The sequence below is a fragment of the Neoarius graeffei genome, chromosome 3 (genome assembly GCF_027579695.1).
Source record: "Neoarius graeffei isolate fNeoGra1 chromosome 3, fNeoGra1.pri, whole genome shotgun sequence".
In the NCBI taxonomy this organism is placed as follows: domain Eukaryota; kingdom Metazoa; phylum Chordata; class Actinopteri; order Siluriformes; family Ariidae; genus Neoarius; species Neoarius graeffei.
Window position 1 is genome coordinate 81,540,274 of NC_083571.1, and position 144,179 is coordinate 81,684,452.

General features: G+C 41.5%; 1 protein-coding gene across 2 annotated transcripts; it reads left to right on the plus strand.

The window, feature by feature from the left end:
• Positions 1-1,123: 1,123 nt before the first annotated feature.
• fam49a (family with sequence similarity 49 member A) lies at positions 1,124-94,004 on the plus strand. 2 transcript variants are annotated; one of them, XM_060917464.1, is made up of 12 exons: positions 1,124-1,242; positions 53,770-53,824; positions 74,654-74,733; positions 77,162-77,283; positions 77,375-77,480; positions 77,566-77,702; positions 77,835-77,912; positions 81,587-81,703; positions 81,939-82,018; positions 92,888-93,014; positions 93,106-93,176; positions 93,344-94,004. In XM_060917464.1, the coding sequence occupies exons 3-12, from the start codon at positions 74,664-74,666 to the stop codon at positions 93,405-93,407; spliced, it is 972 nt and encodes a 323-aa protein (XP_060773447.1). In that variant the 5' UTR covers positions 1,124-1,242; positions 53,770-53,824; positions 74,654-74,663; the 3' UTR covers positions 93,408-94,004. The 2 variants fall into 2 exon arrangements, with proteins under 2 accessions (XP_060773447.1, XP_060773448.1); XM_060917465.1 differs by lacking the exons at positions 1,124-1,242; positions 53,770-53,824; positions 74,654-74,733 and adding an exon at positions 74,761-75,142.
• The last annotated feature ends 50,175 nt before the right edge of the window (positions 94,005-144,179 follow it).

Consider the following 144,179-nt stretch of genomic DNA (forward strand, 5'->3'; position numbering starts at 1 on the left):
ACTACGTAGTTTCTGGGATATTTACATCTCAAATAATGTCAAATTTTTGAAACACCCTGGGGCGGCACGGTGGTGTAGTGGTTAGTGCTGTCGCCTCACAGCAAGAAGGTCCGGGTTCGAGCCCCGGGGCCGGCGAGGGCCTTTCTGTGCGGAGTTTGCATGTTCTCCCCGTGTCCGCGTGGGTTTCCTCCGGGTGCTCCGGTTTCCCCCACAATCCAAAGACATGCAGGTTAGGTTAACTGGTGACTCTAAATTGACCGTAGGTGTGAATGTGAGTGTGAATGGTTGTCTGCGTCTATGTGTCAGCCCTGTGATGACCTGGCGACTTGTCCAGGGTGTACCCCGCCTTTCACCCGTAGTCAGCTGGGATAGGCTCCAGCTTGCCTGCGACCCTGTAGAACAGAATAAAGCGGCTACAGATAATGAGATGAGATGAAACACCCTGTACTTTGTGCTTTTTAATGTGAATTTAAATTGACATTACCTTTAATGACCACTAGGTTTCACTACCTACCTTCCCATAACATCAAGCTGGATAAAATCAGACTGAATTGCAAATTTCGAGTTCAGGTGCGAACTAGTCAGGTCACAAGTAACACTGACAATTGTATTTCACACTTTTTTTTGTGGGTTTAAATAGTGCTACTAAATATAATAACTTTTTAAAATAAATAAATGAACATATTTTTCTTTATAAAAGCATAATTCCTTTAAAACAGAGTTTATGAGATTTAATGTTCTGGAATTTCGGCGGTTTCGTGCTTTACTTTTAAAAACAAACTCGAGTTTACTGCCTCCAATTTCAATGACACCTTATTGTGGCAGTGTTCACTATTCTGGCTCGATCCCAATTCAGAAAAAAACCCTGTCTTACGCTCCCTTGTGTCGACGTCACGTGGGAAATACCAAAATACAAAAGCGGGGAAACGTCTCTTTTATAAACGACCGTATTAAGATAGAGTAAAGAGTTATTTACTTACTGTGATTATTTAAATCCATTAATGATGTAGGGAAATATAAATTTAAATATCTTACACGAACAGACTGGATACCATTTCACGCAAACAAACAAACAAACCTGCACACCCCTTCATCATGGACTTTCCCAGCACTGAAGCGATAAGGGAAGGGTTCAGTTAAGAGTTAGAGAGATTTAGTCAGGGCCGGTGTCTGTTAAAATATAATTGAGAAGCGTGCTGTGGTGTCACTCAATCTGAGGCAACGTTTAAGGGGAAATTATTGGTAAGTTTGTTTTATTTTGGGGTTTCGTGTCGTTTCGGTTATTGTAGAACTGCCCGAGCTCACTCTGGGGCCTGTCCGTGTTTAAAGAGGCCGAGTTTGAGTCTCAGTGAGCAGGAGGATTTTCTCTCCAGGTTCAGTAATTTTCTCCAGTCGGAGTTTGTTGTGTCCGGAAGTTGCTCCTAAAGCCGCAGGAAGTCACGCTCAGAAAAGTAAATACTGATGAGATTGAGATTGTGTTGTAACTGGATGCTGTTTATCCTCTAATGTGTAGTTTAGTAAATAAAAACGTTAAATAAATCACAACCTTTTCACTTCAGCTGGGTCCACAGCGCGCCTCACTAATACACTGCTGTTGTTATGGAAGTTACATTTTCTGAGAAATCAGAGATTATTATTATTATTACAACCCCGATTCCAAAAAAGTTTGGACAAAGTACAAATTGTAAATAAAAACGGAATGCAATAATTTACAAATCTCAAAAACTGATATTGTATTCACAATGAACATAGACAACATATCAAATGTCGAAAGTGAGACATTTTGAAATTTCATGACTACAAAAAAGGAACAGCTGAAGGACCAAATTGCAACTCATTAGGTCAATTGCCAATAGGTCATTAACATGACTGGGTATAAAAAGAGCATCTTGGAGTGGCAGCGGCTCTCAGAAGTAAAGATGGGAAGAGGATCACCAATCCCCCTAATTCTGCGCCGACAAATAGTGGAGCAATATCAGAAAGGAGTTCGACAGTGTAAAATTGCAAAGAGTTTGAACATATCATCATCTACAGTGCATAATATCATCAAAAGATTCAGAGAATCTGGAAGAATCTCTGTGCGTAAGGGTCAAGGCCGGAAAACCATACCGGGTGCCCGTGATCTTCGGGCCCTTAGACGGCACTGCATCACATACAGGCATGCTTCTGTATTGGAAATCACAAAATGGGCTCAGGAATATTTCCAGAGAACATTATCTGTGAACACAATTCACCGTGCCATCCGCCGTTGCCAGCTAAAACTCTATAGTTCAAAGAAGAAGCCGTATCTAAACATGATCCAGAAGCGCAGACGTCTTCTCTGGGCCAAGGCTCATTTAAAATGGACTGTGGCAAAGTGGGAAACTGTTCTGTGGTCAGACGAATCAAAATTTGAAGTTCTTTATGGAAATCAGGGATGCCGTGTCATTCGGACTAAAGAGGAGAAGGACGACCCAAGTTGTTATCAGCGCTCAGTTCAGAAGCCTGCATCTCTGATGGTATGCTGTTGCATTAGTGCGTGTGGCATGGGCAGCTTACACATCTGGAAAGACACCATCAATGCTGAAAAGTATATCCAGGTTCTAGAGCAACATATGCTCCCATCCAGATGACGTCTCTTTCAGGGAAGACCTTGCATTTTCCAACATGACAATGCCAAACCACATACTGCATCAATTACAGCATCATGGCTGCGTAGAAGAAGGGTCCGGGTACTGAACTGGCCAGCCTGCAGTCCAGATCTTTCACCCATAGAAAACATTTGGCGCATCATAAAACGGAAGATACGACAAAAAAGACCTAAGACAGTTGAGCAGCTAGAATCCTACATTAGACAAGAATGGGTTAACATTCCTATCCCTAAACTTGAGCAACTTGTCTCCTCAGTCCCCAGATGTTTACAGACTGTTGTAAAGAGAAAAGGGGATGTCTCACAGTGGGAAACATGGCCTTGTCCCAACTTTTTTGAGATGTGGTGTTGTCATGAAATTTAAAATCACCTAATTTTTCTCTTTAAATTATACATTTTCTCAGTTTAAACATTTGATATGTCATCTATGTTCTATTCTGAATAAAATATGGAATTTTGAAACTTCCACATCATTGCATTCCGTTTTTATTTACAATTTGTACTTTGTCCCAACTTTTTTGGAATTGGGGTTGTATTATTAATGTTTCCTCCATTTAATAACTAATCACCAAGAACCTTTATTTCCTCAGCAGGATCTGAAGACTTGTAATACCCTGTAAACATTGTCCTGCTCTCAGACCCTGTCATTTCTCCTCTCAGGGTGATGTGATGAAAAGAAAGAAAGCAAGCACAACTTTATTCATCACACACTTGTGAAATTTCCTCTCTGCATTTAACCCATCTGAAGCAGTGAACACACACACACACACACACACACATACCCAGAGCAGTGGGCAGCCATGCTAACAGCGCCTGGGGAGCAGTTGGGAGTTCGGGGCCTCGCTCAAGGGCACCTCGGCCCAAGGCCGTCCCATATTAACCTAACCGCATGTCTTTGGACTGGGGGGGGGGAACCCACGCAGACACGGGGAGAACATGCAGACTCCACACAGAAAGGCCCTCGCTGGCTGCTGGGTTCGAACCATGATGAGTGAGAACATGAATATTCACTTTTTTTCTTCCACTGTTCTTTTAATATTCGTACCACCTGTAAGACAGCATTCACTGTTTTTACTTTTATTGAATTAGATAGAACTTTATTGATCCCTTTGGGAGAGTTCCTTCAGGGAAATTAAGAAGACACCTTTCACATGCACACTTCAAGCACAGTGAAATTCATCCTCTGCATTCAACCCATCTGAAGCAGTGAACACACGCACCCACACCCAGAGCAGTGGGCAGCCACACTACAGCGTCTGGGGAGCAGTCAGGGGTCAGGTAACTTGCTCAAGGGCACCTCAGCCCAAGGCCGCCCCACATTAACCTAACTGCATGTCTTTGGACTGTGGGGGAAACCGGAGCACCCAGAGGAAACCCACACAGAATATGGGGAGAACATGCAAACTCCGCACAGAAAGGCCCTCACCGGCCGCTGGGCTTGAACCCAGAACCTTCTTGCTGTGAGGCGACAGCGCTAACCACTACACCACCGTGGCACCATGCTTAATTTGTATATTTACATATACAAATTAAGATTCCAGCAGCATCATTATAGGATAAACAGAGAGTAGAAAACAAACTTCTAGATAAATTAAATTAAGTATTTACATGTAAAAAGAATAAGATATGGGGAAGGGGGGAAGAAAGAGAAGAAGAAAAACCCAAAAAACAAAGGGGGCCAGCAGGAGAGATATTGCACATTTATATTGCACGTTGTCCAGTATTGCTTATTGTCAGGCTAGGCTACTGCTCCTTCCCGTCCTCTGTCCTCCTGTTACAGTCTGATGGCGTGAGGGCCAAAGTAATGCATCAGCCAGCTCCTGGTCAACTTCAACAGCAGCCATCTATATTTCTCAAAGGAAATCACTTGCAGCTGTCTCCAGGTTCACTTATCTAGTAGGAAGTACACTCCCTAGTGATGCGGTTATCGATCAAGAAGTGAAGTGTCGTATTGCGAAAGCTAGCGCATGCTTTGGAAGGCTTCGTTCTAATGTTTGGGATCGTAGAGGTGTTACACTTTCACCTTAGTAGAAGATTTATCAGGCAGTAGTTTTAACCACTCTGCTGTATGGCTCGGAGTCATGGACGGCTCACGCCAGACATGCTCGACGGCTCAATCACTTTCATCTCAATTGCCTACGTAAGATCCTAAACATTAAATGGCAAGACAAGATCACGGACACAGAAGTCCTAGCTCGAGCAAATCAACCATCCGTTCATACTGTCATCCAGAAGAACCAAATTAGATGGGTGGGACATGTTACAAGAATGTCTGTCTGTCTGTCTGTCTGTCTGATGAACACATTCCTAAGCAACTAATGTATGGAGAACTCACCATTCAGAAATGTTTTCGCGGAGGACAGAGAAAGGGATGCAAAGACGCACTGAAACGCTCCCTTAAAGCTTTTAACATGAATCCAAGTTTATGGGAAGTAGCAGCCAGGCCATCATGGAAAGAAGCCATCCACGAAGGAGCACAAATTGCAGAGGCAAATCGCAAGCTACATGCAGTGGAAAGAAGGCGCCTCCGCAAGCAGAGAGCTGCGGAAAACCTAGCAGCTGATCCCTGCACTTGTAGTTTATGTGGCAGATCTTTTCGAGCAAAAATTGGGCCGATTAGCCACAAGGACACACACATAGGGAGTGTGGTCATTATCGACTGCGATGGACGAACAACATGCATCACTGCTCTGTATTCTGAGTACTGAAGGTTAGCGAAGCAGCCTTGGGCCCAAAGGGTCACCGGTTCGATTCCTGGGACCGGTGAGAGAAATGTGAGGGGAGTTGAGTGAATGAACAGCACTTTCCTTTCCCTTTGTATCATGGATGAAGTGTCCTTGAGCAAGACGCCTAACCCCCAACTGCTCCCTGGGTGCTGTCGCATAGCTGCCTACTGGTGTGTGTGTGTTTCTCTGCTCCAGATGGGTTAAATGCAGAGGAGGACTTTCACTATGCTTGCATCTACATGTGAGAAATAAAAGCTTTTTCTTCTTCTCTTACTTTTCTACATCAGGGGTGTGTGTTTGTCTTTTGTTCTGTTTATTTTTTTCCCCCCTTCGGTTTATTGTCCCACATCCGTTGTGATGTACAGCGACAGCTGCAGCGTTCAGCAGCACTGTGGTGCTTTCGAGCCTCTGGTCCTGTCAGAAAGCTGTGGATCTGATTACAGTGCTGATGGAGGGAGCGCTCTGTGTTCCTCATTATTGTAGGAAGTATTCTGGCTGTTCATGCACACGGTGTCTTCACTCTTGGGCCGTTTCAGTGCTCCTCAGATCAGTGACTTTTACCCCTTTTTCACCAAATCAGTTCCAGGGCTGGTTCGGAGCCGGTGCTGGTTCACAACTCGTTCAACTTGTGAGCCAGCTGAGAACCAGTTTGCTTTTCCATCGCTCACGGTGCCACATCATTACGTCGCTGTATACGTCAGTTACGTCGCTGTATACGTCAGTTACGTCGCTACGTTTGCTTAAACCTTGGCGCGAATATCGAAGCAAAAACAATACGGAAGAAGCAGCAGCAACAACAATAATAATAATAATAATGGATGATTTCACGTTTGTACAGCTGCTGCTTCTCGTCGCTTAAAAATGGCCATCTTTCACGGTCTTGTTATTGTTGTTGGTCTTAACAACTCCGTTGACGTAAGCGGTTCTTTCCTCTGGCCCAGCAGAGAGTTGGTGCTAGCCTGGAACCGGTTTTTCTGGCCCCAGAGCCAGTTCTTTGTCAGTGGAAACAGAAAATCCGGTTCCAAACTAAGCACTGGCCCCGAACCAGCCCTGGAACTGCTTTGGTGGAAAAGGGGCAAGTGTGTGTGTGTGTGTGTGTGTGTGTGAGAGAGAGAGAGAAAACACAGCAAATGATCTCAGACCCTATCAGCATTGAGGGTGTGAATGTTTATTTTATACTTTAGTAAATGAAAGTCATCTCAGTCTACTTTATGGATAAAGAACTTGCAGGTGGTTGTGTATATACACTAGATGGTCAAAAGTTTGTGGACACTTGATCGTCAGTCTTCGGAGCTTGTTGAACATCCCATTCTAGATTTATTCTCCTCTTTGCTGATAATCTCCACTCTTCTGCCAAATCTTTCTGCTAGATTTTGGAGCGTGGCTGTGGAGGTTTATGTTCATTCAGCCACAAGAGATGGTGCAGTGAGCGTTCCAGGTCAGATTTAACATGAGCTGTAGATGCTATGTGGCCACCTGACCATCACACTATGTGCTTGTTGAACATCCCATTCTAAAGTTAGTCCCCCCCCCCTTTTTTTTTTTCTGTTGTAATAACCTTCACTCCTCTGCCAAGTCTTTCCACTAGATTTTGCAGCGTGGCTGTGGGGATTTGTGTTCGTTTAGCTATAAGAGCATTAGTGAGATCGAATACTGATGTTAGTGAGGAGGTTTGGGGTGCAGTCGGTGTTCCTGTTCATCTCAAAGGTGTTCAATGGGGTTGAGGTCAGGGATCTGTGCAGGATGCTCGAGTTCTTCCACTCCATCCTTGGCAAACCATCTCTCCATGGAGTTCATTTTGTACACATCATGCTGGAACAGGTTTGGCCCTGCTTACACCTGGTGTTAACATCTGTCTCGAGATCCAATCACAAGGAGGCACCTGAAAGGCGTCGCCATTTGCATCATGAATACATCTTTAATGAGAACTTGTGATCGGATTTCGTACGTCATTTTTGCTGGAGGAAGGCTGTCTCACTTTTTTCCCTCCCACTGCATTTATTTTCAGACAGAAATATCCTGCAGATCATATCTTGTATACCTGTACAAGCTGTTTCAAAGCTTTTCATCACAAGGTCTGCGAACAAACCTTACAAATAAACGGGAGATGAAATGAGTAAAGAAGCTGCTACAAGCTGCTGTTTTTATAGCGTTAGCTTCGGAGGTCGGGAGAGCTCAACTGTCTCGTATTAAATAGGCATGTAACAATTCACCTGATTTCACCATATTGGGTCCACTATACTTTTGGAAAAATTTTATTACTGAAAAAAATGCAACAGTTTCCTATTCTTTATCAATTTAAATATTTTTTTTTTTGTTAAATTAAAAAAAAAACTTTTTCATTTTGTAATAACCAGTAATTTACCCACATTTGTAAAGGTTGGAGTAAAATATAATGGCCTGTTAACTAAAATATTACTCTTAAGATGAAGAAAAATTTAATAGCAAGTCTTTTAAACTTTTATGAACACTTGTACTGCCTCCATTTTTAGCTATTGCTCTGTCTGTAAATATTTTCGTTTCCATAGCATAACTCAAACTATTACGAACTCTTTTTTTCATGAAACCTCACAGTTAAGTGACTAGGAGTTGTCCCTTTTGACATTTTGGGATTTTTTTTTTTTTTCCTCTCTCTGTATTTCCATGGCAACCAATTCAACTTAGGAAAATTTGGAGTGGGGTTTCATGTGGGGGGCCAGGGGGATACGTCATCTCCTGATGACTCCTGTCGTCTTTTCTTTAGCTTTCAGCAGCCTGTAAAAAGAGAGCTGGGATTTCATGTTAAATCTGTTTGTATAATCAATGACACAACAGCTCTTTCCCATTTTAGAGCCGTTTTATTTTATTTTTTTTCACAACTTTAGAGCTGTTACACTTCCACCCAGGGTGAAGTCACGTTCATTCCTGCTGTTGTAGGTTATCGCAGGGCTCGAAATTCGCGGTGGTCTGGTCGCCCGAGGCGACTTAATTTGTCATTTGACGGGTAATTCCTGTCACTAGGCAGCCCGGCTGGCTAGTTGAAAATAAATATATATGAAGCGAAGATTCAGACTAGGGCTGTGCGTTATATCGAATATACTCGATATATCTCTGAAAATTCTGTGTGAAATACATAAAATTATTATATCGTAACTATCCAGTATTTTTATGGTCATCTGCCGACTTGCGTTTGTTTCGTGTTTGTTGCGTTTATTTAAAACCTTTTTCCAGTGGCTTTCTCCCTGTCCCTCAGGCAGTAACACGAGAGGCTGCCTAAGGGTTAAAAAAAAAAAAATAACGTCACACACTCGCCAACCAATCCCGGGCGGCATCTCGGTGCTGAAAGGAACTTGCGGGAAGATTTCCTCGTTCCGGTTTACAGCGCTGACTCAGTTCGTGCAATCGCTGGTGCTGCATAGGCTACCGTGTCAGCTCAGTCAATTTCAGCGACAAATTAAAAATGGAAGCGGATGAATTGGTTCCTAAAAGAACTAGTAAGTGGTCAGTCATCCGGCATTTTTTTGGATATCGTGAGGAGGACGTGGAACAGCAAATGCCAGTTTGTAAAGTGTGCAAAAAAACAGTATCAAAATACTCGGGTCTTGAAATAAATGCACATTAGTCATGAACAATGGTAACTGCTCTCTTCTCTCTTTTGTGTTAGTTTTGACAGAAGTAAAATTCATACATGAAGAACAAATTTTGGCGAGTTGATTTTCTGTTTGGCTAGTTACTTTGGAAGGTAACTAGTCCGGCTGGCTGGTGAAAAAAATATATGAATTTCGAGCCCTGTTATCATGCCCTCTACTGTCTAAATGACACAACTACAGCTAGGAAACACTAAAGGATTATGGAGCCTGATGGTAATCGCAATCTTTTGTATTTCATCGATTTGAATCGTCATAAACTTGTATTGCAATTGATCATCGTGTGATGTCGTTGCATGTCTAGTAGTAAATATATATTTTCTAGCTAGGGAAATGTTACTGTCTGGAGGCATTTTGATGCTTTTGCATTCACACTACAAACATGTCATATGGGACCCAGACCACCTTCAAACTTGTGTTTGAGTGATCAGATCACACCGGACACATTGGATCCTGTTCACAGCTGTACTTGGCACTGACCACTTTCCCAGGAAGGGGAACTGTAAAGCTGCAGCATACAAATAAATCCGAGAGCGTTAATGTGCTTTGTGACTTTGTAGCAACAGCTTGGGGAACATCACACATTTATGGGTGTGATTGGTTAAATGTCCATATACTTTCGGCTATATGGTGTGCGCTTTGTATTGGTGCATCAGCATAAAAAATTCCCCCCAGAATGAGTTTGAGATTTCACTTCTGCTCTGTCGGTTTCATCCCGACCAAATAACATTGTGTAAAGCCACCATTCTGAATGACGCCCTTCATAATTTCAGTGTTGCACCGTGGTAAAGGAGTTGTGGGCCGAGATCTAATAAATAAAGCAGTGAAGTCATTTGCAGCTGGTTTCCTTTCAGGTCCACTTTCACTGGACTGAGTGGTTCATTTAAAAACGGCTATAAAATGAGCCCCAAATTGGCCCGCTGTAAAATTTACACATCAGTTCCATTTGAATTATTTGACAAACTTTTTTTTTTTCTCTGCTTGTGAGAGTAGCTGTAAAAGGAGCCGATGGCGATACTGATGAAAGCGTGGAGGAGAAACAAGAGGTTGCAGAAAGTTAGCAGCATGTAAAATAATTTAACGCACTCCACTGTTCACTGCGGTGTATCTGTAACAATGAAAACAGGATGCTCTTGGTTAGTCTTATACGCACCTTTTTTTTTTTCTCCCACACACTCTTTCTCTCTCTCTCGCCGCCTCAGGCTGTAGGCTCTGAGGCTTTAATGATTTAATGAATAAACAGTTTGTTTAACATGATCAGATTTGTGGTTTTTAGACTGAAATATCTCAACACTTTGATGAATCAGATTTGAACCACATCAATATGGATGATTTGATTTCAAGGAACTTTTCAGATCCCTGAATAAATGCGGGTGATTGTTGGTGCTTATGAGCGAGTCAGATTGAAACTTCTCCTTTACTAAATCAAAAGCAGATGTGTGCTAGTTTGTTTACGCTTAAGTTTAAATTTTTTTATATTTGTAAATATAAAATGTAAATATAAACTAATTTTTGACAGTTTGAATCAATGAAATAAATGAATCGTAAGCACCAATATAAACTCATTTTAAAATGAGTTGATTTTTGCGCAATATTAAAAAAAAAATTTAATTAAATAATTTTATTGCCAAAAAAAGTGGGGTTTTCCCCCTGTTCTTTTTCAACTTGTATATTCCTTTTGTTTCACTTTCAAAATAACTAACAATTACTATTACCAGGTAATGGGTAAATAGCTTATCAACTAAAATATTCATTTTATTAAAAATGGAAAAAGGTTAAACTTTTTTTTTTTAATGAACATTTGCACTTTCTCCATTTGCTTCTCTTGATCTTTCAGCAGTCTGTAAAAAGAGAGCTTCGGTTTCTTGTTAAATCTATTTGTACAATCATGCAACAGCTCTTTCCCATTTCCGAGCCGTTTGTGTCTTGTGCCGTTAGAGCTGTGTTACTTCCACCTAGGATGAAGTCGTGTATTCCTGCTATTGTATGTTACGGCACCCTCTGCTGTCTAAACAGCACAACTACAGCTGGGAAGAACTAGATGACGCAGCCTGATAATCGTGATTTCATTTATTTCATCGATTTGAATTGTCAAATTTGTGTTGCGATGCATCATTGCATGCCTATTTACAAAGCAAATCACTTTTGCAAAGTACTTTAGTATTCAGGCAACATGAACGTTTCTGTGGGGTTTTATTTGTAGTGATGGACAACAATAAGTCATATCCACAACTTTCCTGAACTCTGACCTTTCCCATGATTCACTGCTGCATCATAGCCGAAGCTGGGATCTTTCCCCATCTTTCCGCTCCACTGTGCTGATGTTTGTAGATGACACTAACTGCTAGTTAGGTAGGATCAGAGATGGCTAAAAGATGGTTACACGGGTCCAATTTTCTGACATGCTCTGGGGATAATATGATCAAAGTGCCCCATCCGTCTACCCTCTCGGAATGGATGGACGATATGAAGTTGCGGCCTGACGTCAGCTACGTTTAACATTGCCAGTTATTTTATTCTTAGTGAGAGCGTTGATGGCAAGGAGCTTATGTCCGCTTATTGTTAGTCGCTTTGAATGTCTGTGAAGGTTCTCAGTCATCCAGGTCATAGTAAACCGTAGGTGTTAATGAAGGCAACTGGATTTCCTTGAAGATGTTTCACCTCTCATCCGAAAGGCTCCTTCAGTTCTGTCTGACTAGTGAGGAGTTCCAGGTATTTATTCTCTAGTGGACCAAAAGCAACCCGAAGGAGAATTGTTGAGGTCACATGGGTTGTTGAGTCATTCTCTAGGTGTTGGGGTCACTGGGGGCCGGGTGTGAACGGCGTTGGCAGCCTAGATGGTCGTTAGGGTGATCTGTGGGTTGTTGGCTCTCTCTGCCATCATGCGAGTCATTGGAGTCAGCAGAGTCTTGGTGTGGATGTGTATTCAGCTTTCTGGGAAGTGTGCCAAGGACTGCATTGTATGTGGCTGATAAGTGGTGTCTCAGACCACCTTCTCTGTTCAGCGATGGTCGTTCCAGGTTGACGAAGATGGCTTCGTGACCCACAGATCACCCTAACGTCTCTCTAGGCTGCTAACACCATTCATACCCGGCCTCCAGTGACCCTAAGACCTACAGGATGACTCAACAGCTCTCCTTAGGGTTGCTTTTGGTCCACTAGAGGCTAAATACCTGGTACTTCCTACTAGTCAGACGGAACTGAAGAAGCCTTTCGGATGAGAGGTGAAACGTCTTCAAGAATTTCAAGCAAGTCCAGTTGCCGCCTTTAGCACCAACAGTCGCCTTGAATAAAACCATCAGCTAAGTGACTGTTTGAATAATGTAAAATATCTAAACAATTACATAGGATTAATGTTGTTGATTCAGGTCCAAAATGCAGTGGTTAGTGGAAAGACAGGAATCGCATGTACAGATGAGCAGTGTATGGTGCTGGATAACATGTCTTGCGAGTCTGTTTGTGCTCCAAGCAGATTCCTTTCATAAAGTCTTTAAGCTTTCACAACTTGTTTGTGCACCTGACAATGGCACACGTTGATACAGAAAAAGACATAATGAAGAAAATGATGACTCGAAAGACTTTTTTTTTTTTTTTTCCTGTATCAAAAACCATGCAAATCAATGTGTATTTTTCTCTGTATGAGACTAAATAAATAAATACATTGCTACTAATGGAGGTTTAATATTGTAAACAAAATGTACTACAGGTTCATCATATCTTAAAGAAATAAGTGTATAAATTGATTGCATAAAGAGTGTCTGACCTGGGGAAAGATTGTTTGAAACCTAATGAGCTCTGTAGCAGGGTCTGAGGCACCATTTGAACTGGAATAGAGCTCCAAAGTTGGCTAAAGTGCCCATCTTCTGCAACCTCTTTCTCAGATACTGCAGATCCCAGCGGTTGTCATTTGAATGTTACTTGAAAAGCTCTTTTATAACATGCTCGTTTGCCAAACATAATAAAATTCCTACGAAGCGAATCAGACATGCCTGTGATGGTCAAATATTCGCACTGCAACACATCATGTGACGACTGTTACACCCTTAATAAAGTGGTGTCCCTTTTAATTAAAACAAATGTAATTGTTGGTAAATTACTGTGCTGGAGGACTGCTGAAAATGGTGTTGCATCACAGTACGTTGCCGCTTATTTTCCCATGCTTTGTGTTTTTGTTCCTTTATTTATTTATATATAGTGTGTGTGTGTGTATATAATATAAATAAAATAAATGAAGGCTGAAATCACACAAACCAAGTTCTAATGAAGGAAAACTACAACCTGCATTGAAAACACAACCTCCTTTCGCGGCCTAGCCACAAGTCGTAAAGCGCTGACACAGATGCACTGTGAACACAGCAGTGAGTCTTTTGTGTGACTTTAAAAAGTGCATAGGAAGGGTTTGAGGGTGTGATGACGATGTATGACCTGTCGTTATAACTTCAAAGTTTTTTCAGAGTAGAGGAAAATTTGATCTAGGGGTAAAAAAATATTTTCTTCCTCCTTTCAAATTTCTCAAGATTATGTTCAAGACCAAAATAAATTCTGTTGCTTTTGGAAATTTTCGCAACATTTCCTTTCGAGAATTTTTTTTTTTTTTGAATAAAGATTCGCAGAGAAGCGCACACTGAGCAGTGTGAATTGTGCACATTTTGGTGCAGTACAGAATGGGGGGGGGGGGGGGGGAGTCTGATTTGTTTTCTCTCATTCTCAACACTTCCTGTTCACATTTCACTTTTCAGATCCACATCCTGTGTATCAGAGAGAGAGGGTTACATGTTTTGTTTGAAAGTACGTTATGAGAAGTACCTCGGTGATACTCGAGCACAGGTTCACATGTTAGGTGTGTGTGTGTGTGTGAAAGAGAGAGAGATCTGCTGTGAGCGAGGTGAAGTTACTGTATTTTCAGATGCCCCTTTTCCACCAAAGCAGTTCCAGGGCTGGTTCGGGGCCAGTGCTTAGTTTGGAACCAGGTTTTCTGTTTCCACTGACAAAGAACTGGCTCTAGGGCCAGAAAAACCGGTTCCAGGCTAGCACCAACTCTCTGCTGGGCCAGAGGAAAGAACCGCTTATCTCAATGGGGCGGAGTTGTTAAGACCAACAACAATAACAAGACCGTGAAAGATCGCCATTTTTAAGCAACAAGAAGCAGCAGCTGTACAAACGTGAAGTCATTTATTATTGTTGTTGCTGCTGCTGTTTCTTCCGTGTTTTTGCTTCGATATTCGTGCCAAGGTTTATGCAAACTTAGTGACATAACTGACGTATACAGCGACGTAATGATGTGTCTTCCCTTAGCACCGCGAGCTATGGAAAAGCAAACTGGTTCTCAGCTGGCTCGCAAGTTGAACGAGTTGTGAACCAGCACCAGCACTGGCCCCGAACCAGCCCTGGAACTGATTTGGTGGAAAAGGGGTAAGAGCTGACTCGTGATTTGAAACTGCAGCCGTGACCTGTTTCTTTCAGCAGCTGCTGGAACGCTGAAATTTCTCATGTTTTTATATCCATGGTAACAGTTGGTGATGCCAGGAATTATGTTCCTGCTGCACGCACGGACACTGTGTTAAAGTCGAGTTTAATAAGAGGCTAAGCATGGAACTAAATATAATCTTAATGTTGGTGTTAGTGACTCTTTGATGAATCGGGCAGGTTAAACTAAATATTCAGAGAGCTTCAACTATTTTAAAGGTGCAGTTGTGGACTTATTTATTTTCTTGTACTGAAGTGTCCTTGTTAACACTATCCCTCACTGACCTTGTCAAGAGAGATCTTTATATTTTTATCCCCCGCTGCCCGAAAGGCCCGAGGTGGGGATTATGTCGTGGCGACATCCATCTGTCCCAGGAAGGGTACTCGCCTTCTGAAATCAACTCCTCTCACAATTTGTGGAGGAATTTCACGAAACTTGACAGGATTCTTTGCTATATGAGTGATTCTACGCTTATGGGTACTGAAATGGGGACATGAACTTTATTTTTAAAAATTCACCTAAAACCATTTCTTTTTTTACCATCAGGTCACAAAACATGTAATCTTTAATGAATGATATGTTAAAAGATAACTTTAATTTTCTGAGATGTAATAAAAACATATTTTTATGTCAAAGTCAAGCCTATGAGTTCCAAAATGATGTCTGTTACATTACTTCTGTTACGATTGTCCATCTCGCGTCTATTACAAATTAATTACAATCTAGCTATATACCATGTTAATCTTATTGAAAGAATGTGCATGTTTATTCTACTACACATGTTTATTAATTATATTTGCTAAAACATCACCTTCCTATGTTTCAAAAAGTAATTCTACATTGTTAAAATTGAGAATATATGTGTCCACAGCGCTTCTGTTACGCTCTGACTTTGGCATATAAATATGTTTTTATTACATCTCAGAAAATTAAAGTTATCTTTTAACATATCATTCATTAAAGATTACATGTTTTGTGACCTGATGGTAAAAAAAAGAAATGGTTTTAGGTGAATTTTTAAAAATAAGTTCATGTCCCCATTTCAGTACCCATAAGCGTGGAATCACTCATATGTCAGTAATACACACGCACTGCGATTTCGTTCAGTTCAGTCGCATTTCACCAGAGTCGTGGCCCTTGATTACCAAACTTGTACTTTGACAATTTCATGAGGGTGTATTAAGCACTTATAGCATAGATATATAGTTGTCAGCGGGGGATATTGTGCTCTCCGAGCACTCTTATTAAATGTCTCGTTAAATCGTCACCTTGAGTTAAGTGTGCGACATCCTGAGGTAGATTAACGGTTAAAATTCTGTATTAGTGGCTATGAAGGAAAAAAGTCCTACAGCTGCTGGGAAGCCCACCGCCATGTTCTTGAACTAAGGCCCTAATCCCCCCCCCCCTTTTTTTCATAAATATAAATGTAGTCTCTCCATGTACATTAAAACTACTGTAAGTCCGACCAAAGAAGCGTAACTGAAGATGTGAGGCCACTGATCTCCCGAAGAGATTTTCTTGATTTATTTAATGGAGAGGAACAGAAGCAGCAGTCAGTTAGAGGCTGATATTGTGGCAGGCCTAACAGTGATGTCTCAGATGGGGCTTGCTGATCAGTGAAGACCCTCTGTCTTCTCCTCGACCCTGAGACACGGCGCTTTTTGTGTGGCGCTGCTTTTGAGATGCGTCGACTTCACAATACAGAAGTGGCATTCAGAGCAGCGGCGATTCATAGGAGGAATTGTGTTCTCCCGACTCCTACACGTTTTTACAACTAGCCATGGAGACCCCTTCTGAATACCAACCCACCACCAGCAGCAGCACCCGGTCCCACCCCGAAGCCTTGTTGATGTCCGACTCCTTTAATTCCACGCCTTATTAAAGAAAACAGTACTTCTAATTAAACTAAAGGCGGAAGTTGTGGATTTTAATGAACTCCACCATTTGGTTTTGTTTAGCGCTTGCTGATTTTGCGTGTCAATGTGTCGGTCTGCCTTTGTGGCCCTGCTGTTCAGTATGTGCGAGTCTGATCCACTTCAGTGCTGTTTCAAGGACTCTGATATGGCACAAGAGGCAAGGCAGCCTTTGTGGTTTTGGACTTGTTGCCCCTTGTTTGCCCCCACCTTCAGTGGCCTTATAAGGGCAAAACTGAGCCAGCTGCTCTCAACTCGGTCCTGTTCCTTTTCTTTTAAGAGTTTTGCCCCCCACACCTCATCCAATGTTGTCTTTTTTTTTTTTTTTTTTTTCCTGACGTTTTCTAAATGTTAAGCCTTATCTACTGATTTTTCTTATTTCAGAAATGAATATATAAACTAGAGCTGGCACGATACCAAACCTTTCAGTGTCCAATGATACTGATACCATTTGATATTTTCTTTGAAAACTACTAAGCTTTAAAATGTACTTCACATTTTAAACTTTTTTTTTTAAAACATATAAATGGGTTATAATCAAGTATCTTTAAATCAGAATCAGAAGCACTTTATTGCCAGGTATGTTACACACACGAGGAATTTGACTCCGGTTCGACTTAGCTTTCATAGTACAGAAGTACGAGAGAGCGAAGTCCCGTGGCAGCCGTCTGCGGCGCCATCTTGGATCTAAATGGAAACATTTCCACTTCCAAATGGGGCTGGGTGATGTGGCTGAAAATATCACAATACGTTTCATATTAGTCAATATGGATGATTATTTTATCCACATTCACTGGAGATGAGCAGTCGTGCACTCTGGCTACCCTGTTACTAGGCTATCCGCTCATCCCGTGAGTAGAGAAAAACAATGGTGGAGCATTTTGCTGAACGTTTTGAGGACGAAATGAAAACTCGACTCAAAAACAAAATCCCCAAAAATAAAAAAAAAAGCAACAAAATATGGAATAAAGGTCTTTTATAATAGTAATAATTCAATTTATATAGCGCCTTTCACAAACCCAAGGATGCTTTACACAGGAGTTACACGCACAAAAAAAGAAAAAGCCACACTAGGAAGATGGAAAGATAATATATTTTTTGTGTGTATTATTATTATTATTTATTTTTTAAAGAATTGCACAAATTGCTACTGTCATCTCGCCGGTTTGTTTATATTCTAAGCGGAAATGATTTTGCTGAAGGTTTTGTGTAAAGATTTTATCTATTGGATCTGCTAAAAATTGAGTAAAAATGCTCCCTTTCTCAAAATCCAGTGAATGTAGATAGAATAGCAGTTATTCTACTCGATCTTGTCATACGTGGCTTATAGCCAGCTCAGCACTACGCGCCTCGTCAGCTATCAGCTCATGTACGACTCAGTTTTGTGGAATAACTGTTAAATATAAGGATGTCAATAAATAGACAAAATCCACTGACGTACCCGGACATTTTAAGAAAGTGCATACACTTTGCTCGAGTTTAAAAATTACAAATCCCTAGAAGCTCATGAACAGTTTTACAGTGGCTGGGTACAAGATCGGCAAATTCATAAACTGTATTGTGCCTTCATCAGGACCCCATCACTGAAACACGCATTAAATTCTTTAAATTTAAAGAACCATAAAGCAATCACCAAACATGCACGTTAAAGCAGCAGCCGAAGCGGCATCTAGTGGGCCGCGAACCCCCCCAAGTTAAAGCAAAATTTTACTCTTAGTAGGGTACAATTGCTGGGTTGCATCCGACGTGTCCGCCGCCTCATTAAACTATGGTCACACTACAGCTCGCGATGCTTTGCGATGGGTTATCGATGGAAAAAAATGAGGCATTTTGGTGGTGATATACACGTGAGCTAAAAGTTGTGGTCGCACAGTAGGTGAACACTTGACTGTCGCACCTTTTGTGCGCTTGAGTCTGACGCCGCTCGAGCGGCCGTGCACGCGCTTGGGTCCCCAGTCGTTATGGGAAACACCTGACGCTGATATGAGCGCAATCAGCACACACAGATATGGAAGCTGTTTTCACAGAGGCTTTGCGAAGTATTTCTCGTTCTCACGGTCACATTTGTGTCTAGCCATGTTTATAATGCGGTTTTAAATACTGTGTTTTTGCTTTTGTAAAAAATCACTTGGAAGATGCTCTGGACACTTACAGTAACGCATTTATGGCTGAGAACTACAGTCAACTTGCTAACTTTAGGATTGCAGTTGTCATGAACAGTTTTGCACTCAAGTTTCCATCAATGAACAGTTTATAACATCAACAAAATGGACTTTGTGTTAACTATAATGAATTTCCTGGTTAGTTTTATACTTTGACTGTGTAGGACACAGTTATAGACGCGAGTTATTTATCATCACGCTATCTGTTATCACCCAAATGAGGATGGGTTCCCTTTTGAGTCCGGTTCCTCTCGAAGTTTCTTCATGTTGTCTGAGGGAGTTTTTTCCTTGCCACCGTCGCCTCAGGCTTTTTCAACAGGGATAAACTTAAGGATAAAATTAGATCATGTTTAAAGTCTTTAATTCTCTGTAAAGCTGCGGTGCGACAATGTCTATTGTTAAAAGCGCTACAAAAATAAATTTAAATATCACGCCTGTTAATAAACACTCTTCCTGCACTTGGATCCATCTACCGCCGTCTATCTTGTAGTGTCCTGATCCCCAGATCTTTAACCCAGTCACATATAAAAAGTTGTAGGCCTCCATGCTCTTCCAGGTTTTCGTCCGTGTAGAATGTTTGCAGCACCAGGTAGTTTGAGATGTCGGGGGAAACTCAACGGATGGATAATTTTCCAACTCGTAGGAAAAATCCTTCTTTGTTAGCGTGTAAGGATCTAATCCCATTGAGTGGTTTCTGTATTCACTTCTTTTGAGTGTACTTCTTGGTTTTAAGAACTTGCTTGTTTGCTGTACACAAACATGGCAATAAGTTCTTGTGTTAACTGACCAGACTCCACTTTTGGATCATTAATCCCTTTTGACTGAGAATGCCCTGCATGCATGGCTTTTATATTGGCTTCTGGTACATCCATACAGTTTTAAACACAATACCTACAATTAAAAACAGTGTTATATTTATTTAATTACTGGGCTCCCATCTGTAACAGGGAGTGATGTTGCATCCCATTAATACACTTTACAATTGATTATTAGATTCTAATAGAATAGATGAGCCAAAATAATTGGGATTTTTTTTTTTTTTTTTTAAACCCTTTGGGATCGAGAGCTTCGCCGGTGAAGCTCGGCAGGTTTAGAATGAGTAGGTCATGTATTGAGAGAAACATCTTCGAGTTTATCATACCGTACAAGCATGATAAACATATTGACAGACTTTACATTTTCCTATGTGCCCACTGCCAAATATTATAGTTTTTAAATTGCCTAAATTAGATGAAACATAACTTGTCACCTTATTCAGTCACACCTGAGTTGGAGCGCTGAGCGTGCAATTACGCATTCATAAAAGACTGTTCACATGGTAACAGCATGATGATCACGATCACTCTTTCGGTTTCGATTGATTTCTCTCAGGGTCGCCCACTATAAACAGGATAAAACCTGTCAGACATAGTTCAGGCTATTTGGAGGTAAAACTTGTTGCGAGATGGCACACGGATTTTATGCGCTTTGGATGATTCAAAACAGTGAATCAATTCATGATTCAGTTCTTGATTTCAGGACAGCGATTCGGCTCAATCTTGAGAACTGACACACTGATGACAAACGGTGCCTCCCCTTTTTTTTTTTTTAAACTTTGACTAGATCCAGCCAAAGATCAACTTGAGCAAGTGTAAATATTTATTCTGTTTACTATGAGCAAATCGGTTGATATGCATGCACTGTAGTGCATACACAGGGAAAATGACTGAGGCCCCCCCCCCCCCCCCCCGAGTTAAAAGTATTTTCTGCAAAAATAGATAATTTTGCTCTATTTTGAGTTTAGAGAGTAAAATTGAGTTGGAGCAAAATTAGAGTGATTGTGTAACAGAGATGGTTGTGGCTCTGAACTGAGTAAAATAGTACAAGAGTTAATTTCAAGACGCACTGAAGTCAAATACCAAAATAGTCAAATACCAGATAAATGAAGGTGTTGTAAAAAGCAATTTTAGAACTGTTGGAATGTGAGCAAAACATGACCTTACTCATTGGGACTTGACCTGATGGGATTAAGAGATGGCAGTGGGAGGGGTTTTCACTCTTCTCATTGAAATGAATGGAAATTTTTACCTTTCTCATTGAATACCCCTCCCACTGCCAACCCTTTATCCCAAAACAATAGGACACACAATTTTTAAAAAAAAATTTTTATGGCCAGTTAATTGGCCAAATCAGTGGCGCAGTTGTAAGTTTTTGTGCTTGATACATTCCTAAGATTGAACAGAATCATCTCAAGTGATCAAAACGCTTCAACACGATGGATAAGGTCATGTTTATTTTCACACATTCCAACACCGTTCTAAAACTGCTTTTTACAACATTTTTTTTTAAAAAAGTAGTCATGAAGTACGTACTACATGGATATCATTATAGCTGAACTTGTGCTGAATACAAAAAAGTAATTGGCGTTAAAGCAGCTTGTGGTTATTGATTTTAAAAATTGAGTAAACATCAGAAGGGATTAAATGACTCCATGTTTTTCTGAGACCTTTAAAATAAGCTACACAAATCAAGAGCGTTCTCATTCCACATCACATTCTGTTCAAAATGAAGTCCAGATATTATTAGAAAGTGTGTTGAACCTCTTCCATATAATTTGTTGTTACCTTTCTTGTCAATTTTTGCGGCTTTGAAGGAGAAGGCAAGTTCAATTTCATGCCCACTTAATTTTCCTTGTTTCCAGAGCTTTCTTCCCTGCTGGGAGCTCAGTGCTTTGTCGTAAATGGGCATGTAGTTTGACGTGCAAGCCAAAAACTTCAGACTGATTGGCTGCTGCTGTTAGATCTATCCATATCGGGTCAAAAACGTCAAGAGCTTTTCATCGTTATCAATGTAAATTTTATTACGATGCCATTTAGAGATCATTTTGTCACCCAGCTATTTATTTATTGAGGTAGGTAGGTATTGTCCCTGATACCAAAACTAAGGTATCCTCTTTAATATAAACGTAAACTACAGGTCACAGTTTGACAGTTTATAAGTGACTTGTGGTGGGATTGAATTTATTCATATGCATTACTGAAGGATTTCACTCACACCATGCATAAGAGACTCGCTCTCTTTCACCAGCACCCTTGAGTCATCATTTAGCTATTTTTAACTTCATTATTTATGGAGTTTTGTGGGTGTGGCAAAATCTATGTGCCATAAATATGTTTGGTAATTTAAGTGATTGCAATTCATCAGTGTACACATCAGTTGGAAATCGGTATTATTGGAACATTTTTATAAAACTCATGGTTCAGTTTAGCCCCCAAAAAAGCGCAACTTTTATTAACCAATGGATAAATTGGACCCATTACAATCGTCTCTACAGGCCCTTACGCTGCTCCGATGTTCAGCAGCAATGAGCCCTGATACACTTGCTGAAGAAAATCCACTCATTTTATAGAAAACCCAACAAAAGGAAGTCTCTAGCAAAATGTTGTACGGTGTGTATGTGTGTGGGGGGGTAGATTACTTAAATTCTTCACTGTGCTCGAGGACATTCCCAGAAGTGTTGTTGGGTCTCCTGCTGTGAGAAGTCACTGTAAATGACTTTTGCATTTATTTATTTAAATGCAGTGTTGAAAGCAGAAGTCTGAGATTTTGGTGCCCGATATAAGAGTGGTTTGTTTGTTTCTTATTGTGTAATCCATCTTTAGTTGGATATGACTTCTGAAATGGGTGTTTCCATCTATATCCATCCGTCATGTTTATTTGGGTGGGAATCACTGTGAACGTGGCAATATTTCAGTGTGACTCGTCAGATGTAGGTCTGAGAACTTTTGTGGTACGGTGTAACTAGTAGGTAACTGTCGCGGGATGATGTTGTAACTGGTAGGTAGCTGTTGTGGGATGATGTGGTAACTAATGGGGAACTATCGCAGGATGGCGTGGTCACTAGTAGGTAACTGTTGTGGGATGACGTGGTAACTGGTAGGTAGCTGTTGTGGGATGACGTGATAACTAATGGGGAACTATCGCAGGATGGCGTGGTCACTGGTAGGTAACTGTTGCGCGATGATGGGGTAACTGTTTAAAGCCACGGGGGCCACTGTGATTGGCGTAAGCTGTCGTGGTTTTCCAGCCATAATCTATCTACTTGTATATCTCGCTATGGCAAAGCTAAATAAATAATTTTAAAAAAATGTAACTGTTGTGGGATGTGCTAACTACTAGGTAACTGTTTAAAGGCATGCAGGTTAGGTACAATGGGGGGCCACTGTAATTGGCGTTATAGCTGGGAAACCACTACAGCTAACATATGTACATACAGTAGCTATGAATGTCTTCACTCGTAAAACACGAGCAAGAGATTAAATTAAGGAAATTGTGTATCAGAACATTTTGTAACACAAGAAGTGAATATCTTCACTGCTGTTCACTACAGAGCACATGCATGTGTAGTTTTATTTAGGTTATGTTACCGGCAGTTGGAGGTAATCAACTTCTTGAATATTTTTTTCGACTGTAATGATGTAACGTACATGTCGTGCTGACTGTTTACTCAGAGCCACAGGTGATGCGCTAATCACTCGGCAATGGTTAGGGAACGTGATCTCCCAAGCCAATCACCTTCTCTTTTATTCTACTCATGTTCTTAATATACAGCAGCTTGTTACATTACTGAGAAACTGCAAAACACTTCCTGAAGATTAGAGCAGGGATGAGAATTTTCCGCCGATCGGCGGATTTCCGACTTTTTCAGACCAAAATGATCGTTTTTGAGCATGCACGCGCAACATTAAGGTCTGCATCACGCATCTTAGAATGTGCGCGCGCGAGGGAGACTGTGTGCAGTGTTGCCAGATACTGCTAACGTTTTCCATCCCAAAATATGTTCCAAACCCGCCAAAATGCACTTAAAACCGCCCAATGTGGCAACACTGCCTGTGTGCTTGTTCATGTAGCGCATGCTAGACAAAGAGCATCCTGATTGGCTTATTTTGCTGAGTAACCCAATCAGCTTTCAGTGTGGGCGGGCTTTTATTTCTTTTCTCGAGGACCGGAGTTTTCAGCTGAGTCAGTGCAGCCTACAGGATCGGCATGGCAGAGAGAGTGCGCGTGCGCCCCAAAAAACCAAAGTACAAAACCCACTTCAACTCAGATTACACAAAAGAATCTCCCGATCTAATAATAATAATCTCCCTGTCTAATAATAATATCCCTGTCTAATAATAATAATAATAATAATAATAATAATTCCCTGTCATAATAATAATAATAATAATCTCCCTGTCTAATAATAATCTCCCTGTCTAATAATAAAGTAAATAAATAAATAGCCACAAATCATTAGCCCCTGGAACCCCTGGGCCCTGCCGCCATGGGCCCCGCCCTGGTTTTTTCAGACTTTTTAAATATTTTCATTCTCATCCCTGTTAGAGACTGAATCCAATTCAAAAGCTGTCTAAAGGGGTGTTCACACGGCAACTTTTACTCCGGTGTAGCACCGGGGCTGCCCCGGTAGAGCGTTCACACGGTACAAAGTTATACCGGTGTAGCCCCTGAAAGCTGCTTAAACCGGTGCAAATCTAACCCTGCTCAGGAGGTGGTTTAAGAAATTTACTCCGGAGTAAATGCTAGTTTGCGGGGCAGCACCGATATAAAATGGGACGTCTGAACGCTACAGGGGTAGACTCGCTACGCGTGAGGAGAGTTGATTACATACGGGCATTGCATAACTTGCATCCTGGTATTTTGCGCTTCCAAAATGGCGAATATCAACAACAACAGAACTGCGTGTCTTCCAGTGTTGCCAGATTGGGCAGTTTTAAGTGCATTTTGACGGATTTGAACATATTTTGGGATGAAAAACGTCAGCAATATCTGGCAACACTGGTGTCTTCATCCACGTTGTTTTCCCAGCGCTTGGTGATGCCATGACAACCGGGAAAAAGAAGTACAGTTTCACGCATGCGCATATTTCATTTCCGCATTATTACTATCGGAAATGATAGTAATAATGATAGGAAATGATAGTAATAAAAGGAAATATCAAAACTTTATTACTATCAAAGGAAATGATAGTAATAGTTTTTGCTACTATAACACGGTCGCAGAAACTGCCGTGTGACCGCAAGTGGGGCTGCACCGGTGCTAACACGCTTCTCTCTAGTAAGCAGGGTTGTGACGTGTGAACGCTGCGCAAAATTTACACCGGTGTAAGATATATCGCAACAAAATACATCGGTGCAGCATCGATGCAAATATGTGCCGTGTGAACACCCTAAAAGTGCATATCCTGGACCAAATTCGTGGGTTTTTTTTGTTTTGTTAAATATGAAAGAATGTCCCTTTACACACTCATCCAGAAGGGAAATTTTGTACAAGGTCATCTGTCTACAGCAGAAAAAAATAAAATAACAAAATGCGTCTGGAAAAATCCCAAGGGAGTCTGGAGCCAGATTCATGACGTCACCTGCGGAAGCGCCAGCAGGCTGCGAGAGCTTGCACGGTTTCAGTGCACAGCCTGTGTAGACCAGGTTTAGCAGCTAGCGATTTTGCATTGAAATATGGAATTGTCACTTGAGCGCAATGTTACTTCACCTTTGGATGAAGGATGTAATGTTACTACACCCTCCTACGATACATCTGTTAACCATTTTAATAATTACGTGATAACCTTGAAGAAATTAGCAGAAAACCACCAGGTCGTTTTCTCATAAACAAACCAACGCTGGCGTAGGATTCAGAAGGAGGCGTCCCGCACGCGACATCACGAAAATCAATGTTTGCCGGGAAATCCAAATGGCAAGTTTTTTTTTTTTTTTTTTTTTAGAGGCGGACCAATTTGCCTCAAATGGCTTGATTTTTTCAATTGAATTTTTCTGGTATTGTGCAAGGTAAAAAAAAATTGCGCGAAATATGACAGATATTTGACCAAAGTTTAATATGAAATGGGAGAATTTACATTGATCTTGCTCCTGAATTTACCTGTGATATGCACTTTAAAGTAGCTGAGACCAGAGAGATGTATTAAGATGGTGTGAGTGAGGTAAAGTTGAAAATAGATGATGGCTAAGCATCTAAAGATCGTTGATTTATTTCAGAGAAATCGCCATTAAGAAATCGCTCAGTATTTAGTTGTGTATATTTTTTTCTCTTCAGAAAGACAGGTTGTAATCTGTACATTTTAGTTAATCGAGTAAGCACTCGGTTACTGCGGACTGTGGTTAAGACTGCATTTCTGATACAGCATGACTGACCACCAAGCACACAATACCCACAAACCAGCTAATGTGGCTTCGTCAGACTGTGTGTGTAATATATATTTATGTAGAGTTGGACAAACACAGCTTGCAGGTTGTTTGACTTGCTTGTCATATGAGCGAGGACGGACTCCGAGACAGGTCTACTCAGACTCTTATCAGCTTGATCATAACTCTTTAAAGTGTTCGACTAGAGTGGTTTCACACTTCCCAAAGTAAACATGCAAAATAGGATGAAAGATCGCTGTTTTTTTAAATTTGACATCATGCTCCCATGTCTGTGAAGATGCCCAGTCATCCAGGTACAAAGTAATCTGTGGTTGGTAGAAGAGAGCAACTGGACTTGCTTGAAAAGTCTTGAAGACGTTTCGCCTCTCGTCCGAAAGGCATCCTCAGTTCTGTCTGTCTAATAGGGAGTATCAAGTATTTATCCTCTCATGGATCATCATAGAATCCGAATCAGAATGCTGATGGCTGCATTGTAGGTGGCTGATAGATGTCATAGACACCCACCTCTGTTCAGTGATGGTCGTTCCAGGTTGACAAAAATGAACGATCCTCTCTGGCTAAGATGTCTGCCAGTTTTCTGGAAGTCCTCTCATACTACCGCACCAGTCGAAGGGAACTCATCCCAAAGTGCGTAGAAACATATCTGTGAAGATACTCAGTCATGCTCCCATGAGAAACATTTTTGTAGAATAATTCATGGATGTTGGGATAGTTTATACGCTTTTAACATGTCTCAGTCCCAGAAGTTTGTAGTCCAAGACCACAATTTTTTGTCTGGGGTTAAGTGGTTACTTTCTGGCATTAGGCAGCACACGTGTGGTGTTCACATTCAGATCAGCGAAATGCTTTAAACTTTGCTATTTGCGAAATACCACGATGGGGGCTGCGAAAGTGAGGAGAAAGAGAGTGCAGGCAGGGTGGAGCAGTTGGAGAAGGATTTCGGGAGTCATTTGCGATCGGAAAGTCCCAGTAAAAGTGAAAGGTAAGATGTATAAGACAGTAGTGAGGCCAGCTGTGATGTATGGATTGGAGACCGTACCCTTAACGAAGAGACAGGAGGCAAAGTTGGTGGTGGCGTAGTTGAGGATGTTAAGGTTTGCGATGGGAGGTTGGACAGGATAAGGAACGAGCACATCAGAGGGACAGCACATGTGGAGAGCTTGGGAATTAAGCTAAGAGAGATGAGACTGAGATGGTATGGGCACATCCTGAGAAGAGATGCAGAGCATGTTGGAAGGAGAATGTTGAGGATGGAGCTGCCAGGCACACGAAAACGAGGAAGGCCAAAGAGGAGATGCATGGATGTGGTGAGAGAGGACATGAAAGTGGCAGGTGTGGTAGAGAAGGATGCGGAAGACAGGGAGCAATGGAGACGAAAGATCCGCTGTGGCGATCCCTAATCGGGAGCAGCCAGAAGAAGTGGTAGTAGTTGATTTGAGAAATACCACAGGCTTCTACCTGAGTGATATTTGGTTTATTGCCTGGTGTTGTGTGTGTGTGTGTGTGTGTGAGATTTTATTTATTTATTTATTTATTTATTTTAAATAAAAAAAAAAAAAGTATAAACCCAATTAAATGTTGCTCCAGTACTTTAAAAATTGGGAGCTTCCCATGTTCTGTTGCACAGGAGTACTCTACTCACCACTCTGAGCATTTCCCAAGCTGTGTGTGTTTTTGTTTTGTTTTTTTAAATTTCAATCATCGTTTACGTTTGGGATTTTACATTTTGTTGCACATTATTTCTTACCTTTTAATGTGTTGTGGTGTGTGTGTGTGTGTGTGTGTGTGTGTGTGTGTGTGTATACAACCCTGTTTCCAAAAAAGTTGGAACACTAAAAAATAAATGAACAGAATGTGGTGATTTTTGCAAATCATGGAAACTCCTGTATATTTCATTGAAAGTGGTACAAACACATCAAATGTTGAAACTGAGAAATTGTATTGGAACAGGGGCATGTTTAACGCGGTGTTGCATCGCCTCTACTTTTAACAACACACTATAAATATTTGGGAACTGGGGAGACCAGCTGCTGGAGTTTTGAAAGAGAAATGTTTCCCCATTCTTGCCTGATTATACAGTTTCAGTTGCTCAACAGTTTGGGGTTTCCCTTGTCATATTATATGCTTCATAAAGCACCAAATGTTTTAAATGGGAGACAGGTCTGGACTGCAGGCAGGCCAGTTTAGCACCCGGACTCTTACTATGGAGCCATGCAGTTGTAACATGTCCAGAATTCAGTTTGGTCATTGTCTTGCTGAAATAAACAAGGCCTTTCCTGGAAAATATGGCTTCTGGATGGCAGCATATTGTTCTGAAATGTGTATATATCATTCAGCATTAATGATGCCTTCCCAGATGTACAAGCTCCCCGTGTCATGTGCACTAATGCACATTCATACCATCACACTTGCTGGCTTTTGAACTGTGCACTAGGGGTGGGTATTGCCAAGGACCTCACGATACGATACGCATCACGATACTTGAGTCACGATACGATACTGCGATATATTGCGATATTCTACATAGTTCACTGAAAAATGTAAACGCATTATGCATCTTAAAATCCGAGTTGTATGTACATCAGATGATTAGTGATAATTCATGGGACAAACTGAGTCAAAACAATGTAATTCTAATTATCCATGCCATTTTATTGTAACTATACAAGCGCAAGTTACAACATATTTGCAGGAACAACACACTGTCTGGAACACATTGAAAAGTGCAGTGTGCATCTTAGTCTCCCTGAGCACAATTATGAAACAAAGTGCAGTGTGGGTCAGTGTCCACACACTGAAACTGAATTGAAACCTCAGTGAATCACGTTTCTTCTGAACTTTGAGTAAATACTCAATAAAATGCAGTGTCTCACACACACTAAAATTGAAAATGCAAAATAAAGTGCAGCTTCTTGCCTTTGGTCTTAAATGACAAAATTAAGTTCAGTTACAGTAAGTCACACATCACTGAAGTAGATGGGAGGACTTTGGCGCTGTCCAGTGTAGTTTGCTTCGGGTCGGGTTTCGGTGGCTCCGGCTGAGCTAATATGTCGGGGTGGTGTCGTGCTAAGTAAGTTCGCAAGTTTGTTGTGTTACCTGAATATCTAATTGGAGCGAAACAGGTTTTGCAAAGTGCATACTCTTTGTCCAGCTCACTGTTATTGTGTTTTTGTTTTTGTTTTTTTTTCTCCTTTCCTTTGGAATCCAAAGTGCCTCCAAACATCTGCCTTAAAGTTCGGCGGCATCTCTAGGTTTACGTTAACGGCCATGTTTGCTTGTTTTTTTTTTTTTTCCTCACTGCAACCACCGGGGGAAAAAAAGAGAAGACGAAGAGTGCCTTGCAGTGAGGTAGCGGCACAGCGACACCTTGCGGAGCGGAGGTGCGGAAGTCGTACTGGATTTACAACCCGTCTGAAACATGATTTATTATTTGAAAAAATATCGATATTCAAATTTTGAGTATTGATATTGAATCGGAAGACAAAGTATCGCGATATATCGCCGTATCGATATTTTTGCCCACCCCTACTGTGCACTGATAACAAGCCGGATGGTCCCTCTCCTCTTTCGCCTGGAGGACGTGGTATCCATGATTTCGAAAAATAATTTCTACTTTTGATTCGTCAGACCTCAGGGCAATTTTCCACTTCGCCTCAGTCCATCGTAAAAGAGCTCGGGCGCAGAGAAGGTGGCAGTGTTTCTGGATATTGTTTATATCTGGTTTTAACTTGCATTTGTGGATGGAGTAATGAACTGTTTTCACAGACGATGGTTTTCTGAAGTGTTCCTGAGCCCATACAGTGATTTCCACTACAGACACGTGTTGCTTGAGGGCCTGAAGATCGCAGGCATCCAATGTTTGGTTTTTGGCCTTGTCCCCTGTGTACAGAGATTTCTCCAGATTCTCTGAATCTTTTTTTAATGTGTTGTATATGATGTGATCCTCAGTGTGTTTAAAAAAAAAAATTGGGGAACGTTATTCTTAAGTTGTTGCACTGTTTGCCCGTGCAGTCTTTCACAGAGTGGTGAACCCCTCCCCATCTTTTTACTTTTGAGAGACTCCGCTTCTCTGGGATGCTTTTTTTTATTATTATTATTATTATTATTATTATTTTTTAATAAACACAGTCATGTTACTGACCTGTTGCCAATTAACCAAATTAGTTTTTTTGTTTTAATTTTTTTAGCATTACACACATTTTCCAGTCTTATGTTGCTCCTGTCCCAACTTTTTTGAAATGTGTTGCTGGTATTGAATTCGAAATGAACTTGTATATTTTTCAAACAACCATAAAATTTCTCAGTTTCAACATTTGATATGTTGTCTTTTCAATGAAATATCGTCCTTCCATGATTTGGAAATCATTGTTTGTTTGTTTTTATTTACATTTTACACAGCATCCCAACTTTTTGGGAAACAGGATTGGATAAGTGTTTACTCTTAGATAAATCAACATGGAGATGTATTCCCTTGTTAAATCTACTAATAGTTATTGCCCGTAAACTTGATTTCCTTGGAGTGGCCCAGTGGAGAGTTGAGTGGACACGTGATATGTTTTCACTGTGTTCTGTCGAAATGACGTAAATCGCTCCCCGCGTCGCCTCGGTGACATAGACTCGGCCCTAGCGGAAGCTTCCGGCGAAAGCATCTAGGGTGTCTCAAATTCATGTGCAAAGTATGGAGTATGTACGTCCAGCCATGTCGATTTGCATAGGTGAACAGACAGACAGATAGCCTTTCTTTTAATAGTGTGTGTATATACGTATATAGAGAACAGTGACTATACGTCTCACTGTTTTGAGAAGATAATGAGTCACTGATCAGTTAGCTGGCTATATAGCAAAAGATGAACATGTTGCTCAAATGCACCGAGGTTTAAAAAAAAAAGACACCATTCCAAGCTCTGAACTCCCACTTCTAAGGTAAGTCTGATGCAGAATGTTATCAGCTGTGCAGTTGAGAGTCTATGCCAGCAGCCATGATCATAAAGCTCAGTTGGTTGGTGGCTTTTAGGTGATCCTGTCTGCAGTAATGAGAGGAGAAACAATAAAAACATGCACTGCTTGATTATGGTGTGCATTCACCATGGCATTGTTTCAACAGCTTTATGGGATGTCACGTTTATTTCTATCCAGAGTTGCAGTCATTTTACGCCAAGATCTTTTGTTGACGGGAGAGTCGAATTGCTCAAGTCTTCTCCAGCACATCCCAAAGATTTTCAATGGGGTTAAGGTCGGGACTCTGTGGTGGTTAATTCATGTGTGAAAATGATTCCTCATGCTTCCTGAAGCGCGCGCGCTCCATCTGAGCCCTGATTTTTTTGCCCGTTCTATCAGGGAAGAAGAGAATCCACTGATGTGATAAACCTGGTCATTCAGTACATTTCATGCCGTCAACTGACTTCATTTTATTGCCTCGTAATGTTTCTGAGCCTCGACCTGACCAACTGAAGCAACCCCGGATCACAACACTGCCTCCAGAGGCTTGTACAGTGGCCACAATGCATGATGATGCATCGTTTCATGAGCTTCCCTTCTTACCCTGACACACCCATCACTCAGGAACAGGTTCAATCTGGACTCTTCAGACCACATGACCTTTTCCATTGCTTCAGAGACCAATCTTTATGCTCCCTAGCAAACTGAAGCCTTTTCTCCTGATTAGTCTCAATAACAAGTGGTTTTCTTTTGGAGACGTGGTTGGTTAAACTCACAGGATCGGGACTATCACACTGAGTGTGGAAATGATCTTAATTTTACTATTAAACATAGCTATGAGTTCTACTGGTGGCTGGCTTTTAAATAACCATTTAACTTCAAGCATTGATGTATTTTAAAATTTTTTTTTTTTTTTTTTAATGATTCGTCTTTAAGCGCTGTCACCTCACAGCAAGAAGGTCCGGGTTCGAGCCCCGTGGCCGGCGAGGGCCTTTCTGTGCGGAGTTTGCATGTTCTCACCGTGTCCGTGTGGGTTTCCTCCGGGTGCTCCGGTTTCCCCCACAGTCCAAAGACATGCAGGTTAGGTTAACTGGTGACTCTAAATTGACCGTAGGTGTGAATGTGAGTATGAATGGTTGTCTGTGTCTGTGTCAGCCCTGTGATGACCTGGCGACTTGTTCAGGGTGTACTCCGCCTTTCGCCTGTAGTCAGCTGGGATAGGTTTCCAGCTTGCCTGCGACCCTGTAGAAGGATAAAGCAGCTAGAGATAATGAGATGAGATGAGATTCGTCTTTACCAAGTATTTAAAGGAATAGAATATGTAAAGTAAATACATGCATGGGTTGGTAGCTTGTAATATTGAGAGCCCGTAAGAAAAGTTTCAGGCATGTTTGACCATTTATAAGAAAGTTGTGAGTGGTTTTGTATCGCTGCTCTAATGCCACCAGGAGGCTGCCATGTTGCCTGTTGGAAGGGCGATGCGTCATGTCATTTGGGTGCAAGGTTGTGTCGCTCTTCAGTACTTAAGGGGCAAAGTGAAAGGTCTAGTAAGGTGACACTGTCAGGGTTCTCCCCGTTCTCTCTCACTATACATCTGAAATGGTGTATTAATGAGCTGCAGCCCTGACTTATGGACAAACCTGAACTCTTTACCTGTAAAACGAGGCTGAAACTATGCGTTATACATTTTCAAGATGGCGCTTCCCAGAGGGCGACGTTGCGGAGCTCTCGGAGTCCAGTTACTTTTTTGTCCCTCTTGTGCCAAGTTAAGACACACTCTGCTAACGTTTTCTATGATCGGGCAACCTTATTACAGCTGAGAGTGTGGAATCATTTCGGACTTTTCGACCAGAGCGCACTGGAATCCTACCCTGAGCTAACATGCTATGCTGACTCGACGCTAGGCCAGCCCCCAACAGGGAGCTCTCCTGAGAACAACAGGCCGAAGCAGAGGTGCGGCAGATGGGGAGGAGCTGACCAAAGGCTCCGGCGCTTGGTTAGCAATGGAAGGCAAACTCTCCCAGTCATATTGTTTGCAAACGTTCAGTCTCCTGGAAAATAAAATGGACGAACTCCATGCTTGGATTTCCAGGCAGAAGGACATTTAGGATTGCTCTATATTGTGTTTCTGTGAAACCTGGCTGGGGGAGAGGACACCCGACGAGGCAATAACACCAAATGGCTATACGGTCTTCAGAGAGGACTGATGTGCTGCGGAAAGCGGCAAGACACGCAGGGGAGGAACAGCCATCCTCGTCAAACAATCCTGGTGTACTGACTAAGATCATTATCTCAAAATCTTGTTCTGAAAATGTGGAATATCTGACTTTGAAGCTAAGACCATTTTATCTGCCCAGAGAACTGCAATACATGACACTCACAATAATGCATACCCCCCCCCCCCCCCCCCCCCACCAAGGAGGAGGCTGCACTGAAGGAGCTACATGACCTGATCAATGAGCATGAAAAACACACATCCTGACACTGCCATCATTATTCTGGGAGATTTTAACCACTGCAATCTCCAGAAAAACATGCCTAAACTGCATCAGTTTGTGACTTTCCCCACCAGGGGAAATAAAACACTGGATCACTGTTACAGCAACATCAGAAACACCTTCTCAGCTGAACCAAAACCCCATTTTGGAAAGTCTGACCACCTGGCAATCCAGCTCAAACCAGTTTTATAACAAAAGGCTCAAGACAAAACCAGTCACAGTCAGAACCATTAACACCTGGACTGAAGGTGCACAGGCTAGCCTGCAGAGCTGCTTAGAGGCCACAGACTGGAGCACTTTTAAAGAGGCCACTAATGACATCCACAGAGACTGTGAGCAACGACATCAGCTGGTGCATGTCCATATGTGCACCTCCCAGGACTGTGCATATGTTCCCCAACCAAAAACCCTGGTTTAATGGGGACATAACAGAAAATCAGGAAGTGGTGGGAGGCCTTCAAGTCAGGAGATCAAGTGGAGTATGAGAGCCTGGTACGAGCTGCAGAAGTCCATCAGAGGAGCAAAAAGGGCTCACTCCCAAAAACTTGAAAGCTACTACCTCAACCACAACACGTGCAGTATGTGGCAGGGAATCCAGTCTGTCACAAACTATAGGAGAACCACAGAGCCCCGAGATGCCACCCTGCTAGACAGCCTTAACACCTATGCCAGGTTTGACAGGCTGAATATGGACACCCTCAAAAGCCCCCTGTGACCCCACGGACACTGCCTTTCAGGTGATGCACATACAAGTCCTGAAGGCTTTGAAGAAGGTGAACCCCCACAAGGCTGTGGGACCTGATGGAGTCCCTCCCAAAGTTCTGAAGGCCTGTGCGGAACAACTAGCTGGTGTGTATGCTGACCTCTTCAACTTGTCATTATCCCAGGCTGTAGTCCCCCATATTTTCAAATCTTCCACCATCATACCAGTCCCCAAAAGACTAGATACATCCACCCTAAATGACTTCAGGCCAGTGGCACTCACACCAGTTGCCATGAAGTGCCTAGAAAAACTAGTCCTCACACACATCAACCACACGGTCCCAGACACTGTCAACCCCCTCCAGTTTGCCTGCTGCCCTAATCGATCAGTGGATGACTCGGTAGTAATAGCCCTACGCCACACTCTGCAACACCTGGAAAGCAGCAGAATGTATGCCAGGATGCTCTTCCTGGACTACAGTTCTGCCTTCAACACCATCCGCCTGGGCAAGCTGATCGAGAAGCTGACAGACCTTGGTGTCCCAACTGAATTCTGGACTACTTTTTACTTTTGTGGAGCGCTCCAGAGTCATCTCTGTTGCTGTTGTCCTTGAACGACCTCTCCATCGCGACCTCACACCAGGCTCGTCCACTGCTGTCTGTCCAAGGCAAGTACTTCCACCGCCACCATCCACCGCTCGCTGTGCCAGGTTGTATAATCATGCTGCCATACACGTCCCTCCTCTTCTTGAATATTGAACCTCTGTCTTGAAGGTCGTTTCTAACGATATCTATCCAACGAATTCTGGCTCTTCCCCGACCCTGCTTCCAGCCAGGTTCAGCCTCCACGAACCACACCATTTTCGAGAGCCGACTCTCTTTTTGTCGCAGCAAGTGTCCGAGCAGCTTGAGCCTCTCTGTTTTGACTCTCGGACAGTTTCCGAAGCCCGCCGATCGCAGTCATGTTTCGATCGACTTCTAGGTATAGCTGCTCGTTCGTTTTGTGGTCCTGCCACTGATATCCCAGTATCCACCTCAGAAACTTTCGCTCAGCTGCATCGAGTCTTTCCATGTCAACGGCAGTCGTACTCCAGCTTGACGAAGCATACATGAGGACTGGAGCGATCGCGGTTTGGTAGACTCTCAGCTTGACGCTTGTTCTTATTTTGCTAGCCCTAAGACATCGCTGCAGCATATTGAATGCGCTCGTTGCCTTCTCTATTCTGTAGCTGATGTCCTCTGTGCAACTTGATGATGTAATCAGCGATCCGAGATAGCAGAACTGGTGGTCGTACTCCAGTGCTTCACCAGATATCGATATCGGCAGATTCGACCTTCTTGAGCGTTGCAAGATCAACACTTTTTTTTTTTTTTTTTTTTTGCTTTTGGAAGCCTTCAGAACGAGACCGTAGGACGCACCGTACCACGTCACTGCATCGACTCCTTTCTGGAGCTCACTGATGGACGAAGCCCCCAACACCACATCATCTGCACAGTCAAGGTCATTTGCCGCATTGTTGTTTGGATGAAAGCTTACCCCAGAATCAAAGTCTTCGGCTGCTCTTCTTATGACATCGATGAGTGAGTAAATTGAAAAGGTAAGGCCCCAGGACAGAACCTTGGCGAACACCCGTACCGACCTCAAACCTCTCGGATGTTCCGGAGCGCGTGCGTACTGCTGCCGTGGTCGACGAATTCATGTTCCTTTATGAGCCTGATATATTTCTGAGGCGCGCCGTCTGCTTCGAGGAGTTCATATATGCACTCACGACATGGCGACTCAAACGCACAGGCAAAATCGAGGAACGCCATATACGTAGGTTGTCGGTATCGATTACGAAGCTCTATAATGCGCCGTATGGAATGGATATGATCGATTGTGGATCGACCTGGACAAAAGCCACACTATTCCTCCCTTGCCGTTTCTTCCCTGTGGTCTCTGAGACGATTACCGATAATCCTTTCAAGTAACTTGTAACCAACAGGCAAGAGAGAGATTCCACGGTAATTAGATGGTTCACTCATGGAACCCTTCTTGTGAAGCAGGATCAGAATAGCATTCTTCATGCTCTTCGGCACCTCGTCCGTCTCCCAGATGTGAACAATTTCGTTGTGCAGTTTCCGCATCAGTTCTGGAGGTAGCGCTTTCAGGTACTCAGCCAAGATTGCGTCATCACCAGCTGCCTTGACGTTTTTCATGCTCTTGTGGGCCTGGATTCTGGATTTCCTGACAGAAAGACCACAGGAGGTGAGAATGGGAGGACAGGTGTCTGCTGAGCTCACAGTCAGCACAGGATCCCCACAGGGCTGCTGCCTTAGCCCCAAACTCTTCACCTTGTACACCCATGACCTGTGTCTCCACCCAGGACACCACCATCAAATATGCTGATGACACCACTATCCTGGGGCTCATCAAGGGGAGAGACAAGTCAGGATATAGGACCCTGGTAAACAACATTTTTGTCTACGGAGAGGAGAACAACCTCATCTTCAACACGGACAAGACCAAAGAAATAATACTGGACTTCAGGAATAATCCTCCCCCTCTACAGCCTCTCATCATCAAAGGGATGATGAGGTGGAGAGGGCCGACAGCTACAGATTCCTGGGACTGCAGGTTACATCTGAGCTGGACTCTTAACACCACAGCCATAGTGAAAAAAGTCCAGCAAAGGCTTTTATTTCATCAGGCTGCTCAGGAAAGCTGTTCTGAACCATCGTCCTCTCACCCTGGCCCACAGAGGACTGATAGAGAGCATCCTCACCGCAGGCATCACTGTCTGTCTGGTATGGTAACACCACACAGGCAGAGAGGAAGGCTCTGCAAAGAGTCATAAAGTCTGCGGAGAGGATCACAGGGACACCTTCCTTCCATGGACTCTATGTATGTGCAGCGTTGTCGGAAAAGAGCAGTGGGAATCATTAGAGACTCACTCCACCCAGCTCACTCTGCTCAGACGCAAACACTGCATGTACAACCTGAGACACAGCAGAGCGGATAGCATCACTCATAGAACACGGTTCTTCAACAGCTTCTTCCCTGCCACAGTCAGACTGATGGCAAAACAAAACTATTGAATAAGTGTAACAATAACCCATTATTACCTCGCTTCACTTGTCATATGCAATATGTGATATCTGTGAAATAGGATTGTTATATACCTTCTGATAAATGTGCAATATTCTAACTGTGCAATATCCCCACATAACTCTCATCCCCCTCCCAAAATGTGCAATATTTCCCTATAACTTCCCCCTCTTTTCATAATCCAGGAACAACACTCAGGACTAGCCTTTTATTTTATTACTGTTATTTAACATTTGCCCTCCCCTTTTGTTTAATACTTGTATTTTTTTTTTAATTTTGTATATATTACCACCTTTTTGTATAGTGCTTTATATTTAATATTTATTGTAGTGTTCTATTTACTAACGTTGTATTGTATATATTATTATTATTATTATTATTATTATTATTATTGTTAGTGTTTTATTTCCTAAACTGTTGACTCAGAGCCTTGCACAAAAATTCCAATGTGTCTGAACTGTTGGTTTATGCACAAATGGCAAATAAAAAAACCTTGACCTACTACTCATTAGCATGCTCTTGACCTCATTCATTAAAAACCTCAAGACGTCCCCAGGCTAGCCTACCATAATTACCGTGGTAGACAGTCCAACCCCTGCAGCAACGCAGAAAAAGGGTGAACAAACACTGCTTTACTATAGATAGTTTTCACTGACGTCACGGCATTCCGGGGAACGCCCTCCAGCCGCCATATTGTGGGGCAAACAAAGGACCGTTACCGGCTGTTATCTCGAACGAATTTATAAAGTTATATAGTCAGTTTTCTAAAATAAAGATCAATGTCAGCAAAATCAAGCAAACGGAAGTATATGGATACATTGGACGACATCTCACGACAACAGTATGCAGCCAAACTGGCCTTGATTGGGGGAATTGACCCCTATGAAGTGGACAAAGATGCATTTTCAAGTGACTGTGCAGGGCTGCCATCCATATTGTACCCTGATATTGTGAACTATTTTGTGAATAGTAAAAGTGCCTACGCACTTGACGACCTCAAAGCATACAAGTCGCTGGAGTCATACAATTATTTTGTCTGTGGCTGGGTCCGTGAAGTCCACCATATAAAAACAAGTGACAGTCGTGTCCTAATTACAGCCAAGGTATGTAAACATTGGAATTTTAGAGCTCTCAACACTGCATATAAATGTGTGTATAATATCGAGTTGATTTAAGACTATTATGAATACTGTGCAATATTACTTTGCATCGGAAAGCTGCGCACATTTGCGCGAAGCTGCGCAAATGTGCGCAGCTTTTCCGATTCACTTTTTTTTTTCTCATCCTTATACTTCCTATGTTTCATGGACTGTAATGGATTTGCTTATTTAGTAATTTTAATACAGAATTTACTTTGAAATTATAATCACACTCCAACGCCCCCCCCCCAAAAAAAAAATCGGATCTGCGCGATTCAGCTGTGAAAAAGGCGGCATCCGCCAAAAGGCGCGCTGTTTGCATCCCTGCATACAGAATAGACCTAAAATGTTTTTCAGAAATGACCCTTGCGTGAGTGAAGTGACAAGTGTCAAATAGAAACGTGACAAATGAGCGATATTAAGTGTACATTACAATGTTAACGTACACTCAGCGGTTCCAGTTAGGCATTCTCCAGAGATTGTTTACACGATGTTTTGGTTTCCAAAAACAAACTTAAACACGATTGTTTATTTAAACAACTTACCACTTAAAATGATCGGAGCAGACTTTGCTGTGTTTGGAAGGCTGATAATCCTTGCGGTTGATTCTTGCAAGCCATAGATTCCTCCTTTTGTATGCGGAGTTTCTTTGTTTGCTCGCCTTCGTGCTCCCGTACAGTGGGAATTCCATAAAAGCTCCTCTTGACTTCATCATCTGACCTATTACGACAGCCGTGAATACAACAGGTGTGCACCATTGCTAGCTTTAAATAGCCTTCTTGGGTTCTTTTGAAGACTTTGTACTCGCGCGTTACAATGTGTGCTCAGTGACCCGTACGGTAAGCTTGACCCGCAAGATGGCTGCCACTAGGGAATCCCTGACTCTGTGACGTCATGTGAAAACTATCTATACAGGATTCATGTGAACATTACAGGAAGATGCACTTGTATGAAAAAAGGCAGAAATATTGCCAGAAACACCCGAGCTGCTGGTATGGTATGGATTTATTTGGTAAAATTCATACATGTACAGTATAAATAGCACTGAGGATAACGCACAGTATAAAATACACTTATTTCCAATGTGGTCCTCTTGATGACAGCAGGAAACAATAAAATAAATACATTGACAATTGTATAAACAATGATGAAAGTCATAAGCAAAAAAAATGCTAACTGTAATCATCACGGAGTACAAGTAGATTACAGAAATGGCAACAAAATGATTAAAAATTATAGACACATCATAAAACTGGGTTTGGAATTTACTCCATAAAAACTGTTTCACCTTTTTTTTTTTTTTTTTTTTTTTAATTATCACGTTTGATTTGGATTGCACTGATCGAGGTCGGCTATTCCACAGATTCCTGTAGACCTAAAAGAACTCTGAATGGTTTCCGTAAAGTATGATGTCACTTACAATACGCTGCCATATTCGACAAAATGGACCAAAGCGCCAGCGACATTTCTTCACTGATTTCATCAAGTATTTTGGACAATGACACGAATAGTGATGATGGTCATGATAAACAAGCATTGCCATATCAATTAGTTACACACAAGTGAACAATATTTATAGAGTTGTTTTAGTTAGTCATTACCGAGGCTTTTTTGACGACACTAAATCAAAGCAAGACCCCCAACAAACATCAAGCAGCTTGGCTGCATCAGCAGTTATTGCATTTATGCCCAAAGGAACTCAAAATAACACACATGCTTAAGTTAGGGAAGCCATAAAAAGTGTCTTCTTACCCTTTGAACTTCTCTTTTGCGGACTACTGACAGTGTTGTCTCATTTGTCTTGTCCGCTTTTTGGACGAAGATTGTGGGAACCGGATCTGGATTCCGCGCTGGCTAGTACGGTATTCCTAATGCCGGTGCATCAGAGTTGTTTGAGTGAAACAATTTTCTTCAAAATGTTCTGAGCACACGAGCTGCGTAAAGCAGTGTTTGTTTACCCTCTTTCTGCGCTGCTGCAGGGGTTGGACTGTCTACTACGGTAATTACGGTAGGCTAGCCTGGTGACGTCTTGAAGTTTTTCATGAATGAGTTAAGCGCATGCTAACGAGTACTTATGCTGCCAGGAACATGTAAAAACTCGCGCCCTTGCCTCTTGGACAGATTTGGGTAAGTCAGATTGTATGCAGATCTGTTTGTAGGTTGTCTAGCAAGGTTACAGTCCGCAGAATGAGGCTGTCACGGCAGCACTACTTGTACCAGGGATATAAATAGGGCTGGGCGATTTTACGATTACGATGTTATTCACGATATAAAATCTCTACGATTAGAAATTAGACATGTACGATATGCCTACGATAAGCCTACGCCTTCAATAAAATTACTTCATCCGAAGTTTTGACAGACACGCGAATAGCCAATCAGTTGGAAGAGAGCCACGTCAAGTTAGGTTGCGTGCACACACAAACACACACGTGTAGCAGCAACGCACAGCATGGCTGTGGTGAAGTTTGCAGGAGCGCGGCATTTCTCCAACAAAGCGTGAAACAAAGCGATTATAAAAATGAGCGAGAAGCCGACTGACCGGAGTTCTGAACAGGAAAGTCAGAGCACTGCCCTGGAGGACATCGTTGAAAAGAAGGGCCAGAGATCTTCGGTTGTGTGGAGGTATTTTGGATATTTAAAATCGGACATACAACAAAGTGTTACACAAAACCTTAAACACACTGACGTACAGGATTGCACTTTTTTTTTCTCCTTGCAGCATAAGGTTTACACGTCAATATGTCTTTGTTTATTTGAAAGCTGCTAGAATTTGCACAAATGATTAACAATGGTATATAGTTTTTATTTTTCAGTTTATTCATTTGAATAAAAAGAACAAAAGAATGTGCATCCAGTTTGTTTTGGTTCTGTGAAACTTGAAGGCTTGTTAAGCTATTTTTGTTAATTAGGAAGGAACTACTAATTTGTAATGTTCATATTTTGAGCAGAAAATTAAAGAAAATACAAAAATGGTGATTTGATTTATATCGTGATATATATCGTTATCGAAAATTTTGAAAAAATATATCGTGATATAATTTCTCATATCGCCCAGCCCTAGATATAAATATGAAAAGTTACCTCCCTCCATTCAGTCACATAGGAGTAGATCAGCTGTTCACTATTCCCTCGCTGTTTATCAGCAACATCAGTATCTTCCCCCTCCACTTTTTTGTTAGAGAAACAGAATTTCAACTTTTTTTTTTTCAATATAAACTTTTAATGACTTAAGCTCCAGCCAGGGGCAGCTTCAAGTCTTACTCGCTATGCGGGGCTTCTGTGTCTTGAGCTCAAATGACGTCAGAGCACTGCCGGAAACGGAACGATCGCGGGGATTTTTCTGAATGGTTAAAATATTTTCAATGGGGGCTTCCATGAAATTGTCCATTCTGCATAGAAAGTGATTTTTGGAGATGGTTATCTTGGTTGTATGAGCTCCTTATTTTCAATTATAAACTAACAATTCATGTGACTATCCTCTCTCTTCATAATTGTATTTTAAAAATGGGTTTTCTTTTCTTTTAAATGATTACCAACTTTTTTCCAGCCACATTTTCTTCCATGAAGTTGGCAGTTCACTACTATCCTTCCAGGTTTTAATAATGCATTGGACCGTTCTTAACCTTAGTGTTTTTTTTTTTTTTGCTTGCTTGCTTGCTTGATGTAGGCCAATAATTTGACCCTTCTGAAACAGTAACATCTTTTCCATGAGCACAGGATACGTCTTCCAACATGTTTAAGAAATGAGAAGCTACTCACTGCGAGTTTGCATGTTCTCCCCGTGTCCGTGTGGGTTTCCTCCGGGTGCTCCGGTTTCCCCCACAGTCCAAAGACATGCAGGTTAGGTTAACTGGTGACTGTGAAATGTGAGTGTGAATGGTTGCCTGTGTCTATGTGTCGGCCCTGTGATGACCTGGCGACTTGTCCAGGGTGTACCCCGCCTTTCACCCGTAGTCAGCTGGGATAGGCTCCAGCTTGCCTGCGACCCTGTAGAACAGGATAAAGCAGCTACAGATAATGAGATGAAATGAGAAGCTACTCACTGCATCAGGGGTTAAAAGAATTGTTGCCAGCTGAAACCCATTAAGCACTGCAGTAACTATCCAATCAAAGGCTCTTAAGTGTTTGCTTACTTAAAACCAAATGGCAATGATTTTTTTTTTTTTTTTGGGTGAAGCGGTACATTTTCAGTCGGATCCTTTTACAGGTTGGTTGTTTAACATGGCAAATATTTTCCTTGTTGATCTGCTGTTCAGACTGTCCTGAACTTGAGAGACCTGACTGGTGCACGTAGGAGTGTCTTTAATTACTTTTTTTTTTATAATTTGCGTTACCATTTAATATTAGATTTGATGCTTTTGTTGTCAGAGAATTTTCTGCCTCCTTCTCTTTTGGCCAAGTAGTAGCATCTGCTAAATGCAGCTAACTGATGTTTTAATATAAACCTGTCTAATGTTGGCCAAGAACTTGCACTGCTAGATTTAATTTCACATTAGTGAACTCAAAACATTCTCCATTTAACTTGCTAGAAAGCGAAAACACCACACCAGGACAAACAGGACTTGGAAAAAATGGCTTAGACACCAATCTTAGGCATTTGGCAATTTGTATTTGTTATGCATTATGTAACTGTAATTCTGTTTCTATTGCCCCTTTTCCACCAAAGCAGTTCCAGGGCTGGTTCGGGGCCAGTGCTTAGTTTGGAACCGGGTTTTCTGTTTCCACTGACAAAGAACTGGCTCTGGGGCCAGAAAAACCGGTTCCAGGCTAGCACCAACTCTCTGCTGGGCCAGAGGAAAGAACCGCTTACGTCAGTGGGGGGGGGCGGAGTTGTTAAGACCAACAGCAATAGCAAGACCGTGAAAGATCGCCATTTTTAAGCGGCGAGAAGCAGCAGCTGTACAAATGCGAAGTCATTTATTATTATTATTATTGTTGTTGCTGCTGCTACTGCTTTTTCCGTGTTTTTGCTTCGATATTTGCGCCAAGGTTTATGCAAACGTAGCGACGTAACTGACGTATACAGCGACGTAATGACGTGGCTTCCCTTAGCACCGCGAGCTATGGAAAAGCAAACTGGTTCTCAGCTGGCTCGCAAGTTGTGAACCAGCACCAGCACTGGCCCCGAACCAGCCCTGGAACTGATTTGGTGGAAAAGGGGGTATATGTGACATGTGGTCTGCTGCTACTTGCCCTTGTCTCCTGCTCTATAGGGACCACAATGGAAATAAGCCTGTGGGCTTTGTGTTATCCCTGACTATTTATTTATGTATAATTTATGATGCAGTTTGCTGTTTCATATTTTTTATATTACGAATGGTCAATAAAATCAACCAACCAGTGCAGTCAAGAACGTGTGTGAAATGGAGGGCGTGGGGCAGGGCTTCCTGTGGTGGGACAAAAGACCTGCATAAAAAAAGGTATTGCAGAGTAAGGTGTTTGATTTTTGATTTTCATCTTGATTCACAAAAAGCTTGCTCTTTTGAGTGATAACCCATACTAGTGTACGCCGATGTTAAATTGCAGAGCTCCTTTGCAAAATGCTTAAAGGTTAGCAGGTGTGTTTGAAAGAATATAATCGGGGTAAACGTCACTGAACCGTGATGCAGTGAAAAATGATGGCCAGCCTATCTTTTTAGGAACAGATCCCAGTGTTCCTGTCCATCTGCAGCGCTGAGCATGATGAAGCAGAGTCCTGCGTTTGCTGCTCACTCACGCTAGATCATCAGTACGTGCAGTTCTCTTCTCGTCTCAGCAGTTCTCGTCTCTATAACGAGACCTGACAGAGGTTTGAGATGAACATGGATGCGTTTTGGAAATGCATCTGCCTGAGATTTGCAAATGCTTCCTGGTTAAAGAAGGTTGGAGCTTAACCCTTTCTGCGTCAGCTATTTAGAAGAATATCCACATTCTTTGTTTTTATTGCTTAAAATTGCATGTAATTTTTTTTTTTCCTGAATTGTCCTGTATTATATTTTAAAGTTAATGAATTATCCATGTAGGAATGCCATGGGCAAAAAAAAGGTGAACACTATTCCTGTAATTAAAAAAAAAAATCCGTTGTATGTACAAAATTAAATTTTGGATAACATTGTCCTTGACGTTGACGCAGTTTAGCAGTGTTGTGTGATTTCAGCTGGTTTCAGAAGTCTGTCTTCAGTTAAAAATTTTAATAAGCTGTTCACTGGAGGCTGGAACAATTTGGGATTATGTATGTAGAAAGTTTTTGTTAAAGCGTGTCTCCCTCCCGTTGAAACTTTGTGTTGAAAAAGACTCGTATATTGACGCCATTAAACGAATAAATACCTTCAAATGGTGTGTATATATATATTCCAAAATAAAGAAAATGAAATAGTTTTTGGACCCCCCCAAAAAGGCGCAGTGATAGGCCTACGAACGATCGCGAAAAAATGAGGTCACAACCCGAGGTCACGTGATCGAATATTCCATTGATATAAAAGACTTACCATTGCTCTTCGTTTGTTTGTTGTTGTTGTTGTTGTTTTGTCTTCTATATATCTTTGGGTCTTCTGCTTGTCGCTATCGATGTTGAAAACAATATGGCTACATGCACATGTGTTTGTTTATCGGCAGATAGTGACCTGGATCTTTACTAGCTCGGAAAGGAGTGATTCGGCGCTATAGTACTACGCGGGCAAAAAGTAATCCCTTTATTCGAAAATTATTTTTTATTTCTAGTCGTTTATTTACGCTCACATTTATGATAATTTTCATACAAAAGAAAATACACGAAGTTTCAACGGGCGGGAGACTCGCTTTAAGATATAACTGACATGACGGAATGTGTGTCAACAGCAAGAGAAATTTGAGAAGGTGATTTGGAGCCAAATTATCTTTTTTTTTAATTAATAAACTATACTGTTCATAAGTGCATACTGCACATAAGGTTTGAGGTCGTTGAACTTGAGCTGATCCGAGGGGGAAGTGAGCACATCGGCATCCCAGGCTACATTGCAACCATAACGCTGGACCTGACCACATAAATCCTTTTCTGAAGAAGTGGGGAATACTGCTGAAGAATTAGTAGGCTGGTTTTTCTTTCTCTTTCTTTGTGGCAAGGCATTTGGAAAAGCCCTTTGGAGAGAACTGTGTACATGCAGCTATTATATCCTTATTCTAGTTTATTCTTTATATGTAATGACATGGTTTCCATGGTAACTGTTGACTGTCTTTGGTGTGGATGCGCACATCATGCAGAGGCATTTAGGAAAGAAAGACTTGCAGTGAAGCTATAAGCATGGCCCAGCTCTGTTGGACCTCAGCTATTATGTTGAGTGGTGGCTCCATCATGAGCGAGAACATTTTCTCGTAGAACAATCACACGTTTTTGTTTACCCGTCTGCCATTTCCTTCTTGACGATGGTAGTCTCGTATTACAGCACATGTCTCAGCGTTCCACTTGTCAGAAATGATCTAGGTTCAGAGCAGCGAGTTTGACATGTACAAGCTCTGGCAGCTGCACAGGCTAAGGGTCATTGCTTCACAAATCTCACAGATCCAAAGCCGACAGTTTCAGTTTTGAGCAGCTTGGCTTGCTGAGATGAATGGAAAATTCCATTTGCAAGCTGTGAATTTTTTTTTTTTTTCTTCTCTTCCCTGGGAAATTTGACAACCACAAAAAAAAAAAGTCACCAGTTGCTTAACCCTGTGTCAATCTCAGGTTTCACTAAACTAAACTGCCAAAAGACCCTGTGCAATTCGATCACCAATTATCTGCCTGTAGAATTGTGTATGATGGGAGACCATTCTTAACCCTTCTGTATTTGTTGGGGGATGCCAGTTCTACACTTAATGCTGTGTTCACACTTGTACCGGTACGAAAGTGGTATAACTGTATCGATACAAAGTATACCGGTACAGTTTAGTGCATCTGTCCACACTAGCGAGAAATGTTTGCGGTTTTCATTTACGGTAGTTGAAATGCACGTGCGCGAAATGTTTCCGTGGTTACCGAGTAACTTCCTTCCGAGAATATATGGCATCCGTTATTTCGAGATCTCGAGAAAACAAAATTATTTCACGATCTCAGCTGGATCACTGTATCTCCGTCGGTAGAGACGAAGCCGGGCCAGTCTTCTGCGGAGGTGCCGCGGACTAATTTTGAAATTATCCCTTATTAAAAGACTTAATGCAATCTCTCCCTGTGTCAACCCCTGATCAAAATATTGCCTTATTAGGTGATCGATTATTCCAGACATTCTAATGACCAAAGTTGCGTCTATACAGAATGAGAAATAGCCCCAAAGTCAGCATATCACAAGTCTCTTGGCACACCTGAATGAACCATTTCTCAGCTGTTTTCTCGAGATCATGGAATAACGGTTTTGTTTTCTCGAGATCTCGAATTAGTTGTGGTGTTTTCTCGAGATCCTGAATTAATTATGTCGTTATCTTGGGATAACAAGGTGAATAAAAAAAAAAAAAAGGATTATATGAAGGGCCTCTCTCGGCTTCCATACGGATGAAACAACGTGTGTGTGCTTTTTGTTGTCAATGTACAGTCTATATTTCTGGTGGTCATTTATTCAGTCGTGAGGCAGTTGAGAAAGAAACAAATGAATCTCCGTTCTTCACTATTTTATTCAGCGAAGATATTGAGGTGTGTGACTTTGCGCATGCGCATTATTTGTATCGATACAGAGCCGCTTCATCTGTCCACACTACAGCGAAGCGCTACAGTACCGGTACGAAACCCATACATTTGTGGGTTTCGTACCGATACAGTTATACTGCTACAGTGCCGGTATAGTTGCTAGTGTGGACAGGTGTTGCAGTACGAAAGTAGTATCATATCGGTACAAAATCCCTAGTGTGGACAGGGTACAAGTTTGGTTCCACCACCAAAATGCAGCTACGGTGAAACCATAGGGATTGGGGGTCACACCAAGCTACACGAGTTAATAAAAGTCAAATAAGACATTTTTGAGGTTTTTATCCCCCGCTGGCTGAAAGGCCTGAAGGGGAATTATGTTATGGTGATGTCCGTCCTGGGAAGGGTGCTCACCTTCTGAAATCAACTCCCCTCTCAATTTTTGGACTAATTTCACGAAACTTGGCAGGATTCTTTGTTGGTAGTACGCAAATTGTAATTTCATTAAATTCGGTCACATTTTACCAGAGTTACAGCCCTTGATTAAGAAAATTGTACTTCGACAATTTCATGAGTGTTTTCTCCTTCTGAAATCAATTCCACTCTCAATTTTTAGAGGAATTTCACCAAACTTGGCAAAAGGCATTATTGTATGTCTGTAGTACGCATATTGCGATTCTGTTCAATTCAGTCACATTTTACCAGAGTTGTTGCCCTTGATTTAACAACCTTGTACTTTCATATTTTCATGAAGGTGTGCTCGCCTTCTGACATCAACTCCTCTCACAATTTTTGGATGAATTTCTCAAAGCTTGTCAAAAGGCCTTGCTATATGACAGTAATACGTATATTACGATTTAATTTCGTTTGTGAAAATTTTACCAGCGTTTTGACCCTTGATTTAAATAACTTGTACTTTTGACAATTTCATGAGGGCATATGTTCTTCTGAAATCAACTCCCCTCACAATTTGTGGAGGAATTTCACCAAACTTGGCAAAAGGCTTTGTTATATGACAGTTATACGCATATTGAAATTTCGTTTAATTTGGGCAAATATTATGAGAGTTATGCCCTTGATTAGTAACAGAGTTGTACTTTGGTAATTTTATCAAGCTGTGCTTGCTTTCTGAAATCATCTTCCCTCACAATTTTTGTCTCCTGCTGGCCAAAAGGTCCAAAGGGGGATTATGTTGTGGTGATTTCAGTCCGTCCGTCCCGGGAAGGGTACTCGCCTTCTGAAATCAAATCAAGTTTATTTGTATAGCGCTTTTAACAATAAACATTGTCGCAAAGCAGCTTTACAGAATTTGAACGACTTAAAACATGAGCTAATTTTATCCCTAATCTATCCCCAATGAGCAAGCCTGTGGCGACGGTGGCAAGGAAAAACTCCCTCAGACGACATGAGGAAGAAACCTCGAGAGGAACCAGACTCAAAAGGGAACCCATCCTCATTTGGGCAACAACAGACAGCCTGACTATAATATTAACAGTTTTAACAGGTATAACCCTCAACTGTCCTCATGGGGCCGTCCTTCACAGGAGCGGTGTGATAAAACTCCGACCAGACACAGGGCACCAGGATGGATCAAGCAGGTCCGAGGGGCAGAAGAGGCCAGTATCTCAATCCCAGGATCAACATGTAACTCAGAGGGACAGTTTGGGGGGGGGAGAGAAAGAAAACACAGGTTGTTAGGTATGCCCTAAAAATGACAAGTATTAAATCTGTGTGGTAGACTCGCAGAGACGAGAGTCTTTACATCAGGCATAACACACAACAATGGCATGTTAATATGGTAAAAAATATCATGACCTGCTCTGGCTGGATGCTTGATTGGGTGATGGGAGCACACTCCTCAGCAATGATGAGATGCAGATGGGACCCTTAGGGCTGGCCAAGACAATTCAGTTACATTTCACCGGGTCTGGGACATGCGACAGAATGTCTGACGGCCGATTCCCTGCAGGCTACAATAGCCAGTCGAAGGTCTCCACCAAAAGATTTCCTGTTGACTCCATGTAACTCAGAGGGACAGATTTGGGGTGGGGGGGAGGGAAAAAAAAACACAGGTTGTTAGGTATGCCCAATGTCACCTGAATAAGTAGGAGCAGTATACATATCAACTCTTCTCACAATTTTTGGAGGAATTTCACGAAGCTTGGCAGGATTCTTTGTTGTATGTCGGTATGCGTATTGCAATTTCGTTCAGTTCGGTCGCATTTTACCAGTTATGGCCTAGTAGCCAGTGGGGGATATCGTGCTCTCAGAGCACTCTTGTTATTACAGATTTGTTGGGAAAAAAAATTGTCAAGCAGGTGGTTTCAGGCTAATTGTAGTTTTCACATGTCTAAGAGGTAATGAAAGGATATTTGGTAATGAATGTACAGCATCTGAAACTGGTTAAACTTCTACACTGTAATAGTGAAAATTTCTCTGTGGCAAGCCATGTTTCTAATAATCTGTTGTTCAGGACAGATGCACAATCAAGCTTATTTCTAAATCAGTCAGTGAAATGTAAAATGTCCTGTCCACGCCCAGTATGAACATTCATCATGACAGATCTGATTACAAGTGGACAGCTGAAACGCATCACCGTTTACACCTCCTGGCATTTTGAAAGCGTCTCCAGTGAGCACTTGTGATCGGGTTTTGTGCATCACTGCCGCATATTTATTCACACGTCAGTCTCACGTTGCGTTTGTTTTCAGGTCAAATCCTATCTTGTGTACAGGTGGTTTCAAGTTTCATTTGCACGGTCTGCTTGCAAAAGTTTGTTATAAATGAAGGAGGGATGGGATGAGACGACTGGGCTGGCTGTAGAGAGCTCTTCTGTTTAGTATGATTTCTAAACAGCCTTGTAGTAATTCTACATGATTTCTGATGAGAACAATGACCCGGTCAGCCAGTTAGTACTTTTATTGCTGTCTGGGACAGAATCGAGACACTTTCACGGTCTTTGTATCCCAGACCACCTTCGAATGTGCCGAGTGATTGGACGACATTGGAACACGTTGGGCCCCTCTTAGGACTGTCCGCTGACTATGAGATCACTCAGGATGCATGTTGACGTCAGGTGATTATGGGTCCTACATGTAAAGAAACCTCTCCTGAGACGTTTTTAATCCTGCATGACCCTGCTGCTCTTGGTCACAATGTTGCTTCTTTTTCATGGTTTCAGAGTGACTGTGTGTGGGCGTACGGCATAATGAATAGTGATTAACCCATCCACACCCCTAATTATACCTCCACCTCTAGGTGGTACGGGCATTCTGGCATGTGGGTTTTTTTGTTTTGTTTTTGTATTCTTTCCAGGTTGTTTTTCACGATAGTCAATCTCAAGAATGAGTGAGTGTTCATAGCATTGATATAGAATTATCTTTATAACCAGCTGATGAGCTCATTTGATTTTGGGATTGATCCATACAGAGTCAAGGTCACAGCAAAATTAAATAGTTTTTCTTCGACAGCTTCCTCCTGGTTTGAAATACATTTTAAGTTTTTTTTTTTTTTTTTTTTTTAATCCTTAAAGGAGATACGCAGAGCCTTTTTTATTTTTAAATACATTTCTCTCCATCCTTGACTCTTGTATGCTGCATAAATGGGAATAAAATTTTTATATTTTTGAGAGTTAAAATCAACCACAAAGTTGGCATTCGAGCTGCCCCGCTGAGCCAGCCAGCCCTGAGTGCGTGACGTCACAGCAGGAACCGGTTTTAAAGGAACAGTCCACCGTACTTCCATAATGAAATATGCTCTTATCTGAATTGAGACGAGCTGCTCCGTACCTCTCAGAGCTTTGCGCGACCTCCCAGTCAGTCAGACGCAGTCAGACGCGCTGTCACTCCTGTTAGCAATGTAGCTAGGCTCAGTATGGCCAATGGTATTTTTTGGGGCTGTAGTTAGATGCGACCAAACTCTTCCGCGTTTTTCCTGTTTACATAGGTTTATATGACCAGTGATATGAAACAAGTTCAGTTACACAAATTGAAACGTGGTGATTTTCTATGCTATGGAAAGTCCGCACTATAATGACAGGCGTACTAACACCTTCTGCGCGCTTCGACAGCGCATTGATATCTGAGCTCCGTATCAATGCGCTACCGAAGCGCGCAGAAGGTGTTAGTACGCCTGTCATTATAGTGCGGACTTTCCATAGCATAGAAAATCGCTACGTTTCAATTTGTGTAACTGAACTTGTTTCATATCACTGGTCATATAAACCTATGTAAACAGGAAAAACGTGGAAGAGTTTGGTCGCATCTAACTACAGCCCCAAAAAATACCATTGGCCATACTGAGCCTAGCTACATTGCTAACAGGAGTGACAGCGCGTCTGACTGCGTCTGACTGACTGGGAGGTCGCGCAAAGCTCGGAGAGGTACGGAGCAGCTCGTCTCAATTCAGATAAGAGCATATTTCATTATGGAAGTACGGTGGACTGTTCCTTTAAGGCCGAGGCCTTTGACAGCTATAGACCAAAGTCATATAAATAAAAATTTATGGTGAAAGTAAGAAATACAGTTACCGACTCGCTCAACTAAGACTGATTTGACTTCGTTGATTGCGGGTTGACTCTCATTAAAACAGGATAGGTGTTAGAACTTATGCAACATGCATGTACATGCATGCATTTTCACTGATAAAATGTAAAAGGCTAATTAAATAATCAGATGAACTGAGACAATCTTATACCGGTAACTTAAATATGCAATACAAGTTACGTGTATTAATCTAAATGCAGGTAAACAACGCTTTATTATTATTATTATTATTATTATTTATTTATTTTATTTTATTTTTTTAAAAGTCATCCAAATGAGTCGGAGCTTACCCATCTGTGTTCTCACTTCTTGATGGCTGATTGTTTTTGAATCAATCTGACTTTCAGTTGTTCGTTCAGTTCTCCATTCATTCACTTCTTCCACGGAAGGGTGAGATGGCAGCGATATCCGGTTTAGAAATAAGACAGCTCCTCCACTCATTCACTTTTCTTCCTGCTGAGTATTCTGCCATTACCGCTCGGCTCAGGCAGTTACTAAAACCCGGGACGGAACGGGATGTCACCTATTTTAGCAACAACTGCAGGGAGGTCGCTGCCTGAGCGATATGTCCAGTTCCGTCCCGGGTTTTAGCCATAACCCTCGGCTCACTCCAGGAGGACTGGTGCAACTAAACTCCCTTTCCTTTTAAAAATAAATACTTGTAGTATTCTTTTTCTTTAATTGTTGGTACTGCACCCTCTTTCAGTACAGGCTTGTAGCCAACGCTCCTCAACAGATCAGAGGTCTCGTACGAGTCTTCAGTAAAATGAGCAGAGGAGAAGAGAGACCACTTCATAGCCGCCCAGTGTACCTGTGAACTTCTCACAAAATGCGTCCAAATCTTTGCAGTTTGAACATTCTTGGGCCATGAGTGCAATGTAAATCCACCTTCTGTCGTGTTGCTGCACCCGCCAGCAACACATCTACGTGGCATGGCGATAAATTAGCTCAAAATGGAGGATCGGAGTTGCAGTCAGCTCTGTTTTTTTAGTATAGCGGAAGTGGCGATGAGACCGATAGACTTCCTGCTGTGATGTTACGGACGTCAAGGTCATTCACTCAGACCGCTACCTATATAAATCACTTTAATCGTAAAAATGACAGATTTATTGTTAACGCTTAAAACTATTCCTGTGGCATTCTTGAGGTCTTAAGGCATTTATAAACGAAAGTGAGGCCATGGCTCTGCATATATGCTTTAAAGCAAAACTGCACCCTTACCAAATGGTTATCCTAACAGTATATTTCTGTGTAATGGTCATTTGGTAATACGTTTGTGCTGTGCATAAATGCTGGAAGATTTAACACGAGCTGTAGCTGCAATATGGCCAAAAGTATGTGGACACCTGACCATCACACTGTGCTTGTTGAGCATCCCATTCCAAAGTTAGTCTCCCCTTTTTTGCTGTTGTAACCTTCACTTCTCTTCTGCAAAGTCTTTCCACTAGATTTTGGAGCGTGGCTGTGGATATTTGTTCATTGTGGTCTTGTATGGATGTTGGTGAGGAGGTCTGGGGTGCAGTCAGTGTTGCAGTTCATCTTAAAGGTGTGCAGTGGGGTTGAGGTCAGGGTTCTGTGCAGGACATTTAGAGTTCTTCCACTTAAAACTTGGCAAACCACGTCTTCATGGAGCTTGCTTTGTGCACAGGGGCGTTGTCATGCTGGAACAGGTTTGAGCCTCTTGGTTCAAGTGACCTGGAAATACCAACTTTGCAGCATCCAAACAAGGAAATGTGCACGTACGAGTTTGCGGAGGAATCGCAGATGGGTGTGATTGTCAGGTGTCTATAAACATTTGGTTATATAGTGCATGTTCTTGTGCAATACAGTAGGAGCTCCGTTTACATAACTGTTTGCCTCTTGAAGTGGTGGCCAGTTTTTAAAAATGTCATCAGTGGAAAAGGGTATCTCTGGAATGGAAGGTACAGAGGTGTAGTCGAGGTGTCATGCCATCCAGCACCAGCTCTTGTTCATATCCATGTGGGTCAGACCCAACGTTATCCCAGTTGTCCTTCTCTCAACATTACAAGCTTTCTCTTAGAGAGCTTCAAAAACTGATGGATGGAAAATGAGCTTGAGGGAGGGAACAGTCTTTTATCCTCCATTCTCGTATTTCAAATCCACCTTTGTTGGGTGCTGTATCAAGGCAAGAAGCGGATTGATTGATTAATTAGGGGCAGCCATTAACCTAAAGGGTGAGTGCTGTGTGGGAACTGCATGCTAATCAATAAGAAACTGAACCAGGCATGTTCTAATGTGCTATTACTCAAGGGGCTCCAATTTTCTCTTTCTTTGCCAGATTATTATTTATCCATGTTTTTGTTTCCTTCCTAGAAATGGGTTTGGGTTGTTGTCAAGTCATTTGAAACAAACTGTAGGAGCTTGATATTCATTAACGGCTATTTAAGGAATTCTTAACATCATGACTACGATTGTGACTTGCATATAAAGCCGTCTGAAAGCTTTTGATATGCTGCACAGATCTGCCTAATCGCATATTTTCCCCACCGTACTTGTGTTTCAGAAATCAAGAGCAAGCGGATGATCTAAAAGGAACCACAGATTTTCCTCCAGATAAGGTAAGCTGATGATGCGAATGTAAATGATCATGTAACAATGCCAGTCATAGAGTATTCTGATGTTCCTAATTTGGTTTGCATTTGGTAAGAAAATTTCAGCGATGTTTGTTTGTTTCTTACTTTTAAAAGATGTCTGCCTAAATATTTATTGCTGGAAGAACCATTTATAAAGTGCATATAGTTTATTCATTAGAGGACTTGAGGGCGGGCTAATCGGAACACATCTAACCCGATAGAAAATGCTATCTAGACAGTTTGGCACAGAACGCTCATCTAAACCATTTGCCTCAGGACAGACTGAAATGGACAGGGACAGAGGGAGAGAGAGACAGATGGATTGACAGGGAGAGACTGACAGGGACAGACGGAGGGAGAGAGGGACAGGGAGACACGGACAGGGAGGGATGGACAGGGATGGACGGACGGACAGAGATAACCAACCTTGGTGTGGTGAAACCATTCAGGTACACTGGCTTAATCACTGACCCATATCAAGATTTAGCTGCATGAAAGATGGAGGGAACCCTGTAACCACTCAAACGACACTGCACTGTCTACTGATTTGGCAATTTTTTTTTCTTGCTTTTTTTTTTTGTCATTACATAAACCTGAGTAGATATTTGGCTGAAATGATCTTGTGTATAGATCACGACTTTGACTCCTCCTGTGGTATCAATGATGCATGTGTTTACCTGTGATAAGTCTGTTTTTATACCTGCTGTACAGTACTGTGCAAAAGTCTCAGGCACATGTAAATAAATGTTGTAGACCAAAAGTGGCTTAAAAAATAATGAAATGAAATGTCTCAACATTTAAAAAAAAAAAAAATACTATAAACAGCAGTAAGCCATAATAAATGGAACGAAGTCAATATTTGGTGTGAGACGACCCTTTGCTTAAAAAAAAAAAAAAGTCGTCTCCGGTACAGTGAGTGCATTTTTTTTTTTTTTTTTTTTTAAGGAAATGAGCTGTAGGTTTTACTGAGGATCTTACAGACGCAGCCCCAGTTCTTCTGGACACTTATGCCGCTTTTCCACTACCAACGCGGCTGAGTTGGGCTGAGCCGTGCCGTGCTGAGTCGAGCTGAGCGGGGCTGTTGGAGTTGCATTTTGACTACAACCGCGCTGAACCGTGCCGGCTGGAAGTGGGTGGACACATTGGGTGGAGTTAGCGAAAGTGGGTGGACGTCACGTGATGTCGTTAGTCGGCGCAAACGGTGACATCAGTGACCTTTTAAGCGGTAGTCTCACGACCCAGATAGTAAACAATAAACATGGAGGACATGGAGTCGTTAGTGTTGCTGGTCTTGGTGCTGTGGCTTGTTGTCACCGACAACGCCAGTAGATACTGGCAAGAGCGTATAGATGAGGCGAGGCGCATAAGGCTTCAGAAATTCTCGTAATTCTTCTTCTTCCGGGTTTACGGTGTTTACAGATCCCAGCGTGCTCGTGGGGCGTGTGTGGGCATGTGAGGACACTCCTCCTCACCAATCAGTGCACAGGGGAGTGTCTCCTCACGCCCCTAGCCCCACTCGGCTCGGTTTGGCTCGCTTCAGCCCCACTCCAAAACCGTGCGAGTTTTGGGTGCTGAGTAGGGCTGAAGCGAGCTGAGTCGTGCTGCTCTGAGGTAGTCGAAACGCGAGCCGTGTCGGGCTGAAGTGAGCTGAAAAAGGGTAGTGGAAAAGGGCCATTTGACTGTCACACTCGCTTCTTCATTTTGCACCAAAACCCAGCAGCCTCCATTATGCTTTCTTTTTTAATCTGAAACGTGCTCTCTTATGTAATACGCTGCTCAGATGATACAAACTTTTTTTTTTCTGTAACATTTAATTTTGTGCTGAAAAACGAACATTTGGACTCTAAAATGTTTTTGTATTGACTCAATAATGTAGAAGTCATAAAATGGAAATCTATAACAAGGTTTATATGAAGAAAAGAAAAAAAAGTTGCCTAAGACTTTTGCACAGAACTGTATATTAGCAACTCATAAACTACTATGGTTCAAATTCACTTATAGGTTAGCATTTTGATGTTGGGCTTTTCTTCCTTCTCTAAAGCTAATTTTTGCAATCCAAATCAAGCTTTTTGTGACGCCTTAATCATGTCAGTTTAATAAGGAAATGAGCTGTGGGTTTTACTGAGCGTCTTGCAGAAGCAGCCCCAGTTCTTCTGGACACTTTAACTGTCACACTCGCTTCTTCATTTTGCACCAAAACCCAGCAGCCTTCATTATTGTTTTCTTTTTTAATCTGAAACGTGCTCCCTTATGTAATATGTTGCTTATGTAAGATGCAAACTTTTTTTTTTTCTTCCCCCCTCCTCCCCTGTAACATTTAATTTTGTGCTGGAAAATGAATGTCTGAAACTAAAATGTTGTTGTACTGACTCGATAATGTAGAAGTCATAAAATAGAAATCTATAACACAGTTTGTATGAAAGAAAAAATAGGGTGCCTCGGACTTTTACACAGTCGTGTATAGCCCGTATGCAGTCTTGGTTATAAGATTCTATTAAAGTAGATTACTCCACACACAGTGCAGCATGTTCTTCCAAATAAAAGCAGACTTCGCATAAGGTTTAAATTGAATGAACAACATTTTAATGAGCTTCAATACAAAAAAAAAGTCTATAATAAATGTAACCAGGGTGTTATTACTCAACTCGGAGGCATTTAGGAGGACTTGTAATTGAATTAAAATAAAGTTTAAAGAAATGTTAAACGCTTTGCAATATAAAACTGTAGTCTTGGTTTTAAACTCTCAGAAATGCTGTTTCGCTCACAATACACAGCTTTTGTTACTTGTGATCAGTTGTTTTTTGGACACAAGTGATGGCAGTGAAGCTCACCCACATGATCCAGGAGAAGTGCTTTGGAACCCCAGACCATGCTTTCTAAGCCCATGTTTACATTAGACCGTATCAGCGGATCATCAGATTAACGTTTTTAAAACGATTAGTGTGCACACAGCAACACCAATACACGATTTGCGTGCACACAGCAACACCAATACACGGATACGCTCGGCTCCGCAGGCATCCTGTGCTCCAAATCACTCCGCCCTGAACAGCAAGTGCCCTCTGGAGGGTGCGCACTCCGGCCCTGCGCAGCTCACGGAGCACGCGAGTGAAGTGCACAAGCTGTGATTCGGGACTGAGCCGCTGTGTGTGTGATCCCAGCGCATATCACTTACCACTTGCAAGTGGAAGGATGGCAAGCCTAAAGACAATCATAACTACACAATGGGCAGTATTTGCATCAGTATTTTCATACTTTTATACTCTTTAATGAAAGGTGATACAAGGCGGAAGTCCGCGCCGTTTTTCAGCAGTCGCGTCACATGACCAACGCCAGCGAATCAGGAAGGTGGATGTCACAGTGACGTTGTCCAATGACGACGCCAGCTAGAGCTCAGCACAGCGTATCCGCGTATCTCAATGTTTACACAGCACCGGAGCTGACGCGATCTGGATTGAATACGTGGACCCTGGCGGATTCCCGTTTCCAGGCGGTTTAATGTAAACGGACAGTGCATCCGCGAAGAAAACGAGACAGATACGGTCTAATGTAAACTTGGCCTAAATAAACAAATCCAAGTCCCATCAGCCCTATTTCTGTTGAAGCAAGAAAAAGGTAGTAAGAAGGGGGGGGAGGGATAAGAACAAATAAAATGGATGAGATGTCGGTTGTGGAGATGCAGGTGGGGGGCATGCCTGTTCTGCAAAGAGAACTGGAGGTATATTGATGTCTGTACAGTCAAAAGTTTGGAAACGCCCTCTAATTCAGTGGTTTTTCATTATTTTAAAATTTTCTGAACTGTAGATTAATACTAAAGTCATCGACATTATGAAGAAATATATATGGAATTATTTGGTAAACAAAAAAAAGTGTTAATCAAACCAGAATATGTTTCATATTTTAGATTCTTCAAAGTAGGCACCTTTTTGCTTAGATGACAGCTTTGCACATCTTGGCATTTTCTCAGTCAGCTTTACGAGGTAGTCACCTGGAATGGCTTTCAGTTTACAGCTGTGCCTTGCCAAGAGTTAATTTCTTGAATTTCTTGACCTCTTAATGTGTTTGAGACCATCAGTTGTGTTGTGAAGAGGTAGAGTTGGTATACAGTGAATGGCCCTATTTGAGTACTGTTCTAATCCATATTATGCCAAGAACCACTCAGCTAAGTAAAGAAAAACGACAGTCCATCATTACTTTAAGAAATGAAGGTCAGTCAGTCCAAAAAATTTCAAGAACTTTGAAAGCATCCCCAGGTGCAGTCACAAAGACCATCAAACGTTATGATGAAACTGGCTCTCATCAGGACCGCCCCTGGAAAGGAAGACCTAGGGTTACCTCTGTTGCACAGGATAAGTTCATCAGAGTTACCAGCCTCAGAAACCGCAAGTTAATAGCACCCCAGATAAGAGCCCACCTACTGTAAATGCTTCAGAGTTCAAGTAGCACACACATCTCAACATCAACTGTTCAGGGAAGACTGCATGAATCTGGACTTTATGGTTGAATTGCTGCAAAGAAGCCACTTCTAAGGAAGAACAACAAGAGGAAGAGAATAGCTTGGGCCAAGGAACACAAGGAACGAACATTAGACCAGTGGAAATCTGTCCTTTGGTCTGATGAGTCCAAATTTGAGATTTTTGGTTCCAATCGCCATGTCTTTGTAAGACGCGGAAAAAGTGAGCGGATGGTTCCTACATGTGTGGTTCCCACAGTGAAGTATGGAGGAGGAAGTGTGATGGTATGTTTTTGTTTTGTTTTTTTTGCTGGTGACCCTGTTGGCGATTTATTCAAAATCGAAGGCACACTTAACCAGCATGGCTACCACAGCATTCTGCAGCGACATGCCATCCCATGTGGTTTGCACTTAGTGGGCCCATTATTTGTCTTTCAACAGGACAATGACCCAAAACACAGCTCTAGGCTATGTAAGGGCTATTTGACCAAGAAAGAGGGTGATGGAGTGCTTCGTTCGTCAGATGACGTGGCCTCCACAATCAATCACCTGATCTAAACCCAATTGAGATGGTTTGGGATGAGTTGGACCGCAGAGTGAAGGCAAAGCAGCCAACGAGTGCTCAGCACCTCTGGGAACTCCTTCAAGACTGTTGGAAAACCATTTCGAGTGATTTACCTCATGAAGCTGATTTGAGAGGATGTCAAGAGTGTGCAAAGCTGTAATCAAAGCAAAAGGTGCCTACTTTGAAGAATCTAAAACATATTTCGGTTTGATTAACATTTTAAAGTTTAATAAATGATTCCTTACGTGTTGCTGCATAGTCTGGATGACTTCAGTATTAATTTACAATGTAGGAAAAAAATAAAATAAATAAAAACATCGAATTCGAAGGAGTTTCCAAACTTCTGACTGGTACTGTATGTGTCGGACATGCTCAGTCGTTTCTTTAAGAAGCATTATTGTTGTGCTTACATTTTGCCCTCTCCTTTCGACACGTCCTTTGATGAACTGGATTCAGGGATCTGCTGCACATGAGAGGAGAGCAATGTGACATCCTTTCAGATTCTCACCGACTGGTTCTCATAGCACTTGTTCAGGTTATCACTATGTGGGTCGTCGCCAAGAATATCAAGCGTGCTTGAGCGTATCGGAGCACAAGTCATTGTTCTGTACATGGACTGCTCTCCTCTTTGCCGGTTATGTTTTAAGAACCAAAGCTTACTGTTAAAGGAGAACTGAAGTCATTTTTAAACTTGCTTTATTTCTTAACGTGTTATTCAATTACATTTTCAGTTTTAGTCACCTTATATCGTGACTCATATTGGCAACTAACTGCAATTAAGTATTAGTTATCGGCCTATTCGGCTTTTAGCCGTGTTGAATGTAGTTCATTTGGTCCACGGCAGGCGTCATTTATCCGCGCGATCTTCAAGAATTGTGCAAGATTTTAAAAATGGTTTTCCAAACATTTTTTTTTCTCTTTTAAACTTTAAGTACAATTAAACAGCGTGAAATCAAGAGCAAAATACAGATATGAACAAGACATTCCAAGAACAGACTTAAAAAAACAGAATAGGCAAGAGAGTAATTGTGTGAGAGCATATTTCATGTAAGCAAATTTAACGATTTGCAAATGTTGATGGTCTTTAAAGCCTTTGTGTTTTTCGATGAAGAGATTGTCCTCATATATTGTTCAAGTTCTTTAAGTACAAAGAGTTCAGGCTTTCTGTTGATGAATTTGCACTTGTGTATGTGAAACTTTGCTAAAAATAAAAACCCGTTTATAAAAAAAGAATGCAACTTTGATTAAAATTATGAAATCCAAAAATAACATTCTTATAGTAAAGGTGAAAATCAGAAAAGACAGAATCAGCAACATAGCTGTGGAAGTCCATCCAGAATTTATAAGTGAATTCACATGACCAAAATAAGTGAGTAGATGTTTCAGGATGCTTTTGGCAGAAAGAAGAGTTATCAATATCATTCTTAAATCTTGCTAAATCTTGTTTTGCAGGGTAGAATTTGTGCATCAATTTACATGAGATCTCTTTTTGACTTTGTTTGATAGAAAAAAATCTTTGTGGTAACGTCCAAACTTTTTTCCATTCAATATCAGACACAAAATTGGCCCAATAAAATGATGCTGGAGGGACAGAGACTAAAGACCAAATACTTTTTGATCCAATTTATTTTGAAGGTATTATTAAGTGCACCAAAATCAATACAATTCAAGCCACCTTTGTCATAGAAGTTTAAAGTGACCGATTTCCTTTAGTGGGTTTTGTTTTTCCATAAATTATGTAACATTTTATCAGTTGATTTACACGTTGTGTTATCAACATGTAACGACTGAGCAGCATAGGTTAGACGTGAGATTCCCTCTGCATTCGAGAGCAGAACTCTTCCCTTCAGAGACCAGTCTCTCTGCAGCCAGTGGTTAAGGATTTTTTGGGGGGTTTTCAATAATAGGAGTGAAGTTTACAGAACATCTGGATTGCCCATTTTTAGTGACTTGAATACCAAGGTATGTTAGAGTTTCTCACAGGAATTCCATGAATTAAGGGTACCAGCCAGTCTTTAACAGGCAAAAGTTCGCATTTATTAAGATTAAGGGAAAGTCCGAAGGCTTTCGAAAAGGACTGGATACTGTTGATTGCCACTGATACTTGCGAAGCATCCCTGAGAAGGAGAGCAGTGTCATCCGCTAGCTGACTTGTGCATATTTCTCTGTTAGCGACAACCATACCCTTTAATGGACTGAGTTTGACATGTAAACTGAGTTGCACAGAAAGAAGAAATGGGCACACTGATAGGGGGCACCCCTGCCTCACTCCACGTTTCAGAGAAAATCTTGGAGAAGTACTATTAGCAAGTTTTACAGAACTATTACTATTAGAATATAACGTGTGAACTGCATTGCAAAAAGATTGACCAAAGCCAAATTTATTTAAAGCAGTAATAATAGTCATGTTCCAAGGAGTCAAAAGCCTTATAGAAATCCAAAAAAAGAATAAAACTGTCATCCTGCACTAATTCTGGGTAGTCTATTATATCTAAAATTAGTCTTATATTATTTGGAATATGACAGATTCTGCATAAATCCAGACCGACTCCTCAATAACGGCATCTAAAACAGGCTTTACTCTATTTGCAAGAATCAGTGAGTATCTTATCATTGTTCAATAAGGAAATTGGTCACCAATTATCTAAGAGTAAAGGGTCCTTTCTTGGTTTGGGAATCAGGGTGATTAAGCCCTGACATAGACTACGTTCAGACTGCACCCTGAAACGACCCATATCCGATTTTTTTTTTTTTTTTGCCCATATGCGACCTGTATCCGATTTGTTATTGACAATCTGAACGACACAGATCCGATTTTTTTCACATGCGACCCAGGCCGCTTGGATATGTGGTCCTAATTCCGATGCATATCCGTTATTTTCACATGCGACTGCAGTCTGACCGGACAGGTCGCATTCATGCGACCTACACGTCATCAACGAGACAAACGTCACTATTCTGCATTAGCTAATCCCGCCTCTTTGGTGGAAAACAACAACAATGGCGGACAATACCTCCACAATACCAGGTTATTGTGTGAGTTCCGCCGCCGCCACAAAAACCACATCGCCAGGTCTCGCCTCATCTCCATGCTTTACTTGCAAACTTGAAGAGTGCGCTTTTTTTTTTTTTTTTGTTTACGTATTACGTAGATGTGCTTATTACGTGTCAATTTGCGCATGCGGGACACTTTTGGGTCGTTTTCCGTTCATATTGGAGATCGCATACAAGTCTTATATAATTGGTAATGTGAACGGCCTAACAAAAAAATCGGATTTCACAACAAGTCGGATATGGGTCGTTTCAGATTGCAGTCTGAACGTAGTGATAGAGTAGGAGGAAGTGCACCCCTGTCAATGCTTTCCTTAAAACCTTTTAAAAGAAACGGTGCTAAGCTGTCAGAGAATTGTTTATAAAGCTCGGCAGTAAGGCCGTCTGTCCCAGGAGACTTACCGTATTAACTCTTAGATACTTTATAGCATCTGCGACTTCATTCAGAGAAATTGTCCTGTCACAAAATTCACTATCAGCTTCACTCAGCTGAGTAATATTATCTGTGGAATTAAAAAACTCGGAGGCAGCTTGAGGGCAATATTTGGAAGAATAGAGTTTACTATAAAAAATCTGCACAATATTTTGCAATTGTATTCTTATAGTTAGAAATTGACCCATTAATATTTAGTTGTAGAATAGAGTTGGTGTTGGATTGGTGTTTCTCAAGTCTGAAAAAATATGCAGAGTTCTGTTCTCCTTCTTCAAGACGCTTTTTATGAGACCGAACAAGTGCTCCTTCAGCTTTGCGCTTGTAAATCTCATCCAACCTATGCTGCAAGTCAATCAGTTCTGTCTTATCAGATTCATTGAGAGCATCTATTGGTTTGGAAGTAAGAAATGCAATCTTATGTAGGCTATTACTACTTTCTCATCAGCCCTTCTTCTCTTTGCCAAGTCAATGCTGTATTTTCGAAAAAAATTTACCAAGTTCATATTTCAAAAGCTCCCAGTTGTTACCGAACCTATTTTCAGCTAGAGCTTTGTTCCAATGAAGGTTTTCCAAACGAAATGTTGTACAAAAACGAGTTTAAATGATTACTGCCTACTTTTTTCAAACTTTCCTGATTGCTGTCAAAACAAACACAACTTCCGGCTTGATTACGTCATCATTCGAAAGAGGGCGTGCGCGTCTTTTGACAACGTTGGCAGATGTCGGTCACTTTGATTTCCGCTGTACGTTTTACTTCCGTCCTACGAGGTCTCGCACAGGTCTCAACGCATCTCGTTTACGGCCATTGCTTTGATATGTGGACTGATGTATTACAGAGCGTATTTCAAACACTCAACTTGCTAAAGCAGTGACAAAATAGCTGTCAGAAATGCATTCCTATATTTAATAAAATGAGAAATAGAATTTTGATGATAAATTTGCCTTCAGTTCTCCTTTAAACAAACCACGTTGTGTGGTGGAAGACCTGCTTATTGCAAATATTATTCATAAGTTATTTATTGAACACTAGATTTGATAATGCAGTTTATCACTGTTTGATGAATGCAATAAGCCATTCGAGGATGTGCGTTACGGTGATTGATTTATGGGGGGTTTTGCTCCACTTTGCATCGTGCCTGACGACGCCCTTAAGGGATGTGTAAGGAATGTCACATGACTTGTACAGGAAATAATTAACAACGGGGTGGTGTGATTACGGAGATTTGACACGTCACACGTTTTAAAGGTTTATAGTTGAGGCTTGATGTTGCCGAATGTCCGAGAGACACGTTAGTTCCTGCTTTCGCTTGTTACAGCTGTTGTATTCCTTCACCAACCCCTCTCTCTGTGTGTGCACGCGTAAAAAAAAAAAAAAAAACAACCCTCATTTTCATTTCAGTGAGAAAACGGAAAGCGTAAACTCCCTGTCCTGAAGTCGTTCCCGTGTGGGGAAACTTTACAAAGCTCTGACACCTTGAGACTCCTTCCATAAATATGAAAAAGCCTCTCCTAACAAAAATGCCACCACACCAACCATTATCTGGTTTTTGTTTTTTAACAAAACCCTTTTTTAAAAAAATCTGTGTATTATTAGCCTTTGTATGTTCCATGTCTGCTGTACAATTCCCTGTGTAGGAGCTGTTACTATAGAAACAGTTGTTTGTTTCTCAGTCATGTCTCGGCATAGATTTCTAAAGGGGAAACAAATTTTAAATGACCAAACCTCACTGACGTTCTCTGTTCGCAAAACTTGACACAGCACTTTTCAAACGAAACCCGACTTGCACGTTTGTGGCCTTCGGGTTCCTGGTACATTAAGTGCGTATTGTAAGTTTTGTGTCCGACTCAAACGTTGAAGGTTGTTCGCTTTTCTATCAACAGCCTGTCAAGGTCCCGCAGTTATTTTTAGTCTACAATAAGTATTTAAAGGATTTTGGAAATTCCCCCCAAGTGGATGTTTTGTATGGTTAACCTTCATCGGGGGGGGGAAGAGCAAGAAACCTCAAGCTTTAACAAGGTACAGAACGAGACAGCAGCACTGGCCTTAGTAACTGTAACACACTTGTATACGATACATCATGTCGAAGCGCGTACTGGGTGTTGCACTAGTTCGAGTGCATCATGCACAGCTGCATTGCAGGGAGCTTTAAACACCGTATGTTCTTACTCCACACACCTACTTTGTTGGTGTACAGTTAGACTGCAGCTCATCTTTTTTTCAATCAATTATTTGTGAAAATAATTTGTGGCATTTGACTGATTATTTTTGGCGGCACTGGTTAGCGATGCAGTGTTCCCACCTCATAGCCCCATCGTTCTTAGTTCAATCCTGAGCTCAGGTTACTATCTGCGTGGAGTTTCTTGTGTTGTCTCCATATCCTTTAGGTTCTCTGGTTTCCTCCCGCTGTCCAAAAACTTCCACTAGATGGGCTGGATATGATAAATGTTCCCAAGCTGTGAATAAGTGCATGAATTTGTACCCTGCGATGGACTGGACTGGCGTAGCATTTCTCGTTATACAACCCCGATTCCAAAAAAGTTGGGACAAACTACAAATTGTAAATAAAAACGGAATGCAATAATTTACAAATCTCAAAAACTGATCTTGTATTCATAGTAGAACATAGACAACATGTCAAAAGTGAGACATTTTGAAATTTCATGCCAAATATTGTCTCATTTGAAATTTCATGACAGCAACACATCTCAAAGTTGGGACAGGGGCAATAAGAGGCTGGAAAAGTTAAAGGTACAAAAAAGGAACAGCTGAAGGACCAAATTGCAACTCAGTAGGTCAATTGGCAATAGGTCATTAACATGACTGGGTATAAAAAGAGCATCTTGGAGTGGCAGCGGCTCTCAGAAGTAAAGATGGGAAGAGGATCACCAATCCCCCTAATTCTGCGCCGACAAATAGTGGAGCAATATCAGAAAGGAGTTCGACAGTGTAAAATTGCAAAGAGTTTGAACATATCATCATCTACAGTGCATAATATCATCAAAAGATTCAGAGAATCTGGAAGAATCTCTGTGCGTAAGGGTCAAGGCCGGAAAACCATACTGGGTGCCCGTGATCTTCGGGCCCTTAGACGGCACTGCATCACATACAGGCATGCTTCTGTATTGGAAATCACAAAATGGGCTCAGGAATATTTCCAGAGAACATTATCTGTGAACACAATTCACCGTGCCATCCGCCGTTGCCAGCTAAAACTCTATAGTTCAAAGAAGAAGCCGTATCTAAACATGATCCAGAAGCGCAGACGTCTTCTCTGGGCCAAGGCTCATTTAAAATGGACTGTGGCAAAGTGGAAAACTGTTCTGTGGTCAGACGAATCAAAATTTGAAGTTCTTTATGGAAATCAGGGACGCCGTGTCATTCGGACTAAAAAGGAGACGGACGACCCAAGTTGTCATCAGCGCTCAGTTCAGAAGCCTGCATCTCTGATGGTATATGGTTGCATTAGTGCATGTGGCATGGGCAGCTTACACATCTGGAAAGACACCATCAATGCTGAAAGGTATATCCAGGTTCTAGAGCAACATATGCTCCCATCCAGACGACGTCTCTTTCAGGGAAGACCTTGCATTTTCCAACATGACAATGCCAAACCACATACTGCATCAATTACAGCCTCACGGCTGCGTAGAAGAAGGGTCCGGGTACTGAACTGGCCAGCCTGCAGTCCAGATCTTTCACCCATAGAAAACATTTGGCGCATCATAAAACGGAAGATACGACAAAAAAGACCTAAGACAGTTGAGCAACTAGAATCCTACATTAGACAAGAATGGGTTAACATTCCTATCCCTAAACTTGAGCAACTTGTCTCCTCAGTCCCCAGACGTTTACAGACTGTTGTAAAGAGAAAAGGGGATGTCTCACAGTGGTAAACATGGCCTTGTCCCAACTTTGAGATGTGGTGTTGTCATGAAATTTAAAATCACCTAATTTTTCCTCTTTAAATGATCCATTTTCTCAGTTTAAACATTTGATATGTCATCTATGTTCTATTCTGAATAAAATATGGAATTTTGAAACTTCCACATCATTGCATTCCATTTTTATTTACAATTTGTACTTTGTCCCAACTTTTTTGGAATCGGGGTTGTATTCCCACCTCATGCTCAGCTCCAGATCCATCGCAACCTGGATAAAGAGCCTACTGTAGATGAATGAAACAACTCAGCAATAATAATGAGGATCGCTGCTGTCCCCGTTACGGTGAAACCTGGATTTATGCTTTTGGCTGAAAGGTCCAAAGGGGGATTACATTGTGGCGATGTCCATCCATCCGTCCTGGGAAGGGTGTACTCCTTCTGAAATGAACTCACAATTTATGGAGGAATTTCACAAAACTTGACAGGATTCTTTGTAAAATGTCGGTAATACACATTGCAATTTCATTCAATTCAGTCGCATTTTACCAGAGTTATGGCCTAGTTGCAGCAAGGGATATTGTGCTCTCAGGGCACTCGTTAGATATTTTTGTTGTCATGACTTTCTGCATTTCTGACTAGTTCTGTGTGAATACGTGGATGTGTTGGAGAACGCGTGTAGTACAGTGCACGTTTCAGATCGCCAAAACGCATTAGCCGATCAGATGTCTTGTTTCATCGTGTTAACATACAGTTTGGTTTGCGGTTTCTGAATTAACAGTTTGAGGAGAGTTGTTCAGGCAGCTGCAGTTAAAAAAAAAAAAGTGACAGGAAGTGGGTTTGTGGGGTGGGCATTTTTCTGTTTTTGTTTTTGTTTTTTAACTATGCAGTGCCCTTTGTAATCTGGCTAACCACATACAACGGTGTTGCTGTTATCTTTACGTCCTCTTGTACAAAACTGTCTTGAATCTCAAATTGATACTTTTTCCCCATAATGCCCATCCTGTTTTGAGCACACAGACTGTGCTGAAAAAGAAAGGCTGTTAAGCTTTTAAGTTCTCAATCCATCTAATGTCTGCATTTGTAAACCATGGCCTAATGGTTAGAGAAACAGCTTTGGGACCAAAAGGTCGCCGGTTTGATTCCCTGGACCAGCAGAAATGGCTGAAGTGCCCTTGAACAAGGCCCCTAACCCCCAACTGTTCCTCAGGCTGCTCTGGGTATGTTGTACGTCACTCTGCATAAAAGCATCTGCTAAATGCCTGTAATGTAATCAGATTGTATAGGTACACTATATGACCAAAGGTTAGCTTGGGCTCGAACAACATAGGGGTGTGTGGTGGTGGGTGTCTACATAGTTTTGGTCATCTACTACTACTACTACTACTAAATATTTTTCCTGTTTCTCAAGATGAAATGGATGATCCATTTATTTGTGTGTGTTGCTGTTGTCCATGCGTGTAAAATTTTTTTTATTTTATCCAAAAAATATTTTAGGTAATTCCATACAAATGTCCATCTTACCGCAGAGCAACAAAGCTGCGAGCACAGGGAACGAATCTAGTTTTTAATGTTTGCTCATGTCTTTCACTTGTATTTATCTTCTCTGTTCAAATTATAGAGCAAAATTTCATCCTTTATACATCAAATATACACCGATCAGCCAAAACATTAAAGCCACTGAAGTGAATAAGTTATTCCACAAAATAGAGTTGTACATGAGCTGATAGCCGATGAGGCGCATAGCACCGAGTTAACCATAAGCCATGTGCGACGAGATTGAATGGAATAACTTGTATTCACCTTCAGTGGATTTTGAGAAACAGCGTTTTTAGTTTTTGCAAATTCGATAAATAAAAACTTGTCCAACAGAATCCTTTCCACTTAGAATGTAAACAAACCGGCAAAATTACAGTAGTAATTTGTGAAAAATGCTGTAGTTATTATTACTGAAAAATAAAAAGATATGCTCTTACCATCAAATACTTTTTTTTTTTGGGAGGGGGGGGGGAGCTTGAATCCTAGTAGAGTTTTTATTTCGTCCTCGGTTGGTTCAGCAACGCGCTCCGTCGTTTTGTTTTTCTCTACTCCCAGTATGTGAGCTGATAGCCTAGTCGTAGCGCAGCCAATCAGAGCGTGCGATTGCTCATATCCAGTGAATGTGGCTAGAATGACATCTGGTTAGGCTGGTGTTGTACTTTCCACATCTGAGTATGTGAGGGTCTGCTGCACGAGGCTCTGTGTGGACGTCAAAGTAGTTTTTTTTTGGTTTGTTTGGGTTTTTTTTTTTTTTGGTGACAAGTCCGTGCAGGCACTATGCTACAAGGGCACCAGTGCGCATGAGCTGGAGGTCTGTCACTACTCGCATCTGTACAATTCATTTTTAAAATAATGCTGTCATCACTTCCAGGCTTGAGGCAGAATGCAAAAATAATATTGTGGGTAGGGGTGGGTATTGGCAAAGAAGTCACGATTCACATGCTACGATGCAATACTATCACGATGCATCACGATTCTTGAATTATTGCGATGCATTGCGATATATATTCAACATACTTCAGTGAAAAAAAATGTTAAAAAAAAGAGCATAATTACCAGTGGCTGTGTACGATCTGGATAGTGTCTCCAATTGATGCATAACTCAGAGCAACTCGGTTCATAACTGAATTTATTGAAACGACTTTGGAGGTAGTTGCCATTAAAACAAATATTACTGTTTCCATACTTAACAAGTGGACACACTAATGACAAAAAGTGCATAGGATTTATAAAACTAAAAATAATAAAAGAAAACTAATAGCAGCAGTTTTCAATTTCTTTGCAGCACCTGCAGTATGGGAGGACAAGGCAATAATAAATATCAAAATGTATATACTATATTACTCAGTACATTAAATTATCATTATTATATTTAAATGCCTTATGCATTTATAGTTTGTGGAGCATCCTCAAATTAGGAAACAATACACTCACTTAGCATATTTCTTTTAGCATGTTGTAGTACCGCAGCAGTTATGTCAGACTCGGTGAGTGTGCAGATGTCCTTCTCAGATTTACGTATTTCTGCAGACAGGAGTGCAGCGTGGATGGCAGGCTGTTGCTCTAAAAAGCGCTCAAGCATGTCGTGCGCGCTGTTCCAGCGAGATTTGTAAACAGAGTCGCAGTCGCATATGATGTCTATGCAGAATGTCTAGGTCGCAGTAGCCCACCGCCGGAAATGCCACTGGCATGAAGGCAGCGGGCGTCAAAAACTCCACGGCGACATCTACAGGACTGGAAGTTGTATTCTACTTGTTTTTGGCTGATGTTCACCAACCATTCATACAATTTTATTTATTCATTTTTTAAAATCAATAATCGATATTTGGCGTCAAGAATCGATGCAGTATATCGTGAAAGTTAGTATCGCGATACATTGTCATGACGATTATTTTGCACACCCCTAATTGTGGGGGAGTCCCCCCTCCCTTTTCTTAAGTGTATTCCCAAAACAAGAAATATATTCAAATCTATACTTTGTGTTGCTTTTCATGGTGTACACATGTTTTCTACACCATTTAGTCTCTCTCAAACATCCATAACACTGAGAAACAGCTGTCTATTTGAAACATGTAAAGAATGAGTTTTTAAGCTTTCCTCTGCATTGTATTCAAGAGGTGAAATGACAGCTTATACAAATCGACTCATTGGTCCTAAGCTTGTTTCTGCCGTGAGATGTTTTGTTAATCAAAGTGAGTGCCAATGTCACCATCTATAATGCTGTAAAGGGTAAAAAAAAAAAACACCGTGTACAGTTGTGGATTCAGGTTTGTTTGACTGAAGATGAACACAGCTGAATCTGAAACGCACTATGGCCAAAAATATGTGGACACCTGACCATCAAATGCCTCGGTCACAACCGGCCGTACGTGCTCCTACGGCCGGTCTACGTGCAAAAAACGCAAACGCATGGAGGGTGCGCGTGTGACGTGCTGATTTTCGAGCCGTAGACTGGCCACAGACCGGCTGCAGAGGTTCTTTGTCATGTCAAGCAAACTCTACGGGCGCTTACATTTTTTTCAGGTTGCAAGACAAACTTGCAGCCAATGTGCGTCTTTCTCCACGAACAAAAAAAAAAGCAGCGATTTGGGAAACGCCAAAAAATCGTACGTCCGGTTGTGACCTAGGTTAAAGGCAGGTGTGCCACCCTGATGATGCCCCTATGCACCAAGTGAGCTCCATGAAGACCTGGTTTATTAAGGTTGGAAGTGGAGTGGAGGAACTTGAAGGCCCTGTACAGAGCCCTGACCTCAACCCTACTGAACACCTTTGGGATGAACTGGAACACCGACTGCACCCCAGCCCTCCTCATCAGCACCTGATCTCACGAATGCGCTTGTTGATGAATGATGAGATCCCTACAGCCACACTGCAAAATTTCTAAAAGAAAGCTTTCCAAGAAGAGCAGCTGTAATTACAGTAAAGAGGAGAATAAATCTGGAATGGGATGTTAAATAAGGACACATGGGTGTGATGTTCAGATGTCCACAGTGTAATTTGAACCATTTTGTGCCCCCTGCTGGTCGCTCAGGGTTTTATACACTGAAATTTTATATTTCGTTACTGCTATTTGTTCCACTCAGTCATGTGAACTTGCAGATGCCTTTAACATGTAACTCTGACTGCAGCTGTTTCAAGTCAAAACTGGTTCTACATCTCAACACCTCTTACTGTTAATGAGGTGCTTTAAATCACAGGAAGCTTTTCTTTGGAACTGAAGACGCCTTTATTTTGGAGATATAAACATGCAATATATACTGTTTTAAAGCCACTGAACAGAAGATTTTATTCGATCCATGAACTTAAGTAAATTTATACATGTTTAAAATCTGCATGCTGAGTTTAGAATTTCAACGCGTGCGCGCGCAAACAAGACTTCTGCACTTTTTATGATGTGTACTTTTTCTTAATTTCTATTCTTAATTTAGTTATTGCCAACTCTCCAGAACCGGCCTCAAGAGATTGAGGGCTGACGCCACTACTTTTTTATTTTATTTTTTGCACCATTGCATGCACAGTGAACCTTTAAGCATGTACGTATATGTGAGCTCTGAGAATGCCTGTGATGGGCAAGGGAGAAATGAATGCCCTCACTACCACATTATCCTTTCTAGGTTTCCTGCCATGGACAGATGTGGCATTGTGGGGATTCAGACATGTGATGGCTTTACTATTGAGGAATTTGGGAACCCCCGATTTATTAAAAAAATAAATAAAATAAAAAAAAGTCTTAAAACCACTGCTATAGGTTATATCTGTCTGTCTGTCTTTAGAAAGTTAAGGGCCTTGCTCAAGGTTCCAGCTGTTGTAGCTTGGTTACCTTCCGGTGGGTGAGCCACTGCCACCACTGCACGATAAATACCCGTTATGGAAGCGTGTCAACTTGTTTTCTTTTGTTTTTACTGTGAGAACATTTAGAAAGTGAAAACAGGTCAAACAGCACATCATTCCATAGGCTTTAAATTAAATGGGCTGCATTAGAGTGATAGTCACATTAAGCTTTGTAATATTTTATAAAGGTCATTCCATGCCACCACACCCAGAATTCAGAACTCTTCCCAGTTCATGCCATGGATTTTCTTGAGGGAAATCATCTAAAAGCTTCTATTATATTCATGGGCCCCTAAATTCTACAGCTCCTTTTTGAATTTTGGCCCTTGGAGATGAATTTCATCATTTTTGCGATTCTTTGTGTATTTTAAGCCTCACCAGTTGCTTATTTTTCATTGGATTGGGTCAAATTTTGTACTGAACATCCAAGAAATGTATTTATGGAAGTTGTTGCTGAATGTTTTACAGTAATAAAATGACAAGGGTTTTGTTTGTTTTAAACCCAAACAAAAGATTTCATTTCAAAAATTAATATCTCCACCAGTTTTTATTCCCTGCTGGCCAAAAGGCCCAAAGGGGGATTATGTCATGGCGATGTCCATCCATCTGTCCCGGGAAGGGTGCTCACCTTCTGAAATCAACTCCTCTCTCTCAGTTTTTGGAGGAATGTCACGAAACTTGACAAGAGACATTGTTTTATATGTTGGCACTAATGCATATTATGATTTCATTAAATTCGGTCGCATTTTACTAGAGTTGTGGCCCTTGATTAACAACCTTGTACTTTCACATTTTCATGAAGGTGTGCTCGCCTTCTGACATCAACTCCTCTCACAATTTTAGGACGAATTTCTCAAAGCTTGGCCAAAGGCCAACAATAACAATATGACGGTAATACGCATATTGCGATTTAATTTCGTTTGTGAAAATTTTACCAGAGTTTTGACCCTTGATTAAATAACTTTGACAATCTCATGAGGGCGTACGTTCTTCTGAAATCAACTCCTCTCAGTTTGTGGAGGAATTTCACCAAACTTGGCAAAAGGCTTTGTTATATGACAGTTATACGCATATTGAAATTTTGTTTAATTTGGGCAAATTTTACCAGAGTTATGCCCTTGATTAGTAACAAACTTGTACTTTGGCAATTTCATCAAGGTGTGCTTGCTTTCTGAAATCAACTTCCCTCACAATTTTTATCCCCCGCTGGCTGAAAGGCCCAAAGGGGGATTATGTGGTACTCGCCTTCTGAAATCAACTCACAATTTTTAGAGGAATTTCACGAAACTTGACAGGATTCTTTGTTATATGTCGGTAATGCACATATTGTAATTTTGTTCAATTCAGTCACATTTTACCAGAGTTATGGCCTAGTTGCCAGCAGGGGATATCGTGTTCAGAGCACTCGTTACTTTACTGCAACCACATTTTAATGAGTTACACTACATGGCCAGTTATATTTGTATTTAATTAGGAGTTATTTGGTCCTGCATTTAAAAAAAAAAAAAAAAAGCTGCCATAGATCTTGAATATAGCTTTGGAGCTGAACCCCCCCCCCCCCCCCCCCCCCCCCCCCCCCCCTTATATTTATTTATTTATTTTAAAAATATTCTGACTGCACAAGTTCCTCCAAAATGATTTTTATTTCATTGAAACACTTTTGGGGAAATGTTCGTATTCATTGTAGATATAACATCTCATGTATGTTACTCCATTTAATAATTTTGAAAACTCCTTTGTCTTACTTTTCACTGGCTGTATTGTTCCAGTTGGTGGTTTTATTTCACAAGTATTTGTACTGCATTGACTTGAAGCTTTTCTATCTGTGTGGTAACTCTCAGGAGTAGAAATAAGTCAGTTTTTGTCGCTGGCTAGAAGGGATAGTTGAGTTGGAAATCTACCGGCCCTTCCCAGTTCCAGGTGGCCCTTCAATCTGTCTAGCATGAGATCAGGGACAGACTGAAGAGGGGTCAGAGTGAGGACTTTCAGTTGAGAAATATTCGTGACCACCTTATGAGGTGTGTGGTTTTTTTTGTTTGTTTGTTTTTTTTTAAATTAAATAAAGAAAACCCAAAGTTAAGTGATCATTTGTTAGATTATTTTTTGGGGCTTTTTCCACCTTTATTAGATAGGACAGTGTAGAGACAGGAAATGAGCGGGAGAGAGATCGGGAAATGACCTCGGGTCGGAATCGAACCCGGGTCCCCGGATTTATGGTATGGCGCCTTATCCACCTGAGCCGCAACACCCCCAGGTGATCATTTGTTAACATGAAGTTGTGTGCATAATTTTGAATGAAATAGTAAAAGGAGAATTTCACAATTCGCCATCATTCTATGGTTCTATTTTTAGGCAAATTTAACAATTTTTCCAAAAGTGCTCAATACCAGTTGGCATTTCATCCACAATGTATTACATATTATTGATGTGCTGCATTCTATGTTCCTTGGAAGTGAGAAATGAGGGCTTGGAGTCGTGTCCTTTTCATTCTGTGCTTTCAAGCTACAAAGTGGAAGCCTCCATGTTTTTGTTAGCGACAAGCTAGCCAGCTAACTGTGCTGAGTGATGTACGTTATCCTCCTCGAAACAGTGATCTGTAGATTTAACTCTAAGGCACTCTGTCAGTTGATCTAAACTAAATGTTTGTATATACAGTTTAACTTATTTAAAGGCAAGAAGTGTTGCTTTTACTGGTGATGCCGTGAGCAGCCATGTTGTTTTGATGTCACTCGCTGAACTTGGGGTTGAGGAGACCGTCCCGAGTTCCCACATAGGAATTCTGACTCGGGGTGTTTTTCTTTGGGCTTTTTTCCTAGTTGTAGTTCAGGAATTCCAAGTTGCAAGATGTAGTATGATTTTTTTTTTTTCCTCCAATGTTGTGTGCTACAGTTGTGTCTGAGAGTAAAGTTAATATTTTGATGCAGCATTAGTGTTACAGCAAGTTATTAATGTATGACTTCCACTGAACAAGATCAGCAACAGTATTGCATGTGTTATAAATATCTAATGCGCTTTTACGCCTTTTTTTCACCCAGTTCTTTATCATTTTTATATCTCAATTAGGTTTGCTGGAATGGGTAATCTTCTAAAAGTCCTTACAAGAGAAATAGAGAACTATCCACATTTTTTCCTGGACTTTGAAAGTAAGTTTACGAGGCCTTGCAGCTTCAGAGGGCGAACTGTGTAACGATTGATCTTTCCTCCGCAGGAGAAATTGAGCCGCCGTGTCTGAACACACTCCTAGACCACAGTGATGTCTCTGCATTAATTTAAGAAAAGCAGAGAGGTCAGAGTTCGTGAAAATAACTATTTGCTCTTAATGCTGTTTGTCACCTCAATGTGACTGAGCTTCATTTTGAAGAGGAGAAAGAGTGTTTTCAGACCTGTGGCAGCAAGAGTGAACCATTCCTGTCTGTTACATGCAACACCTCTCTTTTTTTTTTTTTTTCTTTCTTCTGTTTTCTTCTTCCAGAATCCAAATGGGGAATCTTTTAAAAGTGCTCACTTGCACAGAGCTTGATCAGGGGCCAAACTTTTTCCTTGACTTTGAAAGTGAGCAGAGCTTTTGCCTGGCCCAGTCTGTCCTTCCTGCTGTCTACTAAACGTCTGCATGTCTCGTTGTTTGTATATCTGATCAATCCAGCCAGACATTCACCAGTGCACCTTTCATAATTGTAGAGCATGATGATTTGCGTAAATCCTACTGCATGCCACATTATTCTTGGACAGAACGTTTGCACGTGCAAATCAGATGGTTTCATAGTGGGTGTGTGGTGTTTTGCACATGTAAATGTCCTTAGTCCATTACCCAAGACAAGGCCTTGCACCTTTTTTCGTTCAGCACATCTTCTCTTGTTGACAGATGAACGTGTGTGTGTGTGTGTGTGTTCATACACATTATAGACCCTTTTCACTCACGTGACCTTCGTAAACGCGACCGCCATTTTGGACATGAAGAAATAAGTTTATGGCACAGACCCTTTCGGTTCTCGCTCATCTAGCTGCTACAATGACTGCTTAGACTGCAACAATAATACCTAACACACATTTAAGTATCCGTCGTAAAGACGTGAAACTCGTCGAGTGACGAGCGTGTTCATTGATAAGCTAACACAATCTAAAAGTAGACATACCATCACACTGCCCTGGCGCTGTGTACAGTTTACCTTCTATGGTTTGTGCACTCACTATTTGCCATTACTTTCTCCAACCCAGTGTTCGAACTATGCCGATATTTTCGGGGGGTCCCTTTTTTTTTTCCCTTGGGGGGGTGCTTGTGCTTGTCTCGGAACGGGGATCTCCAAACATATGAGAAGCCTATCTTGCGTACATATCACGCGGACTCCACACCTCCACACACGCATCGCGTCTGAAGTCATAACTCATCAGGGGAAATCGTGTCCGCATTGGCATGTTCAAAAAACAACCTCGCGTCAACAATGATACCACACGCAAGGAAAAAAAACAGTCAGGCTACTCAACACATCTGATCCACAGCAGCGCCAAAGCATCACTGGAAATCATGTCAACAACCAAGCTTCCATTTCAACACGCATCAACAAACAAATGGCACCATAAACATGAACGAATCGGTCAGGCTACCGATTCCAAACCCACAGCAGACGAATAATTAAATGCATCTTACCTTAAAGCAGAATCGACCACAAAGGAAGTGTGTTGGCACTGTTGGCACACTTCCTTTCTACTAGTTTGTGTCCCCAACCTGGCAACAGCAATCGTTGTCATATCGGTTTATTTTATCTTTGATGTAAACACAACACTTCGGATATGCAAATGCTTCCTGTTACACACGATTGCTATGTCAATAAACATCATTTTGCCAATATTTTAGAGACCATCCATCTTCTCCGTCGGTCAGCATCTGTCGGGATCCGATAAAATGATAAATCTTGCCTTGTGTGTTGATGGTTACTCCATCCGGGTGCACAACAATATAATGGCATGATGGAAGTCTTGCTGAAAGTAAAAACTTTCTTTGATGGCTATATTCCTTTCGATGTTTCGCCGTCGTTCCTCATTGTTGGCTGTGGTAGACTACTGGTAGTTCATGTCCAAAATGGCGGCCGCGTTTGTCGTGACGTCACGTGGGAAGGGTCTATAGCCACTTATCGTCACACTGCCAGTAAGTGTTGATTTGTAATGCAAATTTTGTGATGCATGGCAACCTTGATCACTCCTACAGTATCGTTTAGATGCTGCTTCATCTTTTTCGCCTTCATTTGCATGCTATTACATCTTTTCTGAAAATAATCTAACTTTTTGTCTGTACTAACACTAACCCATGTCCTGCACACACATGGTAGATATGTTCCTGTTTTCACAGTGTTCTTTAAATGTCCCCACATGTCAATGGAGATTGTGTTTAACCACAGAGAGTTTCCAAAGTTACGGGGTTTTGAATATGTCCTACTTTAGTTGTATTTGCTCAGCATTGTGTGCATAGCGTATAGGAAGAGCATTACCTTCACTATGGAGGCTATAGAAAATCGTATTTGTTAAGTGCTGCTAGTTTTTGTTCTGTATGTGAGTAAGGATTTGTTTGTGTATCAGATGCACAGCCCACAGAGTGCGAGCGTGACGTGTGGAACCAGGTGAATGCTGTACTCCAGGAATCCGAGAGCATCCTGTCAGGCCTGCAGGCTTACAAAGGAGCAGGACAGGAGATACGAGACGTAGGTCGCACACGTGCACTCGTAACAAACAGCAACATTCTGAAAGTTAACCCTTGGGTGTGTTGTTTTTTTCTCTCTTCCCCCCCCCCAGGCTATACAGAATCCCAATGATTTTTTGCTTCAAGAAAAGGCGTGGAACTCCGTGTGTCCACTCGTCATCCGACTCAAGAAGTTTTACGGCTTCTCGCTGAAGCTGGGTAACGCACTCCCCTATTCATCCCACATCCTTTTGAGTTTTAAAATGAAGCACGTTTCATGGATTTTCTCCTTCCTGTGGTGCAGAGAAAGCCCTGCAGAGCCTGTTGGAGTCTCTGACCTGCCCACCTTACACTCCAACTCAGCATCTGGAGAAGGAGCAGGCCCTCGCCAAGCAGTTCGCCGAGATCCTGCATTTCACACTCCGCTTCGATGAGCTGAAGGTTCCATTGTTTCTTCCTAAAACTCCAGTGAACCTGCTGGTATTTAAAATCTAGCAGGAAGGTTTGCATCTGTGTTTGGGTGTGGTGGTGTTGTTGTTGTTTTTTTTCTAATCAAGTATTTTGTTTCTTCAGATGCGAATTCCTGCCATCCAGAATGACTTCAGCTACTACAGACGAACGATCAGTCGAAACAGAATAAATAACATGAACGTAAGAAGATGGTTAAACTCACTACTCCTTCTAAAATGGTTACAAGTACAGAAGTTGAAAAAAGGCCGCATGTTAATATTTTTCTGTACCGTTACTTTGATCTTTTTCTTGTGATTTTAATAGTTGTTTTCCCGATCACAATGTATTTTCCTCAAGATGTACGTCATGACTGAGCACATCCTTTTTTGCTTTAAAGTTAAGGCCAATTTATGCTGACAACGCAGTCCTCGCAGATGGTGTCGCAGATGGCGTCTGCGTAGCCCCCCCAACCTTCGCAGACGCTCTGCGCGCACCTCCCAATAATTGTGACCACCGCAGAAGCCTCGCAGACAAGAGGGCTCTGATTGGTCCACTCTACATCCGCTGTACACGCACTTCCGCTTCCCTACTTTCCCGGTTTGTTTTGTTTTCACGACCGCCATTTTTTAAAAACACGAGTGAAGATGGAGCAGCACGAAGAGCGGTTGATTGAGGAAGTACGTACATCTATACGACTCCAGTTCTAGTCATTATAAGTAACCAGAGGATAAACACTCCACTAACCACACCCACCAACTACTCCTAGCGATTTCACGACTTCGCGCCCCCTTGCGTTGTAGCGATGAATAATATCGCGCACGCCTATTACTCCCCGCTCAACGATAAATTACAACTGTCTGCGAAAAGCTATCTGCGAAAGCCTTGTCGCAAGAGCATGCAGAGGCCTTTAGACAGCCTTTCGATTTTGTAAAATCTGTGAAATTTAGTTCCACAGTGAAATTTGGTCATTGTGGTATATGTTTTTCTGTAATATCTCAAAAAAAAGAAACCAAACCCCAGGCCATTCTGTGACTGGGAAGTTATTTAATTTGAAGGGATTCCCGAGCAAGTCGCTTGCTTCATGCAGTCAAGCAGACAGAGGAAGTCTGGTGTGCGCACGTGCAGGTTTTTCTTCTTCTTTTGGGTTTTACGGCACCTGGCATCCAGTGTTCCATTACTGTTTACCTTGACCGTGCACTGACAGTTCCATCATTCTGTTGCTAAACGAACAGCTGATCACACAGAGGTGCTCGCTGACCGCCGATATTTAGTTTGGTCCTGCATTTCCTTTCCTTCATCATGACGTCGTCTTCTCGCTTTCTGTTACTGTAGTTGGTTTTTCACGTTTCGTTCGCATACTCGCGTCCTCCGTTTTTCTCTCCTGTTTCAGATTTGTATCCCACAATGCCTTGAGTGAACAGGAAAAGCCCACCACATGATGCATGACGTAGTATCTTGAATTGGCTCATGGTGAAGCAAGAGAAAATAGTGGAGAATTTAGGGCCACGTGGTCCTAAATTAATTAATTGTTCTATTAAAAAAATAAACTAATAAAAGTGGAAGTCTGTGATTCGAATTCGGTAGCTTTCGGTCCACTAAACAAAAATAATTGGGTGTCAGGGAAAATTATTTTTATAGAATGCCTTTATTGTCACTATACACATGTACAATAAGGGTGTTTTCACACCTGGTCCCCTTTAAAGGAACCAGACTCAGTCCTCTTTAAGTGGACCAAAAAGTGGACCAACAGAAAAAGAACTCAGTTCTTTTTGTGTTCACACTGTGAATTTATTACAAAGAGGACTGGGTTCTCTTTCTGGTCCAGTTAAGCTTTGATGGGGCCTCAGTCCTCTTTCTGTTCACACCAGGTCCTCTAGAGCCCTCAGACCCCCAGTGCACGGAATTCTGGGTAATTTTCTCTTGAATCAAAATGTCTGCTGCCATGCTTGCCCTGCTGTATTCTTTGATCAAAATAGTGCGGATTAAAGGGGAACAGAGGGCAATATATAGAGTAAATATAACAATAAAACACACATTAAGGAACCTTATTCAAGACTTACAAAAGTTTTTTTTCTAAGGTTGGAAAGTTATAGTGTTTTGAAAGTAGCTCGAGCAAACTATTTCCGCAGGTTGAACAGCCCGCCATGATATTAATTTTATCCAATCAGAATGCACGTTCATTTTCTCTGCGTAACACTCATGACGTATGTATGTGCCCAGTTGTGTTGGCTCATTGAGGTTGGGAATAGCACGTGTGAATCGGAAAGTAGGATGAATTGTAAGTGATCGGCTACACAAACTGGTTCAAACTGGTACCCTTCTAAGCCATAGCCTGCTTGCAGTGTGTCTTGCGGGATCTCTTCGTATGATTCGACAGAGCTGTCGCTTTCACTTGATGCGCCCGACGCCATGATTACACGCTTCTCTCCTAGTGCAGTGGGTAGCGCTGACGTCACGGTCTTTTAAAAATGGCGACTCTTGTGCCGTTTAGCGTACCGACTATTATATTTACAATTACCAAGATATTTCGTTGTTTTCTAGTATATAAATTTGATAGAATACTTAAGAATACGTTACTTTGTCACATCAGCAACTGTATATATTATATTTGGTACCCCTTTAAGGAAAATAAATGTATTCCAGCGGCTGTGGTAAGTTCCAAAAGGAAGTTGAGTTTCCCTGCTACAGTCACGTGACCAACTACGGCAAACGAAGAAGGTTAAACTACAGTGAAAAAGGCGAAGTGAACCCGGTGCGCTTTTTGTTCACAATGCGCAGATTAGGCGAACTGTACCGTTGATTTTTAGCGAACCGTACTGAGACCACCTCCTGAGGTGGTCTCAGTTCGGTTTGCTTTAAAGGGGTCTGGGTACGGTTGGAGTGTTCACATATGCGCAAAAAATGCTGAGTCATCGATCTGAGTTCAGTTAGATGGCTGAAAGGGACCAAGTGTGAAAACACCCTGAGATTTAAAGCATCTCCAATAGCAGTGCAAACAGCGTATAGAGTGGGGGGGGGGGGGGAAAGAGAGAAGAAAAAAAAGGGGAGGTAAGGTGCACAGTCTGAGGTGTACGTGTTACACATTATGGAGTGAGGTATTGCACATATAAAGTATTGCACAGTGACAGTCACATTGTAAATTATTGCACGAGAGATTCACATTATAAGATAAAATATTACACATTATGAATTATTGCAAGGTAAGGTGCACAGGCTTGAGGTGCATGTGCTGTGTGTAAGGTGCACAGTCCTGAGGTGTATGTGTTGCGTTTCACATTTTGGAGTGTGGTATTGCACATTTTAAAGGTATTGCATAGAGAGTCACCTTATAAAGTACTGCACATTTTATAAATTAGTAAAATAGTAAAATAAAATGGACTATAAAGTCAGAGCATATCCGAGTTCAGGGCGGTTATGGCGGTTATGACCTACACTTGAAAAATCTGAAAGGCAGTACAGCTTTAATCATTTAATCAGGGACTGATACAAGAAGAAATAGCTGTATGTCTGTCAGTGATGGACAATTTCCATATTGGTGATGGAGAGATTTGAAATTATACCATCATGAACACTAAAGTGATCCGTTTCATTGCCAGCCAGCTTTAGGGACCGGGGTGTCTCCATAGTTACCGCATGATGTTTGAGAGATGCTGCTGTCTAAATGGTTTGCTGCTCAGAAAACATTTTTGACCTTAAAAAAAAAAAAATTGAAAAAGGATGCAGTTCCCGCTGAAGTGTACTACTGGTCACAAGGAAAATTCGTGGGGAAAAAAGTTATGATCCTGAGGGAAGAATACAGAAAATGAGCAAGCACCGTATAGCCTTTCTGGACTTCTGTGTATATGAGAGCTGTGCTTTGTTCCTTTTGTCCATAGCTGGACATTGAAAATGAAGTCAACAATGAAATGGCGAACAGAATGTCACTCTTTTATGCTGAGGCCACTCCGATGCTGAAAACCCTCAGTACAGCAACTACAAACTTCGTGACCGAGGTAACACGCTCCTTTCTGCTGCCATTCTAAATATTTCTAGATGTTTTGGTCTATAAGTAAGTGTGATCATGTAATGGTAAAAGGATTCCGGTTCTGAAGGGCCACCACGCTATAGATTTGTTTGTTTTTCTCCAAAATTCACACCCAAATTCATCCAATGAAGGCTTTGCTAATTAGTTGGTGTGATGAGTTGAATCGGGTGTGTTCCAAAGCTGCATTTCATCTCTCCTTGTAGAATAAGACGCTGCCCCTGGAGAACACCACAGACTGCCTGAGCACCATGGCCAGTGTGTGCAAGGTCATGCTGGAGACTCCGTAAGTAATTTGGCCAGCATGTGTAAAACCTCTAATTGTGTGTGTAGAAAGCAGTGTGCACTTGACCTTTGGGCATTTATTACATACAGAGAGACACACATCTGTACAGGTGTATTTTAAAGTGCTGATGACACGTTTTTGACATCTTTGGCGATGTTTTATAACATAAAAAGTAATTCCCGATGATCCATATATTAATTCACAAAGGCGCCTATTTTACAAGTTATGATAAACGCGGCTATTTGGGCAAATTTGACGGGGCTGCAGCACCCAGGAGACGAAAGAGGAGGAGGAGCTATATGACGTCAGTGAAAGAACCTTCCTCCTAACTTACCAGTTTATTGTTGATGCGACAGGTGTTCAGTTTATCATTGTTAGTATTTTTATTAGACATTATTATTTTATTTATATATATATATATATATATATATATATATATATATATATATATATATATATAAATAAAAGTTATTATGCCTTCGCGTTGTGTTGCCGGCTTTTGCTCCAAAACCCACAAGGATGGGGTAAGTTTATTCAAGTTTCCCAGAGATCCCAAGCTGCATGCAAAGTGGGTGAAGCAAGTCAGGCGCACTCGTGACAAGTGGGAGCCCTCACCAACATCCGTCCTGTGCTCTGAACACTTCGATTTGGATTGTTTTGACACCCTTCCCAGCTTAAAAGAATCTCTTGGGTGTGCAGTTCAGCACAAACGTGTGTTACTACCATCAGCAGTGCCTACACAGTGTTGCCAGATTGGGAGGTTTCCCGCCCAGTTGAGCGGTTTCAAGTGTATTTTGGTGGGTTTTGAACATATTTTGGGCTGGAAAATGTCAGCAGTATCTGTTGCCAGATACTGCTGAAGTTTTCCAGCCCAAAATATGTTCAAAACCCACCAAAATACACTTGAAACTGCCCAACTGGGCGGGATTCCTCCCAATCTGGCAACACTGCCAGTATTCCGGAGGGGGTCTACTAGTAGCTATGCCGGATCCAAAGACAGTCCTCCTGTCAGAACATGTGTTGTGAAACGACATAAGATAAAGGTACGTAGAGCTATAGATTCTACATGATAATCATAAATGTAATCATAAAGTCGGCGTGATATCAGTCGTGTATTTGCTTGTGAAAGCTTGCAGCTTTCATGTAACTGCCGCCTAGCAACGAGAGGCAAAGGGTAAAGAGGGTAGGCTATCATAGATTCTATTCGGAAGAGGTCAATACAATTCTAGACTCCCAGAAGAGGAAGAGCTAGCACTAGAGAGTTCACCGGCGTTTTCATGCGCCATTTCCATTGAGTAGAACCAGAGTAGAACAGCCAGTGAACCGCAGCGTGTTCTTCCGCTGACGTCACAACATGGCCGCAAGCCACGGACCCAGTTTTCTTGCGCTGTGCAATTAAAAGTTGGATATTCGCGTAACAGCTTCTTTTCACGTAATTATAACAGAAATCTAACATGTTGTATAGTTTATTTAAGAAATTGCATAGAGTCATGTTCGTGTCATCAGCCCTTTAAATAAATCTGTACTTTTTTAAAATGTATAAATCTTGCATCCTAAGTTGCTCTGCTTATAGCCATTCATATTTACATAAATGTCCCCAAATTGCCATACAGTGGTATGCAAAAGTTCGGGCACCCCTGGTCAAAATTGCTGTTACTGTGAACAGTTAAGCAAGCTGAAGATGAAATGATCTCCAAAAGGCATAAAGTTAAAGATGGCTCATTCCTTTTATATTTTAAGCAAAAATTTTTTATTTTCATCTTTTACATTTTCATAATGACAAAAAAAGGAAAAGGGCCAGAAGCAAAAGTTTGGGCACCCTGCATAGTTAGTACCTAGTAACACCCCCTTTGGCAAGTATCACAGCTTGTAAACACTTTTTGTAGCCAGCTAATAATCTTTCAGTTCTTACCTGGGGGATTTTCACACATTCATCCTTGCAAAAGGCTTCCAGTTCTACAAGTTTCTTGGGCTGTCTTGCATGCACTGCTCTTTTGAGATCTATCCACAGATTTTCAATGATGTTTCGGTCAGGGGACTGTGAGGGCCAGGGCAAAACCTTCAGCTTGTGCCTCTTGAGGTATTCCACTGTAGATTTTGAGGTGTGTTATGGATCATCGTCTTATTGTAGGGCCCATCCTCTTTTTAACTTCAACTTTTTTACAGATGGTGTGATGTTTGCTTCCAGAATTTGCTGGTATTTATTCGAATCCATGCTTCCCTCGACCAATGAAATGTGCCCTGTGCCACTGGCTGCAACACAACCCAAAGCATGATCGATCCACACCCATGCTTCAGAGTTGGAGAGGTGTTCTTTTCCTGGAATTTGGCACCCTTTTTTCTCCAAACATACCTTTGCACATTGTGGCCAAAAAGTTCTATTTTGATTTCATCAGTTCACAGGACTTGTTTCCAAAATGCATCAGGCTTATTTAGATGTTCGTTTGCAAACTTCAGACGCTGAATTTTGTGGCTAGGATGCAGGAACGGTTTTCTTCTGATGACTCTCCCATGAAGGTCATATTTGTTCAGGTGTCGCTGCATAGTAGAACAGTGCACCACCACTCCAGGGTCTGCTAAATATTTCTGAAGGTCTTTTGCAGTCAAACAGGGGGTTTTTATTTGCCTTTCTAGCAATCCAACGAGCAGTTCTTTCAGAAAGTTTTCTTCATCTTCCAGACCTCACCTTGATCTCTACTGTTTCTGTTAACTGCCATTTCTTAACAGTATGATCTGAGGAAACGGCTACCTGAAAACACTTTGCTATTTTCTTGTAGCCTTCTCCTGCTTTGTGAGCATCAATTATTTTGTTATTCAGAATGCGAGGGAGTTGCTTAGAGGAGCCCATGGCTGTTGATTTTAGGGACAAGTTTGAGGAGTCAGAAAATTTATACAGCTTTGAAATCTGCATCATCTGACCTTTCCTAATGAAGAATTTGAACAAGCTGCAGCTCAATAAGCTAATTAAGGTCTGGAACCTTGGTAAAAGTTACCTGAGAACTCAAATGTATTGGGGTGCCTAAACTTTTGCATGGTGTTCCTTTTCTTTTTTCACTCTCCAATTGTACAAAACAAAAATGATACACACATCTTGCAGAAAATGCTGAAATGTCGTCTTTACCTTTATGCCTTTTGGTGATCAGTTCATCTTCTGCTCACTTAACTATTCACAGTGACAGACATTTTCGGTAAGGGTGCCCAAACTTTTGCATGCCACTGTATATGGTGAACAGCTTCCCTTTTAAAAGGTGACTTTTTATGATGACTGAGAAATATTACCATTATCAACATGTAGGTAGAAAATAAAAGTGCTGCCGGGCGAGGTTTGTTTTGCCTGGCAATGCTTGTTTTCCTTCATGCACATCTTCAGGTGGTAAACTGCAACTGTGCAAAGTTTCATCAAAATCCATCAAACTGTTTAAGGAGGAGTTGCGCTTACAAGACGCATGGACAGACAGGGTGATTCCAATATACCCCCCCCAAAACTTTCTTTGCAGGGGGTATTAAAAGTAACTCTTTAATCATTAAAACTATAATTATACAAATTCATCATAACCGTGAAACCCCACGTGCTGCCTTTCAGTTTTGTGAAGCTTCTTGATCTAAACATGAATTCTTGCTCTTCGAGACCTTTTCTCTCAACACTTCATCCCAGCCTTTGTTTTAACATATGAACATCGTGGATTATTTGATGCATCATTTCATGATTTGTTTAACCGTCCTACCCCAGTACTGATGCAGAAGTACGCCATGACATGAACAGAAAATGAAGCAAAAATGCATAAAGGGTAAAAACAGAAAGCAAAAGTTACCAAAGCACAGTTACAGAGAATGAAAACAAAATGAATGTGGCAAGCACTAAATAAAAAGGACACAAACGTGAAGGTCAACAGCAGACAAATGTGAAGGTGGGGGGGAGTGGGCAAGCTGAGAAGCAAGGGGATCCGTAGAGGCTGAGAGACAGAGAAAGAGAAGACGGAGTAAGAGGGGAAAATAGAGTGGGAGTCGAGCTAAAGGGAAGGTGATTTCAAGCAGGAAATAATGAAAGAGTAGTGTGGCGTCCATCTGCTCAGTAAACAGGACAACACACACACTCATCTCTCAGTATGAGGAATTAAGAAGTTACCAGTTATTCACGCCCCCTCCTTTTTAAGTTACTGTTATTCATGTCTGTTTATTTTCACTCTTGAGCATTTTTTAAAAAAACATCACCTCCAGTCGTCTGTACAGAGCGTGTAGCTCTTTCTTCTCTGATGATGTAACAGTGCCGATGCATCATGGACATTTGGGCAGCCAGTATCTGATTACAAACTGAATTGATTGGGGCTACGTTTACATTAGACCGTATCTGTCTCGTTTTCTTCGCGGATGCACTGTCCGTTTACATTAAACCGCCTGGAAACGCCGGGAAACGGGAATCCGCCAGCGTCCACGTATTCAATCCAGATCGTGTCAGCTCCAGTGCTGTGTAAACATTCAGAATACGTGGATACGCTGTGCTGAGCTCTAGCTGGCATCTCATTGGACAACGTCACTGTGACATCCACCTTCCTGATTCGCTGGCGTTGGTCATGTGACGCGACTGCTGAAAAACGGCGCGGACTTCCGCCTTGTATCACCTTTCATTAAAGAGTATAAAAGTATGAAAATACTGCAAATACTGATGCAAATACTGCCCATTGTGTAGTTATGATTGTCTTTAGGCTTGCCATCCTTCCACTTGCAAGTGGTAAGTGATGTGCGCTGGGATCACACACACAGCGGCTCAGTCCCGAATCACAGCTTGTGCACTTCACTCGCGTGCTCTGTGAGCTGCGCACAGCCGGAGTGCGCACCCTCCAGAGGGCACTCGCTGTTCAGGGCGGAGTGATTTGGAGCGCAGGATGCCTGCGGAGCCGAGCGTATCCGTGTATTGGTATTGCTGTGTGCACGCAAATCGTGTATTGGTGTTGCTGTGTGCACACCAATCGTTTTAAAAATGTTAATCTGATGATCCGCTGATACGGTCTAATGTAAACATGGGCTAGGTTTACTGTACGTCCATTTCACTACAGCGTGCACCTATCCACAAGGACATTTCTATTGAGAAAAGAAAGAGAAAAGTGCACTGAGCTAGCAAGATCAGACGGCTTTAAGCAGACCGACTGCATTTACTTCTGTCTTTGTTAAACTGGATCATTTGGTGATCATTTGGCAGAGACGGTCAAGGCATGGATACGAAGTAAGCAAAACAAAACCATTTCCTAATTATTTTGGTGAAACAGATTAACAGTTACGGTCAAAACTGATCACGGTCAGGGTTCCCACTCGAAACGACTTTACACGCAGTGTGATTTGTCGTAGCAATTTTTTCGGCCGAAAATATATTTTTTTGAGCGACTATCCCATAACTGAACACTTTCACATCAAAGGTAAATGTTCATGTGTGAAAAGTGACTTCTTTTGGCGACAGCTTCAAGTTTTCTAATATTTCGTCCGTGAAAGGAACGTATTCAACTGCTGCAGGCTTGGTGGAGTGTCTCATTCAGTTTGGCTGCATTTGAATACATACACCTCTATACTATTAGTATACAAAAAGCACCATGTAGGGTGTCTGGACACTCGGTAAGCATTTAACAGTCAAACTGTACCCTTTGTGTCTCAAAACCCAGTGCTAGTTGACAAGGGAAACAAAAATGATAAAGATAACGACTTTAAAGATAATATCTGGGGGGGGAACGAGCTCAACTGTGAGCTCACTGACACATCCCCCTTGCTCTCGCTGATATCAGAATGCAAGCGATTGAAAGAATAGGACACTTATTATGAATGTTGACGTCAACAAATAATGAACCCTGAAACAAGTAAGTAAAGAGCAGTATTCTCCCCAGGGATTTCAAATAGCATCTTGGTAAACGGTCATTTTGCTTCTTCAAACAGCGTCAAAATCCATGCTAGATGCTTTTGTAAATACATTCAGTCGGTAAACAGGACGTCGATGTGGGACAGTCCTGAAAACAGTATGCATGGTATAGAACCCCAAGCTGAAGCTCGGTACCAAATATCAACCAGTTGTGATTTGTAGTTGCTGAGAAAAGTGTTAGGAAAATTTTGTAAATCCACCCTATATGCTTCGTAAATACATTCAGTTGGTAAACAGGAAGTCGATGTGGGACAGACCTGAAACCGGTAGACATGGTATAGAACCCCAAGCTGAAGTTTGGTGCCAAGTGGCTATGATTTGTGGTTGCTGAGAAAAAGGGTGTTTCGGACAGACGGCGATACGGACGAATGGACAGAGGTAAACCAGTACACACCCCTCCTTCGGAGCAGGGGTATTTAAGAAGGAAAAAAAAAAAAGGTGAGGCGTTCAACAACAAAAACAGTGGGTGTACAGTCAGTAGGTCAGTAACCTACTTTGTGATGTGGTGAAGCTGACTATCAGTCTCAGTGAAACTCTCCGCACTGTCACCTACTTCTCAGGATAGGCTGACCCCAAAATGTTCCGTTTCCCCCTTTTTTTTTGAGAGAGAATAAGCACCAGGATCATCACTTGTTAACTCCATCATAACATGACTGTCAGCATTCCACAAAAACAAAGTTGTGTCTCGTTTATTGAGAATATTAACGCTGCTTTTAAATACGTCAATCCCCCCCCCCCCGTTTATTTGCGTCACACTGTGTGAGTGTAAAGACCTTATGTCAAATGCAGTGTTCTCCTCAGGATCAAAATAAAGCCCTAACTTTTGGGGGCCCGCAGGGCCATGCGCCACACCAAAGGCACGCGGGAGGAGAGTAATGAGAAGGGGGTTCCCCCCACTCTCGTTGAGGGGAAAACTGGCCTACCCTGGAAAATTTTGAAGAAGGGAAAAAAAAAAAGTCCATTTGGTGGCATCTGGTAACTTTTAGTAGCATTTTATGGTGGTACTGACACGGTCACTTTTTATTGTTAACATGGTTGAACATAGCTATCAACCCCAAAATGAAAAAAGAAGTGAGAAAGCTGGGGTCCAGGGGCTGCTAGGCCCGGTCAGGTCCAGGGCAAAGCCCTGGTGGGGGGTCCTAGGGGGGTGAAGACCCCCATCCGAAAACGATTTTGCCAACTTTTAAGAAGGGATTGGTGGCCTTAGGATGAATATTTAGTTTTCACCTTCTTGCTATTATTATTATTATTATTAACAACGAAAAAAATGTCTTCACGAGGACACCACATGTATGAACAAACCAATGCCAGGGAAACAAGAACACATTTCAACATGATCATGACATGAAAGATGTAAATGAGCACATTTCAATAAGATTTCACCACAAAGCTGTGTCGCTTCATTGAAGAACAGGAAGCACAATTTGTGTTGCCACCAAATCATTTCTAAACCAAGGTTTTAACTCGGTGCATGTGTTTGCAGTTTACTGCAACAGAGTTTGAGGTTTATTTCGTCCTTTATTAAATGAAAGCATAAATAAATAATTTTATCATTACAAGCAAGCATGCTCCGAGAGCACAATATCCCCCGCTGGCAACTGTTCCATAACTCTGGTAAAATGCAACTGAATTGAACGAAATTGCAGTATGCGCATTACCGACATATAACACAGAATCCTGTCAAGTTGCGTGAAATTCCTCCAGAAATTGTGAGAGGAGTTGATTTCAGAAGGTGAGTACCCTTCCTGGGATGGACAGAAATCGCCACGACATAATCCCCCTTCGGGCCTTTCGGCCAGCGGAGGATGATAATAACTCTGAGGGAAGTTGATTTCAGAAAGCAAGCACACCTTGATGAAATTGCCAAAGTACAAGTTTGTTAATAATCAAGGGCATAACTCTGGTAAAAATTTGCCCAAATTAAACGAAATTTCAATACGTGTATATAACGGTCATATAACACAGCCTTTTGCCAAGTTTGGTGAAATTCCTCCACACATTGTGAGAGCAGTTGATTTCAGAAGAACCCTCATGAAATTGTCAAAGTACAAGTTATTTAATCAAGGGTCAAAACTCTGGTAAAATTTTCACAAACGAAATGAAATCGCAATATGCATATTACCGTCATATAACGAGGCCTTTTGCCAAGCTTTGAGAAATTCGTCCAAAAATTGTGAGAGGAGTTGATGTCAGAAGGCGAGCACACCTTTATGAAATTCTCAAAGTACGAGCTTGTTAATCAAGGGCTGTAACTCTGGTAAAGTGTGACTCAATTTAACAAAATTAGGGCGGCACGGTGGTGTAGTGGTTAGCGCTGTCGCCTCACAGCAAGAAGGTCCAGGTTCGAGCCCTGTGGCCGGCAAGGGCCTTTCTGTGTGGAGTTTGCATGTTCTCCCTGTGTCCGCGTGGGTTTCCTCCGGGTGCTCCGGTTTCCCCCACAGTCCAAAGACATGCAGGTTAGGTTAACTGGTGACTCTAAATTGAGCGTAGGTGTGAATGTGAGTGTGAATGGTTGTCTGTGTCTATGTGTCAGCCCTGTGATGACCTGGCGACTTGTCCAGGGTGTACCCCGCCTCTCGCCCATAGTCAGCTGGGATAGGCTCCAGCTTGCCTGCGACCCTGTAGAACAGGATAAAGCGGCTACAGATAACGAGATGAGAATTTAACAAAATTGCAACATGCATACTACCAACATATAACAAAGAATCCTTCCAAGTTTCGTAAAATTCCTCCAAAAACTGTGTGAGGAGTTGATTTCAGAAGATGAGTACCCTTCCCGGGACGGAAATCGCCATGACATAATCCCCCTTCGGGCCTTTCGGCCAGCGGGTGATAATGTTATCTGAATAGAACACTACAAGCTGAGTAAATGTAATCTTCTGTCCTATGTATGAAAGGAATACTCTGGAGTGAAATGCTTTTTAGGGCTATTTTCACATGATTGGGAGTGCATACGTTGAGTTGGTAGCACAATCACGTCAATCGGTTGTGTTTTGAGAAAGTTGGTTTTTTGTGACCTTAAACCGAAAGCGCCTACACGGCAGTGCGAGGGGCATGTCGTTTCGCCGATACAAAACGCTGTTTTTAAAACCATTGCCAAGGTCCAAACAACATTACAGTTCAGTGGAAGTGAGTACAGGGTTCCTACACACAAACCGAAGTGTCCCTGGTTCTGTAAGTGTACGGACAGATCGTCTAGAAGACTGAATGCAAAACATGTACCTTCCCGAAAGTAGTAGTTCTCCAGACGCCATCTTCAGGGGACAGTCCGTAAAAGTCGAGTGCTGAGTGCAGAGCTAAATCTTCTGGAAATGCACAATTTTGTAGCATCACATGACCTCCCATTCAAAATTCCAACCTGCTTGGACTATAATGTTGCATGCAGTTTCCTTTTAATTTCGAACTAAACACTAGACTGTGTTTCCATAAAATGCTATGAAAGAAAAAGATGTGCTGAACACCCAAAAGGCTACCAAAACTTCTTTAGATATCCTTCATGCATATTTGCAAGAGAAAAACAGACCAATGGACATCGAAAAACTGGAAGAGTGTGTCTCTGTATAATAATAATAATGATAATGATGGCTTTTTTCATGGTATATCATATATATAATATTCCATTCAGCTAGCATGATATTGAACGAGTCTTCGACTCGTTCAATATCATGCTAGCTGAATGGAATATATCTGATATACCATGAAAAAAAGCCAGCCAATATTATTTAAATATTGTATGGAAAAATATTACAATGTGATAAGTGGCAGCAAAAATTTAAACATGCTACAAATAAACAAAGTACTGCGAGCTGGCCTAGTGGTCTGCCTTTCAATCGGGAAGTCATGAGTTCTACTTGTGGTCTTTTTGGTATGACCCGACCATCATATAAAATGGTACCTACTGCTGTCTGACAAGGCACGCTGCAATACAGATGTGCATGGGGAAGTCAAACTCTCACGGTTACCAGAGAACTAGTCCGCCACTGTAACCCTAGCGAGAAGCCGAGGGCTAGGGAAACGGAGATTAAAGTATGCCAGTGGCTTAAAAAAATTAAAAAAAAAAAAACTAGAAAATGGATGCTATTACATTTTTGTGTGTTTTTGTTGACCTGTCGAAGTAGGGTGTGTTGCTGGCAGAGATCAACTAAAATTGAACAAAATCAACTTTCAGTGGTCCTTTATCAGCAAAGGTCGTTATGTGTACCTGCAATTGCACTTTTTCTACCACTGGGGGGGTCTGTATGCACATGGTCAGGAATAGTTCAAACACTGTGCTCATGACCAAGTGATATCTCTGTTCCCAACTTCCCAAGAGGAAGGATTCGTTTGACCGGCTCTTTAACTCGTAATTCTTACTTGGAAAGTCCAAGTTTTCGAAACTGCTCTCATAGTGTAAAGTAAGAACAAGAAATAACAATGTGATTTTAAGGTTCCGAAGCAGTCTCCTTAATCAAACTGCTCTTTCTCATAATTCTTGGCGCTCTTAATAGCAAATTATCACATCCGTTTTGAAAAATAAATTGCAGCTAACCAAACATCTCTTTTAATTCCAGTTTTTTTGGAGACCGAGATGGAGTTTTTGCGTATTCATACTTCAGAAGGTATGAGTGCTCTAAACTCTAATGTAGGAGGTTCTGAGTTGGAAAAAATCCAAGTTCCCACTTGGTGAAAATGCATCGTAAATATACACACAAGAATAACTTGATCATTCAGTGCACAGGATTGAATTTAATAGTTAATGCACAGAGCACTTCATATCCACGGCTGATGAGAAATGAGCCCCGATTTGGGTGTGGTTTGTTTATTTATTTATTTATTTTTAATGCAATGAAAGTGTGTAGTTTAGGCTCCGTCTATTCTCTTGTTCATATTTTCTTAAAGTTGTAAATGAACCATTTTAAAATGACGTCTGTAAGCATTCGTGAAAATGAAGTGACTATAAATAAATGTGATATTTTTGTGTTTGATAGAGAGTACACAAGCCGGTTCAACAGTGAAGACACGCTGCTCTTCTGCATGAGGGTGATGGTGGGCGTCATCATTCTCTATGACCACGTGCATCCCAACGGTGCCTTCACCAAATCCTCAAAAATAGATGTGAGACCCACTATATGTTATGCTCTCTGTCTTACTCTTTTTGATTCTCGATATTTCACTCTCATTTGGTGCATGTGTGTTTTTTGTATAGATGAAGGGATGCATAAAGGTATTGAAAGACCAACCAGCTGATAATGTTGACGGGCTCCTTAATGCCCTGAAGTAAGTTCTTGTTCTATATTAAGCACTTAGCAATCCACAGTTCATTCCCGTTAATGATTAGTGCACTCGTCTAACCTTATTCAGCAACCTCAGAGTCCTCACGTTAGAAAGAAGTTCACAATAGTTTCTCATTTGTTCCATCCTCCTCTTTTCTTTTCCCCCCACAGATTCACGACAAAGCATCTGAATGACGAGTCCACTCCAAAAAATATCAGAACAATGCTTCAGTAACCTTCGTTTTTCTTTTTAAGTGAAGAGGATCAGTGTACAGACCTCAGAAGATGTATATGTTTACATTTATTTAAGAAATTGATGTTAATACTTGTGTATTTACATAGCCATTCCCTCCAGTATACTTTAAATTAAATTGCCTATATTCTGTCAAAGCACAAATAAATGAAACCATATAGCCTTAAAATAAAAAAAAAGCCTCTGATATGGTTCTCCATATCACTTTAAAATCAAGAATGGTGATTGTTTTAACCAAAGTAGCTCATGCCTTGTGGAGTGACTGTATTCAGGGCAAGTGATGAAGCATAGCAGTGAAGTGATGACAAGCTAAAAACAAGTGTTCTCAATGGGTAAATCAAATCTGTTGACGTGGTGGTGCTTTTTTTCCTTCTTTATGGAACAGTGGAAAAAAACAAGCTAAATGTCAGAGATGCTCTGCTCCTTTTTTTTTTTTTTTTAATTGAAGGTTGACACACTTTTCATACTTTTTCTTTGTGATGTGTGCTCTTGTATGTGTGCCTCTGCCGCTAACACATTCATTACTCAATGCTGCAGCTTTAAAATTTGAAATAAATTGACATTTTCAGTATATTTTAATACTTTTAGCCTGTTTCAGTCATTCTGATAATATAGTAGTACAGCTGGATTCAGCACATCTGTGCATGTTCTACCAGTGGCACATTATGCACTGCAAAAAGTGACAAGTGAAAATATCTTGAATGTGAAATATTACATGTGTGTAATTTCCTCTTACAAGATTACAATTATACCTATTTCTAGATTTTTTTTTAAATTTCTAAAAAGAAACATTCTGTAAATGCTGAAAATGAAGAAAATTATCTGCCAATATAGCAAAACTTTTTTTTTTCTGAGTGAGAAACTATATTTTGTGCAATTTTTCTTCTTTCCTAGTTAATTCTTATTTCCGTCAATCTGTCATGTGCTAAAGGTTAGGGCATAAATTTAGTGCAAATCACCACCTGCTGAAAATTCAGGATTGAGGTGAGGGAATATGAGAGATCTGTGTGCTGCTTGGTTCGAGCACCTTTGTCTGTTATTTCCTCCAACACATGATGGCAGCATTTTCTTACCTGATACAGTAGTTCCTATTTCCAGCTTTGTTTGAACAGTGATGCCAGGACTGTACACTTCAGTTATATTTTCAAACCAAAAAAAAAAAAAAGATAAATAGCTAAAGAACAATTGGTGCAAATTGTGCATGGGGGGGATACAAGTCTTAACTATGCATCCATTATTTGTACCAATGAGGTAGTTGTGTCTAACAATCAATGAGCAGAAGTGGAACCGACTATACTGGACTACTTTGTGTATTTCCACAGGATCTAGAAATTTTTCCCAGCAAGTGTGTACAATGCTTTAAATTCGGCTTTGCTGGGGTTTTATTGATCTTCAGATATGGAGAGCAGTGACGCATGTTGCAGAATCAGTTATAATAACATTACTGTTCAGATGATTGATTGAAAAAATACAGGTGTGGTTATTGTGTTTTCAGATTGCGGAAGGAGGATGCATCAACGCTGAATCGTTATTTATGATATTGAGGATACGTCGTCTATCATTTTGTATTGTACTGTGCCATTGAAATTATTTTCTCACAAACGCCACATGCACTAAACGTTGGGGCTAATACTCATTATAGGATGTATAGGATCTAGGTTTATTTTTTTTTCTTAATCACATGATTACCACTAAAATAAAGGGAAGAGATGCCTGATTCTTTCCTAACGCTCATTAAAAACATAGCTGCATCACATATGTAGGATAATCACAGGCTAACGTTGGATTACTAGCAAACCTGGCCACTGGTTTTAATACAAGTTATTCTGATTTTAGGTTACTTGCTAGCGAGCGTAGCTACTGAACAAACAGGATATCTACCGTATTATATTGTGCAATCGCACAATATAATACGGTAGATATCCTGTTTGTTCATGACCACAGCAACAGGTTGACAAAATAATGTACAGGGGTGCTTGAAAATTTGTGAACCCTTTAGAATTTTCTATATTTCTGCATAAATATGACCTAAAACATCATCAGATTTTCACGCAAGTCCTAAAAGTAGTTAAAGGGAACCCAGTTAAACAAATGAGACAAAAATATTATACTTGGTCATTTATTTATTGAGGAAAATGATCCAATATTACATATCTGTGAGTGGCAAAAGTATGTGAACCTCTAGGATTAGCAGTTAATTTGAAGGTGAAATTAGAGTCAGGTGTTTTCAATCAATGGGATGACAATCAGGTGTGAGTGGGCACCGTTTTATTTAAAGAACAGGGATCTATCAAAGTCTGATCTTCACAACACGTTTGTGGAAGTGTATCGTGGCATGAACAAAAGAGATTTCTAAGGACCTCAGAAAAAGCGTTGATGCTCATCAGGCTGGAAAAGGTTACAAAACCATCTCTAAAGAGTTTTGACTCCACCAATCCACAGTCAGACAGATTGTGTACAAATGGAGGAAATTCAAGACCATTGTTACCCTCCCCAGGAGTGGTCGACCAACAAAGATCACACCAAGAGCAAGGCGTGTAATAGTCGGCGAGGTCACAAAGGACCCCAGGGTAGCTTCTAAGCAACTGAAGGCCTCTCTCACATTGGCTAATGTTCATGAGTCCACCATCAGAACACTGAACAACAATGGTGTGCATGGCAGGGTTGCAAGGAGAAAACCACTGCTCTCCAAAAAGAACATTGCTGCTCGTCTGCAGTTTGCTAAAGATCACGTGGACAAGCCAGAAGGCTGTTGGAAAAAAAGTTTTGTGGACGGATGAGATCAAAATAGAACTTTTTGGTTTAAATGAGAAGCGTTATGTTTGGAGAAAGGAAAACGCTGCATTCCAGCATAAGAACCTTATCCCATCTGTGAAACATGGTGGTGGTAGTATCATGGTTTGCGCCTGTTTTTCTGTATCTGGGCCAGGACGGCTTACCATCATTGATGGAACAATGAATTCTGAATTATACCAGTGAATTCTAAAGGAAAATGAATCTCAAGAGAAGGTGGGTCATGCAGCAAGACAACGACCCTAAGCACATGAGTTGTTCTAATGGTTAAAGAAGAATCAAGTTAATGTTTTGGAATGGCCAAGTCAAAGTCCTGACTTTAATCCAATCGAAATGTTGTGGAAGGACCTGAAGTGAGCAGTTCATGTGAGGAAACCCATCAGCATCCCAGAGTTGAAGCTGTTCTGTACAGAGGAATGGGCTAAAATTCCTCCAAGCCGGTGTGCAGGACTGATCAACAGTTACCGGAAACGTTTAGTTGCAGTTATTGCTGCACAAGGGGGTCACACCAGATACTGAAAGCAAAGGTTCACATACTTTTGCCACTCACAGATATGTAATATTGGATAATTTTCCTCAATAAATAAATGACCAAGTATAATATTTTTGTCTCATTTGTTTAACTGGGTTCTCTTTATCTACTTTTGGGACTTGTGTGAAAATCTGATGATGTTTTAGGTCGTATTTATGCAGAAATACAGAAAATTCTAAAGGGTTCACAAACTTTCAAGCACCACTATATAGGGTGTCCCAAAAGTCTCCGTACATAGAGGAAATTAACACTTGCAAGATGCCTTCCAAAATTGTCAAGGCAAATGAAACTGGACAGGCTTAATGTTGAGCAATATAAGATTTATTCCTCAAAATTTGAATGAGAAATTCAAAGCTACCGTACGTGGATTCCATGAACGTTTTCCCGAATTTTCAATATTCGCACTGCCTGAGACACAGACAGCCTTCCTCTGTGAACTTTTTGTGCCATCTCCAAATCTGCATTACAGTTGGTGCATTTTTAGAAAATTCTGTCATAAATGCATGTTGCACAGTCTTGTTCGAGCGTACTCTAACACACAAAACGTCTTTTCTTTCCTAGTGAATGGCATTTCTATACCTAAAAAGATTTTTTTTTTTTTTTTTAAAAATGCATACAATTTTGACCTGTTTCTACACATGCTGTTAAAATTTGAGGTCAATTGAACGAGAATTGGAAAAGTTATTAGATTGTGAAAATATATATATATTTTTTTTTAGGATGGCCTTTAAGGATGCCTTTGACAAAAGAATGTACTGAAGTCATTCTCATAGCTGTAGTACAAAGATGATTTAAAAGAATGCATTTAAAGTGCATTTATATGTATAATAGATGTATTAACACCAGTTAATCATGAGCGAGAGAGACAAGTGTGTGTATGTGTGGGGTTTTTTTTTTTTGGCCATTCATTTATCATATAGAGGATGTTTTTGTAAATGGGGAAAATGGAAAATGTGCAGGAAAATGGGGGCTGTGATAGTGAGGTGAGAAAGAGAGCGCAGACAGGGTCACCATGGAACATGATGTTTGCGGATGATATTGTGATATGTGGTGAAAGTAGAAAGGAGGTTGAGTTGGGTTTGGAGAGATGGAGGTATGCGTTGGAACGAAGAGGAATGAAGGTGAGCAGGAGCAAAACAGAATACATGTGCGTCAATGAGAATGGGGATGAGAGTGTAGTGAAGATGCAAGGAGTAGATGTAAAAGAAAAAGTTGGTGAATTCAAGTGCCTGGGGTCAACTGTGCAGGAAAATGGGGGCTGCGATAGTGAGATAAGAAAGAGAGTGCAGGCAGGGTGGAGCAGTTGGAGAAGGATTTCGGGAGTCATTTGTGATCGGAAAGTCCCAGTAAAAGTGAAAGGTAAGATGTATAAGACAGTAGTGAGGCCAGCTGTGATGTATGGATTGGAGACCGTACCCTTAACGAAGAGACAGGAGGCAAAGTTGGAGGTGGCGGAGTTGAGGATGTTAAGGTTTGCGATGGGAGGTTGGACAGGATAAGGAACGAGCACATCAGAGGGACAGCACATGTGGAGAGCTTGGGAATTAAGCTAAGAGAGATTAGACTGAGATGGTATGGGCACATCCCGAGAAGAGATGCAGAGCATGTTGGAAGGAGAATGTTGAGGATGGAGCTGCCAGGCACACGAAAACGAGGAAGGCCAAGGAGGAGATACATGGATGTGGTGAGAGAGGACATGAAAGTGGCAGGTGTGGTAGAGAAGGATGCGGAAGACAGGGAGCAATGGAGATGAAAGATCTGCTGTGGTGACCCCTAATCAGGAGCAGCCAAAAGAAGAAGGAGGATGTTTTTGTAAACGGTTACATTTTGTTAAAAATTGTTAATTTCCCTGTGTGTGTATATATATATATATATATATATATATATATATATATATATATATATATATATATATATGTGTGTGTGTGTGTATGTACAACCCCGATTCCAAAAAAGTTGGGACAAAGTACAAATTGTAAATAACGGAATGCAATAATTTACAAATCTCAAAAACTAATATTGTATTCACAATAGAACATAGACAACATATCAAATGTTGAAAGTGATACATTTTGAAATTTCATGCCAAATATTGGCTCATTTGAAATTTCATGACAGCAACACATCTCAAAAAAGTTGGGACAGGGGCAATAAGAGGCTGGAAAAGTTAAAGGTACAAAAAAGGAACAGCTGGAGGACCAAATTGCAACTCATTAGGGCAATTGGCAATAGGTCATTAACATGACTGGGTATAAAAAGAGCATCTTGGAGTGTCAGCGGCTCTCAGAAGTAAAGATGGGAAGAGGATCACCAATCCCCCTAATTCTGCACCGACAAATAGTGGAGCAATATCAGAAAGGAGTTCGACAGTGTAAAATTGCAAAGAGTTTGAACATATCATCATCTACAGTGCATAATATCATCAAAAGATTCAGAGAATCTGGAAGAATCTGTGCATAAGGGTCAAGGCCGGAAAACCATACTGGGTGCCTGTGATCTTCAGGCCCTTAGATGGCACTGCATCACATACAGGCATCCTTCTGTATTGGAAATCACAAAATGGGCTCAGGAATATTTCCAGAGAACATTATCTGTGAACACAATTCACCGTGCCATCCGACGTTGCCAGCTAAAACTCTATAGTTCAAAGAAGAAGCCGTATCTAAACACGATCCAGAAGCGCAGACGTCTTCTCTGGGCCAAGGCTCATTTAAAATGGACTGTGGCAAAGTGGAAAACTGTTCTGTGGTCAGACGAATCAAAATTTGAAGTTCTTTATGGAAATCAGGGACGCCGTGTCATTCAGACTAAAGAGGAGAAGGACGGCCCAAGTTGTTATCAGCGCTCAGTTCAGAAGCCTGCATCTCTGATGGTATGGGGTTGCATTAGTGCGTGTGACATGGGCAGCTTACACATCTGGAAAGACACCATCAATGCTGAAGGGTATATCCAGGTTCTAGAGCAACATATGCTCCCATCCAGACGACGTCTCTTTCAGGGAAGACCTTGCATTTTCCAACATTACAATGCCAAACCACATACTGCATCAATTACAGCATCATGGCTGCGTAGAAGAAGGGTCCGGGTACTGAACTGGCCAGCCTGCAGTCCAGATCTTTCACCCATAGAAAACATCATAAAATGGAAGATACGACAAAAAAAGACCTAAGACAGTTGAGCAACTAGAATCCTACATTAGCAAGAATGGGTTAACATTCCTATCCCTAAACTTGAGCAACTTGTCTCCTCAGTCCCCAGACGTTTACAGACTGTTGTAAAGAGAAAAGGGGATGTCTCACAGTGGTAAACATGGCCTTGTCCCAACTTTTTTGAGATGTGGTGTTGTCATGAAATTTAAAATCACCTAATTTTTCTCTTTAAATGATACATTTTCTCAGTTTAAACATTTGATATGTCATCTATGTTCTATTCTGAATAAAATATGGAATTTTGAAACTTCCACATCATTGCATTCTGTTTTTATTTACAATTTGTACTTTGTCCCAACTTTTTTGGAATCGGGGTTGTGTGTGTGTATATATATATATATATATATATATAAATACACACACACACACACACACACACATATATGTATGTATATATATACCATTTGTTTTTGTGGGGTTTTTTTTAATAAAGGAGCTTAACATTACCTAGTTTGTGTGTGAACTTGGCAAGGTAAGTCAACTTGCTACTGCTGGGGGGGTAGTGTAATGTTAGTTAACTATTTAGCTGGTAACATTTAGCACAGTGCTGTTCAGAGAGTTAACATGGCTATTATAAATAAATAAGGCTGTAAGTATTCATTTTTGTTGTGTGCTAGTTTCTCCTGGATGTAAATAAACAGCATTTAAGATTTTCGGATGGTAAGTTCTAATTACAGGATCATGAGAAACTACACACAACTAAATTCACTTTACTTGGAGTTAAAAGGACAATGTATTGAAACACTATTTTCAATTGCACCTCACGGCCAAAGGTTTGTGGACACCTGAGCATCGTGTTCATATGTGCTTTTCATCCCAAAACATTTGCCAGAAAGTTGGAGGTACACAATTGTATAGAATGTCTTTGTAAGCTATAACATCATTTCTCTTCCCTGGAACTCAGAGACCCAAACCTGTTCCACTATGACGGTGCACCTGTGCCCAAAGTGAGCTCCATGAAGACATGGTTTGTCAAAATTGGGGTAGAAGATCTTGAGTATCCTGTACGGAGTCCTGACCTCAACCCCACTTAACACGTTTGGGATGAACTGGAGTACTGACTGCACCCCAGACCTCCTCATCTAACATCAGCACCTGATCTCACAAGTTCTCTTGTCTGAATGATCACACATCCCCACAGCCATCCCCCAAAATCTGGTGGAAAGACTTCTCAGAAGATTGGAGGTTATTATAACAGCAAAGTGGGACTAAATCTGGCTTCTGGGATGTTTAAAAAGCACATACCGTATGGGTGCCATCATCACGTGTCCACAAACATTTGACCATACAGTGTCGTGTACACTTACTTTTTTCAGCTACTCCCATTAGGGGTCACCACAGTGACTCTGTTCTGCATATTTGATTTGATGGAGGCTTTTTTACACCGGATGCCCTTCCTGACGCAACCCTCCCCAATCTATCTGGGCTTGGGACCGGCACTAAGCATGCACTGGTTTGTGCAACCCCAGTGGCTGGGTATTTTTACCTAATCTGCACGTCTTTTGAACTGTGTAAGGAAACCCATGCAGACAGAAGGAGAACGTGCGAACTCCATACAGAAAGCCCCCTGTCCGCCATGAGGTTTAAACCCAGAACCTTCTTGTTGTGAGGCGGTAGTGCTAAACGCTGCACCACCATGCTGCTTGTACAGTGTAGTACACTACAGACATGATATTGTATGTACAAAACCTGCTTACATTAGGAGATGGGTACTATATAAGGACCTGATTGGTAGATACTGTAATTAGATTGAGACATTATGAAAGTTGCAAATCTAGGGAAATAATCTATAATGGGGTGATGTGATAGCACCCTGATCAAGGGTGTTTTATTCCTCTTATACCACAGCAATTTGCTAACGCGGACTGTGTGTGTATGTATGTATGTATGTATGTATGTGTGTGTGTGTATATATATATATATATATATATATATATATATATATATACACACACACTGTATATACTGTATGTGTGTGTGTATATATATATTGCCAAAAGTATTTGCTCACCCATCCAAATGATCAGAATCAGGTGTTCCAATCACTTCCATGGCCACAGGTGTATAAAATCAAGCAGCTAGGCATGCAGACTGTTTTTACAAACATTTGTGAAAGAATGGGTCGCTCTCAGGAGCTCAGTGAATTCCAGCGTGGAACTGTGATAGGATGCCACCTGTGCAACAAATCCAGTCGTGAAATTTCCTCGCTCCTAAATATTCCACAGTCAACTGTCAGCTGTATTATAAGAAAATGTAAATGTTTGGGAACGACAGCAACTCAGCCATGAAGTGGCAGGCCACGTAAACTGACGGAGCGGGGTCAGCAAATGCTGATGTGCATAGTGCGAAGAGGTCACCAACTTTCTGCAGAGTCAATCACTACAGACGTCCATACTTCATGTGGCCTTCAGATTAGCTCAAGAACAGTGTGCAGAGAGCTTCATGGAATGGGTTTCCATGGTCGAGCAGCTGCATCCAAGCCATACATTACCAAGTGCAATGCAAAGCGTTGGATCCAGTGGTGTAAAGCACACTGCCACTGGACTCTAGAGCAGTGGCGACGTGTTCTCTGGAGTGATGAATCGCGCTTCTCCATTTGGCAATCTTATGGACGAGTCGGGGTTTGGCGGTTGCCAGGAGAATGGTACTTGTCTGACTGCATTGTGCCAAGTATAAATTTTGGTGCAGGGGGGATTATGGTGTGGGGTTGTTTTTCAGGAGCTGGGCTTGGCCCCTTAGTTCCAGTGAAAGGAACTCTGAATGCTTCAGCATACCAAGACATTTTGGACAATTCCATGCTCCCAACTTTGTGGGAACAGTTTGGAGCTGGCCCCTTCCTCTTCCAACATGACTGTGCACCAGTGCACAAAGCAAGGTCCATAAAGACATGGATGACAGAAGTGTCTGGTGTGGATGAACTTGACTGGCCTGCACAGAGTCCTGACCTCAACCCGATAGAACACCTTTGGGATGAATTAGAGCAGAGACTGAGAGCCAGGCCTTCTCGTCCAACATCAGTGTGTGACATCACAAATGCGCTTCTGGAAGAATGGTCAAAAATTCTCATAAACACACTCCTAAACCTTGTGGACAGCCTTCCCAGAAGAGTTGAAGCTGTTCTAGCTGCAAAGGGTGGACCGACGTCATATTGAACCCTATGGATTAGGAATGGGATGTCACTTAAGCTCATATGTGAGTCAAGGCAGGTGAGCGAATACTTTTGGCAATATAGTGTGTGTGTATATATATATATATATATATATATATATATATATATATATATATATATATATATATACTAGTGCATCTCAAAAAATTAGAATATTGTGAAAAAGTTGAATATTTTCCATCAGTTATTTAAGAGTGAAAATGTTATATATTATAGACTCATTACACATAAACTAAAATGTTTCAAGCATTTTTCTATTTTAATTTTAATCAGTATGGCATACAGTACAAAAACATAAAAAAAAACCATCTCAAAATATTAGAATATTTCATTTCGAGTTTGAGTAAAACAGTATGAACACAGTGTATCTCTCGGTCTAGTTCAGTACATACAACCACAATCATGGGGAAGACTGCTGACTTAACTGTTGTCCAGAAGATGATCACTGATGCCCTCCACAAGGAGGGTAAGCCACAAAAGGTCATTGCTGAAAAGGGTGGCTGCACACGCAACAGGGATGGCCGCAGTCTTGAGAGGATTGTCAAGAAAAGTTGATTCAAGAACTTGGGAGAGCTTCACAAGGAGTGGACTGAGGCTGGTGTCAGTGTATCAAGGCCCATCATGAACAGACATCTTCAAGAAAGGGGATACAACTTTCACATTCCTAATATCAAGCTACTCCTGAGCCAGAGACAATGTCAGAAGTGTCTTATCTGGGCTAAGGAGAGAAAGAAATGGACTGTTGCTCAGTGGTCCAAAGTCCTCTTTTCAGATGAAAGTACATTTTGCATTTAATTTGGAAATCACGGTTCTAGAGTCTGGAGGAAGAGTGGAGAGGCAGAGAATCCAAGGTATTTGAAGCCCAGTGCGAAGTTTCCACAGTCTGTGATGATTTGGGGTGCCATGTCATCTGCTGGTGTCGGTCCACTGTATTTTATCAAGTCCAAAGTCAACACAGCCATCTGCCAGGAGATTTTAGAGCACTTCATGCTTCCATCTGCTGACGAGCTTTTTGGAGATGCTGATTTCCTTTTCCAGCAGGACTTAGCACCTACCCACAGTGCCAAAACTACTACCAAATGGTTTGCTGACCATGATATTACTGTGTTTGATTGGCCAGCCAACTTGCCTGACCTGAACCCCATAGATAATCTATGGGGTATTGTCAAGAGGAAGATGAGAAACACCCAACCCAAAAATACAGATACGCTGAAGGTTGCTATCAAAGCAACCTGGGCTTCAATAACACCTCAGCAGTGCCACAGACTGATCACCTCCATGCCACACCGCATTGATACAGTAATTCATGGTAAAGGAGCCCCAACCAAGTATTGAGTGTATAAATGAATATACTTTTCAGAAGTTGGACATTTCTGTATTGTAAATCCTTTTTTGATTGATCTTAGGGAATATTCTAATAATTTGAGATACTGGATTTCTGATTTTCATGAGCTATAAGCCATAATCATCAAAATTAAAACAAAAAAGGCTTTAAATATTTCACTTTACATGTAATGAATATAGAATATATAAAAGTTTACCTTTTTGAATTAAATCATGAAAAAAGGGAACTTTTTCATGGTATTCTAATTTTTTGAGATGCATCAGTATATATATAAAACATATAAATGAATCTTTCAGTGTAACTTAACAGTGAGTCATCTTCCTTGGCCTGGTTGGAGTAAAACTCTGAGAATACAGAAAGCACAGCGAAGAAATACACAAGCACGCCGTCTCCTTCTCATGAATAATAGATTCCTTTTTTCCAGAAATATACATCAAAAACTTCGCCGTGTGCTCAAGCTGAAGTGTGTCTCATTGCATAACCCTGCCACAAGATTGGAATGCTCTTGATTCCATCTAGGGTTGTATAACAGAGAAGATTCACTTGGGAAACTTCAGGCCCCCCAACCTTTCTTTTGATTAAAACAGTCTTTTTGCCTTCGACATTACTTCCCTCACTACTGTAAAGTGTTACATAATGCCTGATCATTTCCATTCCTCCCACTCCCCACATGTGTGGCAAAGACATCACTCATTTGTCTAGCCCCCATTTGTCTAGCCCCCTCATTTGCCTGTTACCCCCCCTCCCCCGAGTGGTAACAATCATTCAATCTGTCATTCAGTTAAAGTTGTCATTACTATTCATGTTTAACGTGATGATAGAGGTGCTGGAGGATTGATAAAAGGCTAATGTGAAAACACGTCTGATATCAGAGGTGTTATGCAGCTTTGTCTTTGAGCAGGCTGACTCCAATACTGCTGCTGTATATTTTTATTGATATCTTTCAAATTAATCGCTTGTATTTACTAACAGCACTTTGAGAAAACTGTAGAAGGTCCAAATAGTGCTTTGTAAGAGTGCTATAAATGAATATAACACTTTGATTTGATGCTTAGAATTTTAAGAAGCTGTATTGCAGTCGGGTTCCATATGGACTGAGCATTCAATAAAAGCAGGTATTTCAATAAAACACTGACAAAAATGCCTGCACGCTGGCTTTGTGAGGTATATGTACAATATCTACTACTTAGCCCTAGTCCAGTACAGCTTCTTATCTTTGAAGGTCATATACACTCACTGGCCACTTTAATAGGAACATGTTCTTGATTTGAAGATTCCTGTTCTTGGCTAGCAGGAGTGGAACCCAATGTGGTCTTCTGCTGTTGCATACTGAGATGCTTTTCTGCTCACCACGGTTGTAACGAGTGATTATATGAGTTACTATATCCTTCCTGGCAGCTCGAACCAATCTGGCCATTTTCCTCCAACCTCTCTTATCAACAAGACGTTTCCACCCATAGAACTGTCGCTCACTCGATTTGTTTTTCGCACCATTCTATGTAAACTCCAGAGAATGTTGTGTGTGAAAACCCCAGGAGATCAGCAGTTTGTGAAATACTCAAACCAGTCCATCTGGCATCAACACCCATGCCACAGTGAAAGTTCCAGAGATCACAATTTTTCCCATTCTGATGTTTTGAAGTGAACATTGAAGCGCTTGATTTGTATCTGCATGATTTTATGCACTGTGCTGCTGTCAATGGATTGGCTGATTTAGAAAACAGCAGGGTGTCTATGTGTCAGCCCTGTGATGAGCTGGCGACTTGTCCAGGGTGTACCCCGCCTTTCGCCCGTAGTCAGCTGGGATAGGCTCCAGCTTGCCTGTGACCCTGTAGAACAGGATAAAGCGGCTAGAGGAGATGAGATGAGAAAACAGCAGGTGTATAGGTGTTCCTAATAAAGTGGCCAGTGAGTGTACCTGCAAAATGACTGCTTTTAATGCCCTTAAACTAGTGTTGATCAAATTTATATTTAAGCACTCTGTGTGTACAACTTTCTCAAAGTATCATGAATGTGATGTTCGGGAAAACAAGCTAATAACTTATGACATGGGGGGAAAAATACAGTAATGCAATATTTCAATCAGCTCAGAATGATAGTAGTTGATGGCTGTTCATATTGGAGGTTTTAATATAAAGCATTCATAAATTCTCCAGCATTACTTTATAAATATTTATGCAATATTACACTAACATAACCCATATAGTCTGTATGTATGTAACCATTCAGCATTGAGATGGACAGTTTTACATTTTAATCGACCACTTTCACCTGATTTGAAGCATACAGACATGAAGATTTGATCAAGAGAAAAGAAAATGAATTCAAACTGTTTTCTCAAATGCATTTTGGCTCACGACAATATCCTGCAATTTCATATTTATCATTAAATCCATAATAATTTTGTCTAAAGCTTCCAACATGGCACTGTGGCATGTGGTCGGGGTGTAGCAGAAGATCAGTCGTTGGTTAAGAAACTCCTGTGAGATCTGTACTGTAATGGTTGAGCTTTGCTTCGTGCAGCTGACTGTAATATGCGGGGAAGGGAGAGCTGGGCTTCCTACCCCATCCCACAATCTTCTGATTAGTATGGGAGACCAGATGCCTTTTTTCTGCAGTATGGCTTTCTGAATGCCAGCACATGTCAGATTAAAGAGGGGGGACATACTGCAGTGGACAGGAAGGAGGGGGGTTGAGGGAATACCACTGAGTGACAACACACACACTGAGGATGCAGTGCACCAGGATTCCCTGCCTGAAGAGATTAAAGTCATGCACTGTACATTACATTTCAGACTGGAAATTTGCTGTTGGATCATAGTGTAGGAAAAGACATTAAAAAAAAGAGAGAAAAACGCCCCCCCCCCCCCCCCCCCCCACCACCACCACCACCATACATTCATATATTTAAGAAATGTGACAACAAATTAAATGATGGGATCTTTACCAGAGTCACAGATCTGTCATGATGTCACCATTTTTATTTTTTATTTTTTCAGTGTTTTAGCACTGGTATAGTATACTGTTTTATTTAATATGTAAAATGCTTTGACATGAAAAATACGCTCATTGGCCATGTTAATAGGAACTTGTTCTTGATTCTCAGATTCCTGTTCTTGGCTGGCAGGAGTGGAACCCAGTGTAGGCTTCTGCTGTTGCATGCTGAGATGCTTTTCTGCTCATCATGGCTGTAAAGAGTTACTATTAGTTGCTAAATCCTTCCTGACCGCTCAAACCAATCTGGCCATTTTCCTTTGAACTCTCTTATCAACAAGGTATTTATTTCCACCCACAGAACTATTGCTTCCTCAATGGTTTTTTGTTTGTTTGTTTTTTGCACCATTCTGTGTAAACTCTAGAGACTGTTGTGTGTGAAAACCCCAGGAGATCAGCAGTTTCTGAAATACCCAACACCCATGCCACAGTGAAAGGCACAGAGATCACAATTTTTCCTATTCTGAGGTTTGAAGTGAACATTAACTGAAGCTCTTGATTTGCATCTGCATGTGTAGCAGCGAGAGTGTGGTCAAGCGTCAGCTGTGAACGGCGAGGAGTCAGGTTGAACCAGCAGGTAATGTGACAAGTTACATCTGTGTCCAATTACTGGCTGTCTATTAATGTGTGTCTCTGTGTGTTTTGCAGATGGCCGGTAACGAGAAAGTAAGCTGTGTTCTCCAATGTATGTGTGTTAGTCACTGAAAAGTGAACGGTGAAATAAAGTGCACCTTGAATTGTTGTGCCTGTTCCCAGTCCCTCATTGTCCCACCTCAGAGAATTGTTACACTGTGCACTTCAGTCAGGACAAAACACCTAGACTGTCTCATGGCCTACTTCTATTGGCCAGGGATTTGTACCGATGTCCGCAGGTGGTGTGCAGCTTGTTGCAAATGCCAGCTGGTAAATCCAGCAGCCACGCCAAAAGCACCATTGCACCCATTACCATTAATCAAAAACCCCTTCAAGAGAATTGGCATGGATCTTGTTGGGCCATTTGATCGATCTGCACACAGGTATAGACCCTTTTCACTCATGTGACCTTCGTAAACGCGACCGCCATTTTGGACATGAAGAAATAACGGTTTATGGCACAGACCCTTTCGGTTCTCGCTCATCTAGCTGCTACAATGACTGCTTAGACTGCAACAATAATACCTAACACACATTTAAGTATCCGTCGTAAAGACGTGAAACTCGTCGAGTGACGAGTGTGTTCATTGATAAGCTAACACAATCTAAAAGTAGACATACCATCACACTGCCCTGGTGCTGTGTACAGTTTACCTTCTATGGTTTGTGCACTCACTATTTGCCATTACTTTCTCCAACCCAGTGTTCGAACTATGCCGATATTTTCGGGGGGTCCCTTTTTTTCCCTTGGGGGGGTGCTTGCGCTTGTCTCAGAGCACGGATCTCCAAACACATGAGAAGCCTATCTTACGCACATATCACGCGGACTCCACACCTCCACACACGCATCATGTCTGAAGTCATAACTCATCAGGGGAAATCGTGTCCGCATTGGCATGTTCAAAAAACAACCTCGCGTCAACAATGATACCACACGCAAGAAAAAAAAAACAGTCAGGCTACTCAACACATCTGATCCACAGCAGCACCAAAGCATCACTGGAAATCATGTCAACAACCAATCTTCCATTTCAACATGCGTCAACAAACAAATGGCACCACAAATATGAACGAATCGGTCAGGCTACCGATTCCAAACCCACAGCAGACGAATAATTAAATGCATCTTACCTTAAAGCAGAATCGACCACAAAGGAAGTCTGTTGGCACACTTCCTTTCTACTAGTTTGTGTCCCCAACCTGGCAGCAGCAGTCGTTGTCATATCGGTTTATTTTATCTTTGATGTAAACACAACACTTCGGATATGCAAATGCTTCCCGTTACACACGATTGCTATGTCAATAAACATCATTTTGCCAATATTTTAGAGACCATCCATCTTCTCCGTCGGTCAGCATCTGTCGGGATCCGATAAAATGATAAATCTTGCCTTGTGTGTTGATGGTTACTACATCCAGGTGCACAACAATATAATGGCATGATGGAAGTCTTGCTGAAAGTAAAAACTTTCTTTGATGGCTATATTCCTTTCAATGCTTCGCCGTCGTTCCTCGTTGTTGGCTGTGGTAGACTACTGGTAGTTCATGTCCAAAATGGCGGCTGCGTTTGTCGTGACGTCACGTGAAAAGGGTCTATTGCTTTGTGTTAATCATAGTGGATTATGCAACGCAATACCCGGAAGCAGTGCCTCTCCACAATATCTCTACACATAGTGTTGCAGAGGCATACTTCCACATTATCTCCTGAGTCGGGACTCAAAAAGAAATCCTGACTGATGAAGGCACTACTTTTATGTCATGTACACTATGCGAACTGTATGAATTATTGGGGATTAAATCTATTTGTACTGGTCTTTACCATTTGCAAATGTACAGGCTGGTCGAACGAGTTAATCAAACACTTAAACATGATTCATAAGTTCTTTGACGGGGACACTAGAAACTGGGGTAAGTGGCTAGAGACTCTGTTGTTTGCAATGCGTGAGGTCCCACAAGCCTCCACTAGGTTTTCCAGATTTGAATTGCTCTATGGGCGCAAACCCTGTGGCGTCTTAAATGTCATTAAAGAAAACTGAGCAAAAATGAAATTCATTACATTCTTGACCTGAGAGCAAAACTCCATGCACTGAGTCACATAACCCAGGAGAATTTGTGACAGGTGCAAGAGTGCCAATCCCACCTGTACAACAGAGGGACATAGCTAAGAGAATTTGCACAGGGAAATAAAGTGCTCCTTTTACTGCCCACGTCGAGCTCAAAATTACTTGCCAATTGGCAAGGGCCTTTTGAGGTCACATGGGAAATTGAGGAAGTCGACTATGAGGTCAGGCACACAGATGGGGTGCTGCATGTCAAATTTACCACCTCGAGCTCCTGAAATCATAGAAAGAGGAGGTTCCTGTGGCTCTGGCAAAGGTAGTTTGAGAGGGCAGAGCTGGGACCAGAGGCAAGTCCAAAAGGTGCAGCCCAATTCACTCCAGTCCCCTGTGGAGACCACCTCTTATCATCCCAGAGAGCATAGGTTATCAGGTTGTAGGAGGAATTCTATCAAGTGTTTTTACCCCTCCCTGGTTACACTGACCTCACAAAGCACCATATCGGGATTCCCCCAGGTGTGGTGGTGCGTAGCCACCTGTATTGGCTCCCCAAGCACAAGAAAAATATGGTTTAGGATGAATTCCAGGTTATGCTTAAGATGGGAGTAATTGAGGAGTCACACAGTGACTGGAGCAGCCCAGTGGTCTTAGTTCCCAAGACCAAGAGGACGGTCTGGTTCTGTGGGGACAATAGAAAAGTCAACACAGTGTCTAAATTTGATGTATATCTGATGCCTTGCATTGATGAACTGCTTGATCGGTTAGGCGCAGCTTGCTTTTATTCGACACTGAATTGATAAAGGGATATTGGCAGATCCCTTTGACTCCATTATCCCATGAAAAAATAGCCTTTTCCACTCTGTTTGGTTGACGCCAATTTGTCACCCTTCCGTTGGGTTGTTTGGGGCCCCAGCGACATTTCTCATGGACCGAATCCTCTATCCCCACAACGCATATCCCACTGCCTACTTAGACAACATAATCATCGATAGTAATGATTGGCAGTAGCATTTACAACATCTCAGGGCTGATCTGAGGTCACTGAGATGTGCAGGGCTCATGACAAATGCGAAAAAGTGTGCAATTGGATGGGTAGAAGTATGGTATCTGGGCTTCCACTTGGGTCATGGGCAGGTGCGTCCCTAAATTGATAAGATTGCAGTGATTGCAACAAACCCAAGACCTAAGACCAAAAAGGGGGTGAGGCAGTTCCTGGGGCTGGCTGGCTATTATCAGCAGTGCGTGCCTAACTTTTAAGATGTCACCAGGCCGCTGACTGACCTCACTAAAAAGGGGGCACCAGATCTGGTCAAGTGGATGGAGCCATGCAAACAGGCCATTGGGCAGGTTAAAGCAGTTTTGTGTTGGGGCCTGCTGTTGCATTCTCCTGATTTTTCTCTCCCTTTTGGAGACCAACACGTCAGACAGACGGCTAGAGGCAGTTTTATCCCAGGTGGTGGAGGGGGATAACCACTTGATGCTGTACATCAGCCACAAACTCTCAATGTGAGAGTCTAAATACAGCACCATCAAGAAGGAGTGTTTGGCCATCAAGTGGGTGGTCCTCACTCTCTGGTACTACCTGCTAGGATGCCCTTTCATCCTCCGTTTTGACTATGCCCCGCTCCAGTGGCTCCATTGCATGAAGGATGCCAAAGCACAGATCACTCAGTGGTATCTGGCTCTTCATCCCTTAAAATTCAAGGTGGTCCACAGGTCGGGGTGGCAGATTACCACCTGTGGTCCACAGGTGGTGGTGTCAGATTACCTTTCCCGCTGGGGGAGGAGTCAGCTGCAAGCTGGAGAGCTCCCCAGCCTGAGTCGGGCAGTGGGGGTAGTATGTGGCAGCGCAGGTGTGATCGAGCTTCGGCTGTGAATATCAGGTTGAACCAGCAGGTAACATGATAAGTTACACCTGTGACTAATTACTGGCTGTCTATTAACTTGTGTCTCTGTATGTCTTGCAGATGGCCAGTAACGAGAGAGTGAGCTGTGTTCCCCAACCTGTGTGTCTGCATGTATGTTCGTCACTGAAAATTGAGTGTTGAAATACAGCGCACCTTGAATTATCATGCCTGTTCCAAGTCCATCATTGTCCCACCTCAGGCAATTGTTACAGCATGATTTTATGCATTGTGCTGCTGTCAAGGGATTGGCTGAGGCGATAACTACACAAAATGACAGGTGTGTGGGTGTTCCTAATAAAGTAGCTGGTGAGTGTATGTATATTATTGTGAATCACTGGCCAGAAACAGTCTTGCATTGCACTAAAAAGATCTTTGCAAGTGAAAATATCTTGAATATAGGTGTATTTATCTAATGTTTCTTAATTTTATATGGACTCGAGTGTCTTACTGGGAAATATATCACTTGTATTTTTCATACAACCTACATCCGGGATATGGAGAACTAAAACCGTGACATAAATCTCTATATGTCACTCATGAGGAAATTGATGAATTGTTCTGATAAATCTGGGTACTTTTTGTTTGTGATGTGTCTATATAATAAAAAGAAAATCACATGTTTGTTTGAAGATATGAAGTTTATTTTCTCATATGGAAAAACTTTCCATACGAAATACATTGCGGAACTGAGTGACACACTTCCTGATATTTCACTCCGATGACATCACTTCCACTGTTTTCCCGCTGACTAGACATGCGTTGTCTACATGGCGAACCGGTTCAAAATTAAAATTCTTTTGATTAATTTGCATATTTTTTTAGTGGATGTGTCCATATAATATAAAGAACATTACACGGTGCCTGGACGCCTCCCAAGGGAAGTTTTCTGGGCGTGCCCCACCGGGAGGAGACCCTGGGGCAGACCCAGGACACGCTGGAGAGATTACATCTCTCGGCTGGCCTGGGAACGCCTCAGTATTCCCCCGGAAGAGCTGGTGGAGGTAGCTGGGGAGAGGGAGGTCTGGACTGCTCTGCTTAGGCTGCTACCCCCGCAATCTGGATAAGCGGTAGAAGATGGATGAATGGATGCATTACATGGTGGTGCAAAGATATGAAGTTTATCTTCTCGTGTTGAAAATATTTTCACTTGTTCACTTCACTCACTCGTATGTTCACCACTCAAAGATACACTTTGTATCTTCGTGCAACTGTGTAATATCCTCTATTTATGAGATTATTATAAATCAAAAATAAGGTTATTCAACTTGCTTTACACTTTCGCCAGATAATTTTGCTTGTTTCGAAAAAATGGTTGAAATGCATTTTGTTAAACTATATTTTAAGCTTAAAATTAGAAGAAGAAACCTTTATTTGTCACATGCACACTTCAAGCACAGTGAAATTCATCCTCTGCATTTAACCCATCTGAAGCAGTGAACACAAGCACACACACAGAGCAGTGGGCAGCCACACCAGAGCATCCGGGGAGCAGTCAGGGGTCAGGTACCTTGCTCAAGGGCACCTCAGCCCAAGGCCACTCCATGTCAACCTAACTGCATGTCTTTGGATTGTGGGGGAAACCGGAGCACCCGGAGGAAATCCATGCAGACACAGGGAGAACATGCAAACTCCACACAGAAAGGCCCTCGCCGGCCACTGGGTTTGAACCTGGAACCTTCTTGCTGTGAGGTGACCATGCTAACCACTACACCACCATGCCACCTTTAATTAATGTGTAGAAATAGGCTTAGGCATCTTATATTTGGTTTTCATTGTAATCTTATAATTGGAAATGTGAGATAAATGTGGCTGCATTCAAGCTATTTTCACTTGTTAAGATCTCATTTAATAGATGTGTTATGTTCATTATGTCTTCTTATTAAATCAAATCATTAGTTTTCTTTTTTCAGACATGTGAAAGTTTTTCCTTTACCTGACATGTTTCGACGGTGTAACTTCCGTCTTCATCAGAGGGTCACCCGGATGTTGGTGTGTGACGTGCTTTTTATAATCAGCTGATGTTAAGATCTCATTTGTTTTTTGAATGACGTACAAAGGTACGAATGAACAGTTTGCATCCGTGGTAGATTTCAGTCGACTCCCTCAGTGCACAGTTGAACCCAGTTAATCTCAGGCCAATACATTTTTGCTGATGCTACTTCCATGTGAGACTTTTGCCTCCTTTGTTTCCTCATGTTCTTTTGTTGCTAATCTTTCATGTTGTTCTCTCGTCTCTGTACCTCAATTCCCTTTCATCTCTTTTGCCTCTCCCCACCTCCATACTATCTTTAGCTTATGCCTTACATCCCTCCTCTCACCTCCTTTCTGTAGCCTCAGAGCTCTTTTTTTCTTGTTTTCCCCCTTCCTCACTTGTTTCCTATTCGATTTGCTTTGCTGTGCACTCTCTCTCGCTCTCTCTCTCGCTCACACTCACACACTAAGAGGCATGAGGCTGAAAATCACACCCATAATGTACAATGATGCCGTCTATCTGAGTGCTGCACCTCCTATATATGCCATGTAAGCTCAACTTCCTGCTTGTTCCTGCATTGTTACCTGGATGCCATTCTTCTTTAATATTCTGTTCCATTACTTTAAAGGGTTAGTAATACAACAAGCATATAATCAGGAAACTATTCAAAATGATTTGTGTTTGTATTATTTGATTATCTATTTATTTATTTTCTCCTGGAAACTAAATTCCCAGTTTTTGCTCTGATTTACTGTAACCTTTGTGTGTGTGCGCTGGAAGTCTACCTCTAGCTTAATTGTGTTCAGTGATTTTGCAGGCGCTCTGTCAGATCCTTCAGCCCAACCCAACAAGCATGCTGCTAAATAAATTGTATAGCAGCAGGTACTAAACCCCCTGTGAGCAGTAGAAAATGGTGAATCATGCTCTGCGTTCCCTTCATGCTGCAGCATGGATGATGAAGACATCTCTTGCATGCTTATAAACTTCTATTTTGGACACCTATTTTTCAGTTCATGTTAATAATTCAGGACTCCTGCGCTGTCATGTGTCCATCTTGGCTTGTAAATGGTGTCATGTTGGCACCAAAACTACACTATCATTAGCCCCTGCATATCACTTGACCTCACTGATTCCTCACGTTTCTTGTTTGCACCTACTTATGACCCTTATTTAAAGGTGCTGACTGCAAAGTTAAGTTCTGGACAAAATGTTCTATTTCTATTGCTGTTGGATTTTCGAGATGTTTCGCTGCTGCACACACTGTGTATCCTGTGTGTCACTGTTTTGCTGAGATAAAACGCATCACACGGTTTATGATTCCGGAGATTGCTGAAGCGAGTGAGCAACAATATCACGTGACCACCGTGGGGCGTGTTTGACCTACTTTTAGCCAAAATAAGTCGACATGGGCAAACGTAATGGACTCTGCTCTCCCGTCAGCTAAAAGCCAGCGGAAAAGAAAAGGAAAGCCTGCCTAGTGAGTGCAACTGCAAGACAGAGCAAGGTTAGATGACATGTCATTTTTCGGGACAGATAACTGAATCATTCTAGCTAGTGCTAAGCTATCTTAGCCTTAAAATGCATGGACTTGACTCCACGGTAGCAAGTATGGAGTTATACACCTAACGTTTTGATCTTACAGAGAAAGAAATGATGAGCAGTAACAGAGAAAAGATGTATTCTTTTGTTTCACGGATCTATTCATGAATGTCAACCACAAATTACATCCCTGCGACTCAAAACTCTCCGAAGTCAATGCAGAGTCACGATGTTGTCTATGTGTCGCCATCTTGGTGTGACGCAGTTCCATAGTTATGCTAATTAGTTAAAGCTCCTTGCATTCAGCCATTTCCGTAGGGCTGGACTGTCTACCTCAAGAAGTAGGAAAACGGTCCCAAAATGGAGAAAAGCAACCCTCAGCACATCAAAATGATCACGTCATCCACATGATATTGTTCTTGAGAGACATAGGAAAATGCCATGCACAATAAAAAATAAAATAAAAAAATTGAAAATTTCAGATGACTTTGCAGTCAGTACCTTTAAGGTCTAGTTCCTATGTGTTTTGCTTGTCTAGCATTTGTTCTGTGTTACCCATTTTCATTTTTTGTTGTTGTTAATAAATTGCTTTCACTTGCATCCAGTTCCAACTCCAATTCCTGACAAATGGTTGTAGTAATCTGAGCCAATTTGTCTACATACAGTATGCTTTAGTAATAGTACAAGAAAAAGAGAAGTAAATGAAAAGCTAACATTTCTGGACAGATGTCTTCGTTCTTTAGTATTCATATGCAGTTTTGCTGTAGTTTGCAAACACTCCTGCTGAGGTATAATGGCCTTTACAATGTTGTGTTTCGTTGTGTGTGTGTGTGTGTGTGTGTGTTTTCTTTGCTAATAATTATTTTAATATGGTGGAGATAAGGAGAGCTTTTTCTAACAAGTTGCCATTCATGTTTATTTATACAGTATTGCCACTTCAGCTGTTTAAATTCCTTTAAAAGATGAGATTTACCAAGCAGAATTACCTTTTACACCAAGATCATGACTGTGGTGTGATATTTTTATTATGTAAGCAATGATTAATAGTGATTTATTTTACTTCTGAGATAACTCGGTGCTCTTATTTAGGCATCTGGTACTACATCTAAAACAGGGAATACACAAAAATCAACAAAATGCTTCAGTAGCTTTTACAAGCAGATGGCCGAGGTGCCATCCTTATAGTCTTATGTGTGGGTGTGTGTTTTCAAGCATACTGTATGCTTGTGTTGTGTTTTGTAGAACTCAGCATGGTTCTGGCTTGGGGCTTTGCTACCTGATGGGAAAGCAGGAACTGCCAGGTTGTTGGGGCTTTAATGAACTGAGAAGAGAACATGTTGAACCTGGGGTATACTTCAAATTATACTTCCTTCGCTGCAATAGCCCTGATAATATCCTTCTGCAGCACAGGGAAGACCAAAGAAAGCATTCGCAAATGATGACCCGTTTGAAAATGATGTTGGAGACTGGAAAGAAACGAAACATATTTCTGATCAGCAAGGCATTTCCACCCACAGCTTCATGAGGTAGTCACCTGGAATGCTTTTCAGCTAACAGCTAGGCCTCGTCAAAAGTTAATTAGTGCAATTTCTTGCCTTCTTAATGTGTTTGAGATTTAAAAAAAGGAAATAATAAATATACAGTAAATAGCCCTATTCCACAACTGTAGTAATCCATATTATGTCAAAAACAGCTCAACTAAGTAAAGAGAAACAACATCCATCATTACTTTAAAGGTAGACTGCTTTTCAGATCTTTCAAGTGTAGGTCATAAAAAGTTTTCCCTGACGTCTAATTATTTTTGTTGAGTGGACTGAAAGCTACTGAATTCGAATCACAGACTTCCAGTTTTATTAGTTTTTTTTTTAAATAGAACAATTAATGAATTTAGGGTCATGTGGCCCTAAATTCTCCACTATTTTTGCCTGCTTCACCATGACCCAATTCAAGATACTACGTCTTGCATCATGTGCTAGGCTTTCCCCGTTCACGCAAGGCATTGTGGGATACAAATTTGAAATTAGAAATTATGTTGCCCAATCTCAAAGGGAAAGTGTTGAAGCATAATTGCCCAGCAACATTACCTGGCAACATTGCTCAAAAAGTTGCCCCGTGTATCATCACCTTTAGCCCTGAGCAGGGCCGTAGCCAGGATTTTTCAAATACCGAGGTCAAACATGGCTGACAGCACCGAAGCTCCCTGGCACAACTTAAATAAATAAATAAATAAGGATAGATTTGGTGGAGGACACATTTAATTTAACAATTCTAAAACTGTGGCACCATAACTGTGGTGTTTTATCTGACATAAAAGTAGTGAACTCTTGAACTGAGTATACATACCTAAAGTACCAGTTACCTAAAGTATTGGCATTATTTACATTGCAGCATACACATGACAGAAAGGGTGTGAACTGCTGAATTATAAGCTTTAGTATTACACCTTATAATAATAGTGTGAGTGTGTGTGTGAAAGAGAGCGTGAGAGAGTTTGTGTGTTATTTGTGGGTGTCTGCATGTGTAGAGACATTCTGAGCAGTAATGTAAAGGCATCAGTCTATCTGGCTGTCTTGAATTGAGATCCATTTGCATGCATTCTCTGAAACACAGTGTTCTCACCATTGCCTGTAATGTAAGTTTGGCTCACAACACATTTACTTTAACAATTCTAAAACTGTGCCATCATAACTGTGGAGTTCTGTCTGACATAAAAGTCAAAACTGAACTGAGTGTATTGCTCAGCTACCTGAAGTATTGGCATTATTTACATTTCATTATCTTAAATTACATTAGAATGTAGAGCTATTAGTTCTGTGTGAAGACTATGTATTAGAGAGAGTGTGTGAGAGTGTATTATTTGTGTGTGTGTGTGTGTGTGTGAGTGAGAGAGAGTTATGAGAGAGAGTCACTACGTTTACATGCACATAGAGAGAATCGAATTTCTGCCGTTGCTCGACTGAAATCGAAGTTCAAAATGCCATGTATACACCTTAATTCGGCTGAAATTGAACCGAACTTGATTTCTCGGAATCGAGCTACACGACCTAGTTTATGCGATTTCTGCCGAGCTACTTTGAGCATGTATACCCTATCGAGCTAGTTGTCGAGCTACTTCCGGAAGTGACGAGTGCACAAGCGGGAAACACAACAGCCTCGGTCGGCATGACAACGAATCATGACAACGGCATGAATCTTTTCTTTTTGTGGCATTGTTTGCACTGTTAAAATTTAGCTCACTTACTGTATCACCAAATACATCTGTACAGCTGTTGCATAGCTGTGAATTGTGTACATAAACAAGTCATTGTATTTGTGTGTGTATATCTATATCTATATCTATATATATATATATATCCAACATCTGAAGAATGTCAATAAAAACAAAACAATTGAACTTTTTGTGTGTTTATTAAGACATAAGTTAAATTGTAAGCAAAAAAAAAATATTTTTTTTGTAAGCAAAAAATGGACTTTAGAAAAATATTATTGTGCAAAATAAGTTGTCTTACAAAACAGTGGTCTGCGCCGTACAGTTTGTAGCCATAGTCTGTTAGAGCAAGCCGAACAGCTTGAACACGGAACTGCTAGTGTTGCCAGATTGGGGGTTTTAAGTGCATTTTAGCGGATTTGAACATGTTTTGGGCTGGAAAACGTCAGCAGTATCTGGCAACACTATAGCTCTTCTTCATGACGACAACCGGAAGTGTACCAACACGATGGGGTGTGTAGCGCCACGTGTGGCTCGGGTGCACAATGCACCTTGCACAATAGCCCGATTTCACTTGTGCATGTAGGATTGGATTTCTCTGGCACCCCTGCTGGGACCCTTTGCTCAATTACCGACAGCAGCTCGATTTGGATGCGCATGTAAACGTAGTCAGTGAGTTACTCGAACAAGCCCGTTTACTCAGCCCTACACAGGGCTGCCTGTGACAACGTAGTTTTGAATGTTTCTCGAAATGCTAACTAAAATGTAAGAGGCAATGACAATGAAACGTTTCCCCTTGGAAAGTTGGCATGACACCGCTGAACGGTCTGCCACTGCACTGACAATATTTTCTCACCTTCCCTCCTTCTCTTTCCCTGCTCTTCTGTTGGCTGTCCAAACCTTAATTTAGTTTGTTGCAACTTTTTCATTTTGCACTCAGGTAAAGCTCTATAATGCGATGTGACTATTAGCCTTAGGTTAGGCATGTGTGATAGAGCGTAGACTACACCCTGCCTGTTTTATCCAAAACCCAACTTCCCCGGCCGACACTAGTATAGGCTACGTTGCGTGACGCTGCGTTAGACACGGCAACGATAGAGATAGAGGCTGAGAGATTTCAGGTGACATTAGACAAATGTGAATTTTATTGGGGGGAAATACAGATGACGTGGATGCGGATGCTGCGTTTTACATTGATCACTGCTCGAATTCAGTGTAGACCAATTTGAAATTTCTGAAAAAAATACTGAGAACATGACCTCGGTGTCCTCAATGGTAGTTACGGCCATGGCCCTGAGGCATTAAGGAAGGCCCAGTGGGAAGACCTAGTACTCAAAGATTTCTCTGAATTGAAAGAAGCAAATAACAAATTATCAAATATTAAAAGGGCAGGGTTGGTGGAAGTAGGGATATTGAGGGGGCTGCAGCACCCCCTACTGGCAAGGAGGGGCTGTACCTGCAAGGCAAAATAATTTGCTAAACAACTCATTTAAAAAAAAAAAAAAACTTTTATTGCATTTCATTTTGAGAGCAGCATAGTAGTAGGTCTAATATCCAACAAAGAACATTTTTTAAATAATATTTGATTTCATTTTAGAACATTCAGTGTTTGTGTAACACAAATGTCGAACATGTGGTGTAGATAACATTAAGTATGTTAGGTGCACTGAAAGGATTTAGTAGTGGTAATAGACAGTAATGGCGCAAAACAGAATATATGATTTCTTTCATGGCCCTAATGCCAAACAACAACAACAAAAGCTGTCAGAGCAGTGAGAGCACAGTCTGCTCCCTAGCAGACCTTTGTTGCTTCAGCAGCTCTGATGAGGAGAGATTGGAGCAGCAGGTGCTACGTGACATCAGTGCAGCTAACATCAATGCTAACATTACCTCCCCTCCTGATGGTCCTGTGGCAGCTAGTGGGCAAGTCACAGCTAATTATTCCGTTGGTGAAGAGCCTTTCCAGCCAATGGAGTTTTCATTTCCAGCCAGGCACTTTGGAAACAAAAACTTTACCTGATCCTTCAAGTCAGGTTGGTTTTCACAGTGGACATGGCTTCACTACATTAGGGAAAATGACAAAGCTGTATACTTCTTGTGTTGTTCTGCCATTCAGAAGAACTTTGTCAGTGTAGACAGGATGAGGCAAGAGGGAAACTTTGTGAAAGGCGGCTTTAGCAAATGGCGAAAAGCATGGGAAAAGTTTCGGGGGCAGGAGAAATCCCATTTTCTTATAGAAGCTGTTAAACTGGCAGCATTAAAAAGAACATTATAGGCATATGGATTGTGCATATAATTTAGTAAGTTAGGTTATTTCTTGTTTCTGTCACAGATCCTGTCGTGTGACGTTTTAATGAGAGCAAGAGGACATCTCGATGCCTGTATAGAACCCAAAACTGAAAGTGACACTTGTGCATGCACCCATAGGGGAGAGACTGTTTCAAGTTCATCCTTCTCTACAGAATACTTACAGTTGTAAGCCTCCTTTGGAGGGTTCGATGAGCAGAACACATGTCTGAAGCCTACATTCGCAATGTGCTGCCTCCTGTGAATACAGGTCATAACAGAGGTGGAAAAAAATCAGACCAGTGTGGGAGGGAAGTCATATGAACACTTTGAGGATCTCAGGATTCTGACAGGAAAGCATTGATGGAGAATAGAGAGCAAAGAAACAACAAAAACACTTATAAAGCACTCATAGCGAAAGAGTTCTGAGCGCTAAATATGCAATATGTAAATACATATAAATGGGCAATAAGAGATACTAATATGAAGTTCTAAATGGATGAATCTTAAGTTTTGACTTGAAAAGAGAGAGAGAGTCACAAGATCTAATGCCTATGGGTAACGTGTTGAGGTGCAGCTATAGCAAAAGAATGATATCCATATATCTTGAGATAGTAATCCACTGGCTATAAACAACAGCATTTGAAGATCTAAGTGTTCTTGTCAGGACATAGAGCTGTAGAGCATCACTGATATAACCAGGTGCAAGATCATGCAACCCTTTGAAGGCCAGAAATAGAATCTTGAAGTGAATGCATTTCTCTATTGGTAACCAATGAAGCTGCTTAAGTACTGGACTGATATGGTCAAATTTACGTGTGTACATCAAAAGCTGAGCAGTGGCATTAAGAACATGTTGAAGCTTCAGAAGTTCATACTTCGACAAACCAGAGAGAAGCACGTTTTACGAGTCAACCTTCCATGGCACGAAAGCATGAGTAAGGATCTCTGTTATTGAATGACAAAAACTTCCTGATGCGTGCAATATTTTGTAGATGAAAGAACGCACCCTTGCACACAGCATTGATCTGTAATGACATTGACATAGTTCTATCCAAGCTGGCACCAATATTCCTCACTGAGATTGGTGATGAAGTCATCACTCCATCAAAGACCAGAGATGGGAAGGATAGCTGCAGAGATGGGAAGGTTACTTCTGGTTGAGACAACCAGGTTTGACCCAACAAAATCAAGAGAACCAAGTATTCAACAGCTCTTATTAGAAAGGGTTAAAAATTACCGAGAAGCGTCAAAACATACCAGAAATTGTTAATGGATTAGTTCCAACAAACTATTAAGGTTAACATTTCAAGGAAAGGATCCCAGTCTGGAAATGGAAGATGTGTTTCCAAAAGGGTGTGATTCCGGCCTAGAAAGACATCAGGAGAATGTTGACACAACAAGACAATCTGACAGGAAAAGAAGGCCTGCATAGAAATCCGGCTCGTAGTACTCAAGTTCAGGATTTGGACTCGAGTCCGACTCGTGCCCTAATTTTAAGGACTCATGACTTGACTTGGACTTGAGCACTGATGACTTGAACTTGGACTCGTAAATTGGAGACGACAACTCGAATTTTTTTTCTTTATTTTTTGTAACATGCCATAGTAATTTGGCATACGATTTATATCTACATTTTTATACTAATTTCGTCCAAGAGAATGCACATTCAACTGTTCATACATCATGTTCAGGAACAAACTAATGTTAATGGCACTAAAATGCCTGGTGAGAATGCCCCTAGGATTGTCCGCTTTGCTTATACAGACTTCTCGTGCAGTGGGAAAAAATGCACTGCTATGTGTTCCATATGTAGAAGAACTATCGAGGAGACGACGGGGACAACTTTGAACTTCAATTGTCATTTGGTAAGACTCCACCCAGAGAAGGAAGTGACATGCTGTGTTCATTGCTCTGTTGATAGCGGGGCTTGCTTGCTGACTGATGAACTAGCCAGTGTTAGGGCCTCTGCATGCTCTTGCGACAAGGCTTTCGCAGACAGCTTTTCTCAGACAGTTGTAATTTATCGTTGAGCGGGGAGTAATAGGCGTGCGCGATGTTATTCACCGCCACAACGCAAGGGGGCGCGAAGTCGCGAAATCGCTAGGAGTAGTTGGTGGGTGTGGTTAGTGGAGTGTTTATCCTCCGGTTACTTATAATGACTAGAACTAGAGTCGTATAGATGTACGTACTTCCTCACTTCCTCGATCAACTGCTCTTCGTGCTGCTCCATCTTCGCTTGTGTTTTTAAAAATGGCGGTCGTGAAACCAAACCAAACCGAGAAAGTAGGGAAGTGGAAGTGCGTGTACAGCGGATGTAGAGTGGACCAATCAGAGCCCTCTTGTCTGCGACGCTGTCTGCGAGGCTTCTGCGGTGGTCACAATTTTTGGGAGGTGCGCGCAGAGCGTCTGCGAAGGTGGGGGGGCTACGCAGACGCTATCTGCGATGCTATCTGCGAGGACTGGGTTGTCAGCATAAATTGGCCTTTAATCCTCTCTCATGTTATTTGCCCTGTTGATAGTGGGCGGGGCTTACTGAGCAATGAATAAGCTTTTTATCTGTAGCCTGTTAACTAAAATGGGGCAGTCAAGCAGCAACATTAGTCCAACACAGTAGCAGAGACGGTTTCACATGAAGGCAGCAACAGCAAATGTCAAATGGTGCGGTTGGAGTTGGATCAATAGTGGGCTCGACTTGGACTCGGAATTTTCTTTAACGATATGGACTTGACTCGGACTTGAACACTGGGTACTCGAGACTGGACTCAGACTCGAAGTTTAGTGACTCGACTACAACAATGGGTGTATCCTGCAACAAAACAACCTGAACCATACAGCAAAATTAGGGTCATGAGCCTCTGTCTCTAGATTTGATTTGGAGAAGGCAATCCATGACATGAAAGGTTACAAAAATTTGTTCACAGGATGCATGAAAGGGTTGGGGAACATTCATTCATTCACTCTGTATGATGCTCCAGTCCATCGTGGGGAAATCCATAATTACCGGTGCCTCTCAGTGCATGGTATATTAGATTTATAGACCCCATCAAAAAATTCCAAACTAAAAGTGTTAAGATTTAAATCTCAGCATAAACTCACTGGAGGCAGCCATGTTTGTTGTTTACACTGGAGCGACCTTCAACCTGCGCATGTACAATGTGCCATGCTATCACCTGCCTTGCTAGGCATGATCATGATACGTAGATCTACACACACACAAATGTTTGCAGAGTCACAGCTGTGTCTCAAGTCGGCCGTAGAGCTTGAAATTGTGACGTCAGTTCATGGTATATCCAGGGTATACCATGACTGACTCGCACCGTATCATTTTTTTTTTTGACATCACGAGATACCGTACATTGCTTTATCGATGGTGGAACTATTTTATGTCACATGAGCCATCCTTGGCCAATCCCTGCATGGGAATTTTTTGCTGAGATATAGTTTACATTATAGCTTGCTTAACTCAGTTTTTTGCAAGAAAAACAGCCACAGGGGAGGAAGACGACACCTTCACGCGGTCCCCCCCGTTAGTACCAACGCAGTTGGGAAGCTAACGTGGTCAAGGATTGCGAGCTGACAACCGCATAAAGAGGACTATCTCTATTAATGTCTACCTTTCTTCATCCAAGAAGCTGTGTCCGGCATCCTTGGGCACCGTCACCTCCCACGGAGTTTGCTTTTGCTACATGGAATGTGCGAGGTCTGACATCAGCCACGAAGAGACAGACACTAGGAACAGACTGTGAATATTACAACATCGATATTGCATGCATCCAAGAGACAAAAGTAACCAGTCAATCTGAACAACAACTTCAAACAGGTCACAAACTGATCCTTATGGAACAGAAAAAGACCATCCACCACGGGTTGGGCTTTGTAACAGGACCAAGGCTACAAAACCACGTCCTCAACTACAGGCACATTAGTGACTGCATTGCCACAATGGACCTGTCCCTTCCACTAAGAAATGGCAAGACTGCCAAATGCCGCATTGTAAACGTTTATGGCCCAACAAGAAAAGGAGCCCAAGAAAATCCATTTCTTATGGAATCACTGTATGATGAACTAAGTAATGCTATCAAATCCCTTCAAGATGGCTGTTTGTATGTGGCGATTTCAACGCCAAACTTGGGGAAACTAAGCAAGACAGATCATGATTCAGGATTAAATCTGTGCATAGGCTCATATGGAATGGGTAAAAGAAATGACAATGGCAAAGCACTAGCATCTTTTATCAGTGCCCATGGTCTATTTGCCACCAACACAGCATTTAAACATCCTGCCCGCCACCGTACATCTTGGGATGGACATATTGCTACTCTCGAGAACAGCAGACTCAAAATCCACAATTGCAGTCTTCAACCAGATAGATTTTGTGCTATGCAAACTGAACTGCAAACCACACCTGAAAGAGTCCCACACTTATGGAGGCACGGACCTCAATTCAGACTACAAGCCGGTAGTAACGCGTATCCGAATGGAAAAAGCCTACCTGGTCCATAAACAGAAGAAAAAGAAAAGCCAGGTCAGATATGACCTCGCAAGGCTCACAACTGACCCAACCACCCAAGTACAATATAGGGAAGACCTACAAAATCAAGTGGCCAACGAACACTATGACAACAACCCAAATAAAGCATTGGATACCTTATTGAAGTGCATGCATATATCTGCTGCCAACACCCTAGGAGTGCTTAAGAGCAACAAGCACAGACAACATACTGAAGACCCGCAAGTTGCAGAGCTGTCAGAGAAACAAAAAGCCCTAAGACTATGCATATACCAAACAGGGAAGAGCAAAGGCCAAAGTGTCCTGAGAAAGGAACATAACACCATCCTTTGGCAGATAAACAAATGACTGAAAGAACTTGAGATAAAAAGAGCAGATGGCTTAGTAGATGAGATTTCTTCCACAAATGACTGTAGCAAAATGTTCAGGGCAACCTGTGCCCTCAGAGTTGGAACTTCTCCATCACTCTCAGTTCACAATGCTGAAGGTCACTTTGTTGCCACGTTCAAGGGCAAGGCAGATGCAATAAGAGACTGGTTCCTACAGCAATTCACTGACCCAAATGGAGAAAAACTAGAACCTTTCCAAGGTAACCCTAGGCCTCTTGAAGCCCCAATTACAGAGGACGAAGTCAAGAAGGCCATAAAATCCTTGAGAAATGGGCATTCACCAGGACCTGATGGAGTCAGCAATGAATTATTAAAATATGGTAGCAACATTTACTGTATATCCCCAGTTTTTACATCCATCCTGAACTATGCCTTCGTACACCACCATCCAGTAGAAGCCATCGGTGAAGGAACACTCATTGCTCTGCCCAAACCCAAAAAACCACCTGGTCCAACTGCAAACCTGCGTCCTATTGCCCTCTTGAACAGTATCCGGAAGATTTTGTCCACTGTCGCACTCCACCGCATCAGAGACAAAATTGACAACTTCACTGGGCCATATCAGAGTGGATTCAAAAGGGGACGTAGTTGTGCAGACATTGTGTGGGGCCAACACATGCTTGTCTCTGTTGTCATGTCCAAACACTGGGACTTCCACAAAATGGGCATAGACATGTCACATGCCTTTGACACTATAAAACGTTTGAAAATCCTAGAAATGTTATACCAAGCTGGGTGCAGCGACAATGAAGTGTGACTGGTAAGGCTACTGCTGTCAGGTACCAAGCTGAAGGTACAAGTCAGATCAACACACTCGGCAGACTTTGAAACAACCATCGGTTCACCACAAGGAGACAGCTTGTCCCCAGTGTTGTTCACCTGCTACCTTGCAGCTGCACTAGAAACTGTACGGAGATCTTCCACGAGACCTAATCCACCCTTCTCTAAACTGGGCATGCCCCTAGAAATGGAGTATGCAGATGATGTGGATTTCCTAGACGAAGAAAAAGATCCACTAGAAAGACTTCTACCTGTTGCTGCCAAAAACCTAAAGGACTCAAACCTGTTCATGAACGAAGGTAAAACAGAGTTCACTCATGTCTACCTGGCTGATACATCAGAGAAGGATGAGAATGACAAATCACTATGAGGAGAAGAGGAATGGAGGAAAAGTAAAATCCTGGGTTCCCTCCTCTGTAGCTCTGCTGATGTAGAGGCACATTGCATCATGGGGCACATTGCATTTCGATCATACTGGAAGATTTGGATCTGAAGATCTAGGATTCCTTTGGCAAAGAAGCTACAACTATACAATGCTTTGTTGTCATGCTATATAACTGCAACAGCTGGGCAACACTAAAGGCAGTTATAGAGAAGCTTGACATCTGCCACCGTAAACACCTGTGTGCTATCACAGGTCATCAGTGGCCTAAGAGTGTGGTAACAAAAGACACCTTATACAGAATCTGCAACACAACACCTCTCTCCGTAAAAGTCGATCAACTCAGGTGGTCTATGTTTGGACAAATCCTTAGAATGCCACAAGACACACCTGCGCAAAAAGCTTTGGAATTTGCAGTATTAGGCTCCAGCAGATACAAGGCCCGTAAAGGAAGGCATTGTGTAAATCTGCTCAGCATGCTGAAGGCAGACCTCAACCACAGAGGACGAGGTCCTCCTACAACGGAAAAGAAACTCCGAGAGCTAAGGGAGCTTGCAGGATGCGAGACGCAGTGGAAGAAGATGAAGAAAGACTGAATGCAGCTGTAGGATGCTTCCATGACTGTAGATGCAGAAAACCAGTGAATGATGATGATGATGAAACAGCCACAGCAACTTGTGTATCAGTAGTGCACAAGACCGCTAAAGCTTGCTACATGGCAGGTTTGTAACCAGCACAAACTTGAGAAGACGAGAGGTTTGTAATTCTGTGATAGCTTTCCTAGCAAGAGCTTGTTGTTACCTTACTTTCAAGATATTCAAATAATCTGTCCCACCTTTTGAATCTTCCTGCTCTTTACATAGCTTTCACTTTTCAAATCAACCAAATTGATATGTAGTGTATATACCAATGATGGGATTAATGCTCAAGCCTTATTCTTGTGTATGGCTGTAGACATACTGGCTTCCAGTGTGGTACTTCTGCTGCTGAGGCCAAGGCCGTGATTATGGAGGGTCTGTCTTGAACATTCAGCTGACCTTTGCAGCTGGACTGATGAGCATTCATGGCTGAGCATGATAGGCTGCCACTTTAAATCTTCTGCCAAATCAGTCTGCCAGTTAGACATTAAGAATCTGTACCCATGCAGACTGCCCTTGCTTCAACCAGTGATTCAGTTTAAAATGTCACCAAAGTGATTTATCATTCAAATGGTCTGTGTTTGTTTTAGTCGATCAACCTTCCTTTGTACTGATTGCCTCATTGAACAGAAGCAGATCTGCTGTTCCCTCCTATTATCATTATTCTGTCACCGTCCTTAATTACATACTGTACATGGGTTTTTTTATGTAATGGTGTCTAAGTTGCTGGCACTAGTCAGAGGACACAAAGTAGGTCATCTGAGCAATCAGTGGTATCATACTTTTCACTTTAGTTGTAGGAGCAGCTAACTGATCCTTCAGTGTCTGTTATTGCCACCAGTGCACTAAAAACAGAGAGCCTTCAGACCCACACGGGCCGGAATTCAAGCACCCAAACAAGAACCTTACAGTAGATCAATGTGTGCCAAGCCCTAAAAGCCAATCAGCAACTAGCACACCACTAATCAATATCTCATCATTGTCTCAAAATATCTTCCAGTGCAGTCTGAAAAAAAAAGAGCTTGCGGTGGCATGTGTTTAAAGCTTTAAACATTGCTGAAGAGGCACATAATTAATTGCTTCATAGATTTTATTTTATTTTTTATTTTGATTCACCTAATTGCAATATTGAACTGATCCATTCAAGTTGGTTTAAGGGTGTTGTAACAATTATAGCCCCCATGTGCCTGTCTCCTGCATTTATGCACAATGACAAATAGGTAAAAATACACAGACAGATACAGTAATATGGAATCTAACATGTATGATGACAAGGAACCTGTGTGAAGAAAATAAACACAGTTGATCAAATGATGTGAACTCAAGCAGACCCTACCTTCTTACATGCTATTTATGCACTCATTCAAATGAAAATGTCACATTTTTGTTATATTTCACATTTACATTTAGAGCATGGTGGTGTAGTGGTTAGCATTGTTGTCTCACAGCAAGACGGTTCTGGGTTTGAGCCCAGTGGCTGACGGGGGCCTTTCTGTGTGGCGTTTGCATGTTCTCCCCGTGTCTGTGTGGGTTTCCTCCAGGTGCTCCGGTTTCCCCCACAGTCCAAAGACATGCAGGTTAGGCTAATTGGTGGCTCTAAATTGACCGTAGGTGTGAATGAGAGTGTGAATGGTTGTTTGTCTCGATGCGTCAGTCCTGTGATGATCTGGTGAATGGTCCAGAGTGTACCCCGCCTCTCACCCATAGTCAGCTGGGATAGGCTCCAGCTTGCCTGCAACCCTGTACAGGATAAGCAGTTATGGATAATGGATAGATGGATTTAGAGCATTTAACAGAAGGGGGGTTCAATACTCTTTTCTCTCTGACTTTTTTTTTTTGAACATTTAAGGCCATTCTGATGCATTTAGATGTGTGTGTCAAATAATTTAAGTTTCAGTGTAAATATTAAATGTAAATGTGAGATAGAAATGGTACAAATAAGCAAAAATGGAAATATCATCTCATTATCTCTAGCCGCTTTATCCTTCTACAGGGTCGCAGGCAAGCTGGAGCCTATCCCAGCTGACTATGGGCGAAAGGCAGGGTACACCCTGGACAAGTCGCAAGGTCATCACGGGGCTGACACATAGACACAGACAACCATTCACACTCATTCACACCTACGGTCAATTTAGAGTCACCAGTTAACCTAACCTGCATGTCTTTGGACTGTGGGGGAAACCGGAGCACCCGGAGGAAACCCACGCGGACACGGGGAGAACATGCAAACTCCACACAGAAAGGCCCTCGCCGGCCACGGGGCTCGAACCCGGACCTTCTTGCTGTGAGGCGACAGCGCTAACCACTACACCACCGTGCCGCCCCATGGAAATATCAATGTTAAAGAAATATAAATCTTAAATGTCAGTGTTTTCATATTCTAACTGACCCTGCCCTTTCAGAGTGTATGCCATGGGAGAAAACAGCACTTATTGCATTTACACAGTTTGTTTTCATACTGCCAATGTGATTTGATCATGTATTTTCAAAGCCCTGGAACCTGAGGATCAGTGAGTTATGAGGCAGTAACACTACCCACTATGCTATCCAACCAAACCAGTTGCTTAAGCTAATTTACAACTAGTCTTCTTGTCAGCAAAAACATCCATCCTTTATCTATGCCACTTATCCATCAGGGTCATGGGGAAAGCTGGAGCCAATCCCAACAGGCTTCAGGTGAGAGGCAGGGTTCACCCTGGGCAGGTCACCAATTTATCGCAGGGCTAACACAGAGGTGAACAACCATTCACACTCACATTCACGCCTATGGACAATAATAGAGTAGCCAGTTGACCTAATCCACATGTTTTTGGACTGTGGAAGGAAACTGGAACACTCAGAGGAAACCCACACAGGTACAGGGAGAATATGCAAACTCCACACAGAAAGGCCCCAGTTGATCACGAGTTTCAAATCCAGAACATTCTTGTTGTGAGGTGACCGTGCTAACCGCTACACCACCGTGTTTGCCCATAGTGGATTATATGTTTGTTTAAATCATATCTAGTATAAGTAATGAAATCACATTTTGATGATAAACTAAATATTTTTATGTAAACTATACATACCATTTTCTCTTACATTTGCCCAACCACATGTTCCCTTTTTTTTTCCTGGTACAGATGTACAACAATACCAAAGAAGCTAAATGTAGAAGTAGGGAGCATCCATAGCACTAGCAATTCGGATTGAGAGTTTAGCTATTGATAAGGTGCTATGCATCATCATCTCTATTTCTATATGTCTGTAATTTTATAGAGGAAACCAAGTTAAAGATTTAATGGCTGTACTGTTAACACCGTGATCAAAAACAAACATCCTGAATTCAAATCAAAAGCCATCACGTCCTGTAGACTTGCTGTTTACTCCAGCTATGTTGTTCCTAATCAAGCAACACATTTTCTCAGTGATGCACACTCCAAGAAGGTGGGGTCAATTACTATATGAATGAAACATTTGCGTTCAACATTTATATTACATTTAACATTTTTATTTAAGATTTACATGTTTCAATGAACGTTTCAGTGTAATTTCACAGCAGAGACTAATTTCAGGATTTACTGGCTGTAGTGATCATATCACAGTCCCAAACAAGCATCCTGAATTAATGTTTGCAATATACACTCACTGGCCACTTTATTAGATACACCCATACACCTGCTGTTGTATGCAGTTCCTGAGTGTGGTGATGACGCGGACATCCTCAATGAACTCAATAACTTCTTTGGGAGATTTGAGGCACTAAATACCGGTAGCACTCCTGTGGTGAAAGCTGTTCCCCATCAGGATGAAAAGGCACTCTGTCTTGAAACAGCTGTGGTGCAGAGGACTCTAAGGAGAGTCAACACACAGAAGGCCCCGGGCCCCGATAATATTCCTGGTCGGGTGCTCAGGGAATGTGCAGACCAGCTGGCTCATGTTCTAATGGACATTTTCAACACCTCACTGGATCAAGCCAAAGTCCCATCATGTTTCAAGACTGCCACCATCATCCCAGTGCCAGAAAAACCTCAAATCACATCACTCAACGACTACTGGCCTGTCGCATTCACTCCTATTATGAAGAAGTGCTTTGAGAGGCTGGTAAAGGAGTACATCACCTCCAGGCTCCCTCCCATGTTCGACCCCTTCCAGTTTACCTACTGGCCAAACCGCTCCACTGAAGACACCATCTCCTCTGCTCTTCACCTGAGCCTTGCACACCTGGAGAACACCACTCATGTGCAGATGCTGTTCCTGGACTTCAGTTCAGTGTTTAATACCATCATTCCACAGCATCTGGTGAACAAACTGGGTCCCCTGGGCTTCAGCACCCCCCTGTGCAACTGGCTGCTAGACTTCCTCACTGAAAGACCACAGTCAGTGCAGGTCGGACAGAACACCTCCAGTGTCCTCACCCTCAGCACCAGCTCCCCTCAGGGCTGTGTCCTGAGCCCTCTGCTGTTCACTCTGATGACACACGACTGCATCCCCAGGGCTGCCAGCAACCACATTGTGAAGTTTGCGGATGACACAACAGTGGTGGGCCTTATCAGGGATGACAATGACCTGGCCTACAGAGAGGAGGTGGAGCAGCTGGTGGGCTGGTGCATAGAAAACAACCTGATCCTGAATATGGACAAAACCAAAGAGATCATTGTTGACTTTAGGAAGAACCAGCCCAGCCACACTCCACTTCTCATCAACAACATGGCTGTGGAGATGGTCAATAGCACCAAGTTCCTGGGGGTGCACATCACCGACAACTTCACCTGGTCTGTGAACACTGCATCACTGGTGAAGAAGGCACAACAGTGTTTGCACTTCCTGCATAGGATGAGGAGAGCCCACCTGCCCCCACCCATCCTCACTACATTCTACAGAAGCACCATAGAGATCATTCTGACCAGCTGCATCTCTGTGTGGTGTGGAGGCTGCAGTGCCTCTGACTGGAAGAATGTGAGGAAAGTGGTGAGGACAGTGGAGAAAATCATTGGGACTTCTCTTCCCTCCATTCAGGACATCGCACCAAGGCACTGCATGTCCTGAGCCAGAAACATCAGTGACCCCTCACACCCTCACAATGGACTGTTCTCCCACCTGGCCTCTGGAAAGAGGTTCTGCAGCATTTGGTGCAGAACAACCAGGTTCTGTAACAGCTTTTCCCCCCAGGTCACTAGACTCCTGAACTCCAAATCCAAACTCTAAACTTCTATTTATACTTGAACAATTCCTGATTCCACAGGTCACTTTATACTATTGTGCTTTTAATATTTTTGCTGCTACATAATTTAATACACTTTCATATTTAATTCTGTGCTGAGCCAAATTGCAATGAAATTTCGTTCTGTGTACATTTGTTGCATACTGAATGACAATAAAGGTTGTCTAAGTCTGTCGAATCAGCCAATACCTTGGCAGCAGCACATTGCATAAAATCATGCAGATACAGTGGTGCTTGAAAGTTTGTGAACCCTTTAGAATTTTCTATATTTCTGCATAAATATGACCTAAAACATCATCAGATTTTCACACAAGTCCTAAAAGTAGATAAAGAGAATCCAGTTAAACAAATGAAACAAAAATATTATACTTGGTCATTTATTTATTGAGGAAAATGATCAAATATTACATCTGTGAGTGGCAAAAGTATGTGAACCTCTAGGTTTAGCAGTTAATTTGAAGGTGAAATTAGAGTCAGTCTGTTTTCAATCAATGGGATGACAATCAGGTGTGAGTGGGCACCCTGTTTTATTTAAAGAACAGGGATCTATCAAAGTCTGATCTTCACAACACATGTTTGTGGAAGTGTATCATGGCATGAACAAAGGAGATTTCTGATGACCTCAGAAAAAGCGTTGTTGATGCTCATCAGGCTGGAAAAGGTCACCATTACACGCCTTGCTCTTGGAGTGATCTTCGTTGGTTGACTAAACCATCTCTAAAAAGTCTGGACTCCACCAATCCACAGTCAGACTGACTGTGTACAAATGGAGGAAATTCAAGACCATTGTTACCCTCTCCAGGAGTGGTCAACCAACAAAGATCACTCCAAGGGCAAGGCATGTAATAGTCTGCGAGGTCACAAAGGACCCCAGGGTAACTTCTAAGCAACTGAAGGCCTCTCTCACATTGGTTAATGTTAATGTTTATGAGTCCACTATCAGGAGAACACTGAACAACAATGGTGTGCATGGCAGGGTTGCAAGGAGAAAGCCACTGCTCTCCAAAAAGAACATTGCTGCTCATCTGCAGTTTGCTAAAGATCATATCGACAAGCCAGAAGGTTATTGGAAAAATGTTTTGTGGACGGATGAGACCAAATTTGAACTTTTTTTGTTTAAATGAGAAGCATTATGTTTGGAGAAAGGAAAACACTGCATTGCAGCATAAGAACCTTATCCCATCTGTGAAACATGGTGGTGGTAGTATCATGGTTTGGACCTGTTTTGCTGCATCTGGGCCATGACGGCTTGCCATCATTGATGGAACAATGAATTCTGAATTATACCAGCGAATTCTAAAGGAAAATGTCAGGACATCTGTCCATGAACTGAATCTCAAGAGAAGGTGGGTCATGCAGCAAGACAAGCACACAAGTCGTTCTACCAAAGAATAGTTAAAGAAGAATCAAGTTAATGTTTTGGAATGGCCAAGTCAAAGTCTTGACCTTAATCCAATCGAAATGTTGTGGAAGGACCTGAAGCGAGCAGTTCATGTGAGGAAACCCACCAGCATCCCAGAGTTGAAGCTGTTCTGTATGGAGGAATGGGCTAAAATTCCTCCAAGCCGGTGTGCAGGACTGATCAACAGTTACCAGAAACGTTTAGTTGCAGTTATTGCTGCACAAGGGGGTCACACCAGATACTGAAAGCAAAGGTTCACATACTTTTGCCACTCACAGATATGTAATATTGGATCATTTTCCTCAATAAATAAATGACCAAGTATAATATTTTTGTCTCATTTGTTTAACTAGGTTCTCTTTATCTACTTTTAGGACTTGTGTGAAAATCTGATGATGTTTTAGGTCATATTTATGCAGAAATATAGAAAATTCTAAAGGGTTCACAAACTTACAAGCACCACTGTACAAATCAAGAGCTTCAGTTAATGTTCACTTCAAACATCAGAATGGGAAAAACTGTGATTTCTGTGACTTTCACTGTGGCATGGGTGTTGGTGCCAGATAGACTGGTTTGAGTATTTCAGAAACTGCTGATCTCCTGGGGTTTTCACACACAACAGTCTCTAGAGTTTACACAGAATGGTGCGAGAAACAAAAAAACATTGAGTGAGCGACAGTTCTGTGGGTGGAAACGCCTTGTTGAGAAGAGCAGTCAGAGGAAAATGGCCAGATTGGTTCAAGCTGCCAGGAAGGATGTAATAACTTATAAAATCACTCTTTACAACTGTGGTGAGCAGAAAACCATTTTCTGCAACAACAGAAGACCACACTGGGTTCCATTTCTGCCAGCCAAGAACAGGAATCTTAGAATCCAGAACAAGTTCCTATTAAAGTGGTCTGTGAATGTGTATCTGAAAACAGAAATGAACATCTGTTCAGAATCACCATTCACAACAGTATAGTTGCAGCTTTCTGAGGTGCCTTTTCAAGTGATGGACACTAATTTAGCAAATGTATGGCACAGACAGACAGAACACGTCAATAGATACTTACTTGAGTGGCTTGTGTGGATAGAAATGATCTCTCTGGTGTTGTAAAGGAAAAGCCTGCGTGACAGTCAGTTTAGCAATGTGCAGAGTTGTTTCTCTACACCAAGATTGTGTTCAGTGACAGATACTGAGAACTGAAAGCTGTCCAGAGAGAATATAAGCTCTTGACATGGTGATGCATCTCCAGCAGCTCAGTCTTGCTGGAAATTAGTTTTAGCTGCTATCCATGAAGAGATGTCTGATCGACACGTGGAGATCTGATCAGAAACATGAGTGCCTGTGGGAGAGAAGGAGAGGATGAGTTAAGTGTCATCAGCACAGCAGTGAGATGAAAACTTGCATGATGATATGACCTAACTGAGACAGCAGGTATAGAGAAAGAACGGAAGAAGACCCAGAGTCTTGTGGGACACCAGTATGAACCGGATGTGCATCTGCTCCATGACCATCCTTCCAGGTAAGAAGGAAACCACTGCCATGCTGCATCACGAATTCGAAGACTCATGAGGATGGACAGGACAGTCTTGTGATTGACTGTGTTGAAGGCTGATGAAAGGTCAAGGACGCTGAAGACTGATGGCAGTTTATCTGACCTAATAACATGAAGCTTCTCAGTAATTGCCACAAAAGCATTTTCTGGTCAGGATCTTGGAGATCATTCTGGAGGTCTCCCCCCCCCATGCATGCTCCAAATTTCTGGGTTTTTTTCCATCTTAATTATTGTTTGTGTTGCAATAAAACAATTTGCACCTTTAAAGTGGTAGGCATGTTTAATTGCAGCTTGTAATGCGACAAAACAGGACAAACCCCAAGAGGGATGAACACTTTTGCAAGACACTGTACATACAAGAACTTTGCTTGCATGGCTCATATAGTTAAATTGTCTAAAACGTCCTGTTTCTTTGGAAACTGTATTTGCTGTTTTCACCAGGTCCGCATTTATTACTAAAGTTCAGTGCAACTCATAAGTTTGGGCTTGATCACCATAGACAAAAATAGACTGAAGTTTGGCATAAACCCACCTAATTGGCTGGCAATAGTGAGTAGACTACAGTTACTTCCTGGATTCTTCTTCAGATATAGCATATGGATTTATCTGGTCAGACTTTCTGTGAAGACATTTTTAATTGCATGTAAGCATGATATTCAGATTTTACTTTGATGCAGGATATAGAGGCTGGCTAAGAATGAGCAATGTTAAGATCATGTGCAGTTGAGTATTCACCCCCAAAGTCAATACTTTGTAGAGCCACCTTTTGCTGCAATTACAGCCTCTTGGGGTATGCCTTTATTAGCTTAGCACATCTAGCCACTGGGATTTTTGCCCATTCCTCAAGGCAAAACTGCTCCAACTCCTTCAAGTTATGCCACAGATTCTCAATTGGATTGAGGTGTGGGCTTTGACTAGACCATTCCAAGACATTTAAATGTTTCCCTTTAAACTGCTCCAGTGTAGCTTTACTAGTATGTTTAGGGTCATTGTCCCACTGGAATGTGAACCTTCATCCTAGTCTCAAATCTCTGGCTGACTCAAACAGGTTTTCTTCTAGAATTGCCCTGTATTTAGTGCCATCCATCTTTCCTTCAGTCCTGACTAGCTTTCCTGTCCCTGCAGATGAAAAACATTCCCACAGCATGATGCTGCCACCACCATGCTTCACTGTAGAAATGGTATTCTCAGGGTGATGGGAAGTATTGGGTTTGCGCCACACATGGCGTTTCCCATGATGGCCAAAAAGTTCAATTTTAGTCTCATCTGACCAGAGAATCTTCTTCCACGTGTTTAGGGAGTCTGCCACATGCTGTTGGACAAACTCCAAACACATTTTCTTATTTTTTTCTTTAAGCAATGGCTTTTTTCTGGCCACTCTTCCCCACTCTGTGGAGTGTACGGCTTAAAGTGGTCCTATGTACAGATACTCCCATCCCCGCTGTGGATCTTTGTAGTTCCTTCAGTGTTATCTTTGGTGTCTTTGTTGCATCTCTGATTAATGCCCTCCTTGCCTGGTCTGTAAGTTTTGGTGGACGACCTTCTCTTGTCAGGTTTGTAGTGGTGCCATATGCTTTCCATTTTGCTATAATGGATTTAATGGTGCTCCTTGGGATATTCAAAGTTTGGGATATTTTTTAATAACCCAACCCTGATCTATACTTCTCCACAACTTTGTCTCTGACCTGTTTGGAGTGCTCCTTGGTTTTCATGTTGCTTGCTTAGTAGTGTTGCAGAGTCAGGCCCTGTGTCCAAAATTGCTCCCTACTCACTATAAAGGGCACTATATAGTGGGGACGCCATTTTGTAGTGCTGTCCAAAACCTTAGTGAGGATTATTTACAGCCTAAATAGTGCACTCAAAGTATCCCACAATGTATCACGAAAAGTAGTCTACAACAGTGGTCACTAACCAAAGCAATATATCCCATCATGCATTGCAGTTGGGCTGAAAGAAATCAAATTAAAAGTCTCAAATTTGATTTAATAAAAGGCAGTGGCAAAGAAGAACGTATTCAGCCTTGATTAAAAAAAAGCTGAAAGATGCAGGTACTTTGTATTGATTAATGAGGGAAATACACTCAGTATAATATGTATTTATCACAAAAATACATACATGTATTTATTATTTTGAAAACCCACCAGCCGACTGATCTGGCACGTTTTAATTGTGCGACAGTAATGACATAAATACCAACGCGACGGACTAGTGTCCGAAAGCATTTTTTTTTCATTTTACCAATGAGCTCACTATATAGTCCTCTATATAGTAATTCCCTATATATGGAGTAGGGAGTAGTGAATGAGTGAGGGTCCTTCCAGAACAACTCAATTTATACAGACATCATGTGACAGATCATGTGACACACTGATTGCACACAGGTGGAACTTGATCAACTAATTATGTGACTTATAAAGTGAATTGTTTGGCCCAGGTCTTATTTAGGGGTTTCATATGAAAGGGGGTGAATACCTATGCAAACTCCAGATTTCTGTTTTTTCCGTCTTAATTATTGTTTGTGTCACAATAAAACAACAATTTGCACCTTTAAAGTGTTGGGCATGTTGTGTAAATCAAATGGTGCTAAACCCCCCAAAATCCATTTTAATTCCAGCTTGTAATGCGACAACACAGGACAAACACCAAGGGGGATGAATATTTTTGTAAGGCACTGTATTAGGTGCTACAAGATGTATTTATTCTTTTTTAAATTATTTATTTAAGTTTTATTCATTCTTTCCTCAGGCTAAATTTGCAGCTTACTCTGAGATGACGAGGAACATGACAGGGCTTGAAGACACATTGATCCTTATTGTTTCTAATACCCTTTATTTCCTGAGGCGAATACCAGTGATTAAATTATATAATCACCAGTATTTAGTTGCCATAGCTACAGTGGAAGGTGTGAGGGAATACCCTGCATATGTCCTTGCAGAGGACTCCATAACCACCATGCAGGTTATCTACATTAGCAATATTCAGGTTGAACAAATCCTATTCTGATAATACCTACAAATTATATTGTGTACGTGAAATACTGTCTTGCATAAGTATTCCCCCCACCCCCTTGAACTTTTCCATATTTTATAGTGTCATAACTTGGAAATGAAATGCATTTAATTAGGATAATATGTCATGAATATACAAAAAAATAGCCCATCATACTGAAGTGGAAGGAAAATCAATATAGTCCATGAAATTCTTTACAATATAGTTGTGCTTGCATAAGTATTACCCCCGCCACACACACACACACACACACACACCCATTGGAAAGGTTAAGCAGTATAAATATTTACACGTCATTGTAAGCAAAATACTGTGAAAACTGACCCCATATAAAATTTCTAAAATAATAATTATTATGGGATAACTAGAGGAAGAGTGATGCCAGATAGTGGACTGGTAGTAGGTTGAGTTTGAAGTCCTGAAAAAACAAACCTACTTCCACATTCAACTCACAATTGTACACATGTGGAGTTGAGCCCTTGCTCTCTCTTTCTGGCATATCACTACAGTGATGTGGCCACTCTGATGGCTTCAGCCATCAAAGTCTGTAGGGAAGAATTACAGTAGTGGTTTCCTGTTGCCTTTTACTGAATTATTACACAGTACATAGAGGTTTTCTCCTCTCAATCACACACACACAGACAATTTAGCCAGTTAACCTAACTGTACTTATGCAAACACAACTATATTGTAAACAATTTCATGAATTATGAAACTGTCTTTTCATAGGGAGAAACCCACGCAGACACTGAGAGAACATACAAACTCCAACAGGGGCCTTTCTGTGTGGCCACTGGGCTCGAACCCAGAGCCTTCTTGTTGTGAGGTGACAGTGCTAACCACTTGCACCACCGTGCCGCCCATTGAATCCTTTCACTTTCTTTATAAGGATGATGTCAGAATCCTTTATTGTATTATATTCCCCTGAATACCCAAAGAGCATGTGCTCACCATCTTCCTTGCAAGCAATTTCTTCATTACATCTAATCTATGTACAACCCTGATTCCAAAAAAGTTGGGACAAAGTACAAATTGTAAATAAAAACGGAATGCAATGATGTGGAAGTTTCAAAATTCCATATTTTATTCAGAATAGAACATAGATGACATATCAAATGTTTAAACTGAGAAAATGTATCATTTAAAGAGAAAAATTAGGTGATTTTAAATTTTGTGACAACAACACATCTCAAAAAAGTTGGGACAAGGCCATGTTTACCACCGTGAGACATCCCCTTTTCTCTTTACAACAGTCTGTAAACGTCTGGGGACTGAGGAGACAAGTTGCTCAAGTTTAGGGATAGGAATGTTAACCCATTCTTGTCTAATGTAGGATTCTAGTTGCTCAACTGTCTTAGGTCTTTTTTGTCGTATCTTCCGTTTTATGATGCGCCAAATATTTTCTATGGGTGAAAGATCTGGACTGCAGGCTGGCCAGTTCAGTACCCGGACCCTTCTTCTACGCAGCCATGATGCTGTAATTGATGCAGTATGTGGTTTGGCATTGTCATGTTGGAAAATGCAAGGTCTTCCCTGAGAGAGACGTTGTCTGGATGGGAGCATATGTTGCTCTAGAACCTGGATATACCTTTCAGCATTAATGGTGTCTTTCCAGATGTGTAAGCCGCCCATGCCATACGCACTAATGCAACCCCATACCATCAGAGATGCAGGCTTCTGAACTGAGCGCTGATAACAACTTGGGTCGTCCTCCTCTTTAGTCCGAATGACACGGCATCCCTGATTTCCATAAAGAACTTCAAATTTTGATTCGTCTGACCACAGAACAGTTTTCCACTTTGCCACAGTCCATTTTAAATGAGCCTTGGCCCAGAGAAGACGTCTGCGCTTCTGGATCATGTTTAGATACGGCTTCTTCTTTGAACTATAGACTTTTAGCTGGCAACGACGGATGGCACGGTGAATTGTGTTCACAGATAATGTTCTCTGGAAATATTCCTGAGTCCATTTTGTGATTTCCAATACAGAAGCATGCCTGTATGTGATGCAGTGCCGTCTAAGGGTCCGAAGATCACGGGCACCCAGTATGGTTTTCCGGCCTTGACTCTTATGCACAGAGATTCTTCCAGATTCTCTGAATCTTTTGATGATATTATGCACTGTAGATGATAATATGTTCAAACTCTTTGCAATTTTACACTGTCGAACTCCTTTCTGATATTGCTCCACTATTTGTCGGTGCAGAATTAGGGGGATTGGTGATCCTCTTCCCATCTTTACTTCTGAGAGCCGCTGCCACTCCAAGATGCTCTTTTTATACCCAGTCATGTTAATGACCTATTGCCAGTTGACCTAATGAGTTGCAATTTGGTCCTCCAGCTGTTCCTTTTTTGTACCTTTAACTTTTCCAGCCTCTTATTGCCCCTGTCCCAGCTTTTTTGAGATGTGTTGCTGTCATGAAATTTCAAATGAGCCAATATTTGGCATGAAATTTCAAAATGTCTCACTTTCGACATTTGATATGTTGTCTATGTTCTATTGTGAATACAATATCAGTTTTTGAGATTTGTAAATTATTGCATTCCGTTTTTATTTACAATTTGTACTTTGTCCCAACTTTTTTGGAATTGGGGTTGTATACTGTGTATGCTTGCATATACCTTGTAATTATAATGATATTGACTAAACAGGAATTCTAGCCTTTATTTAAAAAAAAAACTGAATCAAACAGTCAACTGATGTTTCAGTCAAACTTTAAAGTACTTTTTCAGTTGTAAATTATATCTAATGTACTTAGCCTCTGGTTTCTACGAAGTGTGGGTCTTTGTTGACAAAAAGCAATATATTTACTCTGCCTGCCTTTGCTACAGTCAAAAGAAAAGGCCTGTTGATTAGTGAAGCAACGTGAGTCAAAGAGGGAAAGAGGTTTTTTTCTTTGTCTGTTTGGATTTTTTTTTCTTTTCTCACACCATTGAATTCCCAGAGGGATTATTTCTATTGCACAGAATGTGGGAATCACCTTGTCTTTGCTGGTGATGCAAACCTGGCTGATACAAATAACAAGCTGGAATGTGATTTTTCTTCTGTAATTGGTAATAAAAGATTGAGCCCCAATATATGAGAGTACCTTTTGGCTGTCCAAAGACACAGGTTGAGTGGCATATCTATGATGCCATCATTTCACCTTGAATGTAATAGTAAGGTTGGGTGTTTGGACTAGGAATAGGTGAATAGTTGGCTGCATCAAAACCCTGATTGAGTGCAATGGTTTTATTTTAATGTGCAGAAACTTTATGGAGAGGGTTTCCAGGTTTCAGTGAAATTTCCACCCAAAATAACTCCAACATCACACAAAAAAAGACATGAAACTAGCCCAGAATGTTTGTATATAGGAAAAGTTAGGGGAAGCAAGTTAACAGTAGTGTGCATTTCTGATTTGCAATATATACAGTATCTGCAGTGCTGTGATTTTATATGCAGAACCTGGCAACCCTGCTAATAGAATAACATCAAGTACATCAACATCAATGACATTATATGAATCGGAGAATAAAACCACAAAATGAAATAACCTCCAAAAATATATTTTTACCATACTTCTGTGCAAACAATAGAAATGCTCTTCAATAGAATATGAAGGCTGTGTGCTGTACACAGAACAGCATATCTCTGCTGGGCTTCCAGAAATAATGATTTAATTAAATTTAAATTAAAAACTTGTTCATTCATTGCATGCCTTTTTCATTATTCGTGAATGAGTGCTCTGTTGTTATTAAAAGAAAATCTGAAAACTCATAAAGGCACTAGAATGAATTTTCAGATTGTGTCGAGCTTTATAAAAGATTCTGATCATGTGTCCAGTGAACTTTTCTGATCTTTCTGGAATCAACCCCAAAACTAATGTAAATGTAAGCAAATATTATTAGATGGTTATTTTAAGTGTAAATAACATGTTCTTGATTTGGGAAAGATTGTTGTTTGGAAACACTGCTCACTCACATTAGATAGAAGATACACAGTAGAAAGCTTTCCAGGAAGTTCCACAGGACATCTAAAAACAGATACAAATATTTTAAGCACTAAACAAATGCAGATAATGGCATAGACCCTATTACTTATTCTTCAGAGGGACTGGTGCTTTTTTTGGGGAAGTGGATGCTGTTGTTAATCAGCAGTCATGTGGAAGGTGGAGAATTCAAAACCTACGGTAGCTCTGAGATGAGCTGGAACACTGAAACTTTAATGATGAAGTCCTGCACTGCATTATGAGCCACTGCAGAGAACAGAGAAGAGTGTGGCTTGTGTGTGTATGGGTCGGCAAATGAGGCAGAGGGGTTAAAGCATTCCATACGTAACAAGACTGAAAGAAAGTTAGGTTTTTTTATATAAAGCAGAAAATCATGTTGGAACTCAATAGTAACACTAACTAATGATCCTGCAAATGCAACTCAGACAGCTGTGAAATGATGTAATGGAAATGGCAGCAAACTGACTACATCCATCCGTCCATTATCTGTAGCCGCTTATCCTGTCCTACAGGGTCGCAGGCAAACTGGAGCCTATCCCAGCTGACTATGGGCAAGAGGCAGGGTACACCCTGGACAAGTCGCCAGGTCATCGCAGGGCTGACACAGAGACAAACAACCATTCACACTCACATTCACACCTACGGTCAATTTAGAGCCACCAATTGTCCTAACCTGCATGTCTTTGGACTGTGGGGGAAACCCGAGCACCCGGAGGAAACCCATGCAGACACGGGGAGAACGTGCAAACTCCACACAGAAAGGCCCCCGTCGGCCACTGGGCTCCGAACCCAAAACCTTCTTGCTGTAAGGTGACAGTGCTAACCACTACACCACTGTGCTGCTCTACTGACTACATAATGACTACAAATATAAATACACTGCAAAAAACTGAAAACTGAATTTGAGGAGAAAATTCCTTAATACTAGTGAAATTATCTTGCTGTATGGACAGATAATTTTACTCGACAAGACATCTTGGAATAAGTTGGTTACAATCTAGAACTAGTTTTAATAATCTCAGAGTTGGTGTCTTGTATTCTTCTAATAGGAAATGCAAGATTGTTTCAACTATATTCAAGATATTCCAACTTGTTAAGATATCATTTTTGTAGTGTAGAAGAATACAAGACACCAACTCTGAAATTATTAAAACTAGTTCTAGATTGTAACCAACTTATTCCAAGATGTCTTAAGTAAAATTATCTGTCCATGCAGCAAGATCATTTCACTAGTATTAAGGAATTTTCTCCTCAAATTCAGTTTT

What these genes read in the sequence shown, in the direction of transcription:
- fam49a (XM_060917465.1), top strand. Translation starts at nt 75,010, where the DNA reads ATGCAACACCTCTCTTTTTTTTTTTTTTTCTTTCTTCTGTTTTCTTCT. An exon ending in CAGGACAGGAGATACGAGAC is followed by an intron (nt 77,284 to 77,374) that starts GTAGGTCGCACA and finishes CCCCCCCCCCAG; the next exon opens with GCTATACAGAATCCCAATGA. An exon ending in ACAGAATAAATAACATGAAC is followed by an intron (nt 77,913 to 81,586) that starts GTAAGAAGATGG and finishes TTTTGTCCATAG; the next exon opens with CTGGACATTGAAAATGAAGT.